Raw genomic sequence first — 141597 nt, 5'->3', positions numbered from 1 at the left:
ATAAGAAAACTCGCAATTGCGTGAACCTTTGGTGGAAGCCCAGCCATCTCGTAACTCTAGCCGATCGCCACGTACATGTACATGTACATCTAAACCCTAATGATAATAATGGAGTAGAAGCCAATATTGCTTTTGCTCCGATTTGCCAACTGCAAACGCGATCACAGACACAGACACACAAAGTCACGTCCAGTGTAATACCTCTCCGTGACGTCACTCGGAGAGGTAAAAAGTTTTCGTTAGCGTCTAATTATGGAGTGTGTACGTTATTCTAAACAGGACGCCAATTTGACATGGTACTCGGATAATCCGGACTTCACTCCTTGTTTTCAAAAGACCATCTTGGTGTGGGTGCCATGCGCGATACTCTGGTTGTTCCTCCCATTAGAAATCGCGCTGATCGCCAAGTCGGAATGGCGAAGCTTTCGTTGTTCTCATCTATCCATTACGAAAAGTGTAAGTCCTTTTACACCAACGTGTACGGAGCATCATTGCTCAAGCAATACGCTGCGCGATCTTGCCACTGCAATACCTAAAAAGCACTTTTGTTTTCTGTTTTCAGATCTTGATTTTGTTACTGGCCGCAATTAGCGTCTTAAAGTTTGGTAAACAAATATACCACGGAGATTTTCAAGTCGTTGACAATTTGGCGGTCGTCCTTCAATTTGGAACTTATGTAAGACAATTTAAAAAAAAACATGACGTTTTGATGAATTATATTGAACTCACCGGTTGCAGATCTTGGCGTTATTCCTCATTATTTACGGCAGAGGGGGTGGCACGGTGTTGTCCGGAATCCTGACAAAGTTTTGGTTCCTCTTAACACTAACGCAAACTATCACACTGAGATCCAACATCATGAAATACTATTTACAAGTAAGCGAAGGTTTTCTTTTACATTTTATTATAATTATACGCTAAAATAAAAACGTGAAATATTTCAGAACGACAAATATGACAATTTCGGGCTGGTAATTGAGTCCGTAATTTACCCTTTAGTAGTAGTTACCCTCGTTTTACACACACTAAGTGACACCTCTCCGCACTACAAAAAGGATACGTACGCAATCGAAGTCATAATGGTAATAATTCATACATAAATATATTAAGTAGTTCATATATTGGGTGGATCATAAAGTTTAAATTATTAAGTACAAATAGATCATCATAACCTATTCTAGTACTATTAGGGATGGAACGACAATACCTAAACTGACCCTAATAGTACGCGGATCAAATAACCCAACCTAACCTAACCTCATCTAAGACATTTTATACAAGTAACCAAGTTTAAACAGAAGCCGATTAGTCTTTACTCATGAAGTGCGTAACATGTGCCTTGGCGAGCTACATGATATTTTCTAAGCTCCTACGAAAGAACCTCCCCTTACGCGGAGGAAAATAATTCGGTAACGCGGTTCCTTCCGCCTTAACAACCGATTTACCAGGTACATAAATTCGGGAACTACTATAAAGACTGAGTAGGGTGTCTAAAACATTCTTAATATAAAACTATTCACAATACCAAAAATTATTGTGGAGTTAAGCTCGAAGATCTTATCAATCTGGGTAGCTTTTGCTTGGACTATTTCAGACGCCGTGTGTCTGTTTTTTAAGCTGTTTGCCCATAGCAACAGCTTTATACGGCGACCCCTGGAAGCAGGCTGGCTTGCTGGCAGGCAAGCAGGCAGTCAGGCAGGCTGGCTGTTTCGCGTTCGCGTTCATTTTCGTAAATTTAAATTACGCGGCAGAGCTTGCCGGAATTTCATTATCCACCGCACTAGCGACATCTAGACTAAATTCGATCATATTTTCGACGAGAAAATGCGGTCTCTCGGAGGTATCGGGTTTCGAACTGAGGTCTACGGTGTGGGATGCGGAGACTCAACGTCTGAGCCACTACGATTGATGTTAAGCTATCGATATTTTTCATATACTTTTCCACGCCTTGCTTATTGGTATCCCTAATTTGGGGTTTTGTTAAAGACAATATCACACTGCAAACAGCGTTAATATGCCTTGGGGCATATCTTGTTTTTTCGAGGAATTATTTCTGTTCTCGCGGCTGCGGCTTGCCCGGCGGCAAGGGATGAGCCGCTCAGGCTCAGCCACTGATACCTAGCCAAGGCTTAGTGTAGTTTTCGAGTCTAATTATGTTCGCAAACCTATTTTCCTGTTTAAGTTTAAAAAAACTTGTAATATTTTGTTGAAGACTTATTAAATGACTCGAAAATGTTCGAAACTTGAGGTAGAGGCTTATGATTGGTTAAAAGCTTTTTTGTTCGTCTCAGGGGCGCCGATCATGTGGGGGCAGTGGGGGCCCGAGCCCCCACGGGAAAAATCAGAGGGGGCTGAGCCCCCTCTGGGAAGCCTCGTTTAATTTGGGTGACACTGTGAGTTCGCCGAGATTGGTCCCCCACGCTCCCTTTTTTGACAGTATAAGGAAAATAATAATGGCCTTTTCTTGTTGAAATAATCGAGTTATTTTAGTCTAATTCACTGTTTACGATTCCTAATAAACATTTTCTACTTATTATGGAAGTAGCAAGATTATATTCAGAACGTAGGTGCTCAATGTTTTCAGGCAACTCAAATCAACGCGTTCAAATTTAAATTGAAGGCAACAAAAATTTTCGGTCGTGTCAAAATTTTAAACCAATCAATCCACGGATATTTCCGCTGAAAATATTTCTGTGAATCATATAACGGAATTCTGGAGGGCGTGTCTTTAAATATTAACGCGACAAAATAATAATATAATAATAATATTTGTTGAAAATATTTTAACGCGATGAATTTTTTTGTCGCGTTGAATTTCACTTTTAAAGCGTTAAGATCGGGCCTTTTCTTATAGTTATGCGCCAAGTTTATCAAAATTGAGCACTTTCATCGAGATCAAAATAGACAGCGAAAATTGCGGAGCTCGCTTCGCTCGCTCTGGATTTTTAATCCATACTATTTTCATTAGGTTTTTCTTTTGAAAGTAAAATCCGACTTTTTTTTGAGAATTTTCTACATACTTTAAGCAAAAATAGGATTACCTATGATAATTTTAGTACTATATTTAGTATAAAAACACAATTTTTCTCCTATAAAATCATAATTCATATTGAATTAAAAATTTTGGCTGAGCTTCCTGGTGTTGCCTCGGGCCCCAGCCCCCCCTGGGAAAAATAGTGATCGGCGCCCCTGGTTCGTCTGCTTAGTTTTACCTTCGGGAATGTCATAAAATCCATGGCCAAAGCTATGGAAAAGTTGGACTGACGTACTTTATGTGCAAAGCATACTCTGCTTTTGGTTAAACCAGACTGAGGGAAGTTCAAATAACCAAACTTACACCATCCTAAACGACCATCGGTTTTCATTTCTCAGTTGTACATATTGCTCTTTTGGAAACTGCTGTAACGGTGCACCGCGTTTAGGAGAACCGCTGCAGGAACTGCCGTAACGGGTAAACTGCGTTTTTCGGGAAACCTCTATTTAGGGAACCACGGTTTTGTGATCCGCTCATACGGGAACCGCCTATATGAGGGCCTCCCTACGTAATTTAAGTTCGACACTGGCTGCTAGGAGGACTAGTGGTTGTACACTTATCTCTTGAGGTTCTCAAACATGGATATGTATATATAATAACGTATTAATTAGGGATATAAGGCAAACATATATCCGGGCGTCTTCGGAACTGTTATATCATTGTATAGTAGCAACGCAAGGTCAGGCGCGCGCCTCAAGGTTAAACTTGCAGCGAGATTGTTTGCGAAGTAAAATTCGTCATACATAATAAATTAGCTCTTCCCTCAAAATCCACCTAGATACGACGAGAAAATGCTTACACAATCATTCTTATTATGTTTTATGATTATTCTAAAACAAGAAATCAGGGGAAGATGATGCATCGTTTTGTTCACGCGTGGTTCATTCATGGCTTACCAGGTAAATCTCTTCACGTTCTTGTGTTCTTATAAATCATTATAAATAAAGTTCAATGTTTTTTGAACGAATTTTAGAACCTTGTGGAAAGGCTGGAAGAAAAACCTGGAGCCATCGGATGTGTACGACTTGAATGAATCGGAGCGAGCCCTGACTGTTTCGCGCCTTTTCGAAAAACACTGGAAGCTCGAAGCTGAGACCAAAAATTATGGCGATGTAATAGAAATGAAAAGATTTTCGAAAGAACGAAACAGAACCACATATCCAAACAAAGCCATCGGATGGACCTTGTTAAGAACAATCGGGCCTTGCTTGATTGCTGGTGTGGTCTTTCAATTTCTGTCCGACGTAGTGTCTGTTGGTCCCGCCCTTTTGACAGGGTAAAGAATTTCAATTTTTCACTTATACAACAAACGTCATAACATCGTAAGTGATTACTAATGGGAAATCAAGGGAATAAGCTTAAATTCATATAAAAATAACGAGATTGTAGATGATATTCACTTCAAGCGAGAAATTAAGTTCCTTTGTTGCTCTTAATTGGTTGGTTGATCTTACTGAAGCATAGAGAAAGGTACAATCACATGAGCAATTAATAAAAAAAATGTCTTAGTGGACAAAGACTAGAAAAAGTTAAAGACACGAGAACAAAATGGAATGACTGAAGTGGCAGATATTTTAAAAAATTTCAGTATAGAGACATGATTAAAAATATGAATTATTTTGAAAAATTGCTTAACTTTTTTTTACCAAAATTCCATTTTTATCGACAATTTAATATCACTTATAAAAAGAACAATAAAATTTTATTATTGGGAAAATTAAAAAGTTGCGGTTTAAGTAATTTGGGCATCATCTTGAAGAATTCTGCTCCGGCTAGATTTATACTTGCGGTTTGTTTTAACCACATATTAAGGACCCGGATTTTAGTTCAGTGCAATTTTTTCAAAACAGTAAACATCATACGAAAAGCGTTACATCCTTACAAAAATGTTCTTAAGAGTTCTAAAGGAATTTCTTTGGAACCCTACGGAGCCCTTGGGATCATTTTCTAAAGAAACAATTCCCAAAGACTTTCTTTGGAATTTCCTAAAGAAGTCTTGAGACAAATGTCCAAAGAATGTCTTGAGATTATTGTCCAAAGAAATTCTTTAGGAATTCTAGAGATAAATTTCCAAAGAAGGTATAAGGTTTTTTTTCCTAAGAGACTCTTTAGGAATTCTAGAGATTAATTTCCAAAGAAGGTATAACGAATATTTTCCAAAGAAATTCTTTAGGAATTCTAGAGGTAAATTTCCAAAGAAATTCTTTAAGAATTCTAGAGGTAAATTTCCAAAGAACGTCCTTATGGCTTTACATATGATTATCTCAAAATATTTTTACCCAAATTGTTTAGCTAAAGTTTTCCTGCATAGACATTGACTTGATGGCTAAAAAATTAAAAACGTTTCACGAAGGCTTGTCCCGTAGCTTAGGCTCAGCAAGTGCTGAAATGGTTCATCATATTTACCCATTTTTGTATTTTTGCCTTTAATAATCCGTGAGGTGTTTATGCAAAGGTTAAATTAAATTAAAAGTTAGATACTTGTAATTAAAATTGTGATGTTTAGATTTACAGGGAGTATAAACTGGCAGTCGAAACTTTCGCTTTTGAAAAGTAAAATTAACCTAAAACTAATTCTTTTGTGACATGTTTTATCTTTATTTCGAGCGTAATTAGAGTCCCAAATAAATATTTTTTTTTAAATATTGCAGATAAAATTAGGATAAATGCGTTTCTGGTACTCAAAAAACTCTCAGTGAAAATATATTATTAAACTTAACAACAACTTCTTTATCTACTGCTTGGCCATTGTAGCCTCCAAAACCCACTTAGTACCCTATACATATACACAATGTTAAAACTTTCTGCCGTTTTCGGATGTTTTTTTAGGTCGATTAAATGTCTGACTTTATAATCAGTTTCGCACTGCATGCGAGAACTGCCCGCACTATAAGGTGTGTTGTTCAGCATATAAGAACTGCACTCTCTGCATTGGGATATGGTTCTGCATGAGAGAACTATCCTCGTTTCTAGAGGCCTAAATTAATTTACCCCATAATTTTCCCTATATTTCCCAAGATAATTTCAAAGTTAATCCTAAGATATTCCCAAGAAACTCCCTTAGCTATTTCCCAAGGAAATTCCTCAGATATTTCCGAAACAAATTCCAAAGATATTTCCCAAGAAAATTCCGAAGTTATTTCCCAAGAAAATTCCAAAGTTATTTCCCAAGAAAATTCCAAAGTTATTTCCCAAGAAAATTCCAAAGATATTTCCCAAGAAAATTCCAAAGATAATTCCCCAAGAAAATTCCAAAGATATTTCCCTGGAAAATTCCAAAGTTATTTCCCAAGGAAATTCCAAAGTTATTTCCCAAGGAATTTCCAAAGATATTTCCAAAGGAATTTCCAAAGATATTTCCAAAGCATTTTCCAAAGAAAAAGAGGTCAATATTACCCAATTTCGAAAAGAACCCCTTAAGGATTTCTAAAGAAATTTCCCAAAGGAATTTTCTAAAGAGTTCTAAAGAAGATTTTTGTTAGGGAATCAGAGGTATATAATACTTCTCTTCGAGAGAGGTGCACCAAAAAGTGGGACAGTTATAACATGATTCTTCAGAACATTTGAAGCAAGGTTACAAAACCGAATCACATAAGCGATAAATAGTTCTCTCATCATTCATCTATTAGGCAAGCATGTGCATTTTTGGGTCTCACCACATGGTTTTCACTTAGAGCGTGAATTTGTTCCTTTATTGTTGTCAGTTGGTTCTTTGCTCATATTGTAAAGGTCCAATCACATAAGTAATGATATTTTCGGTATCTGTGGGTCAGCTGTTTGAATATTTTCATTCCTCTGAATATTCTTTAAAACTAATTCCAACAGAGATTGAGACTGCAATGAACTATGTAAAACTTACATACCCACTTTTGTTTTCAGTTCCATTATTGATTACTCAACGAGCGAAGATCCTTTATGGAAGGGGATTTTCTACGCTTGCCTTTACGGTTTGGCCGGTCTCGCTCAATCTTTATTGCAAGAAGGCAGCGCCATTTTCCACACCAAACTTGGACTGAGACTCAAATCTGCCACCATGCATGTTCTCTACAAAAAAGTAAGTTACTGTTATCATGATAGTGGAATGCTAGTTCATTAATGAGATTCGTCGAAGCAGACATTTCGCTTGACGAGCAGCGATCGACTTGATCTGACAATGGGCGAAATACTGAACACGATGTACGTCGACACGAACAGATTCCAAATTCTGTCGCCTCAGCTGAGTCTCTTGTGGTCTGTCCCGGTACAAACAGTACTGTGCTTTGTCTTCATGTATCAAGAATTAGGTTATTCCGCTTTTGCTGGCATCGTACCTATCGTCGTTCTTCTACCACTGAACTATCTCAGCACGAAGAAATACAAAGAATTGCAGGTAAATGTTATCCAACTTAAACGCCCATGAGACCGTAATCGGAACCAAAGCATAAATGAATAACAATCCCCATTAGATTTCATCAATGAAATGTAAATAAAATATTTCAAAAAGTTGACATTCGAAAAAATTTAGGAGGGGTAAAAGCAACGATAGAACGCATTCTTCCCTCTCTTGTATGCGTATACTCGTGCCTGGTCCAAAGTTATTTATAACACCGCATTACCGCCTATTACATTCAGAACCAGAAAAAAACCCAAAATGCCTCAAAATATTACAGAGCAATTTACGAGCACTCGAAAAAACAAACTCCTCAAATTGGCTCGTACTTTATCCTTTCCAGGTCGTTGTCTCACTTCCTAAATTAGAGAAAGAAAGATAGCCAGGGATGGGCTCATATCGTACCGTACTTAATTAATAGGCGTACAGAAAATGTCTGTGAATAGCCCCTCGATGCGCAGCCTTTAACTATGCTAAAACGATTACCCGTAACATAGGCCTACCCCAAAATCTGAGTGAAGAGCCCCTCGGTGCCCTACCCTAAAAATTATTACCCGTAATCCTTACTTAAATAAATTTTTGCTTTTAAAATTTCCCTCGATTTCTTTGAATGTAGAAATAGTGGTGCTGGATTGAAAGCGTGAAATCCTTACTGTCGACGGGTGACAGAAATTTAAAGGGAGTAAGAAGCTTCCATTTAAATAAGGCAATCGCGTCTTGCGCTTTAAGTACATCGGGGAAACGTAAAGCAGTATTGGTTCGTCCATGCGTATAGAAACAAATCACAAAAAAATGTAATGCAATGCTTAAACTTGATATTATAATCCCCTTCATTTTAAAATACACGAACGAAAAATATCACCTCAATTTAATCCTCTCCCATTCACTCTCCTTTCAATGACGAACGAAAACTTTTATACTACCAATGGCGGTAACTGCGGCACACTTTCAACAGGGCAGGTCAAACTAATACCTAAATCGAAGATGTACATCATACGTTGTGGGTAAAAACTGGGTTTGTAAAGCCATCGAGGAATAAAAATGGAGCTGGATTGTGGCTTGAACTTGTATAATTCTACTTAGCGAGTATAAACACCAACAGTGGGAGAAACAAAAGTACTAAGTTCAATCAGTGTATCAAGCAAGCGCGGATGGTATAACTGTAGTGGGCTTTGATTCTAGGACCTATAATCAAGAAGATAAGAACATACGCTGCAAGATTTCTTGTAAATACCTACAATTACTACAATATAACGACCGGCGGAGTTTCCGTGAATGAATTGTTTAATTATCTCGTTTATTAGGTTGAGCTGATGAAGCTGAAGGACAGGAGAATGAAAATGATGAGCGAAATCTTGAATGGAATCCGCGTCTTGAAGTTGTACGCCTGGGAGAGATCATTCCAGAGAGTCGTTCTTGAAATCAGGAAGAGAGAAATTGTACTCATGAAGAAACAAGGCCTCTTCCAAGGAATAAACATATTTATATCTATTATCATACCGATTTTGGTACAAGAATTTTATTATTATTATGCTACAAATTATTTAAATAACTATAACGTTTGTCCGGGTGTCCGCTATGCTTGCACTATTTGGGCTTGTGGGATAACGTTGTCTAGCGGAACAGGAAAATATGGTCTCGCTGAATTGGTCTCACCGATTTGATCTCGAGACAAAGTGTCCCGCGACCCATTTGCCCCGAGACCCATTTGCCCCGAGACCCAATTTGTCCCAAGACGAAATCGGCGAGACCATAACGGCGAGACCAAAAAAAGACCGTTTTCTAGGCAAGAACTGGTGCCCTCCCTTGACATTGTCACAATACAGTGGAGATCCCACTTGCCCTATCTGTCATGTCGCGATTGAATTAAGACGTAGCTCATATTCTTCAAGTATGCCCGGAGTTTGAAACGAGAAAGGAGAAATATACCACTAACTTGGCTTTTTTATGTACCCCTATGACGCAACCCAAATTTCGACAACAAAAAGAATACTTAATCACTGGAATTGAATCCTTAATGTTGTTTGTCTATGTTCTCGCACTAATTACGCTGTTCATTGTTCAGCCATCGTTGTAAATATCATTATGTAAAAATTTTAGAATTATGTCTTGTATTATTTAATTGTCAAAAATGTAATACACTCATGCTTGCGAGCCCTGTTATAAAAGAGATCTTTGTAAAGAAAGCTAATAAACCATTCATTCAATGGTATATTACACGGTACAATTATCGATGATGGGGGCACATAGAGGTGTAGAGATTTCAGTGATTGTTTTCCATTGGATCGAATGTCTTGTTCTATCGAATCCCATTGGACCGCATGCCGCAATTTGGGCGGTTTTTCAATCATGAATTTTGCTTTTATTTCAGTTTTTTTTCCAACTTGTTATTTTTCAAGTTTAGTATTCATTCCTATGATTTAATAATTTTTATTGTTGGAAATTGTCAAACCTAACCTAACCAAACCAAACCTAACCTAACCTACCCTTACCTTTAACTCAACGGCAACTCAAGAGAAACGCAATGATTTCATATGTGTAGACCCATCCCATTCAGTTGAAAGCTCTTCTATATAAATATTCCCATTCAGCAGAAAATCGCCCTTCTAGCAATAAATTGTCTTAAATCTGGCTACAATTGTACAATTCTGAATTGGGTCCAACGGGATTCTATCTAATGGGAGTATACCATTTCGGCTTCGTAGGTCTATATGATTATTTTCCAATTTTCTCAAAATGGCATATCTCTGAAATCTCTACGCTTTGGCCAGGCTCAAGAAAAGCAATAACGCCACATTTCAGCAAAGGAGAGCACGGATTGAAGTTGGTTTTTTTTTTTTTTTTTTTTTTTTTTGCTGGTGTTTGTAATCGCCTTTAGTTGAACTATTCATCTTCATGCCTTATACACTTTTTTTTACCACCATATTGATTTCAAGTTGCTTCAGATATTATTCCTAAATTTTCAGATTACTTCACCGTGTTTCGCCATGTACGTATTAATTGACGACGATAACGTTCTCACCTCGAGGAAAGCTTTCGTCTCCTTTCAGTTGGTGCGATTATTAGCCACGTCAATGCTTACCTTTCCGGATTTAATAAATAACCTAGTTTTGGTAAGAAGTGGGCCCCCTAAGGCCTAGTGAAGTGGTGCCCCCTAGGGTGTTGATCCAGCACTGTGTTGACCTTCCCTTTAGTTAAAACATGACGCAAATCCACTAAGAAATTCATTACAGACACACGTTTCGGTAAGAAGAATTGCAAACTTGCTGAGTCGTGGAGAAACCAAAAATTACGTTAAGGAGATGGCTAACGACGCCCAATATGGTATGTCAAATTAGGGGCTTGAAAAAACGAGATACGTGGCTTATTATTTCCGGCAGGCATTCCTACACAAGCGGTTGAATTTAAGCTCAAAATTAATTGTGGTTAAAAGGTTGAAACGCGAACTTGAGGAAGAGACAATTGAATGATCTTTTTCTGAACTTAACGCACCGGGGAATTGGTATAAACAGAAAATATCCTCCTATCAGGTTTATTCCCATAGTAGCTTTATACCGCGGGTCAGTAGGAATTCAGGCTTATCTTACTAGTAAAATATGCCAATCAGTATGTCGTTCTCAAAGAGGAAAGCTTGTTTTTGATTGATTCTAGATATTTTGAGCAATTGGTCCACATCAATTTATTTCTCTGTAAATTTCAGAAATTGAGATTCAGAATGGAACGTTTAAATGGAACTTGGAAGAGCCGGAAGCAGCGTCTCTTCAGGATATCAATTTGAAAGTGTCCCGTGGTTCGTTGGTGGCCGTGGTGGGTCCGGTGGGTTGTGGCAAATCATCCCTCTTGTCCGCCCTGGTTTCCGAGATGCAGAAGGTGGAGGGGGATGTGAGAGTGGCGGGGACAGTGGGATACGTCACTCAACAACCCTGGATCCAGAACGCCTCACTCATGGAGAACATACACTTCGTCGACGACATGGACCAGGAAAGATACAATGACGTGATACGCGCATGCGCCCTACAACCGGACCTTGATCAGCTACCCGCTGACGACGAAACGGAGATCGGAGAAAGAGTATGTTCTGTCATAAGCATACAATTGTTTTTATGTGTCCATGATTGGGTCCCGCTATGTGAAAACAGAAAACTGTGTTTTAACACGACTCGCGCGGTGGTTTTCCACCCGCCACGGAACTGATATTTTACATAACAAAAAGGGGAATGGTGTTTTAAGCGAGCATGCTCTTGTAAAGACGAGTTAGGGCGAGAAATAAGCAAACACGTATATAAGGAGATTCAAATAGGGACGGGGGAATGTAACTATAACGGCACAGCCTGATATCTCTCTCACACGCACCTACCTCGGCGCACAGCCGAGGATCCAAACGTTGTTTCTCAGGAAGCTGTGGAAATAGACTGAAAAACATAATGAGCTGTACTCGAAAAACCTAGCATAGGGACGTTTCATTCATAGTTCCATATATGGCAACTTTCGTTAGTAATGCGTTCATTCAAAAATTTTACACGATAGGGTATCAACTTGAGTGGTGGTCAGAAGCAAAGGGTCAACGTGGCCAGGGCAATTTATCGTGATGACGATGTTTATCTCTTTGATGACCCTTTGGGGGCGGTCGACTCACATGTGGCCAAACATCTCTTCAACGAAGTAATCGGACCAAAGGGATTTCTTCGAAATAAAGTAATTAACGCTACTCTTAATATTTTCTATTAAAGTCCTAAGAGACCATTAATGAATGCTGGACATTAAATGCCTGTAGTAGTTGAATATGTCGGCCAAATCAGTTTCATCCGCCATCTCGTACATACATATTTATCTAAGCAGCATAGATTTTCATTTAAATCAGTGTAACTTCAATAGTAAAGGCTCTGATCTAAATATATTAATGCTATAACTAAATAGCTATCGCAAAGAAACCCTTTTGAGTATTTCGATTTTTATAGCTAATTCTGTTTGGTAGTTCCTTGCTCGTTCGACAAATAGCAATTCAATCTCTTACAGACGAGAGTTTTTGTGACGCACAATTTGAGCTTCATCCGAGAAGTGGACGAGATCTTCTTCATGAACAACGGACGAGTCATCGAGAGGGGAACCTATGACGAAATCATGAGTCGTCAGGGAATGGCCAAAGATTATTTTGCGCAACACATGAGTGACGAGAATAAAATAGAACCGGCGTGAGTAAATTTGGAGCTATATCTACACTTTTTATCGCTAGCTCGAAACAGAACCGCGAAAAAGCTTCAGGTCCTAGAAATTTACCATGAACTGTACGAAATAATAGACCGACTTTCTTTGTGGACAAACGCCATGAAATGTCTACTTTTTGTAGAGATATCCCTTATTTTAAAAGTTTTTGAATTGATTCTTTCAAGTTTGAACCATGGAGGCTGTATTATAAGAGGAGCGGTAAGCGCAAGGCTTCCAATATACAATTTGTCTCTCCCCCGTTTTGATCAGCTCGAGCGATTGGCTCGGAGTAGCCCAATGTCTTGACCATAAATTTTAAAATTGGAGATGTTTTACGGAACTTACGAGGTTACCGTTCCCTTTTCGGAATTTAGGCACTAATAAAAGTTACATAAGGCTACCGATAGGTTATGGGAGCACCAACAGAAATAGCACTCGTGAATACTGTAAAGACAGCGGTTTTTGCTCCTCTTATAATACAGACTCCATGGTTCAACACGCTTTGCTAATTTATGAATTTGGTAATGCAATTTTTGTAGTGCCTTAAATATCAAAGTTGAGAGATCTCATCTTGCATCTCAAGGAAACGTTTTGGCTGAAGATAAGGCAAAACTTGTGACTAAAGAGACGCTCAAAGAAGGAAACGTAAGCTCTTTTTAATATGCGAGGAGATTTTATGCTTTTCTTGGCTTCTTCAAAACTAAAACTCTCTATAGGCACATTTTTCCTCGTGATAATGTTAATGCGCATTTGCAGATATCCATATCACAATACAAACAATATTTTAAAGCCTGTGGTATAACGTGGTGTGTGATCTTCGAAGCAATAATCACCACTAGTGTAATCTTTAATTACGCATCAGTGTACTGGCTGTCTCTGTTGTGTGCGGACTCCAAGGAAGATTTTAAAGTGAACCCGGACTTAATGGCAACCCGAATAGCGGTCTTAGCTTTTATTGGTCTAAGCCAAGGCTTTTTGGCATTTCTGAACGTAGTCATCAACATCTTTCGTTGTCTACGAGCTTCAAATTGTCTACATGGGAAAATGCTCGACAGCGTATCTCGTTCTCCCATGTCTTTCTTTGACACGACTCCCGTTGGAAGGATACTCAATCGTTTCTCCCAAGATATCGACACCCTTGACCAGCAATTACCTTTCATAATAAATCTAACCAGTTATGGATTTGTTCTTTTAATTGTTTACCCTATAGGAATTTCAATATATTTACCATTATTCATTATTCCCTGCATTCTTGTCGTCGTTGGATACCTTTTACTTCAGGTAAGAACTCGGAATTTTGGCCTCCTATCATAAATAATTATTCAGTGTCATTCCCAATAGACCCAACCAACAAATCTTCTGAATTTTTATAACGGCTCAGAACTCGTTCTCGGGTTTTGAGGTAAGAAAGGGATTACCTGATTGGCTCGATTTTGCCATGCGCAGAACCGGTTTTACCCCAAGAGTCAGACTGTCGAGACTAGTCCAATCAGAAAAAAAGTAAATTAAGTTTTCGTCCTCAACGACAGGCAACCTTGTTAGTCACGTGATCCTATCCCTTAGACGGAGACGCGACCCTACTAACTTGTTTATTTGTCTGTTGGGTCTATTGTTAGTTGTGGTTAATTCTTATCGAACCACTTTTGGTCTTTAATAATTCGGGACTTGGTTGCACGTCAGAGCTCTTCAAATGCAACTATTGAAAATAAACATCGACGTATCCTAAAAAAACAGCCATTTTATATGATTTTTTTAGAAAGTTCTATTAAGCGACGTGAATGAGGCCTTTGTGCCACGGCTGTACTAACTGAGACTTAAACATCAAACACTTTCTCATGAAATTAAAATAACTACAAATCTTCGAAATACTGAATCTCTTAACGTGTTCTGGCACTAATACAATTTATTGTAAAAAAGTGTAGAAAGCGTGTACATTTTACCCGCCTTCAGCCATTCCTGGGAGATTTTCTTCTGAAGATTTTCTAATATATTTTGCAGCGTTTCTTGATGTCGAGCAATCGTCAATTCAAGCGTATAACAAGCATGAGGAATTCCTTCTTGTTTTCGCACGTGGGAGGATCAGTGGCTGGCAGCACTGTCATCAGGGCGAGTGACGCCGAAGAAAACTTCGAAGGGCACTTCCTCAAACTGATTGACGAATGCACTGCCGCTAATTACATGATGAACATGGCGCAAAGGTATTAAAAGCTAGTTTCAATCGCGTCTATCGTTTTCGGAGCAACAGGTTTTTCAGCATATAAACGAAATTTTTACCTGTGAATGGCATTCCAAGTCGCTATACATTTCTCCAATTCATTAAAATATTATTTCTTTCCAGATGGCTGACAGTGCGCTACAATGTCTTGGGCAATTGTTTGATGTTTTGCACGGCAATTTTCATCATTTTTAGCAAAGGGACTCTGTCAGCTCATTTTGTAGGATTGATCTTGGCTAATGTCGATCGGGTAAGCTTTACCAATGAAGATGAAGCGAATAAATCTAAAAATTTTCCACAAGCTAAAATCTCTGCTGGTTTTTCGTTTAACTCTTTATACTAGCCTGACAAAGAAACGTCGCTGAAGTGGCACGATACAAAAAGAACAAATAGTGAATTAACAAAGGGTATTTAATTTTAGGTTAGGTTAAGTATATCCAAGTCCGCTATTCTTGTATGTTTCAAAGAATGCGTATAGCAGTCGTTTCATGACGTCGCATAAGCAAGCCCTTTTTAGTGTATGAAACGCGCAACTATGCTGATGAATTGTTAGGCTTTAAAAATTAAAGCCCGAAGAACAGATTTAGGTCATTAATTATTTGTAAAATCGATAAGGCTACTTGGTAAACAAATTTTCTACGTCTTAGTTATTGAGAAATAGCTGGAATCTTTAAGTTTTGCAAAAGAACCTGCGGTTAATTGAGAAGCGATGTTTCTGTTCATATTTGATTTAAATCGGCATCAGTCAACTTTTGCGAGGAGCGCTTCTAAAATAGTAGACATAAATTATTAGATTTAAGACATATAAATTATTAGATTTAAGACATATAAATTATTAGATTTAAGACATATAAATTATTAGATTTAAGACATAAATTATTAGATTTAAGACATATAAATTATTAGATTTAAAACATCTTAATTAATACTGAATAGGACGAGGTCTTGTATCCATTCCCCGCGACCAGAAGCAGGACGGCTTAAAAGGGGTAGAATATTTAGGAGACGCCCTCCATTCATTCCTGATGAAAGCTATTATATTCATTAATCTAATTGGCTATTTAAAAATTAGCCCTGTATTTTGAAAAGAAATTGTGCAGGCTTTTCTGCCACGTGGAAAGATTATTAATTTTCTACAAGTTAAATACTTAAATACTAATTTAATATATTGATCTCACAGCTTCTACAGTCGACCAAAAACTTTATCGTTTCCGCTTCTGGTTTGGAATCAAATATAGTCTCTATAGAAAGAGTTGACGAATACTGCCGTTTAGAGTCCGAGGCTGAATGGGAAAAACCAGAATCACAACCCCCACCTGACTGGCCTCAACGAGGGCAAATTATATTCCACGACTACAGTACCAGACACCGAGAAGGATTGGATTTGGTCTTGAAAAACATAGATGTCAGCATCGAAGCTGGAGAAAAGGTGGGCGTGGTGGGGCGGACAGGCGCGGGAAAATCGTCGCTAACGTTGGCGCTCTTCCGTCTCATCGAAGGGGTGCGCGGTCAGATCGTCATAGACGGAGTGGAAGTGGAGGGATTGGGCTTGTCTGATTTGCGTTCTCGGCTGACCATCATCCCCCAAGAGCCCGTCCTCTTCTCGGGCACGCTCAGACTCAACCTAGATCCTTTTGGACAAAAAGATGATCAGCGACTGTGGGCCGCCCTGGAACACTCGCACCTGAAATCATTCGTTTCATCACTCGAGCAGGGACTAGATCACCCCGTGGCCGAAGGAGGTAACAACTTGAGTGTCGGACAACGTCAGTTGGTCTGCTTGGCTCGTGCCTTGTTGAGGAACACCAAGATCCTGATCTTGGACGAAGCGACGGCCTCGGTCGACATGGACACCGACGATCTCATTCAAAAGACCGTTAGGACGGAATTCGCCAACTCTACCATCATCACCATCGCGCACAGAATAAACACTATCTTGGACTACGACAAGTTAGTTTAACTACCTATAAAACCGATTAAAAATTATTGGCTAATTGGTCGTCATTTAACTCTTCATAGGGTGATGGTTCTCGATCAGGGCCGAATTACGGAATTCGACTCTCCACGTACTCTCTTGAAGAATGAGCAATCAATGTTTTACGATTTAGCCAAAGATGCCAATATACTCTAGATCACCATAGGAATCAACGTTTTAAAAATTACCAGTCTAACCCATAATCTAAATATTCTATATTATTTTTATTCGACACACAATAAAGTTGCTAATTGAAACGAATCCTTCATAACCCTTACAAAACAATTAAGACTTGATAAACAAAGCTCATTTCAGGCACTAACGAATGTGTTGTAGAAAAGGCAAATAGAACTAACAGAAATTGGGTACTAGAGTGGATGAAAGCCTTCCTACATGCGGTTTTCAATGTACTCCAACCAAATCTTTATCTCTTCGTCTCTAGCTTCTTCGTACAACAAGTCTTCGCTTTACAACGTGATTTCTCTTCGTTGAAAATACTTTTGAGACATTCCAAGAGTTTGAATATACTTGATGATCAAAAGTTTCAAAGTGAAAGCATGTTAAATGTAATATGGTTTTCATGCGTTAGCAATTCCTTCCATACCATTGCGGGGACAGTAAATGTGTTTTCCCTTGATTCGCTGGATTTGTTCAAAGCAGATTAGAGACCTAAAAAGGCTCAAACTGACAACAAGTAGGCCTAAGTCACCTCCATTAAAGTTGAATCCTATAATCCTGGGCTGATTATCCTCTAACGTATTATGGATTCCCAACTAGGCCGAAAGTCTGGCCACCAAAAACGCGTTACATTAGTTGATGCATTTGCGAGGCTTGACATACCCCATGCCCAACCCGTACTCTAAGGAGAATGCTCAATTTTCTTAAAATTCTTTTAATTATTATTGCTTGAAAATTATACAGACTTGACAATTTATTGAATTGTTATGGGTTAGGTTTGGTTCGGATTTTACACATTATGATTTAAGTGGACCCCAAAATTACGCTGAAATGGTCGATGCACTGATGCACTACAGGTATAGAATCTCCATTGCTATAGAAAGTAATTATTTTTGCGACAACTAACACGAGTTAATGAACATTCGGTAGCGTTGTTGAAGCGAGACTTCGGTGAGAATTGTAAACTGATAGAGCCTGAAGAATAGTACAATTTTTAAGTGTACTTTTAAAAAAATTTCATAAACACGATCCGTTAGTAGGTCACTTTACTGATTAAATGATCATAGAAAAAAGGTAGTTTTTGAAACCAACGAATATATCTGTATTGTTTAGAAATGCGCAAAACTCAACACAAACACTGCTATTTCCCAAAATAGCAGCCGCTATTTTTAAAACAGCAGTTTTGAAAAACACCGCTGTTTTTTGGAATCGCGGTTGCTATTTCAAGAACTGCTCATACGAGGTACACCCGTTCGCTTCGTGGATAAACTCGTTTCTCTCCGGCGCTGGCTCTGCCAGACTGCCACTCGTCGCGGTGTTTGCGCGCATGCGTAAAATTTAAAAACCGGCTTTGAACTGGAAAGGGAAGGTTGTTTTTGAATATCCGTCATGGTGAACCTTGGAGTAGAAATGTTTTAAATGGAGGAGAAAACTCGTGGTACCCAAGCTCGGGACACGGAATTGCGCAATGGTTGAACGTCATATAGTGCTGCCACCTTTAAGAGTAATTTAATAGTAGCTTCTGCTTGTAATTTGCTAAGACCTTGGAAATTTGGAATAGAAGTCTCTGTTAAAAGTTTGGCCCGGTGTTTTGGCCGCAAATTATTTATTTGTTTAATATGTAGTTGTAAAATGGAAAACGAAACCAATATATATGAAGAACACAGCTACACCTGCATTTCCAAAAAAAAATATCCAGGTAATTATGGAATTATTTCTCTTGAACTGTTTAAGTCATAGTTTAAGTAGTTATCTAGATTAACATTTGCGCTAAGCCTTTGTCGAGGTAGGGAACCTTCCCGGGCTTGGGAATAAAGATGACCCTAGATCGCTTCCAATCACAAGGTATGTGACCGAGAGCAATGCAAAGTCTATAGATTTTGCATAACGGAGAGGCGATGTGGTCTAAGCCCTCCTGCAAAAGCCGAGGGAAGACCCCATCGGGTCCCGGAGACTTGTAGGGCTCAAAACAGTTGACAGCCCAACGAAGCTTGGGAATCGTAACAACCTGCCTGGCTACAAGCCAGTCCTCTCTCTTCGCCCTGTGCAGAACAGGGTATAGAGAGTCAGGGTTTGTTGGATTGATTGGAGTGGAGTCAGGGAAGTGGACCTCCAGCATATGCTTGAGAGTCTCAGCCCCAGACTTAGTGTACACACCCTCCTGCAACTTAATAGTGTTAAGACGATGTGTGTTGTCGTGCGCTAGGATCTTCATGACCCTAGCCGTGGCAGGGACATTGGAGACTTGCTCACAGAAGGTCCGCCAAGAGTCCTTCTTAGCAGCTCTAATGGCCCTGTTGTAGGTATTAAGGGACTGCCTGTATCCAGTCCAGTCTCCCGTGCGCTTGGCTTTGTTGAAGAGCCTGCGCGTGTATTTCCGAAGCCGGCTGAGATCCGCATTCCACCAAGGGACAAGCCTCGAGCGGTTAACGGTCTTGAGTGGGCAGTTCCGGTGAAACGACTCAATGATAGAGCTCTCTAAGTCACCAGCAGCCCTATCAAGTTCGTAAGGTGAAGTGAGTTTAGGGGTGTGACCATCTCCGTAGCGTAGGATAAGGTCTTCCTTATAGCCGGTCCAATTGGTCCGTTTTGGATTGCGTACCTCCGTCCCCGCCGGGACAGAGGTAGTCGCGACAGTAAAGCAGATGTGCCTATGATCCGACAGAGACGGCTCAGTAGACACATGCCAGTTAGACACGGAAGACGCGAGGTTTTCCGTGGCTAGCGTGAGGTCAATGACCTCCCTTCTATTAGAAGTAACAAAAGTGGGTTCATTGTTTTGATTAAGAATATGGAGTTTACAGCCAACTAAATATTCTAGTAAATCATCACCTCTCCTGTTGCAGTCAGAACTGCCCCACGTGATGTGATGAGCGTTGGCGTCGCAGCCAATGATTAGTTTGTCCCCTCTCCTTTCACATTGATCGACCAAATTGATCACCTCAATTGTCGGGAGAGAGTCCGCGTCGTGGGCAAAGTAAGCAGAGGCGGCCGTGATAGTCAACTTGGCATTCCCAGTGGCCAGGACTAGCTTCACGGCCGCCGTGTCCTGGGACGTGTACAGCGGTAGAGAGATACAGCAAAGATCCCTCCGAACCAGAATACACGCCCTAGGCCTAGCAGCAGTATGGTCATAAAATAGTGACCCTGCCGCGTCAAGACCGAGGATTTTGCCATGGCATATCCACGGTTCTTGTATGAGGGCCAGATCAAGACCCTCTATAGCAAACCTCCTGCAGAGTACCGCAGAGGCCGCCTTACTATGGTGCAGATTGATTTGAATCGCACGTAGCGTCCCCATGGTCCTTAAGAGAGGGGTTCAGAAGGGACCTAGCTACACCTCATCAGTCCCGAGAGGGCCAGTGGCACCTCCCCCCCTGACAGGCAAGCTCCCAGTCCCAAGATCCTCCCCCTCACCAGGACCACTAGAACGCTCATCGGCTGAACCCCGAAGGGTCCCATCCGATTCTTCCAGTAGGGTGGACTCATCCATGGAAGAACAAACTTCCGAATGAGCCCCCCCCTCCCCCTCTGTGCCTAGAGCGACGCCAGAGAGCTCCACAGCGAGATCCCCCATCTCGCTATTCCCACCCCCTGCCGCAGACTCGGCTACAGTGGTTTTAGTGGCTTCCGTGTTCTGAAGGAGTTTGAAGGAACCCTTGTCCACTCCAGTGTAGCCCACGAAGCCAGCATTCTTAATGGCGTCCAGCGAGGAGCCATCAATGGACAGTACCCAGTATCGCACTGCCCTGTCCACGTATGTCCGAATGCACTTCCAGTATTCGGTAGCAAAGCCATCGTTAAGGGCCTTTAGGCGCCGGAACAGCACCGCCGGCTCTTTAGTGATCTGGTCTCTGGTGCGGAACATTACCTTAAACGGCTTAGGGAGTTCGCTAGCCCTCATTACTGAGAGCACCGCATCCCCCACCACCGAGCCGGCTATGTTTTCCTTCAACCATTGACCAGTGAACGTATCCTCACAGGAGTATACCAGGGCCCCGGCCGTCAGGCTAAAGTTCGCAAGGCGCGGTAGACGGCTCCCCGAAGGTATCCCATCCAGCGCCCCTAGAATCGCCTTCTGAATAGGGCCCACGTCCTCCTCCGTGATGGCCGCCTTCGGATAGCCTTTTTTAACAATGGCCATCTTCTCGGCGCTGGCAACGGCACTATAGGACTTAGCCTTTTTAGCCGCCGCCTGCGAGGTACTGGGCGAGGGAGTCGAATCCTCCGTTCTAGGCCTCTTCAAATGGGTGTCACGTGTCGCCGCACCCCCAGCGGGGGTGGAGACCGTTCCAGACCCAGATTTGGCCTTTTCCCGAGCAATCTGTCGTTTACGGCGACGTTGCACGGTGCGTTTCGAAGCCTGACCAGTCACACGCACCGACAAATCGGCACGAGTATTGCTGGATACAGGCCCTAGCGTAGTGGTATCAGTGTGGGTTCTGCCCTGAGCAGACCCCTGCACCGTAGGTTTAGTAGTATTGGAGTTGTTTTGATTTGATTTATCCATGGGAATCCCACGAGTAAGGGGGCAAGTAAAAGGTCACCACCCGGTAGTCCCCCACCCGGGTGGAAGGCTAGATACAACGGGGTGTCGCCCGGTGCCCCGAGGGGATCGTTAGCGATACCGTAGTTTTACTTCCCCAGTACCATGCAGCCCTCGGCACGATGCCTCAACACCTTGGCTTGGGAAGGGCGCGTATCCGCTTAGCCCACACAACGTAGTGGTTAACCAGCTCTCACCACCGAGGAGGTGTGATACTCCGCATCGATGAGGACCCAAGCTAGCGTGTGTGAAGTTAAAAACGCGAGCGGGAAGCCAAAGCAAGGGGGGGAAAAAGATACACCCCATCTAGCTTGCGTCCCCAACTTCGAGAGCCTACCAACTATTAAATGGTGTCTTCGATCAACAACCTTCTTAATATTTTGACCTTTTGTGACTTTGCGCTAATATTGCCATTGACTGGCGCTTTAACATGATTTCCAAGAATTTTGAGGTTCGGGATGCTTTGTTGATAATTCATCAGATTGGGATGATCATTTGATCCACTAGCCGCTCGTTGCTTCCCAAAGTAACGTTCTAATGGATCCTGATTGAATCGCTCAGTGAAAACGAACTTAGCTCCTTTGCTTAGGAGAAATTGAGTAGCTTCAGTAATTGAGTTTACCGTAATCCTCAATCCTTCTCGAGTCTCTCTGCTTAACAACATCTTGGATTTATCAAAACCTTTCGGTACCACCAATTTTTCAACTTCTGCATCCCAATCATCAAAATACCGTAAAAATGTTTCCTTGAGCCATTTAAACCGCCAATCATCTACGCTTCGATACGGCTCTTGGAACGGGTTTCTTTTGAATTTTCCAGACGTTAAATTTCTAACGTTAACAGCATCAAAAAAATCATTTACAATTTTAATAAAGCTGATAGTTTCGGAAGCTTCTTCCCCAACAAGTGTTTCCATCGCAGCGCCCATAGTCTTACTCAAAACTTGAACTGCGTAATTTACCTTCATTCTTGAAAATGATGTTAGGTATATGTGGTCATATCTAATTTTTGGGGCCAGTTTTAGCCCTGAATCTAACTCACAGTCTTTTTTAAAGGTTTCTTCTACATGTGACCATAGTAAAGGTTTCCCATTTTTTTTCAAAAATCTAGTGTTTTTGGAGCTGCCGCTGGATTCAAGACCATTTCTTAAAGTTTTCAGAAGGTGTAGCACGTCCGAGATGAAATATATATAATCCCCTTTCGAATATAAATTTGGGGTCTTGTAACCGATTTCAGAAGGGTTTTCAATATTATTACAACACATTTTAATTAACTTTTGGTTAATTCCTGCTTTATCGCAAACGACAGTCAATATTTTGAATCCACCAAGTTCCAAATTCTCAATCGCTTCCCATAAAATGCTGTGAAGCTCGTCCGCTTTCATTTTATCACAGGGAAAATATGCGTAAGGGTATTTAAAACTTCCGGTCAAGCTTCTTATCATTAATTGCATTACGTGTGTTGCTAATTGTGGTGGCTTGTTCGGGTCATCCTCCGCCATATTTACTAATTTATTAATCTTATTTTGGCTTTCGTTGGAGTTTGTGAGGCCAACAATCTCACCAGTACTAACTCGGTATATTAGATCCTCTTTTATGCTCATTTCGTCAATCATAAGAGCGAAGTATTTCTGATGTTCACTAAGAGTTTCATATTTGATGGCGTCTCTCATTTCATATATAGTCTCTTTCTTAAAGCCACTATCCGCTCTAAGTTCTTTTGAGTAGTTGTATAATGTTCTTCGAGTCGGAAGTGTAAATGACTGTCTTAAAGTTTCGTAAGTCGTAGCTGATTTACTCTTAATATACATGCACCAATGTATGATAGCAGGGTGCCACTTTTTTGGTCTGCTGCTATTAGAATTGGCCAACCTGAGCTGCTGCTGCAAAAAGAACCTTTGAAATTTTCCTGGATTTTCAAAAGGATTCATTGCAATTGTCTCTTGCATTTCTCTGCTTTCATCCGCGGTCAGTTCTACACCATCCTTCTCAATTGCCTTATGAATTTTGGCCAACAATGACTTATTTTTCCGGTAAAGCGCTTTGTTTGTAACTTTTAGAGCAGCGTGTCTAATACGGATGTCCTGAGAATTGAGAATACTTAGATTTGTTTGTTTTGGAAAAGTAACACTAGCTTTCTTGCGCTTTAATCGTTTCAGCAAAAGTCTTCGTAATAAACTACATTTTTGGCAATAGTTTTTAGGTTTAGAGATTAAATATTGGCAATTGTCTGAACGTAGGCTGTTTGACTTGTGAGTGTAATGAGCACCACGAACATTAGTATGAAAATATGGTTCAAAAATATTAGAAGTAATGCCCCAGCAAGCACTCCAATCCAAATCAAACTGATCCAATAACTTTAGAAACCTTTCAAAAGTTGAAATATGAGTTCCGTGAGAAGCCAGAAGATTGTTATTCGCGTCTATTTCTTTTTCAAATACAAAAATCTTGATTGTCATAGCCTCCAAAATCTCTAATTGGACTGTTAGAACACCTTGACTTTTCTTGGATAGGCTTATTTTATTTGTTTCGCAGCAAACTGCCCAAGTAAAAGTATCGGCTTTTTGATGTTGTAAAACTTTATCCTTGAAGATTTTAAAATTTAACTCCGCGGCATCTGGAGGACTGGTGACATTTTCAGGTTGCTGTTTAAGCATTTCGTCTAATTCCATGTGATGATCAGCAGCAACTTGAGATCTGGTGCAAGTATTTTGTAAAGCTTCCTCCCACGATATTACAGAAGCACAGAACGGAACTTCTTGAGACTCATCTTCACGATGCTGAGTATTATCATGTAAGGGGGGAAAAACACTGTTGGTTTTGCCTCAGACAAAAATTGTTTAATTATTTATTTATCTTACTTGTTGCAACGGTTGTGTCACCCCACTTGAATTATAAGGTTCAACCACTGAGACTCTTGAGTAACAATTATTTCCAATTTTATTAACCTCGAGTTCAGAGAAAGCTTGTCGTGCTGGTTCCCGATCCTCAAAAAGACATGTTATTGGATATGGATTTTCTCGCGTTGGCCCTTGCTTATCAGCAAAGTGCAAATTGCACACGTAATGATGCTTTTTCAAATTCAAAACCGTGATTGATTCGCGGTTAATAGCTAAAACCCATCTTTTGGTGACTTCTAAATTAGCGTTGTTCTTTCCAGGTTTGGGTACGGCATAAAAATTAATATTTTTATGATATCTGAAGTCACTTTTACAATTACTATAGCAGCAGTACTTCCCCATAACTAATCAGCAGTCAAAAGACAAAAAAAAACCGTTGCGGCTTTTGCGCGTTGCTAAGCCGTGGCTCCCATCACTTTACTTTTTTCGAAACAGAAAAAAGCAGACGAATCTAACGAAATAAGAATAAATTTAGACGCAAAGTGGCGCTAAAGACGGACGTTCAACCAAATTAGCACCGCCTCCTGTCCCGCGCCTGAGTACGTACGGCTTATGCTAGAGGTATCGTATTTTCCATTCCAGAGACTTCTCTATTCCAAGGGTGAACTATAAGAAGTGTTGTTGGGGGTAGTAAACGACGTCACTCGCGCCTGCGCGTTAGCTAAAATCGTGGAACGGAGATAGAAATTCCTACCCTCACTTTTTTCCCGTTACCATTTGTATGACGGTTTTTTTAGCATTAAATCAACACTCCCTCTCAAGTCTCTCCTCCCTGATATTAGTTAGCAAAGTGACGTTGGATGATGAAATAAAGCTGCATTAACTCCTAACCCAGACAACCTAACCCATGGACAGGCAACTGAATGAAGATGTCAGAGGACTTTATTAGGCACTGCACGCTAGCGGGGGACCTTATCAGCCCCCCCCCCCCCCAATTGTCGCTCATCATATTGCCAATTGAACCTGCGGAACCTCCATCAAGGCACACGGGATCGGCCAGCGGGCCCAACAAACGCCCCTTGAGCAGGTGACAGAAGCGTCACACCGTCGGTAGCGAGCCCAGCCAGGAGGGGGTCGGTGACTGGGATGGACTAAGGCAGCAGAAAGCTCGAGGGGACGGGGGAGTTCCCTCCGAGCACAGCAGTGCCATACGGCCCAGACAATGTATCCGCGACTCTCAGAGGCTTGTCAAGAGCTGGGGATGAGCCAAAGCAACACCTGGACGGGAGCGAGGCGGCCGAGAATGGGGAGCTAGGTTTGCTTAGAGCAACGCCTGACACTAGCACTGTGGCGGCGAATGTTCGAAGTTTTTCACCAAATTGAATGGGGAGCTAGGTTTGCTTTGAGCAACGCCTGACACTAGCGTTTTGGCGGCGGATGTCGGAAGTTTTTCACAAAACCCTAACCGCGCCATTTGGTTTTTTTGAGGAGTAGAGGTCTCCAGTCACCGATATAAGGAGAAAATCTGACTAAATTATAAAAGTGAGTTGAATTTCATTATTTATTTTAGCCTGTCTCTGTCGTTAAAGATTCGTTAAAGGGTGGGTGAAGAAGAAAATCAAGGGATTTTTTATTGATTCTTCTACTAATTATAAGACCAGTCTGCATAGTGAAACATTCAGGAAATACTTCCGAACGATTTTAAAATTCAAATTAGGTTCAGATTTTAAGGATAAGGACCTCCGACCAATCGCGTAACGCCTTTTTATTAATTCCAGAATGAAATTTTTAAAATCAATTTTTTTATTATTTTTAAATATTAAGTTATAAATTTACAAAGTGCACTCAGTATTAGCCATTGTATTTGCTTAAGAAGTCTTGAGCATCGGAATCTGTTACTAATCCACCGTTGCGAAGCTTGTTGACAAGATCAGAAATCGCGTTTTCGATCGCTCCGTTCTTGCTCTTCTTCCTCGCTAAGAGAATTAATATAACTCGATTAGTATATTTAATTATACTTCATTACTGTATAGTTTTTAATCGATTAATATGTAATATTAATTTAGCGCTAAGAAATAAGGATAGCGTTTGTATACTTACATCCTCCGTCGATTGAGGTCCATCCTGGACACCAAGCTTTACCCGCGTAAACCAATTTGAATTTCTTGACAGTTGGTTTTACTTTGTAATTGCAAGTATGGCCGAATAGGTCGAATACACCTTCGTCAAAAAGGCTTTAAAACAATATTTATAAGTACAATAGACACAACCAACAAATAAACAAGTTGGTTTGGTCTAGTCTCCGTCTAAGGGATAGGATCACGTGACTAACAAAGTTGACTGTAGTACCATCTGTCGATAAGCGACGAAAACAAATGTCTTATTTTTCTGATTGGTTAAGAGTCTGGCTCTTGGGGTGAAACGGGTTCTGCGCATGGCACAATCAAGCCAATCAGGTTATCCCTTTCTCACCTCAAAACCCGTGCTCGAGATCTGAGCCATTGTAAAAATTCAAAAGATTTGTTGGATGGGTCTATAAGAAGTACATGTCATATCCCATACTCCTCACTGTTAAAAACGGTTTCTCACTATTGATATCTTACCATAAAATTCTAATTTACTTCTCTATTCCACAAACGGGATAATAGAAGAAGGATGACACTGTATCCTCACCCTTTTTTTAATTATTTATTTTTTGCTCTCCTGCTCATCACACTTAAGAAGGGCATCGCACCGTGCTAGGGTGAATTCTAAAACTGTTTGATATTTACTAAATCCCCAGTAATTCACCCACAAAACTCGTCTTGACGTGGGACAATAATCCACAAGCTCGCCTTGACAAATAATAAGGTGCTAATAGAGAAATGATGAGGGAACTATTTATTGCGTATGTGATTCGGTTTATTAACCTTGCTCCAAATGTTTATCAGATGTTGGGAAGAATCATGTTACAATTACCCGCTTTGTGCTTGTACACTTCTCTCGAAGAGAAGTATTATATACTTCTGGTTTGCCTTAACATAAAGAAGTTGGCAATACTGACTTTAAAAAAGATGTTTTTGATCATTAAATATACTTCTAACTCTACTGAACTTTGCATACACTATGTTTAATAAATTGGGATACAAATATGGCACTATAAAATATTAGCACTATACACTATCACTATATAATAACAGGGATAGATTTAATTTTAGAAGTAGGAATGGAAAGCAGAGTAACCTGGGCTCGCGTCAAAGTCCCGGACCCCCTTCCACGGGACGGAGGGGTATGAAAGAAGAGGCGGGCCATAGCGACAGAGGTAAAAAGGAATTACGTATTTTTGGCTGACCCCGTTAGCAACGTCATCAAAACGTAGTTTAAGTGAGCCAATAGGATAATTTAAACGTTTCGTTACGTGTTGGAGGGAGGAGCTCTATACTGGGCTATGAGTCGAACTGAACTAAATACTAACCGTTCTCCATTGCTACTTCTAAAATTAAATCTATCCCTGATAACAAGTTATATACGTTAGTTCTTTAAACTATACGATGCCGTACAAAAATCATAACAAAAACTTTTAATTACCTTCCGATTCTTTGTACGACAACACCAGCAATGGCTCCCCATGGTGTACCAGCTTGTTGCGCTTGTGTCGGATTGAAAGCCAATGTCGACAACATGCATAAGGACAAGGCAACGAAAGCGACTGAGATCTTCATTTTAACAAACAACTAGAAATCGATATCTAATATGAACTCGAGATGTGACTTAACGCTATACACAACAAGTTGTATTTATACTAAATTTATGAATAGAAATTTTTTGCGGGAGGGATAGGAAACGAACCCGGGAGAGGAAGTTCCAAGAGATGACGGATAGAACAAGTTGGGAAAACCAAAATATTACCTCTCCGTGTCGAGAAGATTATATAACCTTAAGTATCCAATGAAAACGTCGACCTTTTTGACCTCATCCTTTCCCGCGCTTTGCGCTTCCGCATTTCATCCTTACTCTCAACATTATGTTCCTCCATTTTACATACAAAAATCAAATACTCACAACAAGAAGCGGCAAAAACCTGCTGGCTCTTTACAACCACTTAATTTGCCTTAATATCCAACTTCCAAACACAAATATTTTCTGGTAGATAAATTAACAACCTACAAGCAAAGAAAAATTCTCAAGAATGGCTCCCGCAAATTTAATAGGTCTATTTTCAACTAGGTTGGCGTATCTGATTAGATTTAAAAAATATATTTTTGAAATTTTTGGTCTGGCTGTTATCTACACCTACATGGTTTTCAGTGAAACAAACAAGGAGCATAAACACAATAGTGGAAGCTTCAGTCTTATTTAAAACATGTAAAACAATTATCATCTCTGCATATAGCTCACACATGTCTTTTTTACCAATGCCTAACCGTTTGGATTTTTCTAAAGCAATCTCAGCACCAAAAAATATTTTTTGATACAAAATAAATGTTTTATATTCTTATTAAGAATAAAACACGAGGATAAAAAGGTCTGTCCTCTCGTAATTTTTAAGCTTTTATCATGATTACTCTATACAACAGTAAGAAGGAGTATAAACCCATTAGTGGAAGCAGTATTTTTTTTCCGAAACAATCTCGCTTATGTTTATCCTCTCTAGACTTCGCTAAAAACGTATTACTCCTACTTAAAATATTAATAGACAGGCAAGGATTCATACCATTAAAGAAGGGGCGCAATATTATCCATATTTTCATTTCATATACAGAGAAAAGCAATTATTATGTTTCTGAGAGGAGCTTACCATTTTGGTTGTTGTTTTGAAAAGTATATCGAAATGCACGGTCCTTGATAGATATAGGATGCAATGAATGAAATATATAACAATGCACGGGCCTTGATAGATATAGGAGGCAATCAAGTAAATATATCGCATGCACGGGCCTTGGTAGATATAGGAGGCGATGATAATCTCTCTTTGCACGAGAGGTTTATCTTTAATATTTAAATAAATATAATTATTTTTAATTATTTTAATCTTCAATAATTACCATTAATAATAGTTAAATCGTTTAAAATAAAGTTATGCCTATTATCATCTCAAACTTTGCTAATATTGACGTTTAAAGTCAAGGGTACCCCTCTTGCCCGCTTTCTTCAAATTTTGGGGTATATATACGATTCGTTTCCATTATAATGGTAAGGAAAAAGCGCAATTGCGAAAACCTTTGGTGGCGATCCCACCTTAGGGAGGCTAGACGTTTCTCGTAACCCTAGCTGATCGCCGCGTATATCCTAAAACCAAACGATGATAATGGAGTAGAAGCCAATGATACAGATTGGTGTCTATGTGGAATAGACGGAAGACCAGTGGATGGTGGTGTTAGAAGCCAGTGTAAGTGCAGACTGGTGTCAATGTGGGATTGACAAAGAACAGAAGATGGTGGTGTTAGAAGCCAGTGTAAGTGCAGACTGGTGTCAATGTGGGATTGACAAAGAACAGAAGATGGTGGTGATTAGAAGCCAGTAAGAACAGTCTGGTGTCCGTGTGGGATGGACAAAGACCAGAAGATGGTGGTGTGAGAACTCAAGTAGAGGAGCCATTTCCGTGACTGTGAAAGCAGTTCGGAAATGGCGAACACGTTTGCTCCGATACGCAAACTGCGAACGCGGTCACGTGGGTATAACAACGGACAGACACACAGACACACAGACACACACACACACACAAACACGGCCGTTACAGAACCTCTCCTGGACTACGTCACACGGAGAGGTAAAAAGATGAGATACCTTGAACGCGTTTATTACCTCGCGTAAAAACCCATCAGAGATGCAACATTTTGCACCGTGTTACGTAATCTCTAGCCAGCCAGTTTTTACGAGGAACTTCTTATCCTATTGTTGATTGGGAAGTTCACTTAAAAAATAAATCGACCTAGACGATTCCGTTCCCAGAATTTTATTATTTATTGAGACAGCACGTTGTTTTATTTATTTATTCATTGTAAAGGGATACCAAAATGCACCAAGAAATTTATTTTAATTTTAACAGTTCAACACTAATAGGAGATGAAACTATAATGTATATTGGTACTATACACTGCTGAATATTGATTATACTGTCAGTATTAAACGCATTACCACTTTTTGCAGAAATCATACTGTTATGATCTTCACAACGTATATTGAAAATAATTGTTATATTTTTCGATTTCTTGCAGGGGGTACCATAAGTTAATAAGATATGTTTCATAAGTATGACACTTTCTATATTTCGTAATGCTAGAGACCTTTTGGAGCTAGTTGGAGAACGACACGAGAATAGACTACTCGCGGTTCTGCAGTCCATTTTCTTATTTAGTCTGTACTAAGCCTTTGACAGCGCCTCACCAGGCTTCGCTTTACTAGAATCTATGACGTTTCAAGCTTTCAGTAACCACTTGAAAACTTATGGAACATATCTTATGAACTAAACGCTGTTGATTTTAAAATAAGGACGCCATCTGTGACTGGTATCAGTGTTAATCTAAGAACATCTTTTTAAATGCTTTCAATGATAAAAAAGAGTATTTAAAGAACAAGACACAGAGACTCGAAAATATAAAAGGTAAGTCTATAAACATTGTAACTCTCACATTCAAATTCCAACTTCCTGTCATAAACTTTGTTTGGGGAAACGTTTTCAATGTCGAACGTAGAGAGCTTACTTGAAACTGACGTAATATGCCAAAATGGTTTTTCCACTTGTGTATCCGCTTTTTACCTCTCCGTGTGACGTAGTCCAGGAGAGGTTCTGTAACGGCCGTGTCTGTGTGTGTGTGGGGGTGTGTCTGTGTGTGTGTCTGTCCGTTGTTACACCCACGTGACCGCGTTCGCAGTTTGCGTATCGGAGCAAACGTGTTCCCAATTTCCGGACCGCATTGACAGGTCACAGAAATTTAGAAAATTGTATTTCTCTCCGTTGGCTACTCTATACATGAGTTCTCACACCACCATGTTTGGTCTTCGACATCCCACATGGACACCAGTCTGTACATACTGGCTTCTAATCACCACCATCTTCTGGTCTTCGTCCATCCCACATGGCCACCAGTCTGTACATACTGGCTTCTAATCACCACCATCTTCTGGTCTTCGTCCATTCCACTTGGACACCAGTCTGTACACACTGGCTTCTAATCACCACCATCTTCTGGTCTTTGTCCATCCCACTTGGACACCAGTCTGTACATACTGGCTCCTAAACACCACCATCCACTGGTCTTCCCTCTACTCCACATAGACACCAATCTGTATCATTGGCTTCTAACACCACCACCCACTGGTCTTCCGTCTATTCCACATAGACACCAATCTGTATCCTTGGCTTCTACTCCATTATCATCGTTTGATTTTAGGATATACGCGGCGATCAGCTAGGGTTACGAGAAACGTCTAGCCTCCCTAAGGTGGGTTCGCCACCAAAGGTTTTCGCAATTGCGCTTTTTCCTTACTATTATAATGGAAACGAATCGTATATATACCCAAAATTTGAAGAAAGCGGGCAAGAGGGGTACCCTTCACTTTAAACGTCAATATTAGCAAAGTTTGAGATGATAATAGGTATAACTTTATGTTAAACGATTTAACTATTATTAATGTTAATTATTGAAGATTAAAATAATTAAAAATAATTATATTTATTTAAATATTAAAGATAAACCTCTCGTGCAAAGAGAGAGATTATCATCGCCTCCTATATCTACCAAGGCCCGTGCATGCGATATATTTCCTTCATTGCCTCCTATATCTATCAAGGCGCGTGCATTGAGATATAATTCATTCATTGCCTCCTATATCTATCAAGGCCCGTGCATTGCGATATATTTTTCAAAACAATAACAAAAATGGGAAGCTCCTCTCAGAAACATAATAATTTATTTTCTCTGTATATGAAATGAAAATATGGATAATATTGCGCTCCTTCTTTAATGGTATGAATCCTTGCCTGTCTATTAATATTTTACGTAGGAGTAATACGTTTTTAGCGAAGTCTAGAGAGGATAAACATAAGCGAGATTCGGGAAAAAATACTGCTTCCACTAATGGGTTTATACTCCTTGTTACTGTTGTATAGAGTAAGCATGATAAAAGCTTAAAAAATTACGAGAGGACAGACCTTTTTTATCCTCTTGTTTTATTCTTAATAAGAATATAAAACATTTATTTTGTATCAAAAAATATTTTTTGGTGCTAAGATTGCTTTAAAAAAATCCAAACGGTTAGGCATTGGTAAAAAAGACAAATGATATTTTTCAAATCTAATGAGATAACGCCCACCTAGTTGAAAATTGCCCATTTTTATCCGCGGGAGCCATTTTAATGAGAATTTCGATGCTAGTAGGTTGTCAATTAAACTACCGGTATATTATTGTTGTTGGAAATTGGATATTAAGTCAAATTAAGTGGTTGTAAAGAGCCAGCAGGTTTTTGCCGCTTCTTTTTGTGAGTATTTGATTTTTGTATGTAAAATGGAGGAAGATAATGTTGAGAGTTAGGATGAAATGCGGAAGCGCAAAGCGCGGGAAAGGATGAGGGTTTTCATTGGATATAATATAATCTTCTCGACACGGAGAGGTAATATTTTGGTTTATCCCAACTTGTTTATTTTTATTATTATTTTTAATCAATGAGTTTTACCATGAATTATTCATTAAATGAATAAATTCATGGTTTTGGTTTTACTGATGACAGTAAGAACAGTTTGAGGGTTTAACCGTAAGCAACATTATAACAAGTATGATACTTCCAACTTGCTAAATTGCTTAATGAATATATTTGTGCGAAAATAGGTGCTCCCCCGTCCCCTCGAGTCCTTCCCTGTCACCGACCCCCACCTGGCTGGGCTCGCCGCTGACTGTGTCCCGCTTCTGTCACCTGTTCAAGGGGATTTTGTTGGGCTCGCTAACCGTGACGGCGGATGAGCGACAAATGGGGGGGGGGGGGCGCTGTGCGCTGATTAGACCCCCCAGCTAGGTGCAGCGCCTAATCAAGTCCTCTGACATGTTAGTGATGATTATAATTGATTTACTTATTGCGATAGATGAGCATTTCTTCAAATACATTTAATTCTGTTTAAAAATCAGTTTTTCTACCAGTTGATGCAAAGTAAATTTGCTTAACTCTGCCGAGGAAAGGCAAATTTTTGCTACTTTTTTTTTTTTTGCTCCTCGTGGAGAAACATTTAATTTTATCAGAAGTATATAATACTTCTCTTCGAGAGAAGTGTACCACAAAGCGGGGTAAGTGTAACGTCACTCTTCCCAACATCGGAACATTTAGAGCAAGGTTACTAAACCGAATCACATACGCGATAAATAGTTCCCTCATCATTACTCTATTAGCGCTTAAATATTTGGCATGACTCGCTTGTGCATTTTGTCCCACGTCCAGACGACGTTTGTGGGATGATTGCTGGGGATTTAGTGCCAAACAACTATAGAATTCACCTTACGGTGCGATGCCCATTTGTAGTTTGATGAGCGGGAAAGCAAACTAAAAGGGGGAGCCTGGGAAGAATGACGTTACATAACTAAAGCATTAAGAGGATACAGAGTGTCATCCTTCTTCTATTATCCCCTTCTGATTTTATTTATCATACCGATATATTTCTGATGTAAGGATACAATTTTGTTTAAAAATAATTTTCTTCAAATGAAAACTGCGAAGTTCATTTTATTCTATGATTTTTTTTTTCAGTTCCATTAATAAATTAATTCTGTAACACTAAAATCAAAACAAAGAAATCATAGTAACGGTTTTCTATATATTAATATAAAGAAAAATAAAGGTTATTTGTAACCATAAGCCAAATTTCCAAAACCAACAGTCAATAATGCGCTGCAGTTTATCACTTAAAAATACCATTGAAATCTGGTAAATCAAAGCCCTATAACAAGCATTTTGAAACATTTAACCATTAAAATACATAATCTCGTTTTAAATATTTTTACATCTCCGAGTGACGATGACGTCGCGGAGAGGTATTACACTGGACGTTTCTGTGCGTGCGTGTGTCTGTCATCACGTTCGCAGTTGACAAATCGGAGCAAACGTGTTCGCAGAGAGCTATTTTTGGCTTCTACTCTTCGTAGGATCGCGATCGGCTAGGGTTACAAGAAACGTCTAACGTCCAATGTCAGGGCTTCCACAAAGGCTCACGCAATAGCGGGGTTTTCCTATCATTTATCGTGAATCAATCGCATTATATACCCAAATTTCCAAAAATTGTTAAAGACGCATACGCTTGAATTCAAACGTCAAAATGATTTAAGGAATAAAGTTTCTTAAAACAATTTAACTAGAATTATGGTAAATTAATGACTATCAAAATAATTAATATCAATTATATTTATTTAATTATTTAAGAAAAACCTCTTAATTGCGTCTCGACTCGGAGAGGTGTAATTCGGTTTCCCAACTTGTCCCTTTTTTGTTAGAAAAAGCCATTCTTTCAAAGGGAGGGTGAAGTGGAAAATAAAGTGATTTTTTTTTCGATTCTTCTACTAGTTATAAGACCAATCTGCATAGGGAAACACCTAAACTTTTCTTTTAAATATTTGGCGATGATGAACACACCTTTACCGAATACCTTTTACTTAGCATAATTAAAGGTTAGCCGCGGCTTCGCGCCATGCAGACACAACAAAAAGCGAAACGTCTTCCCTAGAAGGAAGTAAACTTTAAAAAATCGGCCTTCCTGGTATTTTGAATGAAAAAGTCTACCCTTCTTTTCCCGAAACACAAGGGAATTCTTTTTTTAAAAATTGAAATGTCAAAACGCACAATAATGTGGACGGCTTAATTTAAATAAATCATAAACGTCGAAACACACAAAATAAAATAGTAAAATGTTTCTGAATACACTACGTTAAATCTCTTTGGAAAAACAGTTTATCAAACACTTCTGTACTCATGTTCAAATGAACCTAACTTCGTCAAAGATTTAGGCCTACCATTCCTTCATACTTAAATTATACAATTTACATGAAAGTATGTTATCTCCGAAACATGGGAGTTATATAAATTAGGTTATATCTCGTCTCCCTCAGGGTGAAATCTTTTAAAATTTACAATAATTAATCTAATTAAATTTATCTTTAACATCTTTAAGATGAACCTTATTTCGTTAAATAGACACAATTCCTTCATAATTAAATTAATAGTAAGAAAAACCAGATTATCTCGGCCCGATAACGTGGAATTTTCTTGAAAATAGCACCATGATGCTATTTTCATGATTTAATAAAATAAATTGCCACCAAAATCAAAATATCTTGGAAAAATAAATGATGTCTTATTGCAAGATAATTAGCATTTATTTAGTATAAATGTAGAGTACTGTGCCGCCATTGGTTTACACAAGGCCGACTATATTAGATAGTCGGCCTTGGTTTACAGGCTTCTGCTAAATCGAACCTCTTCCATGCTCTTACCCTACCTCTCTCAGTATGTGAGAAGTAGGGGTAAGTATTGCTTTTGTCTCTTGTCAGCACGCACAAAGCTGCAGACTCTGGTTTTCGCGTGCTGACAACCAAAGTTGGAACAAAGTATATACAGAATAAGCTGCCGTCGGAGATAGGGAGTTGCCTATCCTATAGCGTGAACACAAATTTCCTCATGTGATTTCTGTCAAGGCCGGAAATAATCACAGGACACTGGATGTAGTCCAATAAAATTTTAAAATGTCCCATATTTTTTTTTAAAAACTAAATGGGTCACTGGACATTTTGACCATTAACGTTTTCGGAAGTTTTGATAGCTTGACTATGAAGATGCGACGCTATTTTTGCACACTGCACTAGACACATGTCCTATAAGGAATTTTCTTATTTCCGGCCCTGTTCTTAAATTTTTTTTTGAAAAAACATGGCGGCGTCCTTGTACAAGCGGTGGTTAAAATTATTCGAAATTTGGCCGATTGACGCTACTAAAACTGGAAGAGACTTGGGTGAACATATTAGAAAGACGGTATTGGAAGCTTATAAACACGGAGAAACGACAAGAATAGTAAATTTAACCGAATGTGAAAAGAGTTACGAGAGTTTACAAAGACTGTCCCGAAACGTCTATGCTGAAAAATACCCCACAAAGCTCACAGGGGCTTCATATTTGACTGTTGAAGAATGCAGGGAAATTGTTTCTAGTTCTAACTTAAAAGAAATGAACCTTCAGGACAAGGAACTGTCAAAAAAATTGTCCAAGAGCTTTGGTCAAAAAATAACATAATGGACGAAGATTATCGATATGTTTGCGTTAATTGCGGGGCTAAGGCTAAATCTTTGTATAAGGAATACGCTACTGGAGTCTTGAAAATTAGTTACTGTGTAAGTTGAGATAACAAATAGTCAGTTTATTGTAAAGTTCAAAGGTCAATAAACACTTGGTTTTGTTTTAAAAAAAATTCTTGTAGAATGTTTGTAACAAACCTGTAGATAAGTACATTGAGACAGATACATCCGTTATTTTAATTGACGCTGCTCTACAACGGCTGGAATCGTACCGGCATTTTATCTATAATAATCCCCCAATGGCAAGTTCTGAACCTTCTTCTGAACTGAAGTGAAATTGTACACACAAAATGAAATGGGATATTTAAAATTTTTAGCATGGCTGGAAATTTGGCTTCATTTGCGTATTGTGCGATGCCTACACTAAATGGTTCTTGAAGAAAAGGGAATTAGGGAATTTGCAATCATATTTGGAGCTTGAGTGGACATTTTACATTGCGTGTTTTCACTCAATTATTGGTAACATACGTTTTTGGTTAACGAATTAATGGGATACTCCGATCTAGAATTTTTCGCTTTTGATCGAAAGAATTTATTAAAAAACTTAATATATCAATTGGAACCGTGTTTCTATCTAAATTATTGAAGAAGGTATGAGCAATAAAGTTTCCTTAATAGAGTAGTGTCGGTAGAGAGGGGAGTAGACTGTTTATCCCTCCCTCTAGGCGCGCTTTTGTAAGAGGGGATACTACTGTACGCGCCTGGTAGGGTTGATGACACTGATCTAAGAGATAAGAATAGAGTAATGTCAGTTCTACGTATGCAAACGTCATACCCTTCTATCTCTTAGCTAAGTGTCATCCCCCCTACCAGGCGCGTACAGTATCCCCTCTTACAAAAGCGCGCCTAGAGGGAGGGATAAACAGTACTCCCCCCTCTACCGACACTACTCTATGGTATGATGTTCGCATAGTAGAACTGACATTACTCTATGGCCGGTAATGAACACTACGCTTTACTCTTTCTGGCAAAGCACTGGGAGACTGGGAGTATCCCTATTGGACAAATCCGTCAGGTGGTACTAAGCGTCCAATAGGGGTAGTTCCCAGTGCTTCACGGGAGAGCGCCATTGTGGAAACTTTATTGCTTGTATCTTCTTTATTATTGTAGATAGAAACATGGTTCTAATTGAAATATTAATTATTTAATACGCTCTCTTTCAATTTAAAAAGATAATAAATACATTCTATTAACTAAAATATTTTTACAGATAATGTGATTTTCTTCGCTATTCTCTTGTGTTTAATTCAATTATTTCTGCGTAAATCGGAAATAAAGTAAGAAGAGTTAAATGGACTAGAGAGAAAATATCTATTAAAAAGTTCATAAGTTATGTTCCATTAAAGTGTGTTACTGGTTAAAGAGAGCTTTATGTGAAGTAACATTGGTGAACGTCATAGATTATCTTGAAGTGACGCCTGGTGAGGTGCTGTCAAAGGCTTAGATGGACTGCAAAACCGCGTGTAGTCAATTATTGCTTGTCGTTCTCGAACTAGCTCTCAGTAAGTCTCTGGCATAGAGCTATCTCAGGAGTCAGGAGCCTTAGTGTGACGTCACCCATAAAACTAAAACGGTATCAAACATGTCCACTCACTGCTAAAGCTAAGCCCGTGACGTTTTACCTAGGCACTGACTTCACAACTAATATAGCTCTATTGCGAAACTACTTACGGAACATATCTTATAAACTAATGAAAGATTTTACACTGTTGATAGGCTTTTTCTTAGCCTATCAAACAGTGAAAGCTTGAAGCTCTTGTTGATAGTGTTGCCACTCTCACTAGTCCCTTTAAAAAGTAATTTGTTACGCAATTCTCAAAACTAAATAATTTCGCTATATTTTGCAGGCCAAAGTCCTTACTTGGAAGTCTTCTGACAGTTGCAGGATGTGGAAAACTATTTACCATTCCTTCAGTGTTATGGGGTTGGGATACCGGGGAAACAAATGCGCATCTTGTGATTGGTTTTGTGTTGACTTCTCTCGTACAAACTTGTAGAGTTTTAAGTGTAGACAATCGGTACATTGCCTTATTGATTGTTTTAGTCGCGTTTGGTTGTCAACAGTTTGTAAGCTGTCTGTATTCCATTAATGACATCGAATCATATTAGTTCTAAACAGGTTTCAAAGAATTTTTTTGCTTAATTTTGTTATAAATTTTCCTAAGGGCGATGCACAATTACGTGGCGCTAGATAAGACAATCAGCAGTGTGCAGAGTGACGGACAATGTTTCTAAATTTATTCAATGTTTGTTAACGTTTTCTACATAATTGGGCTGACCCGACATGTTCTATAAATTTTTCCGAATTTTGGAGATTAGTTTTGAACTCTTTTTAGTTTTGATTATTTCTTCTCCAATAAGATATTAGAACATGCGTAATCTGCGAGAAATCGCCGGGACGCTAGAAATTGGGGGAGGAATACGCGGAAAAATGGCGGGTGGTCTTCCTGATTCGGCTGATGTAGACCACCCACCATTTTTCCGAGTATTCCTCCCCCATTTCTAGCGTCCCACCAGATGTGAGTCGTTTCACAGTTAGCGTTCCGATTTCGTCCTGATTACTCATGCTCCCTCATCATCCTTGTTTTAGTAAACAAGCGCCATAAAGTGGTCAAGTGCCTTCCCTTAATAAACCACCATAAGTATAATGTCACAAACTCTTGATTAGGGAAGCTTACCTTATTCTCTTACCTGGTTTATGAACTCTACTGAAGTATGTCTCAAAATTTAGAGACCAAATGGTTATGTAGTTATATCTATTCAAATAACCGTGAATTCAATAATACAGACAAATTCATTTCATTTAGTAACTTATGTATATTCCATAAATAACAGAATTACAAAGTGTTTTCTCTGAACTTAATGTAATTTTAGTAACAAGTTTTACATATTTATAATAAAGAAAAAGTTAGGCCTAGTGTTAGTTGCAGTTTCTTAATTTTACACTTTAATTTATTAATGAATTTGTTTTCCACATGATTGACTGATATTAGTACGCAAAATGTGCATTTTGGAATGAAAAATGTTTAGCATTACAACTGCAAGGTTCCCCTTCATATACCCTTAGAAATTTACGAACAAAAAACATGATTATTTTAATTTTAGAGTTAAAAAATGACGTTGGCACTAAAAATAAACATAAATTTGATAAATACATTAGTTAATTAATAGTATTGGTGCAAATTGTATTGTAAGTATGACGTTATTCTATTATGAGAATTTACCCAAAACCTCAAGCTGTGGGAACAGTAATTAGTAATGATCCACTTCATTAAAAATTGAAATCAACCTCCCGATCAATACGATCATTGGATGTTACATTGTAGAGATAACCAGTACAACAAACTAACTGATTCTGATATCAAAGTTTTACCGATAGCAATTCTTTTTCCTTAACAAGATAACCGATATTAGCCCACCCAATTGACTGATATTAACCGATTTTTAACGGATACCGATTTACTGGCGTTATTATCCAAAAACTATTAACTTTTATCGTGACCAGGATCACTACTGGATAATGGCGCCAAGGCCTAGCAATCAAGCACGATGACAATTTCTCATCATGTTAGATTGCCAATAACATCGCCATGTATTTATTTCATCGTGATATAAATACATTTTGATGTTATTAGCCAATTTAAAAGCCACACCATTGATTTTTTCAAATATCAGTATTCAGTAAATTAAGCCTTACAAGGGCGCCAAGGCCTAGCAATCAAGCACGTTCAAAATTTTATCATGCTAGATTGCTAATATCATCGCCATGTATTTATTTCATTGTGAAATAAATACATTTTGATGTTATTAGCTAATTTAAAAGCAACACCATTGATTTTTTTTAAAAATATCAGTAAATTATGCTTGAATCACTACCGGTTAATAGCCTTAGAAGAGCGCCAAGGCCTAGCAATCAAGCACGTTGAAAATTTTATCATGCTAGATTGCTAATAACATCGCCATGTCATTATTTCATCATGAAATAAATACATTTTCATGTTATTAGCTAATTTAAAAGCCACACCATTGATTTTTTTAAACATCAGTAAATTAAGTTCGAACATATGTATCGGTAGAATTCCTGATATCAGTCTCAAATCGGTTTGTGCCCATCACTATGAAAATTATTGTAAGCCATTCCCACAGCTCTTAAACTTAAATTTCGTTGCTATTCTAAAATCAGAGTATATACTTGACTCACAACCTTTATTTCCATATTAAACTAAACTAATTAAGAAGGCATATTTAATTTAACTACTTTCTTTACGTGAGATCACCAAAAAACTAGCGCCATCTCTTTAAGTTTAATAAATTCCCTCAAAAATATACGTTTCTTTCCGCTCTTTTCACTCATATCTACGAAAAATATTACACGAGCTTAAAAATAGATTCAATAGTGATATTCGCTTCGACAAAAATATATTTCTTTCAATTTCTACGATACCCGCGTCAGTTTCAGTAAAGCTTGAAATTTTTTTTTTCTCACGATTACGTCTAAAGTCTATGATGACCTTTTCGTGACCTTATCACGTTAAAGTATGGTTTGGTTTAATTTAATTTAAAAGATTTATATTTATTTCATTCTAACTCTAAGAGTTTTACTTAAAATTTTAAAATCAGATCCACAGGATCATTCTAAACAAAAAAAAAAAAACAAAAACAAAAATCAGACATTTGACTAAACTTTCGTTACGAGATTAAACGCTCGTCGCCGTCATTTCTAAAATAAATGAACCCCTTCCCAGTTTTACATATACATTATAAATTATCTACAAGTCAATCTTTGTACAATTATTAATTAAGGAGACTCGGTTTAACTATTTTCTATAGCTTATTCTGTTAAACAAGTTAAATTAGCTTTAGCTTTTGAAGCTCTTTTCATATCAGGCGTGGCTCCCGATCTGACGCTAGCCCTCGTTGATAAGCTCCTCCTCAAAGTTTGTATTTTCTTTTGAGCCTTATTGTTAAGCAGCATGGATTTCGTCCGGCGAAGTCTGACAGTTCCATTCTTGGGCAGACATTCGTCACCAGCGTCAAATATCAGAGCTGAAACAATGCGTTAGTCATTGATGTTAAAGGCCGGGAAACGGCGAGAAGGGTTCTTGTCAAACTGAAAACCGTGCATCGAACTAACAATGGGCGACCGTTCTTCAAACTTTTTAGGGGTTCTTGTCAAACTGAAAGCCGTTCAAAGCGGTTCTTGTCAAACTGAAGATAAACAATGGACAGTCTCTTAAATTTTGTTTCCCCGACTTTTTGCATCCCCCATTTAAGAGACTGTCCATTGTTTATCTTCAGTTTGACAAGAACCGCTTTGCACGGCTTTCAGTTTGACAAGAACCCCTAAAAAGTTTGAAGCACGGTCGCCCATTGTTAGTTCGATGCACGGTTTTCAGTTTGACAGGAACCCTTCTCGCCATTTCCCGGCCTTTAAACGATTACAAGATCTTGTTTAAATGATTTATTTACCTAGTGATTTATCTTTCTCAACTTTTGCCTTTTCCAATCGAAGACTGCGAACTCTTTCAACATAATTTTTCCTAGCGATAATCGCATTTTTCATGATGAGGGGTTTCGTAGCGTCCAATTGGGCCTCTTCAGCCACGTGTTCAAAATATTCTAACAATGACAGTAAAAATGCATTTAAGTAGTTGCTTACCAATCAATGCCTGCCTCTAGTTAAGGTAATTAATAATAATAATAATAATAATAATTATCTAGGCTTTGTCTATGAAGGGATTTCCACACTAAGCCTGTGGCTTGTTTACAGGTGGGTCCCTTTACATTGCATAGAGGGGTGGTGGCTAGCCCCTATGCCCCCACAGCTAGCCTACAGCGCCCTATACTAACTATTACCGTTAACCTCTGCAAGTTTTGATGGAAAGGAGAAACCGGGTTAGACCGCGGAGGAAAACTCCTTTAACAAGTGGGGAGAGAACTTGCAAACTCTACGCAGAAGAATTTGTTCCCAGATTTTCACCCGGTGCCACAGTCCGGGATCGAACCCGGGATCCTCTTGCTGCTAGGCGAAAGCGCTAACCGCTACGCCACCCCAACGAAGCCCAATCCAAATATCCTTTACCCATTTTAAAAAGACCCATTACCTTTCAAATTTTTAACATCAGGTAAGAGCTCCAGCTTCAAGGGTTCACTAATGGCCGTTCCTTCAAAGTGTAAGGCAACCTCTAGCCGTCGAATTGAATCCTCTGCCAGTCTGAGGCGTTTTTCCGCTATTAATCTAGCAGTTATTTCCTCCTAAAAATGAAAACAATTGGTTATGGTTATGATATCACAAAACCTCGATCCATCCAATTCCAGAAATTAACTAAACTTACTTTAAGCTCCGATTCTGTTAATTCCTTCTGAGCCACCAAATCCTGCAAAACATTAACAAAACCAGTTTATTTAAATTCGCCAAAGACCATATAGAAGACTATGATGTCTGGTTTTTTCCACATAGGCCTCAAAACCGACTCTAGGTCCTAGAATTGGGCCTACAGCACTTTTTAAACTTTAACTAAAGATCAGGAATCTATATCGATATAAATCAAAGTCCTGACTGACTGATAATCAACGCCCAGCCCAAACCGCTTGCCCTAGAAGGCTGAAAATTTGCAGGAACGTTACTCATAAGTAGTAGGCGCGTACTAAGAAAGATTTTACCAATCCGCCGCCATCTTAAAAAATGGCGCCCAGAAATGTAAAAAATCTTCTCTATGCAACAAAGTCCGCGCGTTTCAACCGATTTCGCAAATATTTAGTACACTGGTTTCCTTTAACCTATAGACGGGATGAATGCTCTTTTGGGCTCGATTTGTGGCCATCTTTTTAAATGGCGGCCAGAAATTTTAAAACCCTTCTTTATGGAATAATGTCCGCGTGAAAAGCAATAAAAAATGCATCCCTAGGGGCTGACGGGCAACGCCGAGTGCCTTCGCTCCTAGGGTGCTACAAAAAAATTGGTCATCAGTAAAATCTGCCCATTCTTTGTATCATTTTGATGGAAGTTCTTATTACACGCGAGCGACGCCGCGGGAATAACAGCTAGTAAAATATATTTACGCTAAGATTCATGAGGAGGTAATTGGCCTGTTCACTAAAGATCTGTTTCTCTTCTTCCAGCATTTGAGTTTGAACTTGGTTTTGGTAATAGTGATTTTCGAGCTCGTTCTTTTCCGCTAAAAGTTGCCTGATCTCGTCCTCTATATCTTGAAGGCTATTGGTCAGTTCCTCTGTCGTCACAAACAAATTTTGATTCTCCTCCTTTTGACTTTTAAGCATTTCCAATGTTTCTTCTCGTTCTCTTTGCAAGTCCTGCGACGAGAATGAAGAAAATCATGCTCTTTCTTAAAGGGAAATGAGAAGCTTCGTTTGAAAAACCTCTGATTTTCATAACAAAAGATAGAATTAATTTCTGTCAATACAAAAATATCAAGCTTTTATTTCTCCGATTTCTGGTAATTTGGCAATATGCATTTGAAAATGCTTCATATGAAATGATTTGAAATCCCCTTTTTATGAAAGGCTAAAAGGTTTCCCGTAGGCTGACGTCACAGATATATTTTTCACGTGAGATGGCGCCACTCTCTCCGCTATCAGACCACCCAGAGTCTAGACTGGCGAGAAGCTCGAGGCGCGTATAGGATTCCCGCGCTTTTTTTCCCCCTCACGTCATAGTGATGTCATAAAACGGGCGAACAAGCTCGACAAGACAAAATTTTTGATATATCGAAACTGAGTTTTCGTGATTTTTCAATGGATTTTAAAAATAGAAACTTTGGTTCAATTATATGAAAAACTTGATATTTTGAAAGTAGAGACTCGAAAGTGTAACATAATACCACTTTCGTGGTAAAATATGATATGAAATTGTAAATTTGCATTCTCTTTAAAGTCAACAATGCAGCCGCCCTTTGTTTTAAGTCAAAACATACCTTAAGTGTATCCGATAAAAGACTAGTCGTATCTTGGAGTTGTTTCTTATCATCTTCCAAAATCCTTAAGGCTTCCGACGTTTCTTCATACTCTCTAAAAGAAATTATGCTCACCAGTCAATTTTTTAAAAATACCAAACTATTTTTTACCGATACCAATATCAAACTCTTTTATACCAATATCAACATAATTTTTAAACAAAAACCGATACACCCCAATATATTAGTAAAACAATCTTACTTTCTCGTTTTTTCATGTTCATCTTTAAGTTTATTGAAGACCTCCTCCAACTTTTTCTTCTCTTTCTCTAATTCTTCAGTTAGTTTTTCAAGCTCTTCATTCTTATCCATTTCATCCCTGAGCGCGCTAACTTCTTCCTGAAGTTTTTCTGCAAACATTTCTCCGTTAAAATACTGAAGTTTTCCATACGGAATTAATTAATTTCACACGAACCAACATAATCCTGTTTCTCTTTAGATAACTGCAGACCCCGCACTTCCAATTCTCTTATCATCGCATCTCCAAGTTGGAAATTTTTCCATGTTCTGTGAATAGAAGATGATTTTTGAATTCACATATTTACAAGGAAAAATAGAAGTGACACAGGGAATATTTTTCACTGATGAAACTTCCACATCTCTAAGTTCCATTATAAGTTTACAAGTAATGTTCCATAAGTATGACACTTCCTATACTTCAAAATGCTAGGGAATTAATGAGAGCCAGTTCGAGAACAACGCGAGAATTACACGCTGCAGTTCCAGAACTGGGCATTTTGCGGGAATAGTCTGGGTTTCATCAAGCTTAGCGGTACAAATTCCCCCCCCCCTTTTTCCCACCTCTGTGTAGTCCACCTTAATATTATACTAAGGCGTCGCTGTACCGCGAATCTATGACCTACGTCACTTCATGACAAGCTCTGAGTAACCAGTGACAAACTTATGGAACATATATTATGAACTTATGGTTCCATCATGGCACCATAATGATTTGCCATGCCGCATCTATGTTTTCCTAAGGTTTACTGATGTTAAAGGAACTTTTATAAACGTATTAAAGTTAGGCCTAAAACATTTCATGGATGTCTTTGACAACTAACATCAATTCCGTGACCATTTAAGCGCGAACTGTACGCGCCCATTGGGGGGATGACACTGAGCTAAGGGATGAATCCTGGCTTGAAAAGAGGCCAGACTTAAAATGAAATGAAGGCCAGTTCAAAAGTTATTTTTTATCTAATCAAGACTAAAGCAAATTAAGATAATAATTTTCTTATAAAATACTTTTCCAGGATGTCCCCTTTAAATAATTAAACAGGGTGATCACACATTTATATCATTAAGGTTACCCCAGATTTTAATAATACATTTTTGTACTGAAAGAAAAAAAAATTATTAAAAAAAAAAATTGTATATACTCACACTCTACTAGCTTGTTGTAAGGCGAGAGTCCATCGATCTTGCTCCTTTTTCGTCTCAGATCCCAGAACAATGGAACTCTGCAAAAACAATGAGAATTTTTAACAAAAGACCCCAACTCTAAACTCGAATTAATTAATTAATACAACAACTTTATTCAACATTAAAAAATAAAAAAAGCAACTGGGAAAAGTAAGATTAGGGTTAGTAAATAAATAAATGGCTCAATAATAAAAAACTAAAATTATCAAAGAAAATTAACAAGGGATAACGAAACCGAATAGCATGCTTTTTCGAGGGGCTATCCACTACTAATGTATATTTATTTCAGTTCTTTAAAATTGCAGATTTTCATAGTGAATCCAGAAAAGAATAGTTTTGTTAGAATTTACGGATTAACAGCAAAAATATTCAGATTTCCCCCTACTTTTTCGGGTTGGGACCCTAGCATAAAGCTACATATTTGATGCTTGGTGGAGAGAGTGTGATGGAGTAGAATTGTTAGGTAGACATATGTGGCAATCATTGTCTCCCATAATACCTTGCTTATGCCCCTACCAAAGGGTAACTGCAGTAGAGTAGCGCGTTATTTTGGAATATGTTTTGCCATGCAAGGAGGACTTCGTTGCCGTTGATGGTGATACAGAGGCTATGATATAGGTATAGATATTTTTTCTCCATCCCACTCCAAGTTTCCAGTGGATATAGGTTTATTTTAGTAGATAGGCTTCCCAACAAATAAAGACCTTGCCTTGAAGCCTACTGACAGCAATATTCAAGATCCAAAGACTACATATGGACTATGAAGTGTAAGTGTACCCTTAGTCCTGGTTTTTGCAGGACTAAGAGATTGCAGACTTGTCAATTTGAAATAAAAAGATCTACGTTTCTCTCAACCACGCCTCTCCTTAGTCACATGAACATCTGCCTCTGACGTATTTAAAATAATTCATACCACCCTCCGATGCATTCTTTGGAGTCCCTTTAAGGCAACAAGGTGGTCAAATACCAGACTATTTTACCCCCGACTTTTGAAAAAGGACTATTGAGCTGCAGTGTCATGATCTGGAGGGTTTTTTTTAACTTAATTCCCAACTCGCCCATGAATTGCAACCATATTTCCACGAATTTAATGTTATGTCTTAGTACAAAAGTAAAATTTTATTGGAACCCAAAATTTGTATTCCAATTTTCTCAGGTTCTAAATGGGTTCTTGAAAAAAACCGCCATCTAGTATCCATTTTTTATTTTTTTAAAAACCAACAAGCGATAGCCCCTCGCAATTTCCACACATGCCGAATACAGTTTGTTTCCTAAGTGCGTGCATTATAAACTCACTTTCGAGTGAGTGGCATTGTTAAGCCACCATGATTGCAAGGCTGTAGTGCATTTAGGAAAATTTATACCACCAGTGCTACAACGTCTATTTGACCCCTGCAATTTCCCCCCACCGGTATTGATTCGCAATTAATGTTAGTATGTTAGTAACTATGAAGTAATTAAAATTACATTCTATCATATTATATCCGCTTTAATTACACAGTGTTAGTGTTTAAACAGGGTTCATACAACTTTTGGAAAACAATTTAAATTTCCCTGAGATTACCAGATTTTTCCCCATATACTTCCCTGAGTTTTCCAGGTTTTTCCCGTATATGGAGTATCCTATGGTGCAAATGTTAACGAAGGAGTGGGGGGGACAAATAGGACTATTACATAATCAAAGGACATCCCCGTATCTCTAATATAACCAGAGTTATGAGCCTCCAAAGTATAGTGTAATGTTAGTCCTATGGAGGGATGTTCACGAACATTTTCCTCAATTACTCGGCCCCTGTTTGACGAAATCCCAAGTTTTTAGTATGGTTGGATGGGGAATAAATGGGACTATAACATACTCAAAGGACATCCTCATATCTCTAGTAGAACCAGAGTTATGAGCCTCCAAAGTATAGTGTAATGTTAATCCTATGGATGGTATGTTTATGAACATTTTGCTTAATTACTCGGCCCCTGTTTACTCGAATCTCAAGTTTTTAGTATCGTTGGATGGGGGACGAATTGGACTATAACATACTCAAAAGGTCATCCCCGTATCTCTAGTAGAACCAGAGTTATGAGCCTCCAAAGTTTAGTGTAATGTTAATCCTATGGAGGGTATGTTTAGGAACACTTTCCTCAGTTACTCGGCCCCTGTTTGACGAAAGCCCAAGTTTTTAGTATGGTTGGATGGGGGATAAATAGGACTATAACATACTCAAAGGACATCCCCGTACCTCTAATATAACCAGAGTTATGAGCCTCCAAAGTATAGTGTAAAGTTAATCCTATGGAGGGTATGTTTACGAACATTTTCCTCAATTACTCGGTCCCTTTTTACTCGATCCACAAGTTTTTAGTATGGTTGGACAGAGGGCAAATAGGACTATGACATATTCAAAGGACATCCCCGTATCTCTAATAGAACCAGAGTTATGAGCCTCCAAAGTATAGTGTAATGTTAATCCTATGGAGGGAATGTTCACGAACATTTTCCTCAATTACTTGGCCCCTGTTTACTGGAATCTCAAGTTTTTAGTATGGTTGGATGGGGGGCAAATAGGACTATAACATACTCGAAGGACATCCCCATATCTCTAATATAACCAGAGTTATGAGCCTCCAAAGTATAGTGTAATGTTAATCCTATGGAGGGAATATTCACGAACATTTTGCTTAATTACTCGGCCCCTGTTTGACGAAATCCCAAGTTTTTAGTATGGTTGGATGGGGGGCAAATAGGACTATACCATACTCGAAGGACATCCCCATATCTCTAATATAACCAGAGTTATGAGCCTCCAAAGTATAGTGTAATGATAATCCTATGAAGGGTATGTTCACGAACATTTTGCTTAATTACTCGGCCCCTGTTCGACGCAAATTTCCCTGATATCCCTGAATTTTATTTAAAATTCGAAATTTCCCTGAGCTTTTTTCCCAACTATTTATTTCCCTGATTTTTCCAGGTTTGTATGAACCCTGAACAAAAGTAATAGTGAAGTCAACTTACGCAATTAAACTCGTCACTTGTGATTTCAATAATGTAGGGGGAACCACTGCCAATAGAAGCAGTCACCGAACATCCTCCTAAAGGCAAAACACCCTTTGGATGCATATTGAACGAGCCTTTTTCAAAGGACTTTTTTTCGTTTTCAGGGTAGTACATTAGAAATCCATCTTTAATAACGAAAAATCTGTCAAAGTAAAGATAAAAGTGTCAAAATTATCTTTAGTTGAACCACAAATGAAATTTTGAACAATTCCGTTTAGCGAAACATGCCAAAATATTCCAATATATAAATTAGTCCTGACTGACTGATAATCAACGCCCAGCCCAAACCGCTTGCCCTAGAAGGCTGAAAATTTGCAGGAACGTTACTCATAAGTAGTAGGCGCGTACTAAGAAAGGTTTTTCCAATCCGCCGCCATCTTAAAAAATGGCGCCCAGAAATGTAAAAAATCTTCTCTATGCAACAAAGTCCGCACGTTTCAACCGATTTCGCAAATATTTAGTACACTGGGTTTCCTTTAACCTATAGACGGGCTGAAAGGTCTTATGGGCTCGATTTGTCGCCATCTTTTTAAATGGCGGCCAAAAACTTAAAAACTCTTCTTTATGAAATAATGTCCGCATGAAAAGTAATAAAAAATGCATCCCTAGGGGCTGACGGGCAACGCCGAGTGCCTTCGCTTTTAGGGTGCTACAAAAATATTAGTCATCAGTAAAATCTACCCATTCTTTATATCATTTTGATGGAAGTCCTTATTACACGCGAGCGACGCCGCCGGTAACATATTTAATTACAAAAGAAACCCAAACTAATCGCAAACGAAACCCAAACTAACGACAAACGAAACCCAAACTAACGACAAACGAAACCCAAACTAACGACAAACGAAACCCAAACTAACGACAAACGAAACCCAAACTAACGACAAACGAAACCCAAACTAACGACAAACGAAACCCAAACTAACGACAAACGAAACCCAAACTAACGACAAACGAAACCCAAACTAACGACAAACGAAACCCAAACTAACGACAAACGAAACAAAAACTAACGACAAACGAAACCCAAACTAACGACAAACGAAACCCAAACTAATTACAAACGAAATCTAACCTTAATCTAAACACAATATGAAGAATAGGGTTATGAATAAGACAAAAAGTAATATTACCTTTTGGTCCATTTTCCAGCAGGATTTCCAAAGGGTTTTTTCATAAGCACACCACTTTGTTGAACAGAACTTGATACAAGCAAAAGTCGATCAGTATTGGAACAAGAACTGGATTTAAGAGGTCCATTGTTTTTGGACGAAGATGTAGCCACCTCACTCAGTGTTCGATAAAATATGGGCCGATAATCGATAGTAGAATGATCGTTCATATTGCTGGCGGTGTTTCTTAGTCACAATCACAATCACAAACCATTAAACGCGGCCTGAATAATTTATTGTAGCTAAAACTACAGATGCCAAGGCAATATTTAATTAATAATTATGGTACAGTTAATTAAATTCAAGTTATATCTAATAAAAAAACATCTTACCCATTAAATCCAGCCTAATATTAGCATGATTCGATGTTTTATAACCTAAACCTATGGGTTTTTTACAGATGAAGACGTAAATGTTTGTTATTTCTTGAGGCGAACAGGCGGTAATAACTTGCAAGGCCACTTTCGAAATATTACATTAAAAACACGTTTAAGGTACTTATACAAAACGGGAAATTTGGAAAATAAACCCGCCGTTTAATGAGAGTGTTTTAAAATGAAAAGATTGTAAGGGGGAATAAAAAACTACGGGCAGATTCGAATCGCTGGAATTACAAAAATGTCCCTCCGTCAATCAAGCTTCCTTTATGCTTTATTCCATCCTAAATGCGTGACCCCGGGGCATGACGCGGTAGGGATTCTTTTTTTATAATAACAAATCACCATTTTAACTTGCCACTGAGTTAAAAGCTGTAAGCGAAGCGAGCCACCGGCTCAACTCAGGATCGCAGACGTAACCTTAATTTATCGTAATGGTCGCCTCTCACCCCCCACTCTCCAAAAATCCCGCTTCCCATCTTTTCTCTCCCCTTTTGTCCTTTTATAGCCCACTCAATCTTTGCTCTCAAAAGCGTGATCCAGGAGGCTATGCTCATTCAAAAAATTTCCTATCATCCCTAAGGGAGGGGGCAGGGGGGCTACTACGATCTACGATACAAACATCAGCAAAGAGGGTATAAAGGGAAGGAGTGGAAGCTTTGGCTTAGTTAGTCTGGGATATACCACACTTCCTCTGGTCCAAAACCAGTTTATTAATTGCTTGGACTAGTTTTTAAATTCAAGAAGTGGGGGTTATTGGTCCTCGGGGACAGTTTATCAACTGCAAAATGTATAGGTTACTGGTCCTTGGGGACAGTTTATCAACTGCAAAATGTATAGGAAAACTAAGGGGGACCAGTCCTGAGACCAGTGACCAGTTTATTATTTAGGGCACTAGGGGGGTCACTGGTCCCAGGGACTAGTTTAAAAAATATCCTTATTTCCCAAACTGGTCTCATGCCGTTTTCCACTGGCATTTTCAATGGAGTAATTTTATTGGAGTGAGAATTAAAGTTGCTTAAAATTCCATTAAATGCATATGTGTATAAGATAATATTGCTCCATGGTGACAGATTTCTAGCAGCCAATGGAAAACGGCAAGTGTAGAGAGAAGGAGAGGTCAGACAAGAGGGATGCCATATTGGGCTGGAAAGCCGCCAATTGGGCTTCTTCTAAAAAATATTGGCTGGAAATAAACGGGTTGGCTGTTGGCTGGAAATTGGGCTTGTCGGGGTTTTTCTTTGGCTTTCTGTACTTAAAATACCGCCAATAGGCGAAGATCATTAAAATGCCCAAAAAACTGACAAATGGTACTGTCAAACCATTTGTGTAGCTTATAATTCGTCAATTTAGGGTTAAATAAAGTGGTTTCATTTTGTTTTGGGTTTTAAAAATGGTGTCAGTATGTAATATGCATTGAAATTTCTAAAAAAAAAAACAAATTCCAAATTTTCACGATAAATTTTTGGCTTGTTTTTGGGCTGGATTGTTTAAATCTTAGTCAGTTTTTGGGCTTCTTTTCGAAATATAGATTGGCGGTTTTTTGGGCTTGTTTCCAATTTGATTTTGGCGGGTTGAAGGTTTTCAATCTGGCATCCCAGAGACCCAGAGACTTATTCCAGGGATGCTTGATATATCGACACTCTATAGGGATCGGCCTCTCTTGACAAAAGGTGGGGTAAAAAAGCGAGCCGTCTCAAAAATCGGACGCCTGGTGTCGGGGAGCAGCGTAACTATATTCATGACGTCAAGTCACGAGAAATTCAAAGGCGGGAAGAAAATGATTTACTGATTGGTTGAAATAAAAAAGGCGCAAATTACGAAAGATTGGCCGCGCAATTTCAACGAGTTATCTCAAAATTGCCTTTTCCATACCTTTTCACTCTTTTAAACTGAAAACTATTTGTAAATTAAAATATTTTTTTTTTAAAATGCCTGGTACTTTTTGTTCCGTTCCTAACTGTGGAGCAAAGTAAAATATCCAAAATTATCCCTTTTTAAGTTTCCTTAACAGAAAAATTGTTAAAATTCAACACTAAAAAGAAAACATTCGCCTATTTATACTACGTTTAATATTAATTAGCTACTACTCACTGAAATAACTTGAAATTTCATACAAATAAATAAGCTTCTCGTTGTTTTCGTTCATGTTTTAATTACGAACATAACTCTCTTCATCGTTGTTTTTAAACTTTTATAGGCCTCTCCGTACTAGCAGACGAATCATCACATAGTTACGATGCTCCCGCAATTCAGATGGCGCTGTCGTCAGCCTCAAAAACTTGCCCCTTTTTTTAACATTACGGGTATAGGAAGAGGCCGATCCCTATAGCATGGATGAAGGATGCGCGTGAAAAACATTCGACGCTCTACAGGATGTGCAACTCCATATACTAAAAAGTAGACAAATCGATACTAGCGCCGCCTGGCTACCAGCGCTGGAAACCCTCGCGGGAAAAATAAAAAATACTGGACACGAGAAAAAAACACGCGCTACCGTAAATATTTTCCTTAGAGTCGTCTGCTAGAAGCAAAACAGACGGGTTTTTTTCTTATGTCCAGTATTTTTTATTTTTCCCTCGAGGGTTTCCAGCGCTGGTAGCCAGGCGGCGCTAGTATCGACTTGTCTACTTTTTAGTATATGGAGTTGCACATCCTCTTGAGCGTCGAATGTTTTTCACGCGCATCCTTCATCCATGCCCTATAGAGTGTCGATATATCAAGCATCCCTGCTTATTCCTTTGTCAGTCACTTCGCTGAAAATCGTTCTTGTCACGTTGTCTGTCGCTAAGTTTAACTAATTTGATTAATATTGAAGTTAAATAATGACGGCGAAAACTAATAACACCGTGGCTTCATCCGGAAATTCTGGTAAAAAAGCGGGATACAGTGATAAAGACAAACCGACTCAAATCAGGCACAGTAATATTACAGCAGCTAAATGTAAGTTTTGAAGCCAAGTCCTAATGGCACCTCACGCGTGCTGGGCTCCTTTTAATGCAGTACCTGAGTCACCCACGCCTTAACCTACACCCTAACCATTACCATTTATGGTGTTTTTCGGAATACCCAATATTAATATGACTTTATTACTTAAATATAGCCGTTGCTGATGCAATCAGAACAAGTTTGGGCCCCCGTGGCATGGATAAAATGGTATGTTATTAATGTATTTACTTTTAATTTTAATTAAGTAAATTATTTAAATTTATCAGATCCAAGCTGGAAACGGGGACGTTACTATCACCAATGACGGAGCTACAATCTTAAAAGAGATGCAAGTATTACATCCTGCGGCTAAAATGGTATAGTTATTATCAAAGTACTTGATAATCTGTTTGGTCCGTTTTAATTTTAAATTCGTGTCAAGTTGGTAGAGTTATCGAAGGCGCAAGATATCGAAGCTGGAGATGGTACTACGTCAGTTGTAGTAATTGCCGGAAGCCTTTTGGACGCAGCTTCAAAGTTATTAGCTAAAGGAATTCACCCTACAACCATCTCGGAATCTTTTCAAAAGGCAGCGGTTAAGGCTTTAGAGTTCTTGAACGAATTAGCCGTTCCAGTAGATCTGTCAGACAGGGAATCGCTACTTAAAAGTGCCAGCACTTCTCTAAACTCCAAAGTTGTCAGTCAACATTCCGCCTTATTGGCGCCAATGGCCGTCGATGCTATCATGAGAGTTATTGACCCAGCCAAGGATACTAATGTTGATCTTAGAGATATCAAAATCATTAAGCAATTAGGGTAAATATATCTGTTTCTGCTGCATAGATAGCAGGGAGCCTAGTGGTCCTATAATTCCCATTTTTCTTATAAAAATCTTATTATTCCGAAAAAATCCTATTTTTCCTGTGAAATCCTATAATTCCGAAAAAAATCCTATTTTTCCTATGAAATCCTATAATTCCGAAAAAATTCTAATTTCCCTATGAAATCCTATAATTCCGAAAAAATCCTAATTTCCCTGTGAAATCCTATAATTCCGAAAAAATCCTAATTTCCCTGTGAAATCCTATAATTCCGAAAAAATCCTATATTCCCTATGAAATCCTATAATTCTGGAACAAAATCCTATTTTTCCTATAAAAATAGTTTTTCTTCTATGAAATCCTATAATTCTGGAACAAAATCCTATTTTTCCTATAAAAATAGTTTTTCTTCTATGAAATTCTATAATTCTTTAACAAAATCCTATTTTTCCTATAAAAATAGTTTTTCTTCTATGAAATCCTATAATTCTGGAACAAAATCCTATTTTTCCTAAAAAAAATAGTTTTTCTCCTATGAAATCCTATAATTCCGTACAAAATCCTATTTTTCCTATAAAAAATTGTTTTTCTCCTATGAAATCCTATAATTCCGTAAAAAATCCTATTTTTTCTACTAAAACACAATTTTGCTCCTATGAAATCCTATAGAGCTATTTCAGAGGGGGTAATGGCTACGTCACCAATGCTATTTGCCCATAGAGAAACCCTCACAAAATGGCCGCCCTCTACACTCAAAGGCAGGCCCAATTTTCGTAGCAGACGAAATTTTTCCCCCACTGAAATAGCTCTATAATTCCGGGAAAAATCCTATTTTTCCTATAAAAATAGTTTTGCTCCTATGAAATCCTATAATTCCGGGGGAAATCTAATTTCCCTGTGAAATCCTATAATTCTAGAAAAAAATCCTATTTTTCCAATTAAAACAGTTTTTCTCCTATGAAATCCTATAATTCTGGGAAAAAAATCCTATTTTTCCTATAAGGAATTTAAAATTTTTGGCTGGGCTAAGTGTAAATGTGGTATTACAGAGGAACAGTTGAAGATGCTGAATTAGTGGATGGGCTCGTGTTTGCTCAACGGTCTGCGGGAATTGGTGGACCTACAAAAATTGAAAAGGCTAAGATTGGGCTCATTCAATTCTGTATTTCACCACCTAAAACTGATGTAAGTGACAACTGGCATGAACTTTCATTTGATAAGAAGGGGGTTGATATTGAATTTACATTTGCTTTTGGGAGAATGAAGTGGGCCAGCGATAATTTTTAGTCTATTTAAAAAAGAAAAGTTCGGGTAACGTAACATTATACCTTAAAAGGACGGTCTTTTTCTAAATATAAAAGGAAAAATATTAAAAAAATATAAAACTATTCCTTATTAGAAAATAATTAGCATTTAATTACTCCATAAAAACGAGACTATCGCTCCACCATTGGTTTAGTGGCTTCTGCCAAACGAACCTCTTACAGGGGTCGCTTACCCTTCTCAGCCTATGAGAATTGATCCAATCCCGTAGTGGTTCGAGTTAGCAGACGCTGCTAAAGTCTCCTCCATTGGTTCCCTTTATATTTAGAAAAAAGCCCTTCTCATAATATTATCTTATTTTACCAAAACTTTTCCTTAAAAGGAACGGAAAGTGTTTGTTTAGTTTATATTTCAACTTAGCATGGGCGAATACCAGTTTTTGACTGTCGAGACGAATATCGAATAGTGAAAAATTTTCTTATCGAATACCGAGACGAATAGTTGTTTGGGAACCGAATATCGAATAATTAGGCTTAACTTAAAATTGCCCTTATCGAATAGTCAGAAATAGAAGGATTAATTAAAATCAATTTAAATTATATTTAGAATTTAGATGCGCTATAGAGTAGTAGCACTTCAGGCCTATTTTCCCGTAGAAACTTATACATTAAAAAGTGTAACTGCCATTACTTTTTTAAAACATTTTTAGGGTTAATATTTTTGTTTTCTCGAATAGTTAATCGAATATTTAACGAATAGTTAGTCGAATATTTAGCGAATAGTAGGCCCGAATAGTAAAATTCACTATTCGATATTCGTTCGAATACCCGAAATGGGGCTTATCGAATATCGAGACGGTTATTCGTCTCGATATTCGATCGAGTTATTCGTGTTACTCGAGTATTCGCCCATGCTTAATTTCAACCATTTCCTTCTGCAGGGTTGCCACGGGTCAGGGAATTTAAAAATGGGCTGGAAAGGTCAGAGAATTTTAAAAATTTCAGCAAAGTCAGTTAAAAGTCAATGAATTTGATTTTAGTGGGTAAAATTTCTGGGGTTAAGTCTTTATTGAAAGAGTAATGGAAATTTCTGCTCATCCTCTCTTAACACAGAAAACTCTAGAACAATCCTTAAAAATGTCTAGAATTGTTTTTATAAAGTAAATGTTCTCTAAAAAAATCTCTAGACTGTTATTTATAGTTAAAATGTTCCTTGATCATTTTGGTTAGGGGTGTGCGAATACCACTTTTTGGGTATCGAACCAGTTATCCACCATAAAATTTTCATTATCAAATACCGAATCGAATAGTTTATTCCAAATCGAATACCGAATAGTTGGGCCTTGGTAATTTTTTTCCTTCCCGATTAATCGCGAATAGTTAAGCCTAGTAACCGCGAATATTTAACCCTAGTATTCGCGAATACTAGGCCAACTATTCGCGGTTAATCGGGTAGTAACCCTAATATTCGCCAATAGTCAATACAAAGCAAGGAGAAGAACATTTAGAAGCTCCTAAATTTCAAAATACCTCTCCTCATTGGTGGTCAAGTATTTCTTAAAATTTTCCTATGCACTTGCTGGGAGTTTTTGATGGGAGAAAAATAAAATTGGGATGATATTTTTTAAATAAGGTGGGTCTCTCTAGTGCCAAGGACCAAGATTTATGGTAGTCGAACTTTAACCGAATAGTCAGTTCGGTATTCGATATTCGAATCGAATAGTGAAAATAGGCTTATCGAATACCGAATCGAATTATTCGGTTCGGTATTCGATCGAATTATTCGATTGAAACGGTTAACCGCACACCTCTACTTTTGGTGCAACAAATACATTGGAAAACTTAGTGTAGATCGAGTTTATTTAATTATAAGCACTTAATACGTGCTGTAAACATTTACACTTTCGGCCTAAAAAGGTCAGGGAAAACCTGGAAAACGAAAAGTTGGCTGGGAATTTGGTTCGGAATATTCCGTGGCAACCCTGTTCTGGGATTTGAGCCAATCAGTGGCAATTTCAAGTCCGTTTTTGTTTTTAATTAAAATTATTATTTACTAGATGGACAACCAACTAATGATCTCTGACTATACTCAAATGGACCGAGTACTCCGTGAAGAACGAGCATACATATTGAACATCATTAAACAAGTGAAAAAAGCCGGTTGCAACGTTCTCTTGATTCAAAAATCTATCTTGAGAGACGCCGTGAATGATTTGGCCTTACACTTTTTGGCTAAAATGAAGATTCTGGTCATTAGAGATATCGAAAGGGAAGATATCGAATTTGTGTGCAAGGTAGGGTTCCTTGCTGGTTTAACTTTAAGTAAAATACAATTATATCCTTTATAATTGTGTTTCTATAGAGTTTGAACTGTCGTCCCATCGCCAGTCTCGATCACTTTGTCCCCGAAGCTTTAGGAAGCTCTGAAATGGTCGAAGAAGTTCAGACTGGTGGTAAAAAGTACGTTAAAATCACGGGCGTCGCAAACCCTGGAAAAACCATCACTATCTTGCTACGAGGATCAAACAAATTAGTCTTGGAAGAAGCTGATAGGTCTCTTCATGACGCGTTGTGCGTCATTCGATGTCTGGTTAAGAAAAGGTATTGTCAGACCCACTGTTAATTTTTCTATAATAGTCCATTAACTAAACTTTCCACCATAAAGGGCTTTAATTGCCGGAGGTGGTGCTCCTGAGATTGAACTTTCACTTCGCATCTCAGAATACTCGAGAACATTGACGGGAATGGAAGCTTATTGTTTCCGAGCTTTTGCCGAAGCTTTAGAAGTAATTCCGTCGACCCTAGCAGAAAATGCTGGATTAAATCCCATTTCTACCGTGACGGAACTTCGTAATCGACATGCGCAGGGTGAAAAAACTGCCGGGATTAACGTTAGAAAGGTAAATTAAAATCACTCGGTCTTTGGGTTAGAAATGCAAAGATTAAATTACAAAGTCGCCCCATCTTATTTATATTATAGGGAGCCGTCACCAATATCTTGGAAGAGAACGTAATCCAACCGTTACTCGTTAGCACAAGCGCCATTTGCTTGGCTGCGGAATGCGTTAGAAGTATTCTGAAAATTGACGATATCATCTCCACCATTCGATAATTAAATTTAATATTATTAATTAATATTCAAAATGAATTGACACTACCAAATTTGCTACCATAATTTAATTTAATGAGAGCCATGTGTAATTCTTAACAAATTGCTTCAATTTCATTTTATGTTCCCCTTGGAATGTGATTTCTATTATCCAACGCAAAATAACCGGCAAACATTACATTGAATACATTCGTTTTTCTTTACAATTATTTTTGGAACCAATAAAGTTACCTTACAACTAATAATCACAGACTTATTAATGATTTATTCGGAGCCTCCGGGATGAACTAGGCCCATGCGTGTGGCGAAGCGAGAATATTTTTTTAACTAATTTAGTTCGCCGTGTTTTCCCGTTTGGGGGCGCTGATACGACCGAAAAATAAACAAAGTTCAACCCCGTGACCCTAGCTGTCGACTGCTTAAGTATTTGGGCCAAGGTCGCGGATTGTAAGTATACGGTTTTATTACTCTTACTGAATTATTTTAATTGAAATAATTTATTTTGTTGTCATCAATACCATCTAACCGAAAGATTAAGTAAAAAGTGAATAGCCCCAAAAACATTTACGTTAATTTTAGGATGAAACTTTTCTCTATCATAAAAATTTTATGACTGACCCCTAAAATATCAACGATAATTTAAGGAAGACCCCTAAAATATCAATGATAATTTAAGGAAGACCCCTGTCACAACGGAAAAATAAGCGCCATCTATGGTGAAAATATTTTTCCTAACAAACTGGATATTTCCCCACATAAAATTTGACATGCATGGGCCTAGTTCATCCTGGAGGCTCCGATTTATTTTATACCATAAGTGTATAAAGTTAGGTCCCCGTAAGTTCATAATCCATTTGGGACGGTGGAATGCAAAATGTTCAAGGATAATTTTATTTCTAATAATTATCATTGGGTGCAAGAATATTTAACATACTCGAACAGCATACGTTTATAAGATATATTTCATAAGTATGACGCTAACTATGCTATACTTCGTAATGCTAGAGTCTTACAGCTAGAGTACGACAAGCGAGAATTGATTGGCCACACTAGTTAGTTTTGCAGTCCATGGATTAACTAACGCTAAGGGATTGTTCGTTACACCTAAAATATGAAATATACATGTTCCAAACGCCCCCTAGCAGCAGCTATTATCCCTAACAGGAAGTTATTAGAAAATTGGACCAAATATCACGTGTCCTATGACGTCAAAATTTAAATCCTGCCTAAATTGGGCGCCGCCATCTTTTAAATCCGCAAAAACCATATTTTTTTTTTGCCGAGAGATGGCGCTATATCTAAGAAAATTGGACCAAATATCACGTGTCCTATGACGTCAAAATTAAAATCCCTTCTAAATTGGGCGCCGCCATCTTCAAAATCCGCAAAAACCATATTTTTTTTGCCCAGAGATGGCGCTATATCTACATCCGTTTTGGTCCAATAAATTGGGGGAATGAAGAGGGGAATCAAGGAATAATTCGGAACATGTAGTTGGCCATTGCATTATATGAAAAACACAGTTAGTGAACAATCCTTAGCGTTAGTTAATCCATTTGCAGTCCATCTTCATATTTAGTCTGTACTAAGCCTTTGACAGCGCATCACCAGGCTTCGCAATATGAGAATCTTTGACGTTACACCTACGTCACTTCGTGACAAGTTCTCATTAACCAGTGAAACTTATGGAAGATATCTTATGAACATATGCAAACACTTATACCCATTATGGTTATATTTTGGGTTTGGAATTATTGCCATATTATGCCCACTGTAAAATTTCACTTCACCTAAAATATTAATTAACTTATTGCTAAAACGTAATTTAATGTACTTTGAATAAATATACATGGTGGTGCTGGTAACAAAAATAACAAGTTAAAAACAGCGTGAAATATTTCAAAAATGATCCCGGTTTGAGTTTAGAATGCTTTTTTTTCAAACTGAAATCTGAACTATCTTCTATAAAGCAGACCACATATGTATCAAAGTATTATTCAAAGCCAATCGCATGCTGTTCTCATATTTCTGCTTCCTTTGACAATAGAGACTTATTCTACAGTGTGTCCTATGTTGGACTGGAATGATAAGCTAAAACCCCCGTTCTTCTAACGGCATCGCCCCTAGCGGGAGAGTATGGTAACTTTTCGACTCAGATTATGCTATGCCTATGGTTTGAGTCGAAAAAGTTTCAATATATAGGGCGCTGTCGTTTAGCTGTGGCATAGGGGCTAGCCAGTAGCCACCACCCCTATATGTATTGTCATAAGGACATTATATCTTTCTAAGGGCCCAAGATTCTATGTTACAGTTGAACTGTATGTATGTCCGATTTTGTCAGCCATCCGTCTCATCTCAAGTGGTATAATAATTGTATAGCCTAAACAGAGGCCGAGCGCATTCGCTGCAGAGTAACCCGGCATTGAACTTTTTTCCCTCCTTCAAAGATTTCTCACGACAACTCTTCGTGATTTTTACTAAGCGCGAATTTACCTCTTGTGTCTGAGAGAGCTGGGGGGTTCTGGAAATTCTCTTACTTATTTTTTCCCCTTAGTCCTTCCTCTATCGCCTACCCGCCTGTTTTAGTTTGATTCCCAACCGCTTGGGAGCGTTATCTCAGAGCTCGCGTCTAGACCGCGACCGGCTTAGGATATTGGTCGTGGCTGATTTTGAAAATTATTTTTCTCTCCCGCGAATTTCACGAAAAATTCGGAAGGAGCCCCTATACAAAATCTACGTCACATCTAGCAGAACTAGATGTTTTTGCTAATACAGGCGCTTGGGCCCTTAGAGAGATGATGTCCTTATGGTATTGTAAAGGGACCCATCTGTAAGCAAGCCACAGTGCTTAAGATTGTTTAAACAATTGGAAATTAACTAAAAAATTACCAATTCGGTTCAAATTGATATGTGTTCAATCAGCTTAAGATATAGAAATTTAATTTACAAACATTTTGATTAATTGAAATCAGGATAATTGTCCATTATTTAACTAAATAGTTAGAGATCAATACTCTAAGCTAAATAAGTCCCGAGTTTGGTTTAAAAGACCAATCATTTAAAGGGTTTTAAAAGGTTAAAGATGCCCAATCAATAAATATAAAACATTTAAATTAAGATTAATAAATTTTCAGTGGGTTAAATTAAGATTAACAAATTTACAGGAACATTAACAAAATGGGAAGATTCGTCACCATAACTATTAAAATGGCGGCTTAAATGGAATAAACTTCAAAATGGTTTCAGCTAGTGATGGTGGAGACTAACTGATCTGAGATCAGTATCAGTTGCCAATATCGTAATTTTACCGATAAGTTTTAGCTTAATTTTTCCATTAATCGTAAGGAAAAATGCCCTTGTAACAGATTTTTACCGATATTCTAACAAAGGTCCATAGATGGCGCTTCTAAATTACCAAGTCACATGGCCCTACATTTATTTCATCATGCCAGGCCTTGACGCTCTTATCCCGCCACAAACCATCAGTAGTGGTACCAAGTGACATGGCTTTTTCCATTAATCGTAAGGAAAAATTCATTTGTAACAGATTTTTACCGATATTCTAACAAAGGCCCATAGATGGCGCTTTTAAATTACCAAGTCACATGGCCCTACATTTATTTCATCATGCCAGGCCTTGACGCTCTTATCCCGCCACAAACCATCAGTAGTGGTCATGATCACTGTAAAGTTCGGTTTTCTGATAACATCTATCAGTATTAGTTAAAAATTGTTGACGTTTGATACATAAATAAGGAAAATAATGGTATCGGTAAAATTTCGACATTGGCCATCACTAGTCTCAGCATAATGTAATCAAACACACCCCGGTAAAACACAAATATTTCCAAGAATATATCAATCACCTGTAGGGTGATTTGTGACATTTCAACAACACACCGAGATATTTACAGAAATATCCTACTAGAATAGATTAATTGAATTCGTTTTAAAAAGTTAGTATAGTTTTTTTTAACAATAATACTTATAAAGTGTTTTTTCTTTTTTCTTTTTCAAATGACCCTAAGGCACTTATCACCGTTACCACCGTGTTTACAAAAATAATTTGCCGCAATTTTCATTACCTAACCTTAATTTCTTTAAATATCCATTGCTGACCCGTTACTGTAGGATCGCAGTTCTTCAATTTGAGGGCGTGACCCCCATTCGCGCTAAGTTCCATACACTTGCTAAGTGTTTTATGGTACAGAGCTTTTGTATCCTGAATAACGAAAAAACGTTTAATTTTTAATCTATAAATATGTTAAGAAAATTAATTACTAAGTTAGTTAGCTTACAGGGTTATATTCCCACGGTCCATTTACCGTTCCTAATTTGCAAAAGACTAATTTGATATTTGTTGAATCACCATCGATACATCTTTCACCGACGCCTAATTGGCCCTCTGCATTTAGACGGAATACCTATAGTCAGAAGAATAAATTACTCGTCATTAAATTTCACTGGCATTGTATATGAAGCGTATTTTGGAGAGCTGGATGAGTCCAATAGGCGATATTATAAAGTACTTCCCACCAGTGACGCACGCGTAGACGCGGGAGGGGAGAAATGTGTCCCATCTCTGCTTTTACCCATCCCACTTTAACAAGCAAAATCCCCCAAAAAAATTGCTTTCAAAAGGTTCATAGAACTTTTGGAAAACAAATTTCCCTGAGATTTCCACGTTTTTCCCCATATACTTCCCTGAATTTCCCAGGTTTTTTCCCCCATATACTTCCCTGAGATTTCCCAGGTTTTTCCCCCATATACTTCCCTGAGATTTCCCAGGTTTTTCCCCCCATATGATTCCTTGAGATTTCCCAGGTTTTTCCCCCATATACTTCCTTGAGATTTCCCAGGTTTTTCCCCCATATACTTCCTTGAGATTTCCCAGGTTTTTCCCCCATATACTTCCCTGAGATTTCCAGGTTTTTCCCCCATATGCAGCAAATGTTAACGAAGGAGAGGGGGGGGGCAAATAGGACTATTACATAATCAAAGGACATCCCTGTATCTCTAATATAAGCAGAGTTATGAGCCTACAAAGTATAGTGTAATGATAATCCTATGGAGGGGATGTTTACGAACATTTTGCTTATATTACTCAGCCCCTGTTTGTCGTAGCCCTAATTTTTTAGTATGGTTGGATGGGGGACAAATAGGACTATAACATACTCGAAGGACATCCCCGTACCTCAAATATAACCAGAGTTATGAGCCTCCAAAGTATAGTGTAATGTTAATCCTATGGAGGGTATGTTTATGAACATTTTGCTTAATTACTCGGCCCCTGTTTGTCGTAGCCCTAATTTTTTAGTATGGTTGGATGGGGGACAAATTGGACTATAACATACTCAAAGGACATCCCCATATCCCTAATATAACACGAGTTATGATGACCCTCCAAAGTATAGTGTAATGCTATTCCTATGGTGGGAATGCTTACAAACATTTTGCTTAATAACTCGGCCCCTGTTTGACGCAAATTTCCCTGAGGTTTTTGTCAACTATTTATTTCCCTGATTTTTCCAGGTTTGTATGAACCCTGAAAAGGGTGTCTAACTATTGCTGGTTACTCAGCCAGCTCAGACTTAAAAATTAGTATACTCGTGATATCCGAGTACTCGCACACCCCTGGTCCTTTATTTACCTGATTTCCTCCTGAACTATGACAATGAGTGACAGCTACGACAGAAGGCGGTTGGGAACTCATTGGGTCCAAACACTGACCAGTTAAGAGACTTCGAACCTCTCCCCATTTAACATTAGGAGGAAGGAGAGGGAATTTTTCCAACACATCGTAAGCCACATTTTCCATAAACCACTTGAAACTTTTGCATTGAAGTCTTTCCTTGATCTTAAGCTGCTCCGATATGTCCCCAATTTCATACTGGCGAGCCATTGGCTCTCGAGTGTAAAAATATTCTTTGTACTCGTCCATCCAAACTTCTATCACTCTTTTGTAGTTCTATTAAAGAATTTTCAATAACATTACAGAAGATTTAAAGGGAGGGTGAAGTGGAAAATCAAGTCATTTTTTTATCGATTCTTCTTCTAATTATAAGACTAGTCTGCATAGTGAAACATTCAGGAAATACAGACTCCGAATGATTTTAAAATTCAAATTAGGTTCCGATTTTAAGAATAATTTCAAGTATCCCCCTCCGACCAATCGCGTAACGTCCTGCCTTTTTATTAACAAAATTCTCGTGGCACGTTCCGTGTCGAATAAAATTTATCACGAGATTTGATAAAATTAGGCGCGCGATGTGACAATCGTGGCGCGAGACACGGAGCGTGCCACGAGAATTTTGTTAACAGAAAGGCAGGGCGTTACGCGATTGGTCGGAGGGGGATACTTGAAATTATTCTTAAAATCGGAACCTAATTTCAATTTTAAATCATTCGAAGATATTTCCCGAATGTTTGACTATGCAGACTGGTCTTATAATTAGAAGAAGAATCGATAAAAAAATCACTTGATTTTCCACTTCACCCTCCCTTTAAGTGTTATAAACCCTATAATACTCTCCATAAATATGGGTCTGCCATAAGGGCCTATTGTATTGGTATTGTTCATACGAGAAAAAAAATAGGTAAATATATAAAGTAGGAGGAGCTAATTGAAAAACATAAGAAATCGTCACGAGTGACGTTTCTTAGTCTGGAGAAATGACGTTCGAGCTCAAATTCGTAAGATCATGCTATAAGATAGTGTGAAAAAATTTTCCTCACGTGCATTCTATATCCATGGCTTAACAATAAATCACCAGACTCACGTCACGTGAAAAATCGCGCGCAACTGTGATGACGATTTCTTATATTTTTTAACAAGTTCAGCAAGACCAAATACTTTATATATTAATTCCCCCATTAAACCACTGCAGCGCCATCTTAATTTAAAATTTTCTTCTCCAAACCAGAACAGAACAGAAAAGATTTAGGGGTCAACTGTTGGATTTTATTTCATTGATCGAGTAGGGTTCTGTCATAGCCCACTTAATCGCATTCTCAAGCACCTCACGCTATATAAAAGTAAAATCCCGTGCAATTTGATTACCATTTCAATTAACGTGAGGTTCTACGCAAAGTGGTGCCTTTTTTTAGTAAAAAGTCAATATGATACGTTGCATCACACCTCTCATTAAAATTTCAGGCCATTTGAATCAATAGAACAGAGGATATTGCCAAAAAACCTAACTTCCCCAAGCGTGATCAAGTGGGCTATGGTTCTGTTAAATCCACCGCCAGATGGCCCCTCTACCCTCGGGGTGGGGGGGTTGCAACAATATGGTAAATATTCTTTTGACGCATACTTATGGCGATTATTATAAGGTTATGCATAATATTATACAAAGAAACTTATCCTTACAACTGTCACCAAAGGTCCTTTACGTTTCTTTGCCAAATTTCCAAATGAATAAGGCATAAAACCTCGGTAAATGTGGCCAACTCTCGAGCAAGGTACCCATTCAATGCTACCGCCACACTGCCAGATCTGAAGTGCGAATGCAGTTACATTTTTTGATCCATTAGTATTAAGGATTACTAAAAATATTACAAACATACTTTAAATGAGAGCTCAAAATTTTCTCCACCCCAGACTAATAAGCCTGGATCGTAAGCGCCTAATTCTAAGAAATATTTTCGGTTGATGGCAAAGAGCCCGCCAGCGTGAGTTGGTGATCTGCAATTAAAAACATATTAGCAAATGGCAACTATTATACAGTAAAAGATAAAATCTGTCCAAGTTCGCAAAATCATTAAAAGGGAGAAGGAAATGGCCAGACAAAGTTGATACACTAAGCCTAAAGTATATTATTGTTAACCAAAAGGCGATTTTATTTAGAGTACCTATAACCATTGATAAAGAATGCGCGTGAGGAAATTTGTTTCACGATATAGGATCGGCAACTCCCTATCTCGGGCGACAGCTTATTCTGTATATACTCTGTTACAACATCGGTTGTCAACACGCGCAAAGCTAGGTCTCTATGTAACCTAGCTTAGTGCGTGCTGTCAAGAGACGAAGAACTTGAGGATCTTCAGGATTTGAAATATCCGCTTGTTTTTTAGCTCGAGTGCACGGACCTCTAGGCCTTAGTTTCATATACGTGTAGTAGGCTGTGCCGCTGTATGCAATTTCACACGTATTTGAAACTAAGGCCTAGAGGTCCGTACACTCTAACTAAAAAACTTGCGGATATTTTAAATCCTGAAAATCCTGAAGTTTTTCGTCTCTTGACAGCACGTATAAAGCTACGTTACACAGAGAAATACCTTTGCGCGTGCTGACAACCGAAGCGGTAACAGAGTATATACGTGGCCTTTCAGCGTGGCGCACAATACATGTTCTAATGTCTACGGTTAATACTATAAAAGCATATCTTTCCTTACTAAAAATTATATAAAATTAAAGGGTATGAGAAGCTTCGTTTGAAAAACCTCTGATTTATATAGCAAAAGATAGAATTAATTACTGTGAATTCAGAAATATCAAGCTTTTAATTCTCCGATTTCTAGTTATTTGGCAATATGCATTTGAAAATGCTTCATATGAAATTATTTAAAATCCACTTTTTAAAAGTCTTTAAGAAAGGCTACAACGTTTTCTTGTTTTTGACGTCACGCACGCGAGATGGTGCCACTCTCTCCGCTATCAAAGCATAGACAGAGCACGAGACGGGTATAGCTCGGGCTCGCTCTCGCTTGTATAGGTTTGCCCGTGTGATGTCATAAACCAACCGAACAAGCTGACAAGACAAAATAATTTATATATCGAAGCTGAGTTTTCGTGATTTTCCAATGGATTTTAAAAATAGAAACTTTGGTTCAATTATATTAAAAACTTTATATTTTGAAAGTAGAGACTTGAAAGTGTAATATAATACCACTTTCGTGCTAAAATATGATATGAAATTGTAAATTCCCATACCCTTTAACATAATGTGTTTTATAAGTTTTGTGTCTTTGATGGCATTTTATTTGGTCAACTGTTCAAAAATAGTTGTCTGGGCATTTCATTAATTTTTCCATAAAAGGATAGGTGCTTAATACTTTTGGTCTAGGTAGGTTACTCATGGGTCAGTTATTGCCATGGCCTGTGGCCGGAAAGGGACTTGAGTAGTTAGAAATCAAGTGACTTTAGTGACACGACAGCTTTAGCCATGAAATCAAGACATCGTAATGGCCTTCTTATCTCAGGGACAGGCATAGATAAAACCCTAAAGCAACCTACCTATAAGGCCAACACATACTTATAAGGTTCACTGTGATGCTTTCGTTTAGCAGCTTCTTTAGCGGGTAACTCATTTTCTTTATAAAGCATTCCCCATTCAAAGATTCCTCTAAAATGAGTTTTGCCTTGATAAACTGGCCGATACTCAAAATTAGATTTATCAATCCCATCAATAACTGGAACAGTCATGACAGTCCTATTTTGGTAAATAGGCGTCAAGAGTGGGGGAAGCCAATTCACATTGACTTCGCAATGAGCGTCAAGGAATAGTACAACATCTGCCACGGATTTCTCCGCTCCGATTGTTCTTGAACGAATCAAACCCTCGCGTTGTTCGTTTCGATACAATTTCACCCTCCCTTTGAATTGAAGTATGTAATTGTCCAATTCTCCTTTTAAGTGCTCTGTTTTTGAAAATATGACGTAGCTTAGGTTTCTGTAAACTATAATAGAGTGCTGTCAGAAGCGCCGGTGTGACGTCACCCATGCTGTTTTCCCATAAAGAAAAAACGGTAACTGTCATGGCCGCCCATTGCTAAAGGCAGACTCGTGACGTTTAACCTTGGATCTGACGTCATAACTGACAGCACTCTATAAGGGGTCCACACATGTTCGAATACTTATGTGACCAAAGGTCATCCATAATTAAAGGGACTGTTAAGTAGGTAAAAATAACTTCGAATAGAGAGCTTTCGTTTGGGGGAGGAGCTAAGATAAGTGAAATCATTTACACCGCCATATTGGTGGGCTCATTGCATAAGGAAAGCTGAAACCCACCAATATTGCTGCCAAAACCGTGGTAAGACTTAGGTGGGTGTGACGGTACTACGCAGCCAACTGAAATCTCTCTATACGTCACAGGCCTATGCCAAGAAACAAAGACTCCACACTGAGTGGGACGGACTGGAAACCTAATCCTTGTTTTACGCGAGATTGCAGTGCCAATTCCCCAAAGCGCTATTTTTTGAAATAAGAAACGAACTAAGTTTCTTTGAACCACTCCTTTCGTTGCTCTGACGTATTTCAAATACTTTTTTATCAACCCGACAGTTCCTTCTTAACAGTTCCTTTAAAGCGGGTAGGAATACGTCAAAGGCCTATGCCAAGAAACAAAGACTCCACACTGAGTGGGACTGGAAACTTAATCCTGGTTTTACGCGAGATTGCAGTGCTAATTCCCCAAAGTGAAAGTTTTCGAAATAAGAAACAAACTAAGTTTCTTTGAACCACTCCTTTCCTTGGTCACGTGTCTCTGACGTATTTCAAGTACTTTTTACCCACCCGACAGTGCCTTCTTAACAGTTCCTTTAAAGCGGGTTGGAATACGTCTAAGGCCTGACGTCAAGAAACAAAGACTACACATGGAAACCTAATCCTTGTTTTACGCTAGATTGCAGCACTAATTCCCCGTAAAGCTAGTTTTCAAAAATGAAACAAAGGCTGCGTTTAATAACCCTCAACCGGAGAATTGACTACACTCGGTTAATTTTGCACTGTCCATCTTCCTATTTAGTCTGCATTACTAAACCTTTGACAATGCCTTATGCACAAGAATCTATGACCTACGTCACTTCATGAAATACTCCAGTTTGTAAACAGTGACAAACTTATGGAACATATCTTAAGAACTTATGGTGGAGTTCCACGTCATTAACGTGAGTAAAATTTCATAACATCAGCCTAACCACTTCGGGTTCATACAACTTTTGGAAAACTAATTTCCCTGAGATTTCCCCATATACTTCCCTGAGTTTTCCAGGTAGGTTATGGAGTATCCTATGGAGTAAATGTTAACGAAGGAGAGGGGGGGGGGACAAATATGACTATTACATAATCCAAGGACATCCCCTAATCTCTAATATAACCAGAGTTATGAGCCTCCAAAGTATAGTGTAATGTTAATCCTATGGAGGGTATGTTCACGAACATTTTCCTCAATTACTTGGCTTCTTTTTACTCGAATCTCAAGTTTTTAGTATGGTTGGATGGGGGGCAAATAGGACTATACCATACTTAAAGGACATCCCCGTATCTCTAATATAACCAGAGTTATGAGCCTCCAAAGTATAGTGTAATGTTAATCCTATGGAGGGTATGTGTACGAACATTTTGCTTAATTACTCGGCCCCTGTTTACTCGATCCCCACGTTTTTAGTATGGTTGGATCGGGGCAAATGGGACTATAACATACTCAAAGGACATCCCCGTATCTCTAATATAACCAGAGTTATGAGCCTCCAAAGTATAGTGTAATGTTAATCCTATGGAGGGTATGTTCACGAACATTTTGCTTAATTACTCGGCCCCTGTTTGACGCAAATTTCCCTGAATTTTCCCAGTGGTTTTTGTCAATTATTATTATTTATTTCCCTGATTTTTCCGATTTTTCCAGGTTTGTATGAACCACGTACGGTAACACGAGTGTTCAAAACCTGTGTGGAATGACCCTAAATTGCGCTTGACATTTTTATACCTTTATCACTATAATCATCAATTAAGACAACTTCTTTTAAAAATTGCGGCGGAGATCTGTTCAAAACGCTATGCACTGTTCTAAGTAGCGTAGACCATCCTTCATTGTGGAAAACAATAACGACACTAGTTGTTGGCAAATCTTCGGGATAGTGCCAATATTTGCATTCGCCAATTCGAAAATCAGGAATTGATCTGTCCATGGCAATTTGCTCACTAGCCACCATATTAATTCCGAACTCCATAACGGATTGAGAAACTTCATTCTGCTCGTCGTTTCTCGTGTAATAAGGTTTACCGCCCTCACCAGGACCTTCTCTGACTGTGTCTGTGGGCGGTGCTTCAAAGTTACCCAAGACCCCTTCTTTGAACACAGCACCTTCTTTCACTCGTACTAGTTTCTCAGCGTGACTCAGTTGTGCCTAAAATAAAGACTTTGTTATTAAGCATAATAGTTCTAGTTTAAAGGTAATGGACAACGGGATTAAGAATAACTCCCCCTTTTCACTCAAAATGGCGGAGATTTTAGTGGAGTGGAAGACGCCTGATTGGCTTATTGTTCATAGGGAGAAAATGGGGGAGAATAATACGGAGTGAAATGCCCCTGATTGGCTAGTTGTCCATAGGAAATGGACAGAGGGAATGTGGCTCGTAAATAGCTCCCCATTACCCTCAAAATGGCGGAAGATTTTATTAAGTGGAAGACGTCTGATTGGCTAATTGTTTATAGGAAATGGACAGAGGGAATAGGGAGATAACGACTGGCTAAGGGGAATCGATAGTCTGACGTCACTCAGCCCCTCTCTGGTTGGCATTTTTGCACGTAGAATACTGTTTCCAACCGTTAGGGGTGATGAAACTCCAGTAAGAGATAGAAGGGTGTGACGTTTCAGGGTCAGAACTGTTAGCTCCCTATGTGGCTTGAGAATAGCTCCGTTTACCCTCAAAATGGCGGAGATTTTAGTGGAGTGGAAGGCGCTTATTGGCTAATTGCTTATAGGGAATGGACAGAGGGATGTGGCTTGAGGATGGCTTCCCAATTTCCCTCAAAATGGCAGATAATTTTATGAAGTGGAAGATGCTCGATTGGTTAATTGTCCCTAGGAAATGAACAGAAGGAATGTGGTTTGAAAATAGCTTCCCCTTCAACCCTCAAAATGGCGGAGATTTTATAATAATAATAATAATAATATTTATTTCGCAAAAATAATTCGCTGGCAACCACAGAGGCAAGCCTATATGTGGTGGTTACCGGGAGTGGAAGACGCTTATAGGGACATTACTTGAGAATAGCTCACCACTTTCTCTCAAAATGACAGATAATTTTATATAGTGGATGGCTAGTAGAGGAAATTGGGGTGAAAAGACTCCATTCTGCAAAATAAGCATAGCGGAACAGAGAAAGGGGATGGAGCTAAGCCCAAATTTCCAAAACAGTATAGGCGAACTTTAACCCATTTGCAAACTCAATATTATATTCACTTACATCATGCGCAATTCCCTCTTTTCCTTTGGGTTTCGGCATAAAGAGAGCGGCTGTCAGGATTAAGCCAACGACGACCAAACTAATCTTTATCACACGTCCGCGTTTAAGAAATACTGACTTCATTGCTAAGACTTATATTTTAATGTAAAAGTTCCAATGAAATATGATAAACGACCACGTTATATTTATGTTGAAACTGATCTAATAACCTGAATAGTTTATAAAAACAGCTGCTGTTATAAAAGTTGTGGACTCAAGGTCTAAGTTTTAAAATGATGGCAGTGGGACTTGTCATCATCTACATCACCAACCATGTACAAATTCAAATAATGTGTGGTTCCGATTTCAATTTATAATTAATAATGTATGTAATTAACGTAACGTATACTTTAAACTGCCACGAGTACCGAAAAGAAACTTAAATGGTGACAAAAACATAATTAATTCGTTTACTTGTTTGACGTTTCAGAAGGTTAACGCCACGATGTGACGATGAAAGCTAAAGCCTGGGTCTCACCGCTCTCTCTACCCCCACCTCTACAGGGTAGGCGCAGCCCGGTCTGGGGAAGTTTACTTTTTTATCTCTTCGGCGAAACCGCGAAAGTAGCCGGAAAGAAAGCACTGTCGCCCAGGGTGAGGAATAAGGCGGTGGCACTGGGCAAATGACCAGTTTAAAAATTGCTTTGACCATAGATAATAATATTATCTATGCTTTGACCAGTTTATTTATTAAATGCCTGGGGGTCCAGTGGTCACCGTGACCACTTTTTAAATTCCCCTTCTTTAGTAAAAAATAAATTCCCAGTAGTGGGTTATAGAAATTAATCCATTTCAGTGCAGCTCATGCAGTATGTAGAAATTATTAAGTGGTCATTGACCAGTTTTTTAATTAAAACCCTTGGGCTCTACTGGTCAAATGACCAGTTTAAAAAATTTCCTTATTTCTCACCCTGCTGTCGCCATCGCGTAGGAAACTGAAGAGTGAAGAGGCGCAAAATTCAAACCATCAGCGACGCGCCCGTCGTGGAGCGTGCTGCGTGTGATCGAGTGGGCTATGTTAAAAACAAAAAGTAGATTATATTAAAATGCCCAGGAACATATTTGCTTGTTTCCGTCCCTGCTTTTAAACTCTGAACCGTGTGTGTCGTCGGCTCTATCTTCTGTTTAATAATATATTTGGGGAAAAATAAACTTGGAAAGCGTGTGCTGTTTAAGTTACCTTAGAGCTGCAAATTAAAAGTAATTTCTATTGTTTGAATATTAATATCTAAATATTCATCTTAATTCCCCAGATTGATTGACAGTTTCATATTTGCCCTACCTGTTTGGCTGAATTAATTGGACTCTTCTGTTTGCAAGTCCTAGAGAAAAGTTTAACAGTAGTGTCTCCAACCTACCACGTGACTAACAATTGAGGTTTTCACCGCTCGGTGAAGTGAATGGTCTACCCGGGTGAAAATTGCGTCGAGGTTATTTCCACCCTACCACGTGACTAAGAATTGAAGTAAGGGCTGCGGTAGGGCAATTAAATGCAACATCTTATTGATTCATAGGGGGGAGACGAAGTTTATGCGCAAACAGTTCAGTTACCAGACAGGAAGAAGCTCACAATTACGAATCATAAATTAATTCACAGTGATGAGCGTCCATTCAATTATGGATTTGTGATTATCGAGCCCGATCACGGGGGAATCCAAAGAAACATCTCACGCGCTACTCAATAATGAGCGTCCATTCATTGGCAAATATTGTTCTTGAACATGTGGGAATTTAATTTATGTTCAAGTGTGATATTTGTGATTACCGCGCCCAAACTCACGGGAATTTAAAGATGCATGTCGCTACTCACAGTGATGGGCGTCCTTTCAAATGCGATATTTGTGAATTTCGTGCCCAAACACGCGGTAGATTAAAGCAGCATGTCGTTATTCACAGTGATGAGCGTCCTTTCAAGTGCGATATTTGCGATCACCGTTCCCGAACTTGCTGGAATTTAAAGATGCATGTCGCTACTCACAGTGATGGGCGTCCATTCAAATGCGATATTTGCGATTACCGCGCCCAAACTCGCGGGAATTTAAATCAGCATGTCGCTACTCACAGTCACGAGCGTCCATTCAAATGCGATATTTGCGATTACCGTAGCCGAACGCGAAAGTATTTAAAGAGACACGTCTTGACTCACAGTGATGAGCGTCCTTTCAAATGCGATATTTGCGATTACCGTAGCCGAACGCGAAAGTATTTAAAGAGACACGTCTCGACTCACAGTGATGAGCGTCCTTTCAAATGCGATATTTGCCAATACAGTAGCCGAACTAGCACTGCTTTAAAGAAACATGCCACGACTCACAGTGATGAGCGTCCTTTTAAATGCGATATTTGCGATTACCGTGGCCGGACACGCCGGTGTTTAAAGCAGCATGTCGCTACTCACAGATACGAGCGTCCCTTCAGGTGTACTTTCTGTGATTACGCAGCCAAATTAAAGCGGAGTCTACGAGTTCACATTGCTAGACGTCATTTATCAAAATCTGGTGGAACTGATCGAAAAATTAAGAAAACAGTCGCGACGAAGTCAAAACGGAAAAACAAATACGACCAATCAAAGTTTACTCGGAAATGCCGATTTTGTGTAAAAGTTTTCAATCGTCGCGATTCTTTAATTTCCCACGAAAACTATTGTCGAAAATTCAAGGGTGAACGTATTTCTATGAAAGACAACGCTGAGAAACCAAATCAGGGAAACATGGAAGCGAATTTGTCAGATTCTAACCAAGATCAGTCAGAAAGTAGATCATCCGATGTTGCAGACTCGCTGTTCCCATTAAAACTCAAATCGGACTACAAACGAGGAAGTTCGCGGCCAAAACGAAGTGTGCCAAATATAAATCACGATTCCCGTAATGAAAGTAATCAGTCAGAAGAAGTCGAAATACATTCTGAATCAGATCCCGATGAACTGAGAAACACGAGAGAGTCTAATTCTTCTCATTCACAACGTATCGGTTCTAACTTGAACCAAGGGATTTCTTTGAATACTTGGCCATCCAAGTGTAAGCTTAATACTATACGGCCAACCACAACCGCTGATGAAATTAAGAAAGAACCAGAACCTTCATCGAGTGATAATTTCAGTTCAGAGTTTCACATAAATTGTGTCAAATTGGAAAACGAAGCTGCAACGCCTCTTCCAGCTAAAAATCAGTGTTCTATTATTTTGACGAAATTGGAAGATCTTGGTGAATATCATGGATGTTATTACATCAGAATGAAAGAAGCGCCTAATCTTTACGAGGTGGTTAAAGTTATTTTGAATCCCGTCATTTAATCCATTTTTATCAACTGTAATAAGTCTTATGTCTCATGTCTGCTTTCCATTTGAGAAATCGTCACAATAACAGTGCTATCATTTTATTTCAACAGTACGCGTGTGTTTCTTACTTTATTTTTAAATAAAATTATTCAATCTGAGTTAAAAACTTTCTAGCTGCCTTTAACCAATTTATTATTATTGTTGTTGCCAGGGATGCAGAGTCACGAAGTCAACATAGATACGCCGTATGACATTGGCCATAGAGCCTGTGTTAAAAAACGCGGACATCAAAGTTTCGCCAATAACTATTTAGTTTACTAGTGACTGGTGGACTTGCAAACTCGCGATTGAAAGTAGTTCAGACATTTATGCTCCTTGGTTTAACCATAGCCCACTCAATCACGCGAATCACGACGCAGGCTGCTCGCGCTATAGCTAAATTACCGAGATTTGTTTTAAACGTATCTAGTTTTATGTGCTCTTCTATTGCTTCGATAACCTTACTTAAATCCATATTATACCTTCAAATACCTTTTAAAACATTACCAGCTACTCTGTCCTGACTACAAACACAAATCGAGGAAGTTCTAGCATACACAATAGCAGACGACGGTAACCGCGTAACCGCGAATTAACAGGAGACCTATTTTAAGGGAGTGAACAGGCCCAGTATAGCTACGCCAATAAAACGGTCAACTACGGCGAAACTCTGATGACTCGCGACTTTTGGCCATTTCCATACTTTTCCTCTCATCCACTTTTGCTAATATCTACACATAGGTACGTAAAAATAGTTAAGACTCTCCTATGATCAGAAACAAGAGCCCGTAGCTTATGTAATCAGTTAAACTCATAATATTTTGTCATCAAAAATCAGATTTTTATGTAAAAACCTAAGGTGAAAAGTGATATTTACAGGAAAAAAACCCTTTTTTTTCGTGGGGTGGCGTAGCGGTTAGCGCTTTCGCCTCGCAGCAAGAGGATCCCGAGTTCGATCCCGGACTGTGGCACCGGGTGAAAATCTGGGGACAAATCTTTCTGCGTTGAAGGAGTTTTCCTCCGCGGTCTAACCCGGTTTCTCCTTTTCCATCAAAACTTGCTGAGGTTAACGGAAATAGTTAGTATAGGGCGCTGTAGGTTAGCTGTGGCATAGGGGCTAGCCACCACCCCTCTATGCATTGTAAAGGGGCCTACCTGTAAACAAGCCACAGGCTTAGTGTGGAAATCCCTTCATAGGCAAAGCTTAGATTATTATTAAGAGTATATTTTCATTATGTAATCAGTTGTAACGTGTTTTTCCTTAATTGAGCGATTCTGTGCCTTTACAAGTTTAGCAACCGGTAAGCGATCGTCGCTCTTATAGTGGCATCTCAAACCTTATCCCTTGTTATTGGGGTTTGAAAAATATTGGAAACTAACAATTTTATAAGAAAACCGTGATGCGATTAAATGATATCAGAGAGAATTTATAATAGGGAGTGAAGCTCTTGCCCTTGACAGTGCTAAATAAAATGTAGCTCAAACAAGTAGGCTACGACACTAAAACTGGCCAGGTAAATTTCCGGTCACAAGACACTCCTTTAATTTTAAAGTTTGCCCTCAATCACTGTTGGTTGTACAATTACCCTATAAGGGTTCGCGATTTCGAGTGTGACTGGCGCCATTTGGAGTTATTTTAAGTCAGACGTTTCCCTTTCCCTAAAAAGGTAGTGTCCATCTCCCCTAGACCCTCCCGCAACATTATAGACCCATCCTAGAGGGAGGGGCCACAAAAATAGTACCGGAAATAGACCTGGCCAGTTTTGTTGATCACGTGATTTTTGAGCTACATAATATTCCTCAGTTTCTACTCCCTATTATAAATTCTCTCTGATGATATTGATAATTTTGACATTTTATTAAGCTCCCAAATCATTCAGCGTGAGTTAGGTTTTCGGATGTACTGACGTGACGTCAACTGTTTGGATTGGAAAGATGGGGCAGAAATTAAACCTCAGATAATAGTAATGTGAATCGTATTTGACGGATTGTATGACGGCGGTGTTTTGTGATGTTTCCTTCCAATAACTTAAAACTAAAGCGAAGTTAAGGTTCGGAATACTTCTAAATTAACAAGTAACTTTTCAATTTGTGTCTTTTCCAAGTTGCATTAAGAACGATCAAGTCTAAGTATGTTAATTAATCTTCCAAAGCTCGTTGCTCCCAAAGATCGTTTCTTTCAAAATATAGTAGGAAACATAGGATGGGACCAGTGCCCCCCAGCGTCCGAAATAATAAACTGGTCTCCGGAGTGGTCCCAGCCTTTGTTGTCCTATAGATTTGTAATTAATAAACTGGTCCCGAGGACCACTAACCGACACTTCTTGAATGAAAAAACTAGTCCAAGCAATTAATAAACTTTTTTGGACCAGAAGAAGTGTGCTATTTCCTAGACTGCCTGTTTTTAAAATTTTAAAATGTTCCATAAATTTTTAAAATACTACAAAGGAGGTCACTGAACGGTTGACCAGTAAATTTTTCCGAAGTTTTGATAGCTTGACTATGACGACGTGACACAATTTCTGTGCACTCCAGTGGAAAATGTCCTATAAATTTTCCAGTCAAAGGAGGTGTCACTAGACACATGTCCTAGGCTTATAAGAAATTATTCTTATTTCCGGCCCTGCTATAGAAGCACCATGGATAAAATGCACGTGAGGAAATTGGTTTTCACGCTACAGGATAGGCAACTCCCTATCTCAGACGGCAGATTATTATTCTTTATACACTGTACCAGCTTCGTGCGTGCTGACAAGAGACGAAAGCAATACTGATTATTTTACAAATCTAGATTCGAACGTGGAGTATATAGGCCTATGATTTTATGAAATAATGAACACATTCAACTTCAATAATCTAATATTTTATTTCTTCACAGAAAACACTGCACTTGGAGATTTGGCACGACAATTTATTGCGCTATGGCTATGGTGTTTTTAAATGTTTTAATACAAATTAGGCCAAATTAAAGAGTTGTTAAATATTTAAATTTTGTATATATATATATATATATATATATGTATAGATATATATCAGCCAAATGCCATAAAAGGAGGAAAATCATCAGACATGTTTGTAAAAAATAAAAATCTAAAATATAATTTGTTTTTGTTAATCTAATGGACTAGAAAAATTAAAAATATAATTAACCTGAATAGAATAAAAATCGTGTTATGAATCTTGAACAAACTATAAAACTATTTCTTAATTTGACTAGAGAATCACGTACTGCCTTGAAAATTTCAGTATAGCTAATTCAAAATATAATAGAAAACAATGGCGACTGCCTCTATTCCGAAGAAATACCGTTTTGTCGTAATTAGATCTAGGTATAAAATTTGTAAAACTTAAACGTGAATGTACTCTCTTTCTCTCCTAGAAATTAAAACTTTATTCTTTGGTAGTATAGGCATAATCCTTTGAAAATACTATTTTAGTTTAGAAATTTACCCCTCCCAGCACGATTAAAGGCGCCCATTTTATTTTTTTATTCATAATTACACGATTATTTAAATTGTAGACCTAGTAAAAAATGGGGGGTTTAAATAGGCCGCGCGTGACGAGAAGATTCTTTAAAAAGAGATTCGAAAAGGGAGCGCGACAAATGGATGGCGCCCCTCAGTGGGATTTAATAGCGACAAGAAGAAAAAAGAAAAAATGCCATTTTCTCAAATGAAACATTCCATTTTGGCAGCCAATTTATATTCAGCCTCTGCGTTGTTATACGTTTCAACAGCCTGTGTAAAATGAGAATCATTAAGTAAATAAAAACGAACGAGATATATCATCTACAAGATCTAGTTCTACATCTATAGGCCAGGTCAAACGGCCCATGGTATATAGAGCTATTTCAGTGGGGGAAAAATTTCGTCTGCTACGAAAATTGGGCCTGCCTTTGAGTGTAGAGGGCGGCCATTTTATGAGGGTTTCTCTATGGGCAAATAGCATTGGTGACGTAGCCATTACCCCCTCTGAAATAGCTCTATACTATATAATGTGGATAAAGAGAGCCTTTTTCAAATTTCACAAAGTTCCAATGGTGACTGAAATGATGAACGTCTTAGGGCTATTTAAAGGGACTCTAAAGAAGTCGGCGGACCGTTGGAAATATTTTTTGAAAACGTCGTTATTGACGTCACAATCCCGGGGAGGGGTGAGCAAAACGAAAGTCTTTCCTTCTAGCAAACGCAGCGGGGGTCTCGGACTCTCGCGGGTCAGAACTGGGGAAACGCCGAATCAGGGCGGATCACAACCAATCACAAGAGAGGGGAGGATGGGTCGGGTGAGTTTTTTTTTAAAATTCAACGGTCCGCCGACCTCTTTACAGTCCCTTTAAAACCACCAGGACCCGCGATACCAAGGTAAATAGGAGAGAACATAATAGGACAAAATTTAACCTAAGCCCCGCTTTTTACCTCGTTTCAGGGTCGTCGTTTTTTTTAACCCCCTAAAACTTCAAGTAGCTAATCATTAGGCTATAGTTTAGATATTGTGTTTTTGGAAAGTAGCCGCGCGCCAGGGAGGAGAAAGGCGAGAGGCGAGAGGGAGTAATAATGAAAATAGGCGTATTGGTTCGCTTCGTGGCTAAACTCTTATCTCTCTGGCGCTGGTTCAGTCACTCGCCGCGGTATCCGCGCGCATGCGTCAAATTTAAAAACCGACTTTGAACTGGGAGTGGGAGCTGGCGGTAGTGTAGTAACCGACGCCACTCGCGCGTGCGCGTTAGCTAGAATCGAGGGGGGGGGGAGAGTGAGATAAAAATTCCTACCATCACTTCTATTTTTATTAATTTTTTTTTTTGACATTATAGATCAACACTGCTCTCAAGTTCCCTCCTCCCTGATTAGACAGGTAGCGCTGATCAAGGGATTCTGGGAGAGAAAGCTGCCTCTAAGCCCGTAGTCTGTTTTGCGGGAACTATTTTCCTCTCTCTCTCTAAAAGCTAAGAGGCGGTTATCCTGGGAGCGGTAGAAATCGAACCCCTCAAACGAAGTGCCGCAAAGTATAATATTATTTTCAATCTTCTCTTGGCAGCACTGAACATAAGACAATAACGGATGGCTTGTGTTTTCTAAATTATTTCGTAATTTCAAGAGATCACGAACTCAAAATAAATAAATAATTTTATGCGAAAATTTCAAGTGGTCCTGCAGAATTTTTCGAATTGAAATTACTCTCTATGTAATCAAGAAGTTATATCAGTATCTCAGAGAGAAGGTATAAGATGCCTTTGTATTCGCGCGCCATAGTCCCAGACCCCCTTTCAAAATACAAGGGGGATGTAAAAGGAGGCGCCGGCTTTTTCGCCTCTCAGTCGGAAAATATGACTGTAATTTTCGTCACTCGCGTCGTCGCGCTGACGTGAGTTTTCAAGAACCAATGAGATGCTGGTTGTAATTTAGAGGCGGGGATTGACTCCGGACCTACGTTTGGACTGGAGATAAAGCTGGAAATCTGGCGAATTTATACCTTCTCTCTGAGATACTAGATATAACTTCTTGATGTAATTTAATGGTTTCACAAGTTCCTATAGCTTCACCACGGGCGATTTAATCCAGCAAAGCGACAATTCTCCCCAAAATTTCGGGTACTTACATTTTCAGTTTCCTTCTTCAAATCTTGAAGTTGCTTCTCGTGGATCTTCTTTAGCTTTTCTCTTTCTTTCGCCTGTTTGTGAGCGGCCATCTTCCTTTCGTCAATGAACTTCTTGGTGTTGTTACTATTCTTCTCTCTTAATCGTCTCTCACGTTCGGCTTTATTTCGCAAAGTTTTGTCATTGGCGACTTCCTTGGCCGTTTCAACAGAAACGCGGGCTTGCTTCGCCTTCATTTCCTTATTTTCTCTTTAAAACAGTAAAGATCAAAGTTCAGCATTAAGGGCCTTGGCAACTAGCCGTGATGAGACGCTCACCGTTCGAATTTCATCTCTAGTTGTTTCAGTTGTTGAGTTTGGGCCGTTTCCATCAGTCTTTCGAGAACTTCCCCTTGTTGATGAAGTTGGGTTTTAAGCAATTCCCATTCGTCACGACGATGACGCTCCAACATTTCTGACCATTGCGTCATCTGTTGTACAACAAGTTCACGAATCTGTGGATCATTGGCCAGATCTTCTTTACTCAGTCTAAAATTGAAAAAGAACCATGATCATGGCCACCCAGACGGAAAATTATCGTGACCTTGGGTCAATAGATCGTGCGCGAAATGGTTTCAGAAAAAATGGCGGTTGTAGAGCTGGAGTCTAACTATTGAGCGCATGCGCATAATAGCTACAAGTTTCTCAACAAAAAACTTACTTTTTATTATTTTTGGTGACTTTGTCAATAGCAGCGCACTGTTGTTTTTGAATGACGCCCTTTTCTTTGTGATGTCGTTTCCTTAGCGCTTCCAGTTCTTTACGTTGCTTTCTCACCTGCTTCAAGAAGGCTTTTTCCCCTTTTATACTATCAGAGGTTAAGGGGTCAATTCTGAACTCTTCCGCTGTCGAATTGTACTTGTTTAAAACACAATCTTCCTATGCGTAAACAATGAGACTCTTTACCTTTCTTCTCTTCTTCTTTCTTCGCGGATGCCGATGTGGAACTTCCTAGCTTCAGATCTTTGGTTTGAATATCGGTCTCCTCGATACCGATGGCTTTCATTTGAACCATGCGTTTCTCTTGAGCAGATAGAAATGCTCGAGGGTCAGATAACGCGTCCATCAAGTCTAAAAAGAATGAATTTAAGTCAATTATTTCAAGGATGATGGTGGAGGATACGTAATCTTAGGGAAATCGGTGGACACGCTAATTTAACTGTGGAACGACTCAGGTCCGGTGGGACTCTAGAAATGGGGGAGGAATGCTCGGGAAAATGGCGGGTGGTCTACGTCAGACAAATCAGGAAGAACGCCCGCCATTTTCAGTGTATTACTCCCCCATTTTTTAGCGTCCCACTGGACCTGAGATGTTCCACAGCTAGCGTGTCCACCGATTTCCCTCAGATTACGCATCCTACCCCTAATCATGGTTGATTATTAAAAAAAGGTCTCTGTTACGCACCTCCTAAACCGTCTGGTACGTAGATTTTCAATTCAATGCAGATGAAGAGCATAGGAAGTGACAAGGGGAAGTTACCTTCCGTTCTCAGTGACACGTGGCGATATCCTTATTTATAAACGTTGAAGATTGATCAGTTTCCATTAAAATAAGCTATCTGTCTCTGCTTTTATTGCATTACTGCATTACGGAACTTTACCTGCTTGTAAACCGTCCATGGGCAAAATCCTTTGTCCAAGCATTTTACCACTTTCGTCGAAAACTCCAATTCTAATCACCGCCAAATCGGGTAATACAACCTGTAGAAGACAGTTCAGACCGATAGTTGTAATTGCGGTTTTTAATCGTGCATTTTTAACGCAAAATCGTACGCAGAGATACATCATGAGTGGGAAAAGCCACCTTTTGACCGATATCATTAATATTTTGTATAATTAATCCTATAGACGCTATATCTTTTAAAATGACGACCAGAAATGTTCAACGACAGGCATCTTTGCTACTGGATTTAAAAATAAAGCTCACCTTTCTAAAAACAAAAGGTTCCTCATTGTAGACCGGGTTGAGACCATTAGAGGGCACCATTCGCGTTCGGAACTCTTTTCGAATTGTGTCGGTGGGTAGACCATACATATCCACCTCCACATAGGTACCGACTTTCTTGTCCGATAGAAACTGACCAGATATGACGCGTACGGAACATTGGGCAGCTATAACGCCGTCCACGGGTGATTCGGCGAAAGGATCGAAAGTTTTGTCCGGTCGACGCATGAAATCGGGTTTCAAAAGATACCCGCAACCGCCGTTGTATTCGAACTTGCCCTGATTTAGTTGCATGGGTAAATCCGAAGTTTGAAAGTTTAAGGCTACCATTTGGCAGCCGGCATTCCAGAAGATTTGCGGCATAAAGTTGCTAGAATCAGCTCGCGTACCTTTAGGATAGATACGGCTGAGTTGACGCTTGTTATAACTATCAAATGAAAGTAAGAAAGAACGGTATTGATTACGTTGCAGTGGTTTCGAGTACTGCGCAATTCCATGAACAATAAATTGTGTCAACCCCTTCAGATTTAAAATACACCACATTTAATACTACTAGCCTTTGTGTAGATCTCAAATCTCTGACAAGCCAAAGAATTTTATATCCGAAAGACATTAACACGCACTGGTTCACTTTGTTGTGGAATTATCATGTCATTGTCTGCTTGGATGGGCAATGTTCGTGTGAACTTAAAGGGACGGCAAAGAAGTCATCGGCGGGGGGGTAAAAATTATTTCAAATACGTCATAGACATCACGTGATGCCAAGATACAAAGACTCCTCATGGAGTGGAACTGGACATCTAGTCCTTGTTTTTCGCGAGATTGCAGCACCAATTCCATGAAGTGGTTGGTGGTTTTCGAAATAAAACGAACTAAGCTTCTTTGAACCACGCCTCTCCTTGGTCACGTGCCTCTTACGTATTTCAAATAATTTTTACCCAACCGCCGATGCCTTCTTTACAGTCCCTTTAAAGGGCAGTAGCTTGCGTATTTTCCTGGCATAACCTACCCCCGATAATTCTTGCTTTTAGTTCTCGAAAAATTCGCAAGCTCTATGACAATGGGGTTCGGGTAAAACAAGCGACTTGTGGATGGAGCCCTTTTTAAATTAACAGAGATAAACGCGCGATGTTTGCGTGTGCAAAAGCGAGGGGGGTTAAAGGATAAACTTCCTCATACGTAACTCTTATGTTTTCGTAGGCTCTCTCAACTTCAAAAACTTGCCACACCCTCTATTATATCATGTAAGTTTAGTTACAACTAGGGCAAAGTTGACTGTCACTTTGTGAGCTGTTCTATAATCGAAGCCTTACAAAAGTATCAATTGGTTCAATGTCAAAACCAAAACGTGCTTATATAATACCACATTGTCTAATTGAAACAAACTAGAGGAGATAACAGCGTCTAAAATTAATGAGCGAGAAGTATACTTCATAACGATGTCATTCTGTGCATAACGTGGACCTGAATAAGCCTCATCGATGTAAAAAAGGGTAGACAACCCTCAGAATCGAGACGTAAAGGGGGATGACCCATAGACGTCTCTGCGCACTCTCTGGACATAAAATTAATAGAGCGCAGGCGCCGTAAAGCGAGATGGAAGGCAGAATTTTACCCTCGTGTCTTTCCCCCCTTAATTATAACTCTCTCTTCGTCGTCACAATGCCATGATGTGGGCAGATAGTAAGCTCACGTCGCTTGGGCTATTTGTGACGTCAATAACAGAAAATAAAATCTCCCACATACACTGTTAAAAAATTTTGTCCAAAAATTGGATGTAAATGGATCCAAACGGCTGAGTCTGATACAGCACAGTTTTTCGTCTATTTTTGCATAACGTAACTATTTGGACTATTTTGTGCAAATTTGGATAGTTTTATCTCCAAGAATCGAAGGCATCCATTTTTGGATTAAAGCTAGCATTTTTGGACCATTATATCACTTGCCATCCAAATTTGGATTACTTTGTGTAAATTTGGATTACTTTGTGTAAATTTGGATTACTTTGTGTAAATTTGGATTACTTTGTGTAAATTTGGATTACTTTGTGTAAATTTGGATTACTTTGTGTAAATTTGGATTACTTTGTGTAAATTTGGATTACTTTGTGTAAATTTGGATTACTTTGTGTAAATTTGGATTACTTTGTGTAAATTTGGATTACTTTGTGTAAATTTGGATTACTTTGTGTAAATTTGGATTACTTTGTGTAAATTTGGATTACTTTGTGTAAATTTGGATTACTTTGTGTAAATTTGGATTACTTTGTGTAAATTTGGATTACTTTGTGTAAATTTGGATTACTTTGTGTAAATTTGGATTACTTTGTGTAAATTTGGATTACTTTGTGTAAATTTGGATTACTTTGTGTAAATTTGGATTACTTTGTGTAAATTTGGATTACTTTGTGCAAATTTGGATAGTTTTAGCTCGAAGAATCGAAGGCATCCATTTTTGGATTAAAGCTAGCATTTTTGGATCCTTATATCACTTGCCATCCAAATTTGGATTACTTTGTGTAAATTTGGATAGTTTCAGCTCCAAGAATCGAAGCCATCAATTTTTGGATTAAAGCTAGCATTTTTGGACCATTATATCACTTGGCATCCAAATTTGGATTACTTTGTGTAAATTTGGACAGTGATTGGACTCTTATAACCATCATCGCGGCACCCCAAAATGCCATTTGTTACATCCATGTTTTCGGGGCTGAACCAATGACACTTCAGAATGAGTAAGACAAAAACTTACTTGACAAATTCAATGGCTTGCGATTTCAAATATCCCAATGCGGCGGTTTCGGCGAACGAGGACATATTGTGATGAATATTTTTCTCTAAAATATCAACAAGAAAATCAGATCTATGTTACACATAATTTCGAATAGAAATAAGAATTCAATACCTTCCGCTACGTCAAATCCTTGAAACTTTACAGGTTGGGCGTAATTTACCAACGAAGACAAGTAAGGATGAACGTGAGTGGTGGCTCCGGTGTATTGGTAATTGGCCATGGCAATCAACTCGTCGGGTTTTTTGTCTTCTTCCTGGGCAGCTTCTTCAGGTATAGGGGCTGTAATGGACGCGTCTTCTCTCTCCTCATCGTCATCATTGTCCAGTTGACCTTTCTTCCAAAGCTCCAGTTCCACTAACAAATTTCAAGATGAGGTTATCGTTTTTGAATGATGGACAATAAGATATATGAGTATTATATACTTTTTTCCGATTCGGGTTTTAATCTTTTGTTTTTAATTATAATCTTCCTTTTGAGATCGTTCGGACTAGGTAATGGTGATCCCGGTTCAAGCTACGTGGAAGGAAAGGCAGTTTGAATAGCATTAACACCCAGTTTTATACAAATTGCAATTTAGCCCATGAATATTTAACTGTTATACCAAGAAGTGATATCTAGTTTACTAGGGAGAAGGTATAAGATGCCTAAGTATTCGCGCGCCATAGTCCCAGTCCCCCTTTCAAAATACAAGGGGGGGGGGACGTAAAAGGAGGCCGGACTATTTCACCCCTCCTCAGTAGGAAAATATGACTGTAATTTTCGTCATTCGCGCAGCGCTGACGTGATTTTCAAGAACCGGTGAGATGCTGGTTGTAATTTAGAGGCGGGGATTAACTCCGGACCTAAGTCTTTTGGACTGGAGATAAAGCTAGATTATAAATGTGGTGAATTTATACCTTCTCCCTAGTAAACTAGATATCGCTTCTTGGTTATACTGAGTGTAGCAATATGATAAAACTAGTCTCTTCTTTATAAGAGACGTAACAGTCAATTAGAGAAAGTTGAAGATTCATGGAAGAGTCAAGCTACTATTAAAGCAAAGCACGGATCACGTGGTTCCCCTATAACCACGAACTGCAGTTTCGGCTTGGCGAAGGCAGGGGACGGTATTTATAAGTGCACTTATAAATCCCGCCCACAAATGCCTTCTGCCTTCTAAAAGCCAGAGGTTCGTAACGAAAGTCAACTTGTAGGGGAAGCACGGGACCCGCTCTTTGCTATAAGGTTTCAAATAATTACCGGATAGTTTGGTAAAGATTCGCTTAGTAATAAATCTCCTAGAATTTCGTCGCAATATTTGGCTAATTTATACTGTTGTTTTTTACTATAAAGTAAATTACAGACAATTACTTTTTGAATGTTATTTTGTTGGCAAGCACTAATTAACGTTCGAGAAAAGTAATTAACATTTTGTTCGATACATTCCAACTTTGTTTTACGTTTTGCAAAAAACAGTGGGAACAAGGCCTATCTTTACACTTTCTCACATGTTAATGGGTACGCGAATAAAAGCGAACTTGCTGCTGAACTTACCAGCAATGATTTTCAAAAGATAATATGACTGGATAATCGGAGGTTACGAAGGCACAATCTCTGATGGCGAACATGACATCCTTAAATAAAATGTCGGTACACATGGCTTTCCCGTGCGTAATGATGGGCTCTTCGTCTTCCCCTTTGCCGTCCCAGCAATCGAGCTCGACGCACCGGCAACCTGTCAAGAGAACTTGCCGGTACATTTCCACGGACGATTTTCCACCAAACTGTCGACCACTCAGGTACGTATTGTGAGAGGAGTTGATATAGTAGTGCGACAAAGGTTGGTCCATGTCCATGTACATGTCCAAACGATCCAGGAACACTGGAGCGTTTTCGTCAGACATCAAATAACGAATCAGACCGTCTTGGGTCAGTCGACCTATTGAGTTGGAACAATATAGCTACGTCAGTTAGAGGGGACAAACGTCACAGTTCGGCCTGCCAACAACGGAGCCGGTTTTCAATCTCCCTCCAGGCGGTTCGCTGAAGAACTCTATGCTAAATTTCACCCACACGGGCGGGGACTAGCGAAACCCAGCCTCGAAAACTCTCCTCTCCCCCGAATTAAAATAGCTCTAAATTGAATAAGATACAAGCAAATACGTCTCCGTGGTTGACACTACGCGTTGGGCTTCCCCGCGAAACAGTCTATATAATTGCTTGTATCTTTTTTAATATTATAGATAGAAACATAAGGTTCCAATTGATATATTCTTAATTTTACACGCTCTTTCGATTGTAAAGAACATCTAGCCCGAAGTATCCTTTAAGTTATAGTTATAACACATTTTGTAGAACCAGGATTCCATATAATTTTAGAAGCAGGAATGGAGAACAGAGTAATCTAGGCGCGCGTGTAGGTTCAAGAACCCCCTACTTCGGGACGGGGGGGGGTATGAACGAAGAGGCGGGTCATAGTGACTGAGATAAAAAGTAACTACGTATTTTTCGCCGTCCTCGTCAGCAACGTCATAACAACGTAGTTTAAGTGAACCAATAAGATAATTTAAAATTTTCGTTACGTGTTGAAGGGAGGGGCTCTATCCTGGGCTATGAGTCGGACTGAAGTAAAAGCTAACCATTCTCTATTCCTACTTCTAAAATTACATCTATCCCTGGTAGAACTAACGAAAAATATGACAAAAGCAGTACCTTCTTTGGCCATTTCTGGGTTTTGCTCGTACAAAATAACGATTTCCCGGGCTCTCTTTTCGTCGTAGAATGGATACAGAATCTCATTAAGCCTGGGATCACGTTGACGCTGCATTTAAAATTAATCTTTCAATTACAATTTCCACGCTTTACACTTAAAAATATATATTTGTATAACCAGAAGTAGGATCCTACTTCTGGACCGTATAACACATGCTTTAGTAACTTTATTTCACCTCGTTTAGGAAGTTTATGAGTTGTTTAATATCAATGTAATCGGTTTTCCCCTGCGTTCTGAAATCCCGAAGATTTTTTTTAAATTTTCATAAATTAATTAGGCCTAATTAATGGGAAATAATGAATATCTTACATGGAGTTAAACAATTCTTCGATATCGTTACGAGGACAAACTTTGTGATATAACTGACAAAATTTCTCGAAAGTAAAATCCTCCAACTCAATCACGTCATTCTGTGAAATGTACAGATCATATTTCAGTTACTTATTTTAATCTTGACGAGAATTGTATTCTATCACATGAAATTAATAAATTTTTCTTAACCCTTTGAGCATTTTAATTAGGTTTATAAAAATATTATATCGCAGCGTCAATGGACCATTTCCGAAATGACATACAGAGAAACCAACAAACAGGGGCAAGGGAGCCTCTCACCAAGAAGCACCGCTAGAGGCAGTGCGAATAAATCTTAGTTGTGACGTCAGTATCTACATAAAACCAGAAGTAAGATGAGTCTAGAAGTACTGAGCTAACCAAATTCTTCACTTGGAGAAAGTGAATATTCTTGATAACACACCAACAGTTGGCCCTCTGGTAGCGGTTTCTGAATTTTCCCTCCAAAACGTGAGACACTCACGGCGGTAGACGGCCGAACTAGATTCAAGGAGCCGCGTTCGTGTTCCGCGGCTTTAGCTTGAGAGGAAGGGGGTAGGAAATGTTTTGGAACTCGACCAATTTTTTTTTCTCTCTAGTGTAGGCGCGATGGAAGCGGCGTAAAATCCTCAAATTTGTTCACAAGTGCCAGGATCTACCACCAATGCTAAAGCTCTTTACTTCTAGTCTCATCTTACTTCTGGTAAAATGTCAAGGGCTTAGCTTTGGCAGTGGCCAGTGGGCGGCCATGTTTGGTACCGCTTTGGTTCTAATGGCAAACAGTATGGGTGACGTCACACTAAGGTTTCTGAGATAGCTTTAACGGCTAGTCTCTCGCTTGTAGTGAACTTTGGCGCCATCTGGCGATGCGTCTCGGCGCGATGGAGAATACCCCAATTGCGGCCTCGCCCCTCTATGTTGGTTTATCTGTATGTAGTTACCGAAATGGTCTATTAAAAACGTTCGGGCGCAAATGTACGTCCAGGAAATTATAATTTATAATGTTAATGTAAAGGCTTGCTAGTATTTAAAATTTCAAGTAAGAGGTTATAGTTCAAATATTTAACATACTTTTCCATTAGGCAAACCAACTTCTCCGGTGCACTGATGAACTAATTTTTCCGTTTTTCCAGAAGCAAATGTTTGAGCGATCCTGAAATTAAAAATGGTTCGGTATTCCCAGTATTAGAAAAATAATACTTTTAAAATATTGTAAACATTTGTGAAAATGGTAAAGATTAAATAATACTTTATTAGAAAAATATACGAATTCGAGTAAAACCTTAACCCTATAACACTCTCCATAAGCACGAACCCCCAGCAAGACAAAGTTAAAGAGACTGTCACGCCCTCTTCCTTTAATGCTTTGTCCTTCCAATTGCATGGCCTATTGCGATTCACATTCCCTGGTCGTGTTAGGCACCCCCTTCAGTTCTTTCCTATTTGCGCGTAGCTAATATCAAAAGCGCATAGATCAGAAAGTGAAGAACATTAAATCTTTCCAGCCTTTAGCAACGGTATTCGTGTAAAATGAGAAGCAAGGGGGGGACACAAATGGGTGGTTGGTGAGCCTCGTTTTCAACTACCAATCGAATCAGAGATATATTAGGTCATCGTTAATGTCACGTGACAAGCGGAAAGTAGTTCGCGATGGTAGCGGCTCCTGGGGATAGTGGAGAATACTATTGAGAAATCGGCTGCTTAACTAGGCTTAACGGTTGTTCTTTTGCGCTCTTTCGGTTCAATCGTCGTGGAATTTTCAAGTTTCGTTAAGTTGAATTTTGATATTGTTTTTCATGCATTCTATTGCACCTTTAAGTTTTCCGTCTTTATCAATCAGGAAAAAGTCATCCTTTTCGTAGCTTTCTAAAATGTTTGCTAAATTCAAATCTGACATTTTGACAAATGTGCCGATTCCCGACTACCTAAATGACTAGATTATATTAAACCTTGGAATTAAACTATAGCAGACGACATGAAATTAAAGAAATAAGTGAACTATATTTTCGAGCCAACTTACGCATGTACCTTGTGTAAAACTATGCGAAAGTAACTCTCCGCCGCGGCATAAGACCAACTCTTCCCGTCGCTCTGTAAGGGGGACGGAAATCTTGAATCGACTATGGGGGAACTCATTTTTCACGTTGCGGTTTAGGCTTCTCGTTCTTCACTTTCTGGTTATCTATGCGCTTTTGCTAATATGAGCATTTCGACGGACGCAAGCTTATAGAGAGTATTATAGGCTTATGTTAGAACTTTAAAAGCCTGGAAATTATTAATAGTCTTATTGTGATAGTGACGTTAATTATGGTAGAAAAAATATAAATCCGAAAAATTATTAATAATATTCAAGAATAAATGATAAAATTTATTATTAAAGGGAAAGTCTAATCTAAATCTTAAAATTTTAAATACGCCATGTCGCCATTATAAACATGTTTATTAGTCTGGTGAGCCGCCCCGTTATAAAGGGGTTGTAACAATGTGTATCATTAAATCCTAAATCATTACTTATTACGTATAATTACAGGAATAATATGGAACGTAATTATGACGTAGAAGGGGAAGAAACATAATCCCCCATTTCGAATCACAATCGATTTTTGGGTGAACCAGGACTTTATTTCAAAAATTAGTATCTTGTTTAAATGTCAACCGACTTAAACGAAACCTTTCTAACTCATTAATTTGATTTAAAAGTGCATTTTAAATGAGACTTTCCCTTTAAAATGAATTTATATTTATCACTATTTTTCAATTTTGGCAGTTTATATAGCCTTTTACCATCTGGTTTATTACATTTCGGAACGCTGGTATGAAGTGAAGGGGTTTAAATTGATTAAATTAAAACATACCTTCTAACTGGAAGTTTTCCATCAGGATCCGTTAAAAAGCCTAACCGCATCCAACTGTTGAAATAAATAAGATTATATTTTGAAATATTCATATGATTTAATATGCACTTTCGAATGCATTAAAAAATAGAAAAAAACACCCAAGCAAAAACAAAAAACCAGCAAACTGAACTGAACTGTATAAATTCAAAATTCCTTACTGTTTTCTCAAACAGGTAATGGGACAGACATTATTGGCTTTTATGTTATTAGTAATACTTCTGAGACCAGTTTGCCAAGCCTGAAAAACGACATTGAAGTCTTACACCGAACTGTAAATTAAATACAATCCATGGACAATCAAGACATACTTTGGCCGTTTCGGCATCGGGACAAACAACGTGAGTGTAATTAATGTTGACCATATCTGTCCCGCTACATATGGTTAATGAGACATCATCTAAGTTGCCTTTAGCTCTGCTCTGCAGCTCGGCCATAAGCCGAGGATCTTTAGGCACCCCGCCAGCCCTGATGTCATTCACTTGGCACAATTCTAATACTTGACCATCCTAAATGAATTTTTTTATCATTAAATTTAAAACAATCCTTGAAACTCTACTACCGTATTCTCATACAAGTATGGGTCTTTGAATTTCTAAATCAGAGTTTTTCAAAGTTTTCGAATTTGCAACGTATCTTATGCCGATTATTTGAATTTCCAGAAGTAAGATGAGACTAGAAGTACTGAGCTAACAAAATTCTTCACTTGGCAAAAGTGAATATTCTTGATAACACACCAACGGTTGGCCCTCTGGTAGCGGTTTCAGAATTTTCCCTCCAAAACGTGAGACGCTCGTGGCGGTAGACGGCCGAACTAGATTCAAGCACCCGCGTCCGTGTTCCGCGGCTTTAGGTTGAGGGGAAGGGGGTAGGAAATGTTTTTGGAACTCGTACCAATTTTTTCTCTCTAGTGTAGGCGCGATAGAAGCGGCATAAAATCCTAAAATTTGTTGCAGGATCTATTACCAATGCTAGAGCTCTTTACTTCTAGTCTCATCTTACTTCTGGTATTTCTAAATCAGTGTTTCTCAAAGTTTTCGAATTTGCAACGTATCTTATGCCGATTATAGTTATATAATCGAGAGAAGTGTACCACAAAGCGGGGTAATTGTAACATGATTCTTCCCAACATCATTTCACATTTGGAGCAAGGTTACTAAATCGATTCACATAAGCGATAAATAGTTCCCTTATCATTACTCTATTAGTGCTGAACTATTTGCCAAGGAGGGCTTGTGGATTTTTGTCCCACGTCAAGACAATCAAGGTTTGTGCCTGGTTGATTGCTTGGGATTTAGTACTAAATCGTTATAGAATTCAGCCCTAAGGTACGATGTCAATTGAAGTTTGATGAGCAGGAGAGAAAACAAAAAGGGTGAGACTGGGTAGAATCATGTTACATAAATAAAGTATTAAGAGGATACAGAGTGTCATCCTTCTTCTATTATCCCCTTCTGATAACTGATCTTTCCATGTGAATTTTACTGGGTTTGAAATTTTAAGAACTTAATTTTTGACAATTTCTATAATTCGCTTTGCACTAAACAAACGAAATGTTATAGCCGGTAAGAGTCAGTGGGGTTATATGTACGGAAATAAAGACTTAAAGTTACCACGTGGAATGTACATTTTAGTGTAATAAAAATTGTAAATTTGTTCTATGAACCCTAATTACGATTTTCTGCCTTGAAATTTATATTTGATATAAAAATTTCACGATACAGTTTTCAAATATCACTACACAGCGTTTGGGAAACTTTGTTCTAAATTAATTATATCCTGTTGTAATGAGTCATTTTTGCAAATGACGTCACAACCATTGCCTCGTCGCAAAAATGTCATTAAAATATATCAGCCTGTCTAAGACCATTTGTAGTTATCTCATTTTTTTAGCCGATAACAACAACAATGATAAATATGGCAACCATAATAAGTATGGGTCAGCCATGCGGGACAAGTCCACGATTTCTGAACGCCGCTCTCAACACCCAATTTATAAACAATCCATGTTCAATATATGATTTCTAAACATACATACGGAGACTCTCGTGGTGCATGATTTCTATTCAGTTACGGAGACTGATATGGACTACAATTACATACTTTTAGCACAATTGATTTTAAGATATGTGAAGATAGATTTAGAAAAGAATAAATAAATAAATAAATAAATAAATAAATAAATAAGTTCAGCTAGCTAATTGGACCAAGTCATCTTGCGACTTATTGCCACTTATCTAACGCCTTTACAATGCATAGAGGGGTGGTGGCTAGCCCCTATGCCACAGCTAACCGACAGCGCCCTATACTAACTATTACCGTTAACCTCTGCAAGTTTTGATGGAATAATTAAGTGTTGAACTTACCCGATTATCGCTCTTCCAAAATATAAAGAAACCAAATTCATCAACTTTGAAAGTGGCCCCTGGTTCGTAAACGAGCTGTTCTTTTTCCTATAACAATGAGTAATCATTTATAACTAATGAACTACTTTTATTAAACACTGTGAACAGATAAATCGCAATTTATATTGAGTCAGGGATAGATGCAATTTTAGAAGCAGGAATTGAGTACGCTTAGTATTTACTTCAGTCCGACTCATAGCCCAGTGTAGAGCCCCTCCTGCCAACACGTAACGAAAATTTTAAATTATCTTATTGGCTCACTTAAACTGCGTTTTCATGACGTTTCTGACGGGAACGGTGAAAAATGCGTAATTCCTTTTTACCTCTGTCGCTATGACCCGCCTCTTCTTTCATACCCCTCCGTCCCGGGGAAGGGGTCAGGAACTTTGACGCGCGCCCAGATTACTTTGTCCTCCATTCCTGCTTCTAAAATTGCATCTATCCCTGATTGAGTAAATGTCGCAGAACTGCCGACGGGAAAGTAATCGGTGTGATAAATGTCACACCTATGAACCATTTTTAAACCCTAGTAAAAAGAATGACTGATCTCATTGCAAGAGTAGTTGTTTCTTATCTCATTGGATATACAGTTTATACAATTACAGGATAACAAAACTACAAATGTAACACTCTTGATTTTAACAGTATTACGTGGCCTTACTAAACTATACAAACCTTGTTTCGATAAAAAACATTATCTTAAACGTTTTTGGTGTAATCACTTTTTAAGACGAAGTTATGTTTCTTTTCGTAGTGTACATTTTTGGCGCCACATAGATAGGGCGCCAAAAAAGCTTTGTTTCCTTGTTGTATAATTAAAATGTAATTGTAAGTACTGTAAAAAGGTGGAATTCATAAACGTCGGACTCAACGCAATTTAGTACAGGCGAAGGCAGGGCGTTGTGCGCGAACATCCTGCCTTTTGCGCACGACGCCCTGCCTTCGCCTGTACTAAATTGCGTTGCTTCCGACGTTTATGAATTCCACCATAAAACGTCTATACACGATATCCAATGAAATAGTAAATAAGTCGAAAAACCACAAAAAATCATTCTTATTTCTATCTTTAAATGCAATGTCATGGTCTGACATTTACCATACCGATTTCTTCCGTCGGCAGTAAATTGTTCGTCTGATCTGTTTTTACACTGAACGATGTCATAAAAGCTTCTTACCTCTTCCCAACGATCAAAAACACAACCATTGAGTAAAAACTCCGGAATGGGTCTTCGCCAAATGAATTCGAACGCTTTGGTCATTTTGCACTTAGATCTGGTCCGACGACGTTAAGACGGAATGGGTTAGTGGTGCTCTATAAACTTTGATGAGATCGGTTCAGCAACCCGTGTTCCATTCGCCACTCCATAATCTGTAATGCAAATGAACTATAGTCAGTTTTTTACATGATGTTGAATTTATAAAGTAATCGATGCTTTTTATGATTTTGTATGCAAATATTATTATCAGTGTCGTTTCCGCATTGAAAATTGGCAAGAAGTACGTCTGCAGCCATGCAGGGATAGATTTAATTTTAGAAGTAGGAATGAAGAACGGAGTAATCTGGGCGCGCGTCAAAGTCCCGGACCCCCTTCCACGGGACGGAGAGGTATGAAAAAAGAGGCGGGTCATAGTTACAGAGAGGTAAAAAGGAATTACGTATTTTTCGCCGTCCCCGTCAGCAACGTCATCAAAACGTAGTTTAAGTGAGCCAATAAGGTAATTTAAAATTTTCGTTACGTGTTGGAGGGTGGGGCTCTATGTTGGGATATGAGTCGGACTGAAGTAAATACTAACCCTTCTCCATTCCTACTTCTAAAATTAAATCTATCCCTGCTGTAACTTTAATAAAAAAATTGATTCATGATATGAACAAATTTTTTACTCATTTCGATAATGTTTTTCAATACAAATATATTATTTCAGAAAGTGATTCATTTTTATGTTTGATTCTTATGAAAAGTCACAACCCGTTACCGAAATTGTTTAATCTGCACGGTTGTATCAGTAACACTAGGGGAAGAATTTAGTAGTAGTTTCGTTGAGTTGCTCAAGAATAGGTCCGCGAAACCCTAGCCATTAAGCCTGTTAAGAACATTCTATTAAAAACCTTAACATTTTAACTTTATGATTCACCCCTAATTAATTAAGCATCGTTTTTTTAAATGGAATTTGAAAATTGTAAAAAAGGTAGTTATCTAAAAAGCAACATGATACGAGTGGGAACATGGACTACTTAATGTTTAGCATCTACATAGACAGGCAACATTGCCACCAAACTATAGCTTCGTTATTGACAAAAAATTTAAAATGTCATGACAGATGCGACTTCGGTACGTTTTATTGTCGAGAATGACGGTCCCAATAATGAAAGTTACATATCCCAGCGTTCCATTTAATTACCTCGCTTTTCTAAGTTTCGTTACTCAAATTTAATAATATTTTGTGGGCTGAAAATTTAGAAAGGGGCTTTTTTAAAGACATTAAACGTAGCGTAGTAAATTCTAATTTTGTCAAAATTTTCATTTAAATCGGGGCTAATTTATAGTGCCTGAAAAACCGTAACCTTTAGAATGGATATTCACTTGAACTACGAATTTTAATTATGTAATTAATACAATAAACACTTACACGATAATATTGTGAAGTTAGTTAACGGTCGTGAAACTAAGCAAAAACAATACTTGGCTACGTAGTTACTGAACAAGCGATAGTTTAAAAAACTGTTAAATTAACGGATAAAAAACACGATAATTTTCTACGTAGAAAACCTACACGTTGAATCGTTCAACCTAACAATACAATTAATAAGTTTAGTAACTTTAAAAGTGAAATTTCGAAGGTAGAAAAATGTCATACAGTTTGAGAGGAAGGATAACGCAATATCTGTGCCGTCAAAGTCATTCGCTTTACTAACTTCGTTCTTAGAAAGTTTTAAATCAAATTTTTTGAGAAAATATCCAATAAAACTGGTATAGACGTTCCCTTTCAAGAGGATGGAACTCTTAACAGAATTTTCTAAAAGACTAAAAGGATTTTGGTGAAAGCGCAGAAACCCCACCAACGCTAAAATCCTGAACTATTTTTCTTTTCTTTTTTTCACATTGAGAGTTTACCGAGTGCAAGACAGGGGCTTGACATTTTTTCAACACCTTAGAAATTATACGTCCGAAGCCTTGGTCTTCAGTCAACGCTAACTTTAACGAACACTACGTAATTCCCTCATTTTTCTGGGTCACGTGCGGCCGATGTTCGGATTGAAAGAAGAGCTGATCAAATCCAATTAGGAAGCAAAGTAAAAGAGAAAAAAATAATAATAAATAAAAGTGGAAAAAAAAGGTTATCTCAAAGCGAAAATACAACGCTGGGGAATAGGTTCCTTTTCCAAAAAGCATTTGAAAAATTTAATATCAGTATCCTTGAATATTTGAACTCTTCAACTGAGACGTATTACGAAGAAGAGTTTTTTTTACATTTTTTTTGAGCTCAAGTACTGTGTTGTTAGGGGCTCAAAATATTCAGTTTTTAGCCTCATCGTAAATATCGTTTATACTACGACAGTATTAGTTTTGGACGCAACGTCTCTGAGGAAGTAGTTGTGACGGATTTTGCAATTAAAATTGGGTAATGGTATGATGTTGTCACGTGATCTAGAGCAGGCTAGTCTAGATCACATGACATACGAGCCTAGTCTAGATCACGTGACATACTAGCCTAGTCTAGATCACGTGACACCATTATAACACCTTATTAGCCAGTCTAGATCACGTGACAACATTATAACACCTTATTAGCCAGTCTAGATCACATGACAACATTATAACACCTTATTAGCCAGTCTAGATCACATGACAACATTATAACAGGTAATTAAGTCAAGCATAGGTGACATCATAAGATGTGTTCCATAAGTATGATAGTACCTATACTTCGTGATCCTAGAGACTTACTGAGACCTAGTTCGAGTACGACAAGCGAGAATTGACTACACTCGGTTAATTTTGCAGTCCATCTTCCTATTTAGTCTATACCAAGCCTTTGACCGCGCCCCAGTCACCAGGCGTCGATTTACGTGAATCTATGACCTACGTCACTTCATGACAAGCTCCAATTTGCAACCAGTGATAAACTTAGGGAACATATTTTATGAACTTATGATAAAGGTAACTGAACAAATAGTTATGGAACTCCAATTCTAATTTACAAAGCAAGATAAGGGATAGGTTAACTTTTAGAAGGTTAGCGTGTTAAACTGTAATATACAATGTGTTTCTGATAAGTCTGCCATATATTAAGGGAGATGTTGTTTGAGACGAAAATTTTCTATAACATTTTGCCCTAAGGGTCACTGTTTTCGAGTTATGATTTCAGTGTTTTAGGGATGACCCCTTAATTAAATTAGAAATCATTGTCTTTCAATTTCTTAATTAAATTTAAGGGGTCATCCGTAAAATAGTCCAATCTCAACTTGGAAACGGTGGCCCGGACGGCAAAATGTCATAGAACATTTTCGACTCAAAATCGTGCATCCAAAGAACGTCCGTGTATATAATTATTAAAATAAATGGTTATAGGCATCATTATAGTTGGCATTGATTTGAAGAGGAGTTTTACTATAAGGTTTTGGAGGCTTTTTATCATTCTAATGCAATATCTATTTGTTTCAACCCTTCATGTTCCCTTTAAGAATTTTTTAACTTATTAACTTTGACGTAATTGATTGACCGGGGAATTCCAACTGTTTTGGAGCCTTTGGAAATTGTTAATTATCGTATAGGATCAGTTGAACTTAGTTTAGTTTTTCACCAGAAGTAAATCAATCGAAGTAGAATATAGTTCAAGGCAAAAGTAAATCAATCGAAGTAAAATAAAGTTTAAGGAAAAAGTAAATCAATCGAAATAAAATATAGTTTTAGGCAAAAGTAAATACGTTGAAGTTAAATAGTTTTCGGCAATAGTAAATGTATTAGAGTAAAATAGTTTTTCTTCCAAAGTAAATATATGTTAAAAATTAGATTAAATTTCTCCAAAATTAACTAAAATAGTAGTATTTAATTTCTTGAAGACACATCTGAATTAACATTTAGTGTCCAAAGATTATTTAACGTTTAGAGCTCACAACTCCTTAATAATGAAATTCATTTTGCTGAAGTGGTACAAGAAATGAACAAACTGACTTCCGTGACTGAGATGAACTCTTCAAGGGAATAAAGTTTTTTTTGTGCGTGTGTCTTTTCACTCTCAAATTAGACCGTCGCAACGATTTTAACGCCTACATCTATTTGGATGATTAATCAATGTCCAAATAGCGAAGGATGATTATTTTTTTATCCTAAACAATTTTCTCGCACGTGGAATATTGTGTTATACAAGGTTATACTTTCGAAGGTAGAGGTATAGAGCTAGAATGAAGCATTACATATTTGTTTACGGTTAGCGGCATATTTCCACTTAATAAAATAAACCATGAACGTTCTCCTTACGAATAATGTGCTATAATATTAGAATTATTAGAAATAAGGCAGAACGTTGCTCTATTTATAATTTTACCTTTTTTTTACAAGATGAAATTGGAGTCGAGTTTGGCGCTGTCTACTCGGTGCAATTTAAAGGGTACTTAAACAGATAGGGTTTCCAATTTTTGTAAAAGATAAATATTAGTCCTAGTTTGTGTATAAAAATTGTAACAGTAACAACTTCGTGCAGGATACGTAATACGTAAAATTCTACATTGTAATTTTTTACTGTTTTGCTCATTCGGGAACTGGCAACCATGTTTCCAAAGAATAAAACAAGTTGGGAAACCAAAATAAACCTCTCCGAGTCGAGACGCAATTAAGAGGTTTTTCTTAAATAATTAAATAAATAAAATTGATATTAATTATTTTAATCGGCAGTAATTTACCTTAATTCTAGTTAAATCGTTGTAAGAAACTTTATACCTGAAATAATTTTAAACATAGCTATTGTTGACGTTTGAATTCAAGCGTATGCCTCTTTAACAATTTTTGGAAATTTAGGGTATATAAAGCGATCGCTTCACAACAAATGATAAGTAAACCCGCGATTGCGTGAACCTTTGGTAGAATCCCTGCCATTGGTAGGCTAAATGTTTCTCGTAACCCTGGCCGATTGCCGCATACTTCTTAACACTAAAGATGGTAGTAGAAGCCAAGAATTGCTTGCAAACTGCGAACGCAGTGACAGACACACAGAGGCTTCCAGTGTAATACCTCTCCGAGACGGCATCATCACTCTGAGAGATAATAATAACGCGTGGCCCATGGGTTCGTTTGATACAATCTAGGCGGCTAAAGTTCCCTTTTAAAGATTTGTACAATACCCTTACAGGTCGAGAGTGTGGCGCACTCCTTAAGTCATGCTTCTAGGCGACAAAGTTTTAGGGATTATTACATATGTTTACATATATAGATTTACATAAGAGTGTTTCTGTTAAGACTGCCATAAATTACCAGTTTAGGAACACTTCTACCATTAAAAGTACATACACTTCTGCTAGATAAAGACTCATTAACGTTCTTAGACTGGAGGCTATTGAAATTGTCTTAACAAGATGGGCACTCTGATATCTCATCCTCCTTTTGTGTGCCAATTTCCTTGTTTGAGAGCCCGTACCTCCGAAAGTAAATGTTTTACACCATATGTTCTTTGACACTTTTCACTCAGTCTGACCCAAAGAACACACCCTTTAATTTAATCAGACTTAGAAGAAAAACCCTGATATCTATATCCATATATAACACAAGAGTCCTGACTGACTGACAGACTTAGTGATAATCAACGCCCAGCCCAAACCGCTTGCTCTAGAAGGCTGAAAATTTGCACGAACGTTACTCATAAGTAGTAGGCGCGTACTAAGAAAGATTTTTTCAATCCGCCGCCATCTTAAAAAATTACGCCCAAAAATGTAAAAAATCTTCTCTATACAACAAAGTCCGCGCGTTTCAACCGATTTCGCAAATATTTAGTACACTGATTTCCTTTAACCTATAGATGGGCTGAATGGTCTTTTGGGTTCGATTTGTTGCCATCTTTTTAAATGGTGGCCAAAAACTTAAAAACCCTTAATGTCCGCATGAAAAGTAATAAAAAATGTCCCGACGGGTGCCTTCGCTCCTAGGGTGCTACAAAAATATTAGTCATCAGTAAAATCTACCCATTTTTTATATCATTTTAATGGAAGTTATATATATTTATTTGTGAAATTCACGAATTCTAAAACACAGGCCTCATTCGGTATTTATGAGCTATATTTTATTATTTTATAATATTTTAGATCTAGCCGCAATAAAACCAAAACGCATGCACTTACGGCTGGCTTTCCTTAAATATTTATGAAGCGTATTGTTTTTCTTAGCAATTGTCGTAATGTTTCCTTTCTTAGGATTAAATTACAGGACGGCACGGCTCTTTTAAATCGAAACACTTGAAACAAACAAGCCATCAATTTAACAAACACTCATTGAAATTCAAGGCAACACGAAAATAATTTAAAACAACTTCCTGCTAAAATATTTACGTATCCAACTGTCTTAATGCGAATCTAGAAAATTGTACTCCAAGCCAAAACGCTGATATTAGCAGAAATAAGATAAGGGACTAGAAGTAAAGAGTTCTAGCATTGGTAGTAGATCCTGGCACTAGTGAACAAATTTGAGGATTTTATGCCGCTTCCATCGCGCCTACACTAGAGAGAAAAAATTGGTCGAGTTCCATAAAAATTTTCCATCCCCTTCCCCTCAACCTAAAGCCGCGGAACATGGACGCGGGTGCTTGAATCTAGTTCGGCCGTCTACCGCCGCGAGCGTCTCACGTTTTGGAGGGAAAACTCAAAAACCACTACCAAAGGGCCAACCGTTGGTGTGTTATCAAGAATATTCACTTTTGCCATGTGAAGAATTTCGTTACCTCGATACTTCTAGTCCCTTATCTTACTTCTGACATTAGGTATATACGTCAATAGGTTATTGTAGAACTTCCGCTGATACTCAAACACACCACTGAATAGTCCCTAGCTGTCACAGTCACTTAATTTAAATAATGTCAAACTTGTCATTGTTTAGGCTTAGTGATAACAATTGATATTAACCATGTAAGAGGTTTTTTCATTTACAATCTAATATTACATAATGCGTTGTGGGTTATACGATTGGATTTTGTGGCCTTCATGACAATCACATTAAGTAAGCAAAGGGGAAGATTTTTTATGTATAAGCTGCATAATAATTCAATAACGTAGACCTATTTTTAGACCAAAAGCCAATAAACCTCGTTGGTTAATAATAAGAAGAAAAAAAATCGAAACACGCCCAACAGCAATGTCAGACATGGAGACTACGTGCATTTTTCTTCATATTTTTCTCTAGAAAAGTTGAGGAGTTCCTCACTTGATAAATCCTGTTTCAAATATAAATCTTACGATTTAAATCATAAGTTCATAGGATATGTTCCATAAGTTTGTCACAGGTTACTGAGACCTTGTCATGAAGTGACGTAGGTCATAGATTCTCGTAAAGCGACGCCTGGTGAGGCGCTGTCAAAGCCTTAGTAATGCAGACTAAATAGGAAGATGGACTGCATAACCAACCGAGTGTAGTCTGCAATTCTCGCTTGTCGTTCTCGAACTATCTCGAGCTGTCTCTAGCATTACGAATTATAGGAAGTTACTTATGGAACATATCTTATAAACTTATGTTTAAATGGATAGTTGTGTATAAAACGATCATTATATTTTGGATTGAACATGTTCTATGTTTTGAGAAATATTTATTCTAAGTTTTGAGGTTTGAAGAATATTTCGAGACCTTTAGGTAAACGACACCGTTATGACGTCGCCCTATTGCTACAGTTACGGCGTCGCAAACGGTACGCTCTACATTGCAAAAAGTCCAATCGGAAGCAACAAATCTTTATCACCAAAAGCGACATAGTTATGACGTCATCACCTACTAAAACGGCGGCCAGATTGTTTTCACACATGGAGGATTCATACCATTTACACCATGTGTGAAAACTATCTATTTAGAAAGGTTTTCGAATTTCTAATAGCAAAACTAACTTCTTAGGCTCAATTTTCACATTTTCAGGTATTTAAAACTATCAAAACTTATGGAAGTCTACATAAAACGCTACTGTTTCAAGGAATTTAAAGTATATTTTGAGATTTACGAAGAAATAGGTTAATTTAACAAAATTTACTATTTACTTGTATTTATAAACATTAAAGTTACAAGATTCAAGAGTTTTTGGGACTAGTTCTAAATTAATAAAATTTAATTACTTGTTAGAGTTTATGTGACACGCACATGAATTCAAGTGATTTAATTAATTATAAGTTATATCAGATTTTTGATTAAATAGCGTTGAAATACGTAGCTAGCAAAATTTAATGGAGTGAGGAGCCCCCCAACCTAAAGCGTTAAGAAAGATAAAGGTCTCGATCGAATTTTTTGGACATTTTCTAAAAGTGGAAAGTGTAATTAAGGCGGCACGCCATCAAAAGATCACTCAAAAACACATGTATTCTGAAGAAGGATATTTAAAACCACGAATTATCTTCAAGTAAGATCTGAACTAAGAAATTCAGCCCTGGAAAAAGAACATTATGGACTGCTGTTCTTAAATATACAACGACAGCGGCTCTAGAACGTGCGAATGTCAGAGCAAGCGCTTCGCTACGGGTTTGAGGGGTACTAATTTATTGCACTGGGGCGCTCTAGGACAGGGTTCGCACAAAATGTTTGGAATGATATGCCCTGACTTTTCAAGGTTTTTCCTGACTAAATTCCACAAATTTCCCTGACCATTTACAATAACTTACATGGCGTAAATATATGAAAGCCAATGAAAATTCACTCTAATAATTTTTGCATGAGTTGTTATTGTTATAAAAATAAGCCAACAATGTCGTTCAAATTTAACTTTATCAAATTTTGTCAAATCTTAGACAACACATTTCGCTCCAATATATTTTTTCCTGACTTTTTAGGTTATTTTTCAACTTCCTTGACTTTTCCCTGACCTTTTAGGCCCATTTTAAATTTCCCTGACTTTTTCTAGGTTTTCTAGGATTTCCAGGTCGTGTACGAACCCTGTAGGAGAACTCTAAAAATATCAGCTCGCACTAGATCTTCCGTTTTCCATTTACCTAGAGCTTCACCCCAAATAATTAAAGGGCTACCCTCAGACCAAATTACTTTCCTTATATTCCGTAGTTTATTTTATAAGAGGTCAGGAAATGGTGTCTGTTTTATTTCCAGAGCAATCTGTGAGCGATCTTCGCGCGTTCTGCATCAGATTTTATGATGTCTTAGAACAAAACACGAGCGATCTCAGAGCATGTAAATGGAATACGCCATGCACAACTAAGCCAAGAAAGCTAAATATCCTGAAAACCCGATCTCGGCGAACAGAAGATGTTTTTTAGTCCCCCCGTTACAAGTTATGGTCGAGAGGAAGCTCAAACATCGGCCTTTGGCACGATCGCCCATTGTTAGTTCGATCATCCGTTATCAGCTCCAGTACAACCCTTATCTTTGGATCTCACGCGTGAAATAAGCTTCATCGCGTTTACGGAATGGTTTGTAGAAACAATGTCTGTTTGTCCGATGGAAAAGCATTTAATCTACCTGAAGTGGAGACTATGAAGTTGTTGCGAGTCAAAGCTAGGTACCTCTCCCAATCGCAAACATTCAGATTTCGCCAATAAGCGAGGTATTTTCCACCCGGTTAAGATTCTTTGTATATAGTATTGGTCAAAGAACACAATTTCTTACTGAAGGAGATGACATCATTTGGCACCAACAGAATAATTAGTCTTAACAGTTAGGCATATATGGATGCCAATGTGGCTTTTGTTTACTTTAGTATATCTGTTTCGTATATAATTGAGGTAATCTTCAACTTTAACATGTAATATGTTTTGTATTATTTATATTTTAAGGCTTACTTGTTTTTCTTAAGCTTTAATGAGGTTGTATCAAGACTGGGCACTGCATCCCATTGTAATTCTTCGGTGCAAGCCAAACTGCCTTTTAGCTCATGGAAAAATCGATAATGAACACCTTAAAAAAGGCTGCCTATTGAGAGTTTTCGAGTGTAGTTCGAAGGATAGCCTAATACCGCGACCTCTGACCCGACCAAATTACTGGACTATTTTCAAAGGCCCCCACATTTAAGCCTCGGAGGAGGAAAGTTTGATACACCATGCGCTAACAAGAGAGCCCATTCCAATGTATTTACGTAAAATTTACCCATAGTATCCTAGTTTTTGGTTGGGCATAAGCTTTGGGTGCTACAACATCTATTTACACGTGACTTTGCAACGTAAAAAAATATTTCCTTCAAAATGTGGCTGCACTAACTGATGCCCAACCATGAAAAGCATTTTGGTATTTTTAAACAGCTACAGATAACCTATAAATATAAACTGCTCCAGAATCAAACTCTCTTCCTTCAAGTTTAAACAGTGAGCCTTTGAAATTTCCAGTAAGTTAATAAACCAGAAAAATAGAGAATATCATTAACGTCTTCATGGGCGCCTAGTTTTAAACATTGAGTTCTGCGAAATCTCAGCCGAATAACTCCTGGATGGGAAAGGGAAGCAAAACCGGCCGTTTTCAAATGGCATCGCCATGTGATACACTTAGACGGCTGAGGCGATTAGATTTTGAGCTAATATTTAGGCCTACCCAAGTTTGGACTATAGATACACTACATGCAGTGATGCCGTATTCAAACATGCCGCGTTACACTATCTCCAACCCAGGAGTCATTAATCTGAGGTGAAATTTCGAACGACCATGGTAGGCCTTTCTGTCATGGCTTTTTCTACTGTTTTTGTATGGAGAAAGCGCCCATGCAGTTTCCCCTTGTCCTATGGGGTTTATAAAATCCATCATTATGCCAAAAAAAGCTGGCAATGGTAATGAGGCTTTAAGTTATAAATTAAATCAGGTGCATTTGCCACTCCCTTTAAAACCAAAGCCATTGTCCGTGTGTTACCTCCCAAACCTCGACAAAGATATTTTGGTAAATATCTTGTTAGTTATCGATCGGGAGAAGGGACAATATGATAGTCGCCCTTTGCGAGGTTAATAGTCAAAAGAATAGATTTGGGAAAATGAAACAACGCCCTAGGATGATGCTCTACTGCAAGGAGAGGAAATGGATATTCCCCACCCCACACAGTCCGAGATAGTTAACTTAGTAGGGTTGGGCGGAACAATTCACCAAAAGGCTAAAATATATAATACGATTCCTATTATATAAGTTATCTAATGAGGATATAGCGTTTCCAAGTTGTTCTTAGATTAGAAAGGTTCAAACGGTGAGGTTTCATTTATAATTTATTAAGGTTAATGATGGGAAAAGTAACAGGACAAGCTTGCAATTTACCAGCAACATGATAACAATAGGTATGGTTTCATATGGGTTTAAAAAACCGATGTAGTTACAATGATTTTAGTAATGTCAGAAGGCAAAAAACCTTCGTGGGAAGAACAGGTGTGAAAAATTTAACAGTACTCAACCATTCATTTTGATTTTAGCCAAACAATAATAAATGAGGTTGCGCAATGTTTTCGAAAACACGACCCATCTTTTGCCCGATTATAAATATGCATGTAACAAATCTTTTCATATTAATTTTTAAATCTAGTTTCAGGGATATATATTTTGAACTATTTCTATATTTGGCTTTGCCCTATTCGACAAAAATGCCTGGTGAAAATATGATTTTATAGCCTGTGTGGGCTGTTAAAACAGTGTCACTAGACTAGACTCCTAGAGACAGTGAGATTAATTTATTTGTAGACCCATAATGACTTAAAGGAAGGGTTTAGTGGAAAATCAAGTGATGATTTTTTTATCGATTATTCTACTAATTAAAAGATAGAGCTCGGCATTATCTATCAATTATCCAAGTAATTTTATCTTTATCCATACTCGAAACTTATCCACTGAACTTGCAGGTTAAATCGTATTATAATCCACAAATTTGTTTATAAATAATCGGTTATCCACCAATTTGTGGATAATTGATCGAAAATGCCGAGCTCTATTAGAAAGACCAGTCTGTATAGTCAAACATTTCGTAAACACCTCCGAATGGCTTTAAAATTGAAATTAGGTTCAGATCTTAAAGGCCGACTTCCAAAGGGTTCAAGCGAACTGAAAACCGAGCATCGAGACTAACAATGGCGCAACCGTGCTGATTTTCAAATCCCCGCTGGGGCAAAAGTTGCAAGGGTTCTAACTAACTGAAAGCCGTGATATATGTGGTTCTAGCGAACAGAAGATAAGCAATAGAAATCCTTTTTCCTCCCAAATTTTTGCTTTCCTCTGAAGGAAATTCTCTATTGCTCATCTTCAGTTCGCTAGAACCTCATAGCACGGTTTTCATTTAGCTAGAACCATTTCAACTTTTGCCCCAGCGGGGATTCGAAAATCGGCACGGTCGCTCCATTGTTAGTCTCGATGCTCGGTTTTCAGTTCGCTAGAACACCTTTTCGTTGGAAGTCGGCCTTTAAGGATAATTGGAAATAAACCGCTCCGACCAATCGCGTAACGCCCTGCCTTTTAATTAACAAAATTCTCGTGACAAATACAGTAATTAGAATTAATAAATAAATAGAAATAATTATCAACACAATATTTGAAGGTAATCGCAAAACCGTGGCATTAAACTGGAGGCCATGTACACTCGAATACTTCGATAAGCGATCGAGATAAGGCCATAAGATGAGTGGGCGTTATAATAATAATAATATAAATTAAAAGGTGTTTTCGTTAGAGGGCTTTATTATATTGCTCCGAGGAATGTTTCTAATTTCTTATCTTGCTAATTTAATAATAGAGCGTCAAAAGTGACAGAATCTAAATTGATAAGATTAAAGGAATAGTAGCGCAAAACATCTAACAACCGATTTTTAAATTTTTGGTAGGAAAAAATAATTCCAATTTTTTTAGAAAAAACTGCAAAATATTAGGTGCAATAGTTATGTTGTTATGAGTATCATTTAAGATAAATGAAAGGGGAAAAACATACTAACTGTTATGTGCGATATTCCCTGGATTTTAAAGATAATTACGATATTCTCTGGGTTTTCGAGATAATTACGATATTCCCTGGGTTTTCGAGATAATTACGATATTCCCTGGGTTTTCGAGATAATTACGATATTCCCTGGGTTTTCGAGATAATTACGATATTCCCTGCGTTTTCGAGATAATTACTATATTCCCTGGGTTTTCGAGATAATTACTATATTCCACGGGTTTTCGAGATAATTACGATATCCCCGGGGTTTTCGACATAATTACGATATTCCTGGGGTTTTCGAGATAATTACGATATTCCCGGGGTTTTCGAGATAATTACGATATTCCCCGGGTTTTCGAAATAATTACGATATTCCCCGGGTTTTCGAAATAATTACGATATTCCCCGGGTTTTCGAAATAATTACGATATTCCCCGGGTTTTCGAGATAATTACGATATTCCCCGGGTTTTCGAGATAATTACGATATTCCCCGGGTTTTCGAGATAATTACGATATTCCCCGGGTTTCCGAGATAATTATGACATTCCCTGGGTTTTAAAGATAATTACGACATTCCCTGGGTTTTAAAGATAATTACGACATTCCCTGGGTTTTAAAGATAATTACGATATTCCCGGGGTTTTCGAGATAATTACGTTATTCCCGGGGTTTTCGAGATAATGACGATATTCCCTGAGTTTTAAAGATAATTACGATATTCCCCGGGTTTTCGAAATAATTACGATATTCCCCGGGTTTTCGAGATAATTACGATATTCCCCGGGTTTTCGAGATAATTACGATATTCCCCGGGTTTTCGAGATAATTACGATATTCCCCGGGTTTCCGAGATAATTACGACATTCCCTGGGTTTTAAAGATAATTACGACATTCCCTGGGTTTTAAAGATAATTACGATATTCCCGGGGGTTTCGAGATAATTACGTCATTCCCGGGGTTTTCGAGATAATGACGATATTCCCTGAGTTTTAAAGATAATTACGATATTCCCCGGGTTTTCGAAATAATTACGATATTCCCCGGGTTTTCGAGATAATTACGATATTCCCCGGGTTTTCGAGATAATTACGATATTCCCCGGGTTTTCGAGATAATTACGATATTCCCCGGGTTTCCGAGATAATTACGACATTCCCTGGGTTTTAAAGATAATTACGATATTCCCGGGGGTTTCGAGATAATTACGTCATTCCCGGGGTTTTCGAGATAATGACGATATTCCCTGAGTTTTAAAGATAATTACGATATTCCCGGGGTTTTCGAGATAATTACGACATTCCCTGGGTTTTAAAGATAATTACGACATTCCCGGGGTTTTCGAGATAATTACGATATTCCCGGGGTTTTCGAGATAATTACCATTTTCCCGGAATTTTCAAATCATGATGCTCTTTATATTTCAAGTTCTTCTCTGTTTTCCATATACGTAAGAACTACTACTACTACTACTATTACAACTACTTGATCACATTTGCAGGTGAAGATACGGAGAAACTGTGTTGTCAGTTATTTTGAACGGTCAAATGCCCCATTATTCACTGGCCTCTATAAAAACATTTTTATGAAGTATTTCAATGATACAATCACTGAATGGAAACAAACTGCCTCAAAATTCGGCGTTTCATAACATGATGGATTTCTGCTCGAATAACCATGAACAACTTTGACATTCAAATGAATAACAATAGAGTGTATGAATACAATTTAGCCGCATATATAGTACCGTATTTGAGATGGACTTTTTAAATGTCTGACAACGTTGATGGAGATTAAGTTGTTCGCGACTTTCGGAAATTGTAATGTAGTAAGGTTTCTATGGGTCTCTGATCAAATTCCGAAATGTTTATAGAAAAAAAATGCGATTTTGTAGGACATTTTTAAATAATTATAGGACTAAATATGACAAATTTTTTTTCAAATTTCAAGAGTTCAAGAAGCAATTAAGATGAAAACTAAGTGAAATGTAACTTTATAAGTATCTTTAATAGTATAGCATATTACAAGAAGGCAGGGGTTACGCGATTGGTCGGAAGTGCAATTTTCAAATGATATATATAAAATCTCAACGTAATTTGAATTTTAAACTCATTCGGAAGGACTTCCTGGATGTTTCACTATGCAGATGTCTTATTATTTGTATAGAAGAATCGATTTTCCTTTTCACTCACTCTTTAAGGAGCCTACTGGACCAAATGAAGTGAGTTTAACGTTATAGAGAAGTAAGTCACTTGAAGTTAGTTTGTTAAATTCCAATAAGATATGGCATGGATATGGGGATCTTACACCCTTTGGTGCGGAAAAAGATATGACTAGTGTAAGAGACCAGCCCTGGGGCCATCGCGTTGACAATTGAACCGTGCAATTAATATACATTATAGTAAGAGGATATTCTATACTAAAGATGTAAAATATTAAAACAACATTCACGGACACTTATTTATATTCTAAGTATGACGAAGGGGAATATTTAATTCATTCATTGGAAATTTCGAGTCGACTACCAGACCACCATAACTTGAAGTAAAAATATTTTTTCTTGCAACAATTGCACGTTTCGCAACTAAGTACATGCTTTATTAGGCGACATCAGAAGACGACTTCACAAGCAGCGCAACTTTGACTTGGGGTCCTAAGGGTTAAGTCTCTTTTGGAGTCCTTTAAGGGTTACCTAAGTCTAGGTGATGGGATTTTTGGAGAATAGACCATTCATATTCAATCGCGCCTGCAATTTATACAAATCACTAGAAATGTTTTTATGAAAGGCGATTATAAAAAACACGAAACCCTTGAATTTTAACGGCAGTGACGTACGCGCAATTAAAACTTCGTCTAATGACCTTTTGTTATGAATATATAACATACATGATTGACGAAGCGTGTAAGTGCTGTCAATGCTAAAAATTTACGAAAACGTAAAATACCCGAAACGGTTTTTGACGGTTGATTCTTTATTTGCTGTTTTAGCGTCTGTATTGAATTAAAACAAAAATGCTGCCTACAACCACACATCTCATAGACCTACGCTCGGCGTCAAAAAAAAAACTTTCACGAGAATAACATTCTTTTTCCTGTACAATGCATTATACGCGGCTGTATATTTATTATAAAAATACGCGTAGGCTCTAATTCTTCTCCGCGCTAGGCTTAGCTATGATATAATGATATTATATAAATGAGTCACTTACTTACATCCCAAATGCAATTCGACGAAGATTAATTTAGATGACTGGCAATTCGTTCAAATTCTGCTTAAGTCTTGTTACGTTGGCGAACGAGTGAAAATATTATGACTTTCGAATCAATTTTCGTTAAAGAATGGATTGTGTACATCCATTTTCGACGCGGCGAGGAAGTAGTACGGAGGAAGTAAAACCGCTGTCGGTGTAGCCTACTTGTCTAGCCTTCCTCTCTTTGAGATCATCCTTCTCCGCACTTCAGTTTCTAAAATCTTTAGAGAGAGAAGACCTATCGCTGATCCCGCATGCAGGCTCCCGAACAGGGACCTACTATCGTACCGTTAAGCCGAATTTCTGTTTAGGATGGAAAAAATAACCGAAAGGCAAAATGAGGTCACCTGCGTGGATCGTAAGAGGAGAGTCGGCTCAGCTGAGCAGCCGCGAATCGCTCTCTCTCTCTTACGTATTCTCGGAACAGAGTCGATAACCGGATGAAAGCAAATTGTCATGCGCCAGGCGGCAGCAGCTTTGCGCGCGTGATGACGAAATACTTAACGGGACTTTTTTTTAATGTATGTACATTGTCATTCGGTGCTACCATCTATGTAGTATTTTGTTAAACAATTGGTGGCGGAGGGATTACATAATATTTTCAAAAACATTATAACGACTTTAATTTTCTATTATGAAGCTTACGTTTGGTTAGGTTTGATTAAAAATAATAAGCCAGCTGACGAAATGCTTTTTTTTAAATAACATAGTCATTCGGTGCTACCATCTCTGTAGTATTTTGCTAAACAATTGGTGTCTGAGTTACCTATATTTCCATAAACATGAAAAAAAAACTTTTATTTTAATTTTTTATTATGAAATTTTGTGAAATTATATTAATGAAACTTACGTTTGGTTAGGATTCATTAAAAAATAATAAGCCAGCTTAACCATAGCCCACTCGATCCGCGCTCCCGGACGCTGCGCTGCTCGGGCTATCGTCGTGACGCGCGTGATCGAGTGGGCTATGCGTAAAGTGACGTCCCTACACAGATAAGTTCGAGTAGCTCTATATAGTGGACTGGTAAACTACCGGCTTCTAGACTTGAGTTTTGTCCCGACAGGGGGAGTGGTCCCGGGTGAAGTGAAACTGTGAACAAACTTAAAACGAAAACCGGTCCAAATTGAGAACCCACTTGATTAATTACTAGGTAGAAAAGTTTTACTAGCCTCTAGTAGACACAGCACAGTCGTGTCTCACCGCAGCACCAACCTCCCATCCAGCCCAGCGTTTCCCCTACTCCTTTGGGAAAACAGCGTCTTGGATCTTCGGGCGAGATATCCGCATCATGCAGTGTTCGCTTCTCTTACGACATTAATGGAATGGTCCATTTATGAATTTTTGACGAAACATTGAAAACGGATTTGGAAAAACGTGGTTTAACACATTCACGGATCTTACGGCAATTTTAATTTCGCCAAAAGCATTAAAAACCTATTTACTAAAAATATTGTACGTTACTGGTTTATAAAATATAAAAAATAACATTGAAAACATCGCTCCAGATATTCACATCTCAATAACTGTGTAGAACAAAACATCCCGATAAATTAAGTTCATTTATTAAAAAAGCAATAGCAAAACTACAACCTTGTATCCAGGCTTAAATGTACATTAAACAAATTATTTAAATTAATTAAGGAGTTAAGTTGTTAGTTACTCTAGAATGATATATAACTTTTACAAAAAAAAAAATTCACGACAATCTCAATTTTACATTGACCAAAATCAAGCTTAACACACCACTCAGTGCTCATTAAACGACTCGAGAGGGTCCTCGTCGCTCACGCAATCATATCCGACTTCCTCGTAGTCTTTCTCCAAAGCCGCCAAGTCCTCGCGTGCTTCCGAAAATTCGCCTTCCTCCATCCCTTCACCGACGTACCAATGGACAAAAGCGCGTTTCGAGTACATCAAATCGAACTTATGGTTGAGGTTGCTGAAGGCCTCTACGATTGATGTAGTGTTGGCAAGCATGCACGCTGCTCGCACTGATCTAGCCGAATTGCCACCTGGTACGACGCTCGGGCCCTGAGAGTTGATACCGACCTAGGATTTGAAAAAAATGTTAGGAATCAATGAAGCCTACAACATCGCAATCTCCCAGCTTCCACCGAAGACTAAGTTATTACCTTGAAGCCGGTTGGACACCAATCAACGAAATGAATTGTTCGATTTTTCTTAATTTCGGATATGGCTGCGTTGACATCCTTCGGTACCACATCACCACGGTAAAGCAAACAGCAAGCCATGTACTTGCCGCGTCTAGGGTCGCATTTCACCATCTGGTTATTTGGATCGAAGCAAGACCTGGTGATGTCAATGACGCTCAGGTGTTCGTGGTTGGCCCTCTCGGCGGATATGATTGGCGCGTAGGTGACCAATGGAAAATGGATACGAGGATAGGGCACCAAGTTCGTCTGGAACTCCGATATGTCCACATTGAGGGAACCATCGAATCGCAGGGAAGCTGTGATTGAAGAGACTACTTGGCCGATTATTTGGTTCAAGTTGCGGTAGTCCGGTCTTTCGATGCCCAACTGCTTCGAACAGATGTCGAAGATAGCCTCGTTGTCAACGATGAAGGTACAATTCGAGTGCTCCATAGTAGTGTGCGTTGTTAGGACGGAGTTGTACGGCTCAACAACCGCCGTGGACACCTGAAATGAATTAGTGCCACTAGGTTAAGCCCAAGATAAAGAAATAATCTGCAAGTGACGGAGTATAAGTTACCTTAGGTGATGGGTAGATCGCAAACTCCAATTTGTTACTCTTTCCGAACTCGACGGACAATTTCTCCATCAAGAGCGAGGCAAATCCAGATCCGGTCCCTCCACCAAAACTCCTGAAGATGAGAAAGCCTTGAAGGCCTTCACACTGATCCGCCAGTTTTCTACATCGGTCCATGACGACATCAATATACTCTTTGCCAACGGTGTAATGACCCCTGGCGTAATTGTTCGAGGCGTCCTCTTTCCCAGTAATCATTTGATCAGGATGATACAACTGATTGTAGGGCCCTTTCCTGACTTGGTCGATGACAGTTGGCTCCAAATCAACGAAGATGGCACGAGGGACGTAATGGGATGAACTGGTTTCGTTGAAAAAGCTCGTTGGCGAGTCGCTTGTCATGTCCTTTGCGCTGTCCATTGTTCCATCAGGGTTGATACCATGTTCGAGGCAGTATAATTCCCAACAGGAGTTTCCAATCTGGACTCCGGCTTGACCAACGTGGACACTGATGCACTCCCTCATTATGTAACTGCGTCAATTGATTAACTAATACCTGGCTTCAAATATTGCACGATTTCGTAGAAGTCCTTTCAAATGACTGTGCCTTATGTGACTGGTTTACTAGCTTTTATATCAGGACTTTCATATTTTTGCTCCTATAGTTTTTTAAAATTATCGTAAAGATTACCGTATTTTACTATTTTTTATATGTCTAAAGAAACGTACATTAAATTTTAGACCTTCACGTGATAATTATAAGAATGAAATCAATTTAGCCAGATCTTTTTAGGCTTGTATATTTTTTTCATACATTCTGAAGGAGTATAATTCCCACTCTATTCTTAAATCTTGTTGCTTTATAACGCCCTATTACCACTCAAGGCTTATCCACCTTTTATTTTCCATTTTTTGGCATATACATACAGTAAAATTTGTAATTTTGGATCCTAGAGGCTTTCCGTGTTTCGCAAGGAATTGTGTAAGCATATAAACGCAGTGTTTTAAGGACTGCGAAACAAAATTTGTATGCCTATAAAGATTCATTTTAAAAGTTCATCTCAGGCCTAAATAAATTTTCGAATTTTAGCGCCCGTTTTAGAAGCCGTAACAGTCGTTTACTCTGTAGTTCCCTGCGCCAGCACTGCACGAAAGCATTTTTCTCATCCGTTATCAAATCAATAAAGCGTTACTATGGCAACCGAAATTCCACTCTCCAATGTGACTATCAAACCATACGTTCCAGTATAGTATTCATGCTCTATTGATGTACTAATTCGTGTAAAATAAAAGTCTTTGGGAGGAAATTCGAATGTGGGTTTCACTTATTGTTGCGATCTCGAAAAATCAGTATTGACAAAAGTCCATTAAATTAGCCTAGAAAGTAACCAAAAGCGGGTTTGGGACTCTCTTCTCTTGTGTAGCAATACTGAAGAAGGGCGACGCATTCGCCACCTCGCGATAACTTTTCTCAGATCTAATGTTTAGGTGCGACTCGAACCCCAAAATTTGCCCTATTGAGACTTTTGAGAGAGAAACAAGTTGGAAAAACCAAATTATTACCTCTACCGCGCCGCCATTGGTTTAGTGGCGTCTGCAAAATTGAACCTCTTACTCTTACCTCCCTAAGTCTGTGAGAATTCAACCAATCACGTAGGAGTAAGAGGTTCAGATTAGCAGACGCCACTAAACCAATGGCGGCGCAATAGTCCTCGTTTTCAATACTAATTAAATGCTAATTATTTAGCAATAAGAGATCATTTATTTATTTTTTAATATTTTTCCTTCTTTATTTAGAAAAAGGCCGTTCTTTTAAGGTATAATGTTATGTTATCTTCGCTTTCCCTTTAAAAATACATAATTAAACAATTTAAATAACTACCTCTAACATTTCTCGCTCATTTTTGAAGGGCATGACTTGAGATCCAATAATTGCCGAGCAAGTATCCAATGTAAAGATATTTCTAATGAAAGGACCTCGTTCCCCTTGTCTAGGGACCATATTGGCAATTTGAATTACCGGGTCTTTCTCAGATTCAGAGAAAATGCCTTTACGTTCAGCACATTCAATATCAAAGCTTAAAATGCGTAAGGGGGCAATTCTTGACCATTCCCCTTCAGGAGGGTGAGAAATAAATCGACTCCAAGCAACGTCAACTTCAATTTGACATGGGGATATTGGGGAAAGATCTTTATTATCTTTATCGCGGATTTTGTAAGATCCTGGTGGAAGTTCAACCCAACTACATTGGTATCAACCATAAATCTAAGAGAAAGATTCTATATTCTTTCTTTCTTTCCTTGAAATTTTATTAGTTTAATTTTAATTTACCTAATTTCAAAATCAATATTGATTTCATATGCGGAATAAGGGCATGGATTGATATCAGGAATTTCAATTCCTCTCAGGGTTCATACAACTTTTGAAAAACAAATTTCCCTGAGATTTCCAGGTTTTTCCCCATATACTTCCCTGAGTTTTACAGGTTTTTCCCCTATATGGAGTATCCTATGGACCAAATGTTAACGAAGGAGGGGAGGGTGGATAAATAGGACTATTACATAATCAAAGGACATCCCCGTATCTCTAGTAGAAACAGAGTTACGAGCCTCCAAAGTTTAGTGCCATGTTAATTCTGTATGTTTATGAACATTTTGTTTAATTACTCGGCCCCCTGCTTGACCCAAATTTCCCTGATTTCCCTGAATTTTACTAAAAATTGGAAATTTCCCTGAGGTTTTGGTCAACTATTTATTTCCCTGATTTTTCCAGGTTATCCCGGTTTTCCAGGTTTGTATGAACCCTGTCCTCTATCAAGGAGATGTTTAGCAGCTGAAATCACGGATGTGTATTGTAGAAGGAGTAGAGACTAGGCTTCTGGGGCCTAGACATAAGCGTACTAGTGCTCCGCGCACAATTTTCGCGCATACCGAGCCAATGTAAACAATCTCTGACGTCACGTGTTTTAAAGAAGGCGTCGTTTTCTTCTTTCCCGGCTTAATTCTTTGAATATTTTCCATATTATAGTTAATATAAATAGAAATAATAGTAAAAATAAAAATTTAAATAAGATTTGCAAACGCTTGAGAAACTCCCGTCACTCGGACTCGATACATAAAAGACCGAGGCTTAACCCTCCTGAACGTTCGTAGCTCGCGGCCATCTTTATTGTTTACGTTGGCTCGCCTAGGTTTGGAGGGAGGGTCAAAATTCATACCCCCTTTTTATGGACAAATTTGTCTAGCTTTTTTTAGTAGAGGGGAAGCTACGAGTCTCTACTCCTTCTACAATATAGCTCCGTGCTGCAATCATTCTTGGAAGCAGCGTTGTAATTTTTAAAAATGGGGTTTTAACACTCTCATGATAACCATAAATGCTTTCCTTATTTACAATTTCAACTGCTAGAATAGCATTTACAATATTGTACTTTGATGATCTCATATCAGCAATAATGGCTGCGTTTAATTTTTCCCGATTAATGTATTTAAGTCAATTATAAAGTTACTCCTATATTTTTAGGCCTAATATTGATTATAATACAATACACCCTGAATACCCTGCATTGGTCAGGTTTGAAATTTGGAGGAGCAGGTACGTAGAACTATAAGGTGAGAGCCCATGAACATGACAGCAAACACTATTCCCCTCATCAGTGATGCCAAACATCCTCATTATTGGCGCTGATCCTTTCTGAGCGTTAGTTAGTTCCATGAGTTACCATTAGATTTCTCATAGGTTTTACATTTAGGAGACATTTCTTTGATTAGGCCTAAATCCGCTTACTTAAACAAGTCGAAATTATAGCTATCGATTTAATATTTATAAAAAAAAACTAATTTCATTCAATAATTTTAGAAGTAATTAATAATTGCCCAAGAGCAAAGACAGAATACGTGGTTTCTCGACTTTCAGAAAAATCAGAACTCTCCCGCGTCCCGCCAAAAATTATAATAGTCTGCTGTCTGCTCTCTCATGCCGTTTTCCATTGGCTGCTTGCTAGGCACTAGCAGTCTGGGAAATAAGGATATTTTTAAAACTAGTCCTTGGGACCAGTGACCCCCCCTAGTCCCCGAAATAATTAACTGGTCTCCGGACTGGCCCCAGCCTTTGTTCTCCTATAGATTTACAATTAATAAACTGGTCCTGAGGACCAGTAACCCCCACTTCTTGAATTGAAAAACTAGTCCAAGCAATTAATAAACTGGTTTTGGACCAGAGGAAGTGTGCTATTTCCCAGACTGGGCACTAGGCTTGGCTAGCAGTAACCATAGAGCAATATTATAGGAGACATAAACAGATTTAGTGAAATTTCAAAGTAATTTCCATTTTTACCCCAGTAAGATTATAACTAAATGGAAAATGCCAATGGAAAACGGCATAATACCTTTTTGGACAATAATTTAGAGGATATACAAATATTGTGCTGGAGTATAAATAATGTAGGCGATTTAGTTTGGATATGTTCAGCTCATTTTATTATGAGAGAAATTCACGCGCATTTTTTAAAGTTGTATTGTGCGCGTGAATTTCTTCGCGTGAGTTTTAAACTTTTAAAACTATCTCAATTTAAGGCTTAGCATCGTTTAGTATTAAAAGCGTTAGCCTTGAAAATAAAGTTTAAACCATGAATTCTTGCGGAGCATCGTCGTCTCTTTTAAGAAGCGCCAAGAAAATGAAAAGCTTCGACGATATCCCTCCGCATGATGGACAAGAATCCCCATCACCTTTAATGTCCTTACCCATTAGTCTACGTGAAGCTGTAGTTATGACAGGCGATCATTTATGTGACGCTAAGCTTGCGAGTATCGATGGTCAACTATATAACATACACAGGTAGACTAACCGATCTTTACAGAAGTTGAATATCTGAAATTCATGGTTGAAAACGTTTCCAGATTAATTTTGGCCGGGTTTAGTCCATTCTTAAGACGCTTGTTCAACAAGAACCTCGGCGCCGAGATCCATCAAGTCGATGTGTCATCGCAAACGTTACGAAACATCCTAGAATTCGTTTACCACGACTGCCTGAATGTTAGCGGAACTAACTTAGAAGATCTACTTAGGGCCTCCGTCAATTTAGAGTTTCCGGCGATCGTAGAGAAATGTTTTCAATTCATGCTAAGAGATTTGACTGCCGAAACGGCCATTAACTATAGGGCCTTAGCCGGAAGGTACAACTGCGATTGGTTACGAGAGAAGGCTACAGATTTCATACTGGATAAATTTTTCGTGGTACGCCCAAAGATAATAAGTCCATACGAGTATGTTTATTATGTTACTTATGGTATGGGTACTTACTGTTTTGTAGATTGTAAGTCAGAGTCCATCATTTCTCAACCTTTCTCGCGATGACATGTTGGATTTCTTGAAATCGGACGCCTTGAACGCCAAACAAGAACAAGAAGTTTTCGAGGCGATAGTGAAATGGGTCAATCATGACCTTAAAACTAGACGTAGAAGTCTTCCACTCTTATTGGACGAAGTTAGATTCTGTCTGTGTCCTCCGGAGTATTTGCAAAATGTCGTCCTCCGAAATCCTTTGGTCGTGAAGAGGTCAGATATCAGAAGAATGGTCATGCAGGCCAAGAAGTACGTGTCCCGAAAACGCGACCTGGACGAGATATTAGACGCCACCATCTACCACGCTCGTCCTAGAATCCCTCGCGAGATAATCTTCGTTATCGGAGGATGGATTTCAGGCAACGCGTCATCAGTCATAGAGACCTACGACTCACGATCAAACCGATGGCTATGGGTCCCTTGCTCCGACAGTATGCCTAGAGCGAGCCATGGAGCTGTCGAACTGAATGGTTTGATATACTGTGTCGGTGGTCATGATTGTACTATTTACTACAATTCCTTGAGAGTATTTGACCCTGTGACGCGTATTTGGACTGAGAAAGGGTGCATGTCTATACCGAGATGTTTCGTGAGCGTTGTCAAATTGAACGGTTACATCTACGTCATGGGTGGCTTTGACGGGCGAGTTAGAACAAATACCTGCGAAAGATACGATCCCAAAGACAATCAATGGTCCCTGATTGCCGAAATGAATTCCCCTCGGAGTGAAGCTAATGCCACGGTTCACGAAAGTAAGTTGTACAAAATCCGAAAATTTACAGCTGTTTTTGAAACAAACGTAAACAGATAAGATTTACATCGTCGGGGGTTTAAATGCGGGGGCCCATGCCCTCCGATCGGGCGAAGTTTACGACCCCGAGACCAATGAATGGAGTCCAATGCCCCGAATGGGTGAAGCTCGAAGTGGTTTAGGTGTCATCGCCTACAGAAACAAGATCTACGTATTCGGGGGCTTAGGTGCCCATCACAGACTCAGAAGTTGTATCCGTTACGATCCAAGCACCAAAATATGGTCCCCAATAGAGTCCATGAATCATTCTAGAAGCAATTTCGCCACTGTTGTCCTTGAGGATCGAATCTACGTCATCGGTGGAATTAAATCCTACAATATTATCGCGCCTGTGGAACGCTACGATGAAGACAAGAACCAATGGGAAAATGTTGGATCTATGACGTATAATAGAGGCGCTCCCAGCGCATGCGTCGTGTCGGGACTCGGAGTTAAGGCCAAAGACTACTCTTTTTTGGGTAAGTACTTAAGTACTTTCCGTTATAAGGTTTTAACTGAGTGACTTTACGTTTACCAAGGTTTCGCCCAGGCTAACTAAATTTATTGGGAAATTTTGAAACACTCGAATTTTTAAATTTAGCGCTAAAACATTTTGGGGCAATTTTGGTCGTGCCATGGCGCCATATTTTTAGGATCTAGATTTGGAGGCAAAATCGACCGCTAAATTTAACCATTAAACATCAATGAAAATTTTCTAGTAAAGGTTTTCGGGTTTAAACAGAAATTAAAGAAAATAAATAATGTTGCTTATAAAAACTAATTATTTTAATTTCGTCTGTTTTGATTTTTTTAACTAGTGTTGTTGTCAAATGTTAATTTATGAAGAAACCTTAACAGAAGAATATAATTGTTTAAGACTGAAGTAAGGTGTCACTATGATAACTACTTAATACAAATGGATTTTCAAGGGGGCGTAAGAATTATCGGTTACTTTTGAACGGGGCTGCAATGAAGTGGGGTTAGGGGTTTTGAAGTGAGTCAAGGGGATTAACCCCTTTGAATGATTGGCATCATTTTTCCACCCTTTTGCTTCCTAAAGACGGTAGGTAGTTCGGATCGAGTCACTGGTAAGCATTACGTAAACAATAGGGGCGTTAGGAACCCCCACTCTTTGCTTGGCCGCTATTTCTTCTTCTCCCCCTTGGCCCCCAACCACGTTGGAGGGGGGAGGAGGGTGTATACACCCAATTGAAATTTGTTCCGTCTGGCACGTACAATTAACTCCCAAAGATTGGGCACGGGGCTCCCAAAAAGTCGATAGAAAAATCGACTCCGAATAGCAGAAATCCCCTCTTCTCCATCGTAATCATTTTCCAAGCTACGAAGCGAGGAAATAGGCCAACATTGTCTCTCCCCCGACCCCATTTTGACGTCACGCGCAAACTCCTCTTAAGAAAATGGGTGTGGCTTGTCGGAGGAAAAAGGAGGAGTTTGGGGCGCCATTGGTCGCGGATAGTAATCGGATTAGTGGATTCGCCTGAACGGCTGATTTCCTTCTTGACGCCTGACGTCACAAAAGCGGTTGGGAGCGCTTCATTGGTTCCGGGATAGATGGCGTTTTTCGAGGGGTGTGAACCGTTCGGGGGAGGGGTCTGGTGACGCGCCTGGGCGCGAGAATAAGGCGAAAGGCACCCGATTATCCCAGCCGACAACCCGAAACTTCTCGTGGAGAGTGAAGCGAAAAAGCCACGAGACCTTTTCCTTGTACGAGCGCGCCAAAATCATCCCAAGTAGGCCTAAAAAGGCTTTCCCGCCATCTCCGGACCATAAGCGCCAGAGAAGACCAAAAACAAGCCTCTAGCGTGCGGATAAAAGCGCGCGCACCCCCTCGTTTTCCGAATGAGAAAATTTTGAGCTCATTATTATTTGTTGTTATACGACACCCGCTTCTCCCCTGCACTAACTAAGCGCGCTTGTCCACTTCCAAGCACCGAAAAAAGATAAAAACTTTTGATCCATCCACGGACACTTACGGATATTAATGTATAGCCGAACATTAACCCCAGAACTCGCGTAACCCAGTTGTTATTGTAATGGCCCGTTCGGGGGTGACACTCCGAGTTCGGGTCATTAGAGAAAAGTCAGTCAACATTTCTTATTTTAAAACACTTTAATAAATTCAAAATAATATTTACGAAAAACAAGAAACAAAAAGGCGAGCACGACCTCTTGGATAGGCATCCAAATTCGAACTCCCGAGCTAACAGCTAACAATCGAGGCAATTACCCGGGCATTAGGGTAATAAAAGTTTAACTAGGGCTAACAGTACAAAGTTTCAAGAACGCTCTTTTAGCATGGGAACGCTATTTATTGAAAAACTACACGAAAGTAAAACTAACATATAAACGAGAAAAAGGGAGAGCAAAGGACAAGTCTAACTGTAACAATAAAGAAAGGAAAAGTCTATATATTACATTATTTACGCCTGACCAAGAAGGAATTTACTATAGTAAATAAATTCTTGGCCTGACGTCAAGTCTATTTCCGCAATTATTTAGAGAATAATTAGGATTAATCAAGAAGGAAAATACTGCCGCTGTGTTTGTGATGAAAATGATTTAACACAGATGAACTTCGCCTAACAACATTGGACGCATTCAGGTGGGTAACCTCTATACTTACTACTCAGTTTTGAATCAACTGTTAAAATTATTGTCGCTTTCGAAAACTAAATAGTGTTTCAGAACATACAGATTAGAGAGTTTAAGCATAGAGACTATAAACCCCAAGGAGTGGCAGGTCCCCCGCTCTACAAGCGCAAATAATGATGTTGCTCCTAAATTGGTACATGAGAGCTTCCGGCCCGTTTAATTTTGCTTAGCGGAAGTCGCCCTGTACAGAAAAAAGAGCAACAAGTTTTGGCATTCCTGCCACTCCTTGGGGTTTTAGTCTCTATGGTTTAAGAAACAAATCGTTTACGTTAACGTGTAGCAGCACCCTGCGCGCTTTAATTTCGTTAAATTAAAATTAATTAATTTGAAATTGATAAGCGCGCGCAGTCATTTGAAATCTTAAATTCCCTAATTTCAAGTGATACAATATTACCTGAACGTACGACCCCCAAAATTCAGCTTAACGATATAATACTCTACAATACCATTAAACGGAGAAAGGCGATCTTTATAATCGGTCCCTGTCTTTTCCCCGATGCCGGTCTGATATCAAAGAATCGTATATCCAAACAAGTTGGGAAACCAAAATATACTTCTCCGAGCCGAGACGAAATTACTTTCTAAACACAGGTCCATCAGCCAATGAGAAAAACCGGAAATGCATAGTTCAAATTGGCGCGATATTGCCAAGGTCATTTGTAAAGGTTAAAGCGTTTAATAATTTCCTGTGCATTCTCAATAATTCTAATGAGGATCTAATATTTATCACCAGGGATAGATTTATTTTTTTTTAAGACGGAATGCACAACGTTTGGCCTTTACTGCAGTCCGACCATAAGCATATCAAACCACCCGTAAGCTTGAATTCATAATAAGACCACGGGTAATCACCATTGTACAAGGGCGCCAGAGAGAAATTTGAGGTTCTACGCCACCTAGAGGGAAAACGAAGCAATTCTCTCCTTCCCGATTCCCCCTACCACCTTATAACCCGGAAATCTAAGCAGTCTGCAATGAATGGCAGCGGTAATCTGTTTAGTACGGGCTTTTAAGACTTAAGTTGTTTGTTTAATATTAGGAACAGCAAATTATCTCGAATTTTTAAAGAAAATGGGAAAAACTCTTAGTGATAAGTGTACACAGTACAACTGGTTTCTTACGAATAGGATAAGTACAAAAGATAAAAGTGTAGGCTACGGCGTGCCTTTATTACGCGAACTACAAAATCCACGTTTTAGCCTCACTAGCAGACGACAATGTTTGTTATGATTACAAGTATTAATAGAGGTAGAGCTTATAATTGGTAAGTTTAAGATATATATTAATCCTTGTATTTATTCCCAAGCTTCCGGTAGCATCCCTTGCGTGATTTGAATAAAGCTTCCCTTTTGTGCCACCAGGAAGACTTGTCTCCCGAGTTTTACCTAGACAATGCCTGTGGCTAATTTCCCGCCGATTCACGCTTACGGGTGGTTTGATATGCTTATGGTCCGACTCATAGCCGAGTATATAGCCCCTTCCTTCAACACGTAACCAAACAAGATATGCCCCAAGGCATATTAACGCTTTTTGCAGTGTGATATTGTCTTTAACAAAACCCGAATAGGGATATTCACACCGGCAACGTCAGTTCCATTCACGATACCAATAAGGAAAGGCGTGGAAAAGTATAGACAATTAAACAACAATCGTAGTGGCGCAAACGTCAGGGTTGGCAAAAATCCGGATTTTTCTTGAAAAAGCCACTGGTATGGTTTTTTGCTGGTTTAAACCGGATTTTATTGGATTTATCCGGCTTTTTTAAACTACTCTGTAGTGCTTAATTTTAGCACTTCTTTTTACATTTTGTGCTGCTGGGCCGTCTGATTGAGAATCATTTCCCTTAGAGATGAGTAGGGCCCCTAATTTAATCGGGATTTTTCAATGCTACCCGACCCATATCCTAGGTCGGGTTGGGTTAGAAAATTACTTAAAACGTTTTGCTGGTCGGGTCGGATAGGGTTATCATACCATCAACCCGGGTAGACATTTTTATATCTTCAATAGGGCAGGGTCGGGCCCGGGTAGACATTTTTATTATCTTCAATAGGGCAGAAACGGGCCCGGGTAGACATTTTTATTATCTTCAATAGGGCAGAGTCGGGCCCGGGTAGACATTTTTATTATCTTCAATAGGGCAGGGTCGGGCCCTGGTATGCTTTTTTGTGATCTTCAATAGGGCAGGGTCTGATAAAGATTTTTCTAAATGCGCGGTCCGACCCAACAATTTAGCGTTGCGAAAAGTTCAACTCAGTCTCATGATTTTTGGGTGGGGCAGTGGGAGGAGGGCGCGTCAAACTAACCCACAATATATGGGAATCGACCATTTCGATGAAGTAAAGAGGTAAAGACATGTGTGTCAAACTTTTCCTTCCATCTCACTTTATGGTGCCTGCACTGTACTCTATTATCATATTTTTTGAAAAATCCACTGGATTTTTCAACGTGGTTTAAACCGGTTTAATCCAGGTGGATAAAACCGGACTGGTTACCAGCGTGCCAACCCTGGCAAACGTAGAGTACCCGCATCCCACACCGGCGTCGTCAGTCACTAGTAAGTTCGAGCTTGGATGAGACTGTAATGGATTGGAAAAGTTCGGTACCTAAGCTCGGGACACGTGATTGCCCAATATCGTTTTTATTTCGGTCGTCGTTTAGTGCTGCCATCATGGAGAAGAATTTTAAATTTGAGAAATTATTTCACCTTGTAAATGACGTAGGTTCGGCTAGTTTGAGCAGACTGCGTTCTTATCCCTCCGTAAATGGGATATTTCGTGAATGAAACTGTATAGTTTAATTTTGAAATGGATGAGGAAGCTTATTCACAAATTTATGAAGAACATAGTTACAGTTGTGTTTCGAACAAAAGCTGCCCAGGTAAATAGTTATTTCTTTTGCACATAATTTGGTCAAGATCAAATTTGTCTCTAAGCCTTGAACTAAAAATCCTAACTCAGACTTAAATGTTCATCTACATCAAATTCAATAATTTCTTAGTACATACTGAAATGAATTAATATTTTATACCGTTATTAAGTTAATATCTCTTCAAACCTGAGACTGAGATAGTCTCATCCAAGTTAAAACCGTTAACACTTCACTTTTAAAAAAGATATTGTGAAAAAAGCAGACGAGTTTTGAAAAAATTCTACAGTAGGTGTCTCTCAAGTCGTACGACCGAACTAAAAACCCCCAAACAGCCCCCCTTCTGTCCCGAGGTGAGGTACCCGCCGCCCGTGTTAGATGTATGCTATATTCCAATCCATTACAGTCTCATCCAAGGTTCGAGCCCCGCTAGCTCCGAAAGACCGCATTTTCTCGTCGAAAATATGATCGAATTTAGTATAGATGTCGCTAGTGCGGTGCAGAATCAAATTCCGGCGAACTCTGCCGCGTAATTTAAATTTACGAAAATGTACGCGAACGCGAAACAGCCAGCCTGCCTGCCTGCCTGCCTGCCTGCCTGCCTACCTGCCTGCCTGCAAGCCTGCCTGCAAGCCTGCCAGCAAGCCTGCTTCCAGGGGTCACCGTATAAAGCTTATTGCTATAGGCAAAAAGCTTAAAAATTAAATTATTATTTAATAATAGCGCGGATCGAGTGGGCTATGGTTGTACAGATAAGCGTCTTCACAGGGGTTCAAAATGGAGCCGTCTAAATGCGAGGGTCCGGTAATTATTCGGGAATTGTTTTTAATAGCAATTAAGAAGGTAGTTAGTGAATTTGGTGCCGGTGTTTTTGATTTGGAGTACATCTGTAAGGGTGAAAAGTGTTCGCTAATTCTTTCTTAAGCCAATCATGTCTACTATCCTCATGATTTGATGAAGTTAACCAAGGCTTAGTGAATGGTCAGCCGTCGTATTCTGCAGGCTTAGCCTTCCGCGCCCACTTGGATTCTCGTCGCTCATTGGTCCATAGAGAACTGGATTCTGGTCTTTGATTGGTGGCTTAGGTTTCGAGGCGAAATTGGATTCTGGGTTGAGATTGGATGTTCATGCCATGGTTCATGCAAGCAAGGAAAGATAGTGGTTCAGTTCAGTTAGCTTTTCAATTGACACTGCATATCCCGGTACATTGATAACCCGCTTCTTATTGGAGGCAAGAAGTTCGACATGAGAATCTATGTTCTCGTGACGTCTTTTAGACCACTTAAAGCTTACCTGTAAGTATTGTTTAAGGCGGCGGAACACATTTAGTATTTGTCGAGTATTTACAAACCCATATTCGGTCAAATTCATATTCGTCTTAAGACGAGCGCTCATGTTCGGTACTTGCCTTCTCCATCCTAGTGTCGGTCGATGCTGATTAGGCCTACCAATGCGAACAATTTCATGGAAAAAGGGGCAAGATCGTTACTCAGAAAATGTGTGACGCTGCCTAAACCCAAGCGTCATATACTTACCTATAGTTTATAAATTTGTGACACTGTTACAGACACAAACTGGGATTCTGCCGATTTTGTCAAGAGAAATGCAATAGCAGTACGACAGAACTTGACAACCTATTCATTCATTTAACAAATGTTGCCATACAAAAGCAAGGGGTATTAGGCTCTATTAAAACAACCATAGTCCTATAATACTCTTCGCAAGTATGGGTCTATAGTAGGCGCGCTCATTAAACCGGAACAGAATAGAGGCATGTCCGACTTCAATTCCACTTCCTTGTATGACTAGGAAGAGAGATGCATGGAGATCACGGTTTATGTTCCGGGAAAATCCTCCACCAGGAAACGCCTTTCTATAAGAAAACTATACCAGAAAACGCTTTTATAAAAGAATCAGGCTCATACTTATGGAGAGTATTATAGGGTTACGAAACAAGACTAAGAAGTCTTTACAAATCCAGGAAGAATACAATAATATTCATGGTGGAAAATGGCCGATTCATATTCTCCGATTATTTCTCGAAGGGACTCGAGGAAAGGAAGTTACCTTTCGACAACTTTAAATCTTTGATTTTACTTTCGCTTAAGGCCGTGGCTGTTAGACAGTATATACATTCGTTCCTTTACAATTCGCGGGGCTCGTCACTCTGGAAACAATGCCTCCTTTATATATCAAGGCCCGTGCATGGTGATACTTTTCCATTCTTAAAAATTACATTTTAGTAAAGGAAACGCGATAGAACTTGGTCGAGAAGAGTTTTATTGTTGTTTTCGGAGTGGCCTACCCTCGAGCCTATTTGAAAACTATGAATAGTAATTGTTTGTTACAATTTCTTTCAGGGTGTTATGGTTAGTGATCGGCATTATTTGGCTACGAAATATATTGGCTACGAAAGCTGAAACAGATTGTATTAGAAGTATGAAATACTTCTCTTCGATAGAGAGTCATGCTTTCGTAAGGCCTAGGAGCATAGAGGTGCAAGGAGAGCGAGTGGGAAAATTCTATTTTCTCTCTTTGCTTGGCACAACAAAGAGTGACGTCACTTTCGGATGCTGTGTCTAGCAAAGAATTTTTGTTTCAACTTTTTTCTCGCTTTCCCGAGATCAATATCAACAATGAGATAATTTTGGCAGTGTGAACAGTGCATTTTCTAGACTGGGGAAGGCAGAAAATCTCAACATAAAGAGCATAGCGAGAAAATAAGTGTCGTCTGAAGGGGCCTTAAATCAAAATCAGAGTCCGATTACTACATAGTTCTATATTTTTTATCGAGACACGGCAATTTATATGCAAGGGCAAGTTAAAACAAGTTGGAAACCAAAATATTACCTCTCCGAGGGGAGAGGAGGACGATCTCTCCACTTTTTTACCTGAATATGCAACTATAGTATTTATGGATAAGGCCCTGCAGGCATTAAAACTAAAACAAGTCACAGACACATAGCTCTTCACGACATACGTCACTCGGAGAGATGAAAGCAAACGTTAAAACCACTATACGTTAATGAGGATTATTTTTCTTAAAGAACGAACTGCGAACTATCTTAAGGTTTTTTGGCGTATTTGATGACGAAATAAAGAAAATCGTGAGCTATCTCACAGCAGTCAAATTTCTGTGATTGATCGAGGAATTTTACTATGCATGGGACACTTAAACATAGTTCAAGTTCAACCGGTTAATCAAACAGCGAAAGAGTTAATGCTTCATTTGAAATCCACTTTTTTTTTTTTTTTTTTTTTTTTTCCACCTACGAGCACTAGTGCTTAGCCGTTAGGCCTTGAGCACCAGGAAGAATGGAGCGGGAGACCCTACGCGGCCCAGCACAGACGGGGGCCGCTAGGTCGTGTGTGGATAAGCAGGGAAGGAAATGAGGTTTACTTGGGAGGTGACGGAAGGTGGAATTGGGGTAAGTCACCTCCGGCGGACACGGGACAGTCGGCACCTATAGGGTAGGATCGCCGACATGTGTCGTATTCCCTCAAACTTTGCCGCCCAGAAGCTGGGCTTACAGGAGCGCGCCACACTCCCGGCTATTGAAATCCACTTTTTATGAAAGGCTAAAACGTTTCCCTATAGGTTGACGTCACAGATATATTTTTCACGTGAGATGGTGCCACTCTCTCCGCTATCAGACCCAGAGTTTAGACTGGCGAGAAGCTAGAGACGCGTATATGATTCCCGCGCTTTTTTCCTCACGCCATAGTGATGTCATCAAACGGGCGAACAAGCTCAACAAGACTAAGTTATTGATATATCGAAACTGAGTTTTCGTGATTTTTCAATGGATTTTAAAAATAGAAACCTTGGTTCAGTTATATTAAAAACTTGATATTTTGAATCTAGAGACTCGAAAGTGTAACATAATACCACTTTCGTGGTAAAATATGATATGAAATTGTAAATTCGCTTTCCCTTTAAAAGGTACATGCAGCTGCATTTAAATCATTTTTTATCGTTTAATTCCACAGAGTGTTGAAAAATACGTTAGATCTAGTCAAGCTTAATCCATGCTGTAATTAACGTTTCAAAAAGTATCTTACTAAATTTAACACATCACCCTTGATTACTTTCGTTAAGTCTAAGTAGTCTATCGATGTAAGACGAGGGCTAAAAATATTTTCAAACTTTAACATTTGACTACCCTAAATCATCAGCAACCAAAATGTACGTTATATTATGAATTCTTTGGGCATACTCTATACCATGAGTGAATCATATACTAGCTCCCTATAAGTTACTCAGTCACACTGGCCTAATGTATCCAGCATTTTCTTCCGAATAGTCGAGAGGAGGGGAGGCGGGTGAAAGTGATAGTAGACGGCGCCCTCTCTTAGGGCTTTGAAATTAATATATCGAGAACTTGAAAGTGAAATAGTTCCAAATGGTATTTACGGTTTTGGAGGTTTTGGTTTCTTTGCGTCACATTCATTCTTTTGCTTATTTAAAAATAATTTGGGTTTCACAACAGGCTTCCCTAAAAATGGGTTGGGCCTTTCTTTAAGTTTTTCTATTAGTTCTTTAGACGCGTTATTATAAAGTTTAGTAAGGTTTTCGAGATGACTATTAAGTTGTTGTTTAGCTCTGCCTCTGAAATCTGAACGTTGCCTACGGAATAAAAATTTTAAAGGGCTCCTTCGGACCCTTAGACACATGGCCCCGCGGATTTCCATCCCCTCTTCATAGACGATCTTCCTCAGTACTCTCCCTCTCTCTGGCTAGGTAGGGGGGTTCGGAAATCCGCGGGGCCATGTGTCTAAGGGTCCGAAGGAGCCCTTTAATTCCGTAGGCAACGCTCTGAATTTAAATGAGTTTCTTTCATTTGGGCTTTGTCAAAAAACATCCAAAATTCTGCCATTTTAATGCGAAAAAAATAAAACTTCCTATTGCGCCAACCCTAACCCGTTAAAATAATTTCAAAGATAAAATACGACTCTGAAGTCTGAACCGTCCGCAAACAATCACAACTGCTTATACTAACTACCTTTCAGTTCGAAGTTTCATTGGTTGATCCCCTTTTCCGGAAATACGTAACCGCCGAGATTAGTGTTATTTTCTCTCACTGGGGGTCGCATATAGGTAATACTTTTTGGCGCGAAGAAGAAAATGCTGGATACATTAGGCCAGTGTGGCTGAGTAACTTATAGGGAGCTAGTATATGATTCACTCATGTCTATACCGAATGAAATCCTCTTCATTACTAGCGGAAATTGATCTGTTTCCTATTGATGAGAATTTTAATGGAAGAAAAAAACTAGATGCATTTAAGGAATATATATCTGTAGGAAGAGACGTCTCGTGTTCAAAACCCGAGAACTACCTCTAACGAATATACTCTATATCACCATAACCTAAGACAACTCCCGCAAAGGCTACCAGATCCAGTTAGTTATTTTCTCTTATATCGTGTTTAAGATAATAGGGTAAAGCAGTTCGCAGCGATCAAAACTCAAAATCGAGAAAATAATTACAAACACAATTTTTTGAAGCTGCTTTGAAAACCAACTTGAAGTGGGTTTGTTAGGGGTTTTTACATTTGGGATGAGACTATTCGTTATGGTATTTACACTTGGGATGAGACTATTCGTTATGGTATTTACATTTGGGATGAGACTATTCGTTATGGTATTTAAACCTGGAGTGAGACTATTCTGAATGGTATTTTAACCTGGAATGAGAGACTATTCTGGATAGTATTTTAACCCGTAGTGAGACGTTTTTAAGGATACTAACGCCTGTGATAATGAGAAAAGTCTTGTTAAAGATATTACCATCTGAGGTAGAGTATTATACCGACAGGCTGTCGGCGACAGCGGACAGCCTTAGTAGATATCACTAATGAAAGCGTCTTTAATTGTTAACTGGGCTTGTTGAAATCGCTTCAAACTGGTAACTAAGAGGGTTTTTACATGGCGATTTGCTGCCTTCAGTGAGCGGACCAATGTTCGTTAAGAGATCGTAGCGGGTGTTTGATAGGTTGGCCTATTCACGATTCTATTCCATCAAATATATTTTCCTTGGAATAAAATTTATCTTAGACAAAACGAAATTACCGTGGTGATTCCGTAATGGAAATAAACCTGTTCCGTAAATCTGTTACAATAAAAATAATGTTAAAATACGTTTTCCTTATTCTCCTGACGTGCGCTTATAGTGGTCAAGTAAAATTTACACTAATTACAGTTTACTCACCTGTACTTGAAAAATCTCTCCGGAAACAGATTTTCATATTTAGCAGTAGCGGCTGACATTTCTAGAAATTCTGCTACAGTTAAAACTAGGTCGAAACTTATGGACAACGAGCTAGAGAAGTACTTAACCAACAGATTGAAGTTTTTCGGTATTTTTACTAAAACTCTGTGACTGAATTTAGGTAAAACAATGTTTTATATATTTATCTTTCTGAAACCGCGTTATGTTTGGCCATTATGTGTACATAGTCTAGCTTATTTTTTTCGATAGCCTATCTAGTTTCATAAAATCCATTATGGTGACCACTTTATCGAGTTGCATTTTGAGGTTTATTTACTTTGGACTCTTTAAATGTGGAGAATCGATAACTATGCTGTTCACTTTGAAGATTTCATGCAGAAAAATGGTAATGAATTCTTTTTGGAAAGAAAACGTAAATATTGAAAGGCGGACGTGCAGGGGAGACTGTTTTGGCGCGAAACCTATTGTCAAAGTAGATTCCTGATAATTCAAAAGCCAGTTTTTATTTGAAAAAAAAAAGACAAATGCACTTATTATACTTTATTACTAAGCAACACATTTTGAAGATTTGCAATGAATATATTGATTTCTAAAGTGTATTTTTTTGGTTACAAATAGTTGAAAACAACCGAATAAAAACGATGTTGAATTTTGATACATAATCTCACACTCAATAATCTAATATTTTTGTTTCCTTTAAATTAATTTAACTACAATTTTAGATTTCAAGGGAATATATATAATAACTGTTTGCAACTTCTTATTTATCTAGTAACTCGTGTGGTTCTCGCGATTCAGGAGTGCATACTAGCCATTCGTAATTTTGAGTAAATTGAAAAGCATGCAGATGTTCTGAATATTTTTTCACATCATTCAATAAACAACATGTTCATATTTACAGAAAAATATATTTAATTTAAAACTTCATTTTCATTAAAATCATATCTAAAAAAAAAAACATAAGAAAAATCCTGCAGTGAAACTCGTGTTTTCGTAACTGTAGTATTATATTGAATAATACTTTTCTGTCAATGATATTATAATAAATTTAAAATGTAATGAAAGCTTGTCTCTATGAACTAATCCCCCAGCTAACGGATTTTGCCTTTAAATTTGAACAAGTTTTGTTAAAATCGGTTAACATTTGATCCAGATACAAATTTTTGAAGTAATATATCTATTCTGATATTCGAAATGCACCGGAAAAGGTTATTTTCCTTTTGGGTCATAATTATTTTAAAGAGGTTGACTCTCTCGCGAGTTACGCGCTTCAATTTAAAGTTTTAGGCTTAGCAACAACATTACGCCTTAGATTAAGACAAGGACTATGTATAATATTCACCTTCTACGTCACAGGGACCTGGCATCAACTTCAACTATATAAAGCGAAAATTTTGAAGATTTTGTTTTGAGGAGAGAAATTTCATTTTGTTATATCTAACGTTAAGACGTCAAATGTGCTTTTTACGCAGAGTCAATATGTGTTTCGTTTGTTAATGTGCTGGTTCGGTCAGCTTTTAACACTGGATCATGTGGATAAATCTCCATGTTATTTGATGGATTCACAAATCTGACCCGGTGACCTAGACGAGATTTATAGGAGCGGCGGCCCCGTCGTCTTATTATTTTTGGTCTTTGGTAGATGAATCTTTCCTGAAAATATATGCCAACGTGAGAAATTATTAAATACCTAATGTTTTTATCCTCAACTAACCTCTTTCTTAGTGAGATTTTTCATCAGCGAACAAAAAAATATAACGATAACACTTGAACAGATAAAGACGTAGAGCATGAATACCGCTTTCAAGTCAAATATTGTAAGGGCTCCTTGTTTCAAAACTTGTTCATTCGTCATATACCTTGAGCATCCTTTTCTCCGTTTTAATTTTAACACCAGGATGCGGTGGCCAGTTTCCCAAAAAGCACGAATTCTGAAAGTTCAGTATTTTTTATTGTAAAAGGGCATCTCACAATGCAGCATCAATTTTAGCATTAGAGCAATATTTTGGTATCTACTAAGGGAAGACCAAATTTTAATGTTTGAAGAAACTACGCTATTACAACTTCCATAAAATTGCAATGATATTTTTATGGCCTTAAAGTACATGGGACTTACTGGTGGAGATATTTTATTGCAATATACCTAATTTTAAACTTTGAAATGTAATCGATGACAATTTTACCGCTAAACTGCATTTCTTTTCATTTTAGTCGGAGGCTCCGTTTTTGTTATTAAAGTTTTGCATTTATATAGTGTCATCGTGGGTTGAAAAGTCATAAATACGAAGCAATTAATATTTTAACGTAATTTATTCATTTTAATTTTCCCCTAACTTAAGTGAAAGGATGGTATATTTTTATTTTGCCTTTAGTAAGGCTTTTCATAGTTTTATAAACTAGAAAATGTGAAAATTAAGCTTAAAGCATGGCGCAGCTCCAGTGGATCACCTAAAAGTTAACTTTCCTTACGAACTCCAGTTATGGCTTGGCAAAGCTAGAGGCATTTGTGGGCAGGATTTATAGGAGCATGTATAAATCCCGCCCACTAGCCTTTGCCAAGCCAAACCCGGAGTTCAGGAGGAAAGTCACCTAGTAGGGGATCCACTGGAGCCATGCTATGCTTTACTAAATTACTATACGTACTTGAATACTAAAAATATTGTGAAAACGGAAAAAAATGACCCTTAGCCAGCTTATTCACTTTGGTGATGCCGTCAAAACGGGTTGGAAAAGATTTTTAGCTTAGAACGTTACAAATATGAGTTGGCTGTTAATCTGTTTTAATTATTGAATATTGATGAAAATATATGACTGGAATCACTGGTAATTTTTTTTTGCGTTAGGGGATAAATATTAGATTTAAGCATTACGGCAGTTCCCTATACAGCAGTTGAACACTGCTTTTTCCCAAAGCAGCAGTCTCTTTTTCTGAAACAGCAGCCGCTATTTCTCGAACAGCAGTTTTGAATTATACCGCTGTTTGCTATGTAAAACGTTAATGGGTTTTAAATTTGTTTTAAGTTTAAGCCTGGAAAGAAATACAGTTTCGTAAATTTGGAATTATGTCAGGAATTTGAGCATATCATTCGATTATTTCAAAGCGGTGTTTGATAAGGCATAGAGATGCTATGATCAAGTGACTAACAATTAGGTTGCCTCATGGTTGCCTATAGTACCATCTGTCGTTGAGGGACGAAAGTAAATTTAGTTTATTCTGATTGGACTAGTCTCGATAGAGTCTGACTCTTGGGGGTAAAACAGGTTCTGCGCATGGCAAAATGGAACCAATCAGGTTATCCTTTCTCACCTCAGAAACCGAGAACTAGATCTGAGCAGGGCCGGAAATAAGCTAATTTTCTAATAGGACATGTGTCCAGTGACCCCCCCCCCTGTTTGACTGTAAAATTTATAGGACATTGTCTACTGGAGTGTGCAAAAATAGTGTCGCATCATCATAGTCAAGCTATCAAAACTTCGGACAATTTATTGGTCAAAATGTCCAGTGATCCCCTTAGTTTTTAAAAAAATTATGGGACATTTTAAAATTTTACTGGACAATGTCTAGTGTCCTGTGCTTATTTCCGGCCCCGGATTTGAGCCGTTATAAAAATTCAAAAGATTTGTTAGTTGGGTTTATTTTAAAGGATACTTGAAGCATTTGTACAGTGCCATATATTTCTGCGGTTCAAGCTTTAGTTTAACACTAGAAGCTCAAGCGTTATCGGTATAATCTAGGATCAAACCTTCTATTTATTAGTTTTTTAATGATGGGCAATGCGTTTTTAGATAAAGGAATAGCAGCGTATCTTGTTTTGAAACTGTTTCTTCCGTAATAAAGTCTGGAATGCCTGGCATTTGCTTTATACCCAAAGGTGCAAAAATATTCCAAATGTTCATAGGTGGCCAAGTAAATGGCTTGAGGGGCTTTGTTAAACACATCATCCTCGCTGGTTTCCTTTTCAATGCCCAGTGAAACTCGTCTCTTCTCGTATTCTTCTACTATATATTTTTCTTCGTCCTGAAAAATAAATAATTTTGGTAACAGCCTAAAAGCGAATTATGTTTTGAAATACATTTTAATGATTAGTAATATCAGGAATACATAGATTTCTTCTACTTGGAATCTTTAGCAGGCCTTTCTGCTTCAATAGTATTGGTCCATTTGAGCGCCGCAGAGTTCTCAAGAATCACGCGGCGTTTTCCGCGGGAAAAATAAAATCACCTGATCGGCCGCCATTTGTGCAGAGAGGGATTTCTTTTTAACATGGCTAACTCGATCACTTCCGTGAGCGGGTGGGCCGTGGTTCTGGTAACTGATTATCGTCTGCTTCATAATTAAGAGAACTACAGGCCCTGTAGTTCTCTCAATTATGAAGCAGGGCAAAATTATAAAATGGCAGCGTCTATGTCCAAGCAATTAATAAACTGGTTTAGACCAGAGGAAGTGTGCTATTTCCCAGACTGCCAATGATGCCACCCAACCCCTGTTCTATAAGCAAAAGCTGGCATTCAGTGCCACCAACTCCAGTTGGAAGCTATAAATGCCAACGCCAAGAGAAACGTCTGGCCTCTCAATGGCAGAGCTTCCACCAAAGGTTCACGCAATTGCGACTTTTCTTATCATTTATTGTTAATCAATCTCCTTATATAGGGAGCTAACAACTGGCTAAGGGGAAGAGATAGTCTGACGTCACTCAGCCCCTCTCTGGTTGGCATTTTTGCGCGTATAATACTGTTTCCAACCGTTGGGGGGGATGAAACTCCAGTTTACCCTCAAAATGGCGGAGATTTTAGTGGAGTGGAAGACGCTTATTGGCTAATTGTCCATAGGAAATGGACAGAGGTAATGTGGGTTGAAAATAGCCTAAATTTTCAAAAAAAGAGGCGTACGCTAGAATTCAAACGTTAACAATAGCTATGTTTAAAAATTATTTTAGTAATGAATTTTCTTAAAACGGGTAAATTAATGACGATTAAAATAATTAATATCAATTAGATTTATTTTATTATTTAAGAAAAAACTCTTAATTGCGTCTCGACTAGGAGAAGTCTATTTTTATTTCCCAACTTGTGTTTTGTATGTTTTGTTTAAATGTGTTCACCGTTTAATTGGTTTAACAAAATGGTTTGTATTAATCGAACTCTCGTTATTTCAAACTTTGCTCTCTTAAACCCTAATCGAGTTAACTAACTCAAAACTCAATGAATGAAAAATAAATGAAAACATAGTATGAATTAGAAAAGAAATATTTCGAAAAACGCTAGTCATAGCCCCTGGATTTCTCCCATTCAAGAATCGTAAGGTAAGCACATTTCATATTTCAAATTACAATGCGCGATAAAACTATTACATACCTGAAAGTAAAAACGTAACCCTGGCACATGAGCTGCAATTGGTATATTCGGATACTTGAATATGTCGTTTAATGTGTCAACATTACAATGAACGTTTATTGTCGCCTTTGTGGAAAGCGATGCTTTGTAAATTTCAATTAGAATGAAGAGTCCAAGAAATTGTAGGCCCGTTAATAAATTTAAAGACAGTTCATTTTGAAATGCTGTAAAAAATTAAATTGAATTTCCAGGTTTTTCAAAAGAAAATTATAGTTTGAAATTGTTTCGAATTGCGATTCGAGGCAGAGACGTGCACGGGCCGAGTTTTTCAGGCCCGACCCAAGCCCGGTCCGGTTTTAGCATTTTGAATAAGCCCGAAACCCGGACCGAGTCCGAGTACATAGTTGGTTTTTCGGCCCGGTCCGGCCCGGCCCGTTACATGCATTAACCAAGCCCGTAGTTCAGTTGTAATTTTTATATTTTTTACATAAAATCAATGATTTGAATTCATATTTGCTTTAGCATCGTGTATTAATCATTTCTTTTGATAATTGTTCGTTACATTTGTTCTTAGAAGCTTATGCTCATTTAAATTATCTTTCATTTGAACTTTGGATTAAATGAGAATCAAGTTCGGCCCGGCCCGAATTTTGAAAAATGAACAAAAGCCCGGCCCGGCCCGTTAATTTCCAAAATTTTAAAAGCCCGACCCGGCCCGGCCCGATACAATTTTCAAAAGTGGAAAGCCCGGCCCGTGCAGGACTCTGATTCGAGGTAACGTGGAGGTTGATAAACAAACAACATTTGAAGATGCAAGTGGAAGTTTTTCTAGTGTTTACGCCTCGAACATGCGACTTTTTTCAATTGACTCCGTAAACTTTTGGGAAAGTTTTAAAAACCACAAAATATTAGGAATTATTAACAATCATCCGAAATTAAAAATATATTTCAGATAAGATTTATACCAAAAACTTTCGAAACATCATTAATTCGTAAATCGATAATAGTACCTTCATAAATACTCATCTCATTTTATACATATTTTCTTTACAATTTCGATAGTGAATGTATTCACTTAAATTTCTTGGGTACTTATGAATACATTCATGGTATTATTTAATACACTGTTATTTTTGAACATAAATCAAAATAATAATAATAGTGTTCCCTTCAACACAAATTTTTTATATTTTTTAATAGCGGTGGCCATTTGACAATATGCCGAAGAAAAGAAGCGTGACTTTTAATATGTTTTTTAGTGAATCAAAGCAACTTATTCGTCACTTTTGCCTATTTTACAAAATAATTTTCGTTAATTTTTATTTTCGACAAGCCGCGGCCATTTTCCGATAAGGCAGCGAAAGCAAGCGCCCTTGACAAGAGAACTTATGGCGTTTTCCTTTGGGCAGATTTTTTACTGCCGGAGGCGCTCGAAAAACCTTTGCGTTTTCCAATGGTTTAAGCTCAGTAGTGATGAGACGCGGTGCATGCTCCTCCATTGGTAAAATTAGCCTTGAACTCCCAGCGCCATGCCAGCACTACTGACTTGCCAACACGGCAATAATAATTCGAAACATGGCGCTTATAAAGTCCATTGGAATACGATTTCATGGTCTATCGTCTCATAATTATCGTCTGCTCGAACGTCGGCGTGCTAAGTAGTGATGTAATCAACGCGGAGCGATAGTGTAATTATCAGGCATATTCATGTCCCTAGAAAAAATGTAGATGGCGTTGGTAAAGTCAAGGCCCAGTTGGATATCCGCAAAGATCCCAAAGGTCGAAAAGCAAAGTGGGTGTGGTAAAGTGCATCAAAAATGATCAAAGAATGACACTGCGCAAGCTCTAAGAACTGAACTGAACTACTTTTCGGAAGGGAAATTCGGCTTTCACGCTTTTGTTCCGGGCTTCCGGCAATTAGGGCGATGGGAATGTGACATTTTTCCAACAACATTTATTGTGTCGTCACGATCACGTGATCGTAACACCAATGGATTTGCATGGCAAACTCACTTGCATTTATCGGTTCTTAAGGGGCATTTTCCACCCTACCAATGGAATACGCACTTTATACTAGTATAAGAACTGACTTGTTCCGAACATAGCTATTTCGTACCAAAGTCGAACGAATTGTGTGTTCCATTGAAACAAGATTAAATATGTTACTGTTATGGGTATATTCCATTGACATTTGAAGTTGTCGATAATTTGTTTGCATTACGCGAAATTCGGTTTTTTTGCCGCCATCGCCGGCAACACAAAATTGGCCCAAAGGAAAACGGTATTAGTTTTAATATTTTATTCAGTTGATTAAAAATACACTTTTCATAATTTTCGAATGATTAATAAAATTTTAATTTTCGAACAATGGGGGCCATTTTCCAATATGGTGGCGAAATCAAGCGTCCTAGACTCGGGCACTTTTCTCTTATTTAGAGAGATGACCAAATAATACCGTTCTTTAACTGAGCTAATACGGCTCAGCTTGAAAATTCTTCTGCTTTTATATTTTTGGCAATTTTTGTAAAAGCTCATGTACTCATTTTGAATCTAGTTCACCTCTTTAAAGCACAGCCAAAGTCTTAGGACTTCACTTCGGACACCTATTCTAGCTACTACGCTTTCACACCGACTTTTAGTTTCTTGAAAGGATATTTTCAAACGTAACTGAATTTCTTACCATTATATAATAATGGGAATGATTCACGGATAAATAGTTGGAGTCTACAGAGGCTTCTTTTTGGAATTATTAACTTAAGAAAGGTTCTAAAGCTAAGTAATGTGAAGTTACAAACAACGATGAGCCAAACCTGCATGGAAAAAATACCGTTTAAATTTAACCAAAAGGAAACTTACTAAGTTTATTCAAAAACGGATTTATGTAAGAAGAACGTTGAATGTAGCAAAGTCCCTACCCATCCTCGACTACTTTGTATGTTTTGATGGGAGTGGCTTATAATTTCAAAACTCGCGCTCGCCACCTATCAACTACAATTCAACCCAACAACAATTCATGTGACAAATTTTGATAACGCTATAGAGTAATTTCGGTAGAGAGGGTGAGTGAACTGTGTATCCCAACGTTGGGGGCAACTTTGTAAGAGAGAATACTATTTGCGCCTGGAAGGGGGGATATCACTAAGGTATAAGAGATAGAGGGTTATGACGTTGCCATATATGGGAAAGAAATTACTCTATATTACACGAAAGCCTTTTTAATACAATAGAGCTATATCAGTTGAAGGGGGGGGGAAACGTCACAGTTGGGCCTGCCAATAAACGGAGCCGGTTTTCACCCTCCCTCCGTGCGGGCCGATGAAGAACTCTATGCTAGATTTCCCGCACAATATGGCGCCTAGGCGGGGACTAGCGAAACCCCGCCTCAAAATCTCTCCTTTCCCCCCGAATTGAAATAGCTCTATTGTATAGAGAATCGCTGACGCTTAGGAATACACTATTCATCCACAGAAGGATTAAATGCACCGCTAAGGATAATTATTCGACACCTTTATCTATTGCTAATGCTACAGCCTTTCACCTCTCTCTCTCGTACCACTTTTGCGAGATCTTATAGGGAAATAAATAACCTTACAATTTTTTTTTTTTTTTTTTTTTTTTTGAGGGGTTTCAATGTGAATTGGGCTCTTACGTCCGCGACAAGGATGCGATTATTCAGGTTTCAGTATGTGAATAATCAGGGAAGGAAATGAGATTTACTTGGGAGGTGACGGAACGGGTGTGGGAGTCAAGTCACCTCCGGCGGACACGGGGCAGTCGGCACCTATAGGGTAGGATCGCCGACATGTGTCGTATTCCCTCAAACTTTGCCGCCCAGAAGCTTGGCTTACAGGAGTGCGCCACACTCCCGGCCCTTACAATGTTTCCAACTTCTCATTCCGTTCAATTGTATTGTCTATCTTATCTTTGCCTTTTAACTCACACAAGGGGTGATCAAAGTTCAATGCGAAAATCGTTACCATGATGGTGAAAACGTTGAAGAATGTATCGTACGACGAAAAGTTCTTCTCGCAGAATTTACTAAGTAGCTTAAATTCAATCAGATCGCTCTCGCTAGTGAATGTTGCGTTACTATCTTGACCCATTTGAAAATGTTTATATGTGTAACCGAAGCCATATGAACGTACATCATATGTCTGAAAATTAAAAAAGAAGTCATAATAATCCAAGATCTTTTTATAATTTTTATGTAAGAATTAGCCTTATTCCTGATCAGCGCCA

At 38.5% G+C, this 141597-nt stretch overlaps 12 protein-coding genes and 1 long non-coding RNA gene across 18 annotated transcripts in view; 6 read left to right on the top strand and 7 right to left on the bottom strand.

Moving 5' to 3' along the window:
- LOC149718589 (ATP-binding cassette sub-family C member 1-like) overlaps positions 1 to 17059 on the top strand; it is an 18621-nt gene extending 1562 nt beyond the window's left edge. Inside the window, exons 2-21 of the mRNA XM_089850465.1 lie at positions 280 to 456; positions 563 to 676; positions 739 to 876; positions 945 to 1082; positions 3875 to 3933; positions 4008 to 4310; positions 6914 to 7088; positions 7149 to 7403; positions 8708 to 8911; positions 10370 to 10516; positions 10637 to 10727; positions 11104 to 11474; positions 11931 to 12098; positions 12420 to 12595; positions 13148 to 13253; positions 13365 to 13889; positions 14607 to 14806; positions 14947 to 15073; positions 16004 to 16773; positions 16843 to 17059. Coding sequence (XP_089706591.1) covers positions 280 to 456; positions 563 to 676; positions 739 to 876; positions 945 to 1082; positions 3875 to 3933; positions 4008 to 4310; positions 6914 to 7088; positions 7149 to 7403; positions 8708 to 8911; positions 10370 to 10516; positions 10637 to 10727; positions 11104 to 11474; positions 11931 to 12098; positions 12420 to 12595; positions 13148 to 13253; positions 13365 to 13889; positions 14607 to 14806; positions 14947 to 15073; positions 16004 to 16773; positions 16843 to 16954 — 4356 coding nt within the window. The 3' untranslated portion in view covers positions 16955 to 17059. The remainder of the gene's footprint in view (positions 1 to 279; positions 457 to 562; positions 677 to 738; positions 877 to 944; positions 1083 to 3874; positions 3934 to 4007; positions 4311 to 6913; positions 7089 to 7148; positions 7404 to 8707; positions 8912 to 10369; positions 10517 to 10636; positions 10728 to 11103; positions 11475 to 11930; positions 12099 to 12419; positions 12596 to 13147; positions 13254 to 13364; positions 13890 to 14606; positions 14807 to 14946; positions 15074 to 16003; positions 16774 to 16842) is intronic.
- LOC149718590 (uncharacterized) lies at positions 13247 to 15025 on the bottom strand. Its single transcript, XR_016372036.1, has 6 exons — positions 14883 to 15025; positions 14542 to 14778; positions 14143 to 14330; positions 14027 to 14088; positions 13837 to 13913; positions 13247 to 13775 (listed from the first exon to the last, which is right to left on the bottom strand). It is a non-coding gene; the product is annotated as an uncharacterized LOC149718590 (long non-coding RNA).
- Positions 17060 to 19622: 2563 nt separating the features above from the next.
- LOC149718588 (uncharacterized) lies at positions 19623 to 21872 on the bottom strand. Its single transcript, XM_089850464.1, has 2 exons — positions 19808 to 21872; positions 19623 to 19722 (listed from the first exon to the last, which is right to left on the bottom strand). The coding sequence occupies exon 1, from the start codon at positions 21483 to 21485 to the stop codon at positions 20310 to 20312; it is 1176 nt and encodes a 391-aa protein (XP_089706590.1). The 5' UTR covers positions 21486 to 21872; the 3' UTR covers positions 19623 to 19722; positions 19808 to 20309.
- A 4270-nt stretch (positions 21873 to 26142) lies between these two features.
- On the bottom strand, positions 26143 to 28077 carry LOC149718587 (anti-lipopolysaccharide factor-like). Its single transcript, XM_089849056.1, has 3 exons — positions 27928 to 28077; positions 26461 to 26594; positions 26143 to 26336 (listed from the first exon to the last, which is right to left on the bottom strand). The coding sequence occupies exons 1-3, from the start codon at positions 28059 to 28061 to the stop codon at positions 26212 to 26214; spliced, it is 393 nt and encodes a 130-aa protein (XP_089705182.1). The 5' UTR covers positions 28062 to 28077; the 3' UTR covers positions 26143 to 26211.
- An 8155-nt stretch (positions 28078 to 36232) lies between these two features.
- On the top strand, positions 36233 to 36778 carry LOC149718586 (ubiquinol-cytochrome c reductase complex assembly factor 2). Its single transcript, XM_089850463.1, has one exon. It carries the CDS (start codon positions 36244 to 36246, stop codon positions 36601 to 36603), a length of 360 nt encoding a protein of 119 aa, XP_089706589.1. The 5' UTR covers positions 36233 to 36243; the 3' UTR covers positions 36604 to 36778.
- Arv1 (ACAT-related protein required for viability 1) lies at positions 36568 to 39582 on the top strand. Its single transcript, XM_089850462.1, has 5 exons — positions 36568 to 36701; positions 36788 to 36907; positions 36983 to 37124; positions 37876 to 37942; positions 38513 to 39582. Exons 1-5 carry the CDS (start codon positions 36603 to 36605, stop codon positions 38772 to 38774), a joined length of 690 nt encoding a protein of 229 aa, XP_089706588.1. The 5' UTR covers positions 36568 to 36602; the 3' UTR covers positions 38775 to 39582.
- LOC149718584 (pleckstrin homology domain-containing family D member 1-like) lies at positions 39463 to 50951 on the bottom strand. The gene is made up of 12 exons (XM_089850461.1): positions 50617 to 50951; positions 50246 to 50532; positions 49071 to 49254; positions 46022 to 46098; positions 45054 to 45145; positions 44841 to 44988; positions 44600 to 44693; positions 43728 to 43979; positions 43001 to 43042; positions 42770 to 42920; positions 42135 to 42284; positions 39463 to 41711 (listed from the first exon to the last, which is right to left on the bottom strand). Exons 2-12 carry the CDS (start codon positions 50452 to 50454, stop codon positions 41497 to 41499), a joined length of 1614 nt encoding a protein of 537 aa, XP_089706587.1. The 5' UTR covers positions 50455 to 50532; positions 50617 to 50951; the 3' UTR covers positions 39463 to 41496.
- Positions 50952 to 53398: 2447 nt separating this feature from the next.
- On the top strand, positions 53399 to 59026 carry CCT4 (chaperonin containing TCP1 subunit 4). Its single transcript, XM_089850409.1, has 9 exons — positions 53399 to 53604; positions 53765 to 53817; positions 53877 to 53966; positions 54032 to 54405; positions 55460 to 55595; positions 57730 to 57966; positions 58035 to 58273; positions 58338 to 58572; positions 58653 to 59026. Exons 1-9 carry the CDS (start codon positions 53487 to 53489, stop codon positions 58782 to 58784), a joined length of 1614 nt encoding a protein of 537 aa, XP_089706535.1. The 5' UTR covers positions 53399 to 53486; the 3' UTR covers positions 58785 to 59026.
- Positions 58835 to 72523, bottom strand: Pgant7 (N-acetylgalactosaminyltransferase 7). Its single transcript, XM_089850351.1, has 9 exons — positions 72187 to 72523; positions 71978 to 72108; positions 70493 to 70913; positions 68039 to 68423; positions 66351 to 66468; positions 66154 to 66279; positions 64432 to 64749; positions 63080 to 63205; positions 58835 to 63003 (listed from the first exon to the last, which is right to left on the bottom strand). The coding sequence occupies exons 2-9, from the start codon at positions 72098 to 72100 to the stop codon at positions 62863 to 62865; spliced, it is 1758 nt and encodes a 585-aa protein (XP_089706477.1). The 5' UTR covers positions 72101 to 72108; positions 72187 to 72523; the 3' UTR covers positions 58835 to 62862.
- A 480-nt stretch (positions 72524 to 73003) lies between these two features.
- Positions 73004 to 75459, top strand: LOC149718581 (uncharacterized). 4 transcript variants are annotated; one of them, XM_089850456.1, is made up of 2 exons: positions 73004 to 73216; positions 73282 to 75459. In XM_089850456.1, exon 2 carries the CDS (start codon positions 73755 to 73757, stop codon positions 75306 to 75308), a length of 1554 nt encoding a protein of 517 aa, XP_089706582.1. In that variant the 5' UTR covers positions 73004 to 73216; positions 73282 to 73754; the 3' UTR covers positions 75309 to 75459. The 4 variants fall into 4 exon arrangements, with proteins under 4 accessions (XP_089706582.1, XP_089706583.1, XP_089706584.1 ...); XM_089850457.1 differs by having other exon boundaries at positions 73270 to 75459; XM_089850458.1 differs by having other exon boundaries at positions 73008 to 73481; positions 73913 to 75459.
- Positions 75460 to 78173: 2714 nt separating this feature from the next.
- norpA (no receptor potential A) lies at positions 78174 to 111884 on the bottom strand. 3 transcript variants are annotated; one of them, XM_089850331.1, is made up of 24 exons: positions 96855 to 97069; positions 96711 to 96778; positions 95258 to 95451; positions 94044 to 94130; positions 91989 to 92186; positions 91839 to 91918; positions 91639 to 91692; positions 89855 to 89936; positions 88763 to 88863; positions 88629 to 88686; positions 88393 to 88501; positions 87235 to 87619; positions 86941 to 87025; positions 86124 to 86214; positions 85813 to 86055; positions 85660 to 85744; positions 82891 to 83335; positions 82565 to 82664; positions 82369 to 82473; positions 81870 to 82034; positions 81625 to 81808; positions 81243 to 81452; positions 80928 to 81174; positions 78174 to 79069 (listed from the first exon to the last, which is right to left on the bottom strand). In XM_089850331.1, the coding sequence occupies exons 3-24, from the start codon at positions 95339 to 95341 to the stop codon at positions 79001 to 79003; spliced, it is 3267 nt and encodes a 1088-aa protein (XP_089706457.1). In that variant the 5' UTR covers positions 95342 to 95451; positions 96711 to 96778; positions 96855 to 97069; the 3' UTR covers positions 78174 to 79000. The 3 variants fall into 3 exon arrangements, with proteins under 3 accessions (XP_089706457.1, XP_089706456.1, XP_089706455.1); XM_089850330.1 differs by having other exon boundaries at positions 96711 to 96871; positions 96939 to 97028; XM_089850329.1 differs by lacking the exons at positions 96711 to 96778; positions 96855 to 97069 and adding an exon at positions 111351 to 111884.
- A 1100-nt stretch (positions 111885 to 112984) lies between these two features.
- On the bottom strand, positions 112985 to 115306 carry LOC149718579 (tubulin alpha chain, testis-specific-like). The gene is made up of 3 exons (XM_089850460.1): positions 114127 to 115306; positions 113526 to 114053; positions 112985 to 113442 (listed from the first exon to the last, which is right to left on the bottom strand). The coding sequence occupies exons 1-3, from the start codon at positions 114646 to 114648 to the stop codon at positions 113140 to 113142; spliced, it is 1353 nt and encodes a 450-aa protein (XP_089706586.1). The 5' UTR covers positions 114649 to 115306; the 3' UTR covers positions 112985 to 113139.
- Positions 115307 to 118748: 3442 nt separating this feature from the next.
- Positions 118749 to 121003, top strand: LOC149718578 (kelch-like protein 10). The gene is made up of 5 exons (XM_089860950.1): positions 118749 to 118957; positions 119020 to 119356; positions 119433 to 120216; positions 120272 to 120733; positions 120794 to 121003. The coding sequence occupies exons 1-5, from the start codon at positions 118749 to 118751 to the stop codon at positions 120811 to 120813; spliced, it is 1812 nt and encodes a 603-aa protein (XP_089717076.1). The 3' UTR covers positions 120814 to 121003.
- The last annotated feature ends 20594 nt before the right edge of the window (positions 121004 to 141597 follow it).

This window comes from Phalangium opilio, unplaced genomic scaffold (genome assembly GCF_054372755.1).
Source record: "Phalangium opilio isolate 3A_F unplaced genomic scaffold, DU_Popi_V2 ptg000002l_1, whole genome shotgun sequence".
Lineage (NCBI taxonomy): Eukaryota > Metazoa > Arthropoda > Arachnida > Opiliones > Phalangiidae > Phalangium > Phalangium opilio.
This window is presented reverse-complemented; position numbering and strand designations above follow the sequence as displayed.

Coding starts and splice junctions, on each gene's coding strand:
- Arv1 (XM_089850462.1), top strand. CDS start 36,603: ATGGACGAAGATTATCGATATGTTTGCGTTAATTGCGGGGCTAAGGCT. Junction 36,702..36,787: donor TCTTGAAAATTAGTTACTGT/GTAAGTTGAGAT, acceptor AAATTCTTGTAG/AATGTTTGTAACAAACCTGT. Junction 37,943..38,512: donor CTGCGTAAATCGGAAATAAA/GTAAGAAGAGTT, acceptor TATATTTTGCAG/GCCAAAGTCCTTACTTGGAA.
- LOC149718581 (XM_089850456.1), top strand. CDS start 73,755: ATGTTCAAGTGTGATATTTGTGATTACCGCGCCCAAACTCACGGGAAT.
- LOC149718578 (XM_089860950.1), top strand. CDS start 118,749: ATGAATTCTTGCGGAGCATCGTCGTCTCTTTTAAGAAGCGCCAAGAAA. Junction 119,357..119,432: donor TACTGGATAAATTTTTCGTG/GTACGCCCAAAG, acceptor ACTGTTTTGTAG/ATTGTAAGTCAGAGTCCATC. Junction 120,217..120,271: donor TAATGCCACGGTTCACGAAA/GTAAGTTGTACA, acceptor AAACGTAAACAG/ATAAGATTTACATCGTCGGG.
- LOC149718579 (XM_089850460.1), bottom strand. CDS start 114,648: ATGAGGGAGTGCATCAGTGTCCACGTTGGTCAAGCCGGAGTCCAGATT. Junction 114,054..114,126: donor CGATCTACCCATCACCTAAG/GTAACTTATACT, acceptor AATTCATTTCAG/GTGTCCACGGCGGTTGTTGA. Junction 113,443..113,525: donor GGTGTCCAACCGGCTTCAAG/GTAATAACTTAG, acceptor TTCAAATCCTAG/GTCGGTATCAACTCTCAGGG.
- LOC149718588 (XM_089850464.1), bottom strand. CDS start 21,485: ATGGATAAATCAAATCAAAACAACTCCAATACTACTAAACCTACGGTG.
- LOC149718586 (XM_089850463.1), top strand. CDS start 36,244: ATGGCGGCGTCCTTGTACAAGCGGTGGTTAAAATTATTCGAAATTTGG.
- CCT4 (XM_089850409.1), top strand. CDS start 53,487: ATGACGGCGAAAACTAATAACACCGTGGCTTCATCCGGAAATTCTGGT. Junction 53,605..53,764: donor TAATATTACAGCAGCTAAAT/GTAAGTTTTGAA, acceptor ACTTAAATATAG/CCGTTGCTGATGCAATCAGA. Junction 57,967..58,034: donor ATATCGAATTTGTGTGCAAG/GTAGGGTTCCTT, acceptor GTGTTTCTATAG/AGTTTGAACTGTCGTCCCAT.
- LOC149718587 (XM_089849056.1), bottom strand. CDS start 28,061: ATGAAGATCTCAGTCGCTTTCGTTGCCTTGTCCTTATGCATGTTGTCG. Junction 26,595..27,927: donor GTCGTACAAAGAATCGGAAG/GTAATTAAAAGT, acceptor ATTGTTTTAAAG/CCTTTTTGACGAAGGTGTAT. Junction 26,337..26,460: donor GACCTCAATCGACGGAGGAT/GTAAGTATACAA, acceptor TAATTCTCTTAG/CGAGGAAGAAGAGCAAGAAC.
- LOC149718584 (XM_089850461.1), bottom strand. CDS start 50,454: ATGAACGATCATTCTACTATCGATTATCGGCCCATATTTTATCGAACA. Junction 46,099..49,070: donor CAAGTGACGAGTTTAATTGC/GTAAGTTGACTT, acceptor TTGTTTTTGCAG/AGTTCCATTGTTCTGGGATC. Junction 43,980..44,599: donor TTTTATCGGATACACTTAAG/GTATGTTTTGAC, acceptor TTCTCGTCGCAG/GACTTGCAAAGAGAACGAGA.
- Pgant7 (XM_089850351.1), bottom strand. CDS start 72,100: ATGAAGTCAGTATTTCTTAAACGCGGACGTGTGATAAAGATTAGTTTG. Junction 68,424..70,492: donor TGATGATTATAGTGATAAAG/GTATAAAAATGT, acceptor TTTCAAAAACAG/AGCACTTAAAAGGAGAATTG. Junction 64,750..66,153: donor AAGGACCTTTGGTGACAGTT/GTAAGGATAAGT, acceptor ATTCTTTAATAG/AACTACAAAAGAGTGATAGA.
- norpA (XM_089850329.1), bottom strand. CDS start 95,341: ATGACCAAAGCGTTCGAATTCATTTGGCGAAGACCCATTCCGGAGTTT. Junction 92,187..94,043: donor TTTGGAAGAGCGATAATCGG/GTAAGTTCAACA, acceptor AAATTCATTTAG/GATGGTCAAGTATTAGAATT. Junction 82,035..82,368: donor CGTACCAGACGGTTTAGGAG/GTGCGTAACAGA, acceptor CATTCTTTTTAG/ACTTGATGGACGCGTTATCT.